A 133,184-nucleotide genomic window follows, 5' to 3' on the forward strand; every position below is an offset into this window, starting at 1 on the left:
GGTCTGCTACAGACCGCCAGGATACGGTATGGATAGAGACCTCTAATATTTTAATGAAATAAATGCTCCTGAACTTGCGTGATTATAGGAGACTAACTTCCCAGATATAGATTGCAGGTCAAATGCTACTAATAATGGTAGGGCCCAGGTGTTCCTGGATGTGAACAGATTTCCTTACCAAATAGTCACTGAACCAACAAGAGGTGATGCCATGTTAAATTTAGTATTGGTAAGTAGCAAGGACCTCACAGAAGAACTGGTTGTAGAAGACAACCTTAGTTAATTTCAAAAGGGCAAAAATTCCCTTAAACATATTAAGAGAATTGGGGGAGTAGACTGGACTGAAGAGCTCCAGGACCTGAATGTGGAGGAGGCTTGGAACTACTTTAAGTCAAAGTTGCAGAAACTATCCGAAGCCTGTATCCCAAACAAGGGGAAAAAATTGTAGAGAAGGTTGCAGACCAAATTGGATGAACAAGCATCTCAAACAGGTTATTAAGAGAATGCAAAAAGCCCACAAGGCATGAAAGAAGGGATGGCTCAACAAGCAAAGATACCACTTGTATGTCAGAAAGTGCAGGGGGAAAAGTGAGAACTGCCAAAAGCCAAGCACACTTTGAAAAGAAAATTAAAACCAATAGTAAAAGGCTCTGTTGCCTTATAAATAAAAAGAAAACAAGGAAAGAAGATTAAAGATAATCTAGTTATGGCCCAAGACCTGAAATGAATACTTTGCCTCTGTTTTTAATAAGGGTTATGAGGAATTTGAGGACAGTGGCAGTGTGGCTAATGGGAACAAGGATATGGTAGCAGAAATTACCACATATGAGATGAAAGCCAAACTCAAATAGCACAATGAGACCAAACTGGGGGCATGGATAATCTCCATCCAAGAATATTAAAGGAACTGGCACATAAAGCCCAATAGCAAGGATTTTTAATGTATCTGTACACTTGTGGGTTGTATCCTATGACTGAAGGAGGGCAATTATATTACCTATATTTAAGAAAGGAAAAAATGTGATCTAGGAAACTACAGGCCTGTTAATTTGACCTCAATTGTATGCAAGGTATTGAAACAAATTTCGAAAGAGAGTAATTAAAGGGAGAGGAAAATGGTAATTAAGATAAAATACAACATGGATTTACAAAAGGAGATCCTGCCAGACCAATCTGATCTCTTTCTCTGAGATAACTTGATTTTCTAGACAAAGGAAATGCAGTAGACTAATTTACCTGGATTTCAGTAAAGCACTTGTTACAGTTCCATATGGTAAATTATTAGTTAAATTGGAGAAAATGGGGATTAATACAAGAATCAAAAGGTGGTTAAGGAACTGGTTAAAGGGGAGACCTCATGCTGAAAGATGAGCTACCAGTGGAATTCCTCAAGGATCAGTCTTGGGACCAATCTTATTTAATGTTTTCATTAATGACCTTGGCACAAAAAGTGGGATTGTACTAATAAAATCTGCACATGACACGAAGTTGGGATAGATTGCCAATATGGAGGAGGATCAGAATATCATAGAAAAAGATTTGGATGACCTTGAAAACTGGAGAAATAGAAATGGGATGAAATGTAATAGTGCATGACCTTGCACTTTGCACTAACAAAAAGAATTTTTGCTATAAGCTGTGGACTTAGTTGGAAATGGCAGAGGAAGAGAAAGACCTGGGTATGTTGGGTGATCACATTATGACTACGAGCCACCAATGTGATGCAGCTGTGAAAAATGCTAACTCAATCTTCGGATGCATCAGGTGAGGTATTTCCTGTAGAGATAGATAAGTGTTATTACCATTGTACAAGTCACTGATGAGATCACATCTGGAATACTCTGTGCAATTCTTGTCTCCTATGTTTCAGATAGATTCAAACTGGAACAAATGCAGAGAAGGGCTTTTAGGATAGTCAGAAGAGTAAAGACCTTGCCTTATGAAAAGAGACTTAAGAAGCTTGGCTTGTTTAGCCTAACAAAAGAAAGGCTGAGGGGAGATATGACTGCTCACCATAAATACATCAGAAGGATAAACACCAGGGAGGGAGAGGAGTTGTTTAAATTAAGGACAGTATTGGCACAAGAACAAATGGATATAAAAAAAGTTTAGCCCTGAAATTAGATGGTTTCTAACCATCAAAGGAATGAAGTTGTGCAACAGCCTTCCAAGGAAGTAGTGGGGCAAAAAAATCTAAATTGTTTCAAGACTGAGCTTGATACATTTATGGAGGGGATGGTATAATGAAACTGCCTACAATGGCATATGGCTCATCCATGACTACTGGTAGCAAATATCTCCAATAGCTGGAGGTGGGACACTGGATGGAAAGGGCTTAGAGTTACTATAGAGTTTACCAAGTGTCTGGCTGGTGGATCTTGCCCATATGCTCAGGATCTAACTGATCACCATACTGGGGTTGGGAAGGAATTTTTCCCTAGGTCAGATTGGCAGAGACCCTGACAGGTTTTCTCCTTCCTCTGCAGGAGTCAGTTATTGGTACGAACCAGAGTAAATGATGAAGTCTCTGTAACTTGAAGTCTTTAAAATAAGATATGAGGACTTCAGTAACTCAACCAGAGGTTATGGCTTGTTACAAGAGTGGGTGAGGTTCTTCAGCCTGCAATGTGCAGGAAATCAGACTAGATGATTACGTTGGTCCCTTTCTGCCTTAAAGTGTATGAGAGTCATCAACAGTACTGTGCAATTCCCTTGCCCTCAATTTTCAGTAATGAATCATTTTGATTCAGTAACTTGAAGAAATTCACTCTTGTTTCCATTGATCTACTGGAAATTTTTCCATCTTACTAAGAGAGAACCTGCTGGTAGTCCATGATTATGAAAGCTGGTCTTGTGGTTAAGATCCCATCCAGTGCCATAGTAATTGAATCTAGATCTCCTGGTTCCGTCACAGAGTTCTTGTGTGACAGTGGGTAAAAGTACTTTTTTTAAAAGTAAAAGTAATTATCCTCCTTCCCATTGTCAAAAGAAAATCTGTAACTGCCTTAATTTATGATGCTTGGGAGCTTCATCAGTTGCTTTCTAGAAGGTAAATGTCCCAAAACACACCTAGCTTCTTTACAGGTTTTTGCATAGAGCTAATTTATGGCAGAAGCGTTTCACTGTTGTATTCCTCCTGGAAGGTTTTTGTGATGTCAGGCAACAGATTACTTAACATGGATAGTAAGAAATTATGCATCACTGTTGGTGAAACTGCACTTCTGATCCAGAGAGCAAAACGGGCACATGAAGTATATATCCCCATTATCCCTCATAACATTTATTCACCCCATGATAATGACTAAGAATGTACATGTGACATGGTAGTGCTTTTGGGAGCTGCTATTATTTCTTTATAAGTTATTGCAAGTGTTTCTAAACCAGCCACCACTGTAGTATCAGACCAATCTTAAACATAGATTTATACAGGGGAGTTCCCCCAGTGGGAGTATGGCTGTTCTCCCTCAGAGCCTCTTGTTAGAAGGGTCAGACTCCAAGCAGAGTCAGGGAGACCGAGAATCCACTTAAAAGATTCCTGTATCTTACAGTGTAGTCAGAAGGAGGTAAGGTTCAGGCTGATTCCGGTCTCTTGCAGAGGATGTTTCACCTCAACAAGCCCTATGTTGAGAAAGTTTTAGACCAACTCCATATAGTAACTCCAGCTTGCCTGAACTCAACTGTCATTCCAGGGTGTGGAGCCAGAAACCATCATCAAGATGGTTAGACCCAAGCAAATGTAGGCTTTTGTAGGTGAATACCAGGAGCTTGAATTGGACTTTGCACTGGATAGGCAGCCTGTGAAGACCGTGAAGCCCCAGAGGGGTATGTTGTCAGAGGTTTGTCTCGCTAGCAGGTGGGCCTCTGCATACTGTACACAATTTAACTTCTAGGGGGCCTTCATGGTTACACCTAGGTGTTGTGTATTATGACAACATAGATTGGAGTTGGCAAAGGTGTGAATCGCTGTGTCTAGTTCATCAACCAGCAGAAAAGGGCTCCTGGCCATCTGTAGATGGTAAAAGGCATTTTTGGCCATGGTTGCTCTATGGGAATCCAGAAGAAGAGAGGAGTGCCCCACCTTGACAACTGGGGGGCATATGACCTCAGCTGGAGAGGTGGTTCCAGACTTTCCCTCCTCAGAGTGTTGCTTTATACCAATCTGCATCACTTCTCTTTTGCTTGGATTGAATTGAGCCAACCCCCACTCTCTCCCTACTTCTTTCAGGCATGGGAACATAAGAATGTCTGCAGCTGACAAGAAAGAATGGGAGTGGTGGATGTCTTTGGCATGAAGATCACAGCATCTTACAATCTCCTTTGGTAGACAAATGTAAGTTCAATGAAAGAAGTGACAGGACTGAATCCTCTAGCAGTGCTCATTTAGGGCCCTTGGTGGGGATGGGCAGCTTCCCATTACCACTCTAGAATTCTGAAAGGGGAAAGAACGGAGATTGCTTAACAAAAGACCAGCTTCCTCTGCCAGGTTGCACAGATGAGCTAGCAGAGTCTTCTGAGTAGAGGTGTCAAAGGCCACAACAAATCTAAGAGCAATAGCATTAGAGACTGATCTCTGTTCATAGCCAAGAGGAGATCATCATGGGTGCCATCAGCGCTGACTCCATACTCTAACTTGGCCTAAACTTGGGTTTAAGATATTGAAGAATATTAGGCACTGATGGAATCAAGCATGCTATGCATGACTAGCTTTTGCAGAGCTCTGGATTGCTTTTGGTTTTGGGAACAACTTTAAGTCATTTGTAGCCCGTTAATTACTTGTAATACTAGGCAGAGCTCTCTCAGCTTTTCATGCTTTTATAGAATGCGACAAAATCTTGACACTTACTGGAAGAAAAAGAAAAAAACCCTGTGTGGGAAGAATAAAATATCAACCCTGAAGTCACAGAAACACTCCTTGACTTGTCATCACCAATTGCTGGAGTCACCTGTACTTGTCAGAAGGAAACTATGCATAAAAGGGAAGAGCCATCGGAGACACTGAAGTTGAAACAGTGTATTAGATAATTCTGCAAAAGCAAGAAATTAGGTGACCAAGTGTAGGTTGAGGTTTTCAAAACAATTTAAGGGGTTTTTCCATTCAAATTATTCCTCTAGACAGTTTTAAAAATCTCAACCATGCAACTAAGAAAGATGGGAAGAGAACAAACATCTATGAGGTCTTTCATCTTACTTGTCAGCAATAGATATTCTACCGTTGAAGAGGAGGCAGATATAGGCTGAGAATGGGAGTGTAGCTGGTTTCACTTAGGGCCAGGAAGTTGCAGCTCAGCAGTCTCCTAGAGACTTGGGATGGCCCTACTGGGCAATCTCAGGGCCTAGCAACTGAGTTACAGTCTGCTGTCCCCCAGCGCTCCCCGCGTTCCCCATGTCAGCTGGAGGAGAGGAAAGCAGGACCCGGGCCCTCACTCTCCACCAGGTCTCAGCCCAGTGGGGGAAAGGGTGAGAAGAGTCTCAGTCCCCTCTAGATGGTATCTCAGACCAGCCTCCCCTGTTCTCCCCTCAGTTTGGGGCATGGTCCCACACTCAGCTTCCTTCTCAGTGAAGGGTTGCTCCCACAGTCTCAGTGATTCAGACAGTCAGTTGGGGCTTCTCAGCAAACTTTTTAGTATCCAGTTATTCCTCCTTGTCAGGGAGAAGGTGGAGAAAAAAGGGGGTCAAGGCTTGGCCTCCCGGTCAGGTCTTACCCACAGTCCAGACCCTTGCCCTGTAGATCCCTCTGTCCCAGAAGCTGCTGCCTTCCTGCAGACAGTCTCTCCCTCGCTCTCTCCCTGCTTTCCTGTCAGAGTCCCCTTTTAAGCAGACCCTCCATTTGGAGTAAGCTCTGCAGCTTCTTGGCTCAGTACTGCTCCATCACTCCCTTAGCCTTAGGGCATGGCTACACTTGCAGATGTACAGTGCTTTGAGTTAAACCAGCCTTTGCAGAGTGCAGTAGGGAAAGCGCTGCAGTCTGTCCACACTGATAGCTACAAGAGCACTGGCGTGGCCATATTAGCAACTCTTGCAATGGCCACAGAGAGCAGTGCATTGTGGTAGCTATCCCAGAATGCAAGTGGCTGCAACGTGCTTTTCAAATGGGGGTGGGGTGGAGTGTGACAGGGAGTGTGTTGTGTGTATGTGTGGCGAGAGAGAGAGTGGGGTTTTGGGGGGGCTGAGAGCATGTCAGCATGCTGTCTTGTAATTTCAGACAGCAGCAGACCCCCCTCCCCACCTCTCTCTCTCTCTCACACACAGCATTCCACACTAATGGTTTCTTTGTCTCGGAGCAGATAAGCAGCCGGCTGTCAGAAACTGAGCTTTCAAAGGGTATATCCACATTCCTGCAGCAATTCCATAACAATGAGAAGAGCGGCCACTTGACTTAAGGGGATTATGGGACGTTTCTGGAGGTTGATCAGAGAGTAGTAATGCAACACCTCCTTCACACTGACGCTTGGGCATTTCAGCCAAGACGCAACAAGTGTTAATCTTCTCGCCGAGATGGTGTACCAGGAGCACTTTAGCCGTGGAGTCAGAACGCTCTACGTGCCTTGCCAGTGTGGACGGATAGTAAGCTAGGGTGCCTGTGGCTGCTTTAATGCACTCTAACTCGCAAGTGTAGCCAAGCCCTTAGTGTTGGATCTGTAAACCCCAACACAGGGAGGAAGACGGAAAGTAATCCAAACCAGTGACCAAGGTGACACAAAGGAAGGAGCCACTAGACAGAAAGAAGAGACACAGGGAGTCATCTATGGCCCAGATAAAGAAAACAGGATGGTGTTAGATGGGTTATATTGGGGTTTATCCATACTCATGGATGGGTTATATTGGTGTTTATCCCTCCAGCCAAACCTGTTAGAATCCTTCCCTTCTTAGGGGACCAGAAAAGTCTAGCAACAATATAGTCCTCCTCCTCCTCCTCATCTGTTGAAGCAGAGATGCCCAACCCCAGGCTGCAGCCACCAATACACCCTGTTGACACAAGGGTGTAAATCCATAGGCTTTTCTCCTCCCCAGGCTCACTCAATAGTCCTTTTGCTATCACCAGACAATCCAATGCCTTACCCTAATGATGCATGGCTGAAGTGGGAGGAAACTTCTTTCTTTCCCTTCTTCACTGGATGCCTCTGGCCTGGGAATTGGCCCCAGCACCAGGCCTCCAGCACTACATTGCTGCAAGTTTTTTCCTGGGCTCCATGTTTCTCTTCTCTAGGTCTCACCTCCAACCCTCCTCTCCTAATGATCCGAGAGAAGTTGTATTTATAATTTGACTATCACATGATACTCTGTCATGTGATCTGGAATGACACCTTCCCTTCATCTCTCCTGGAAAATTACACGTCCCAGAATTCCTCTCCCTTAAAGAACTGAGCCCCAGTAAAAGGCAGGACTGTACAATGGGGTCCTGGTTCATGACTGGGGCTTCTAGATACTACAAAAATAATCAACAAACAGACTATAGTTCCCTGGAAAAAAACAAGCCCTGAAGTACTCATATGTACACTAGAAATGCCAGAGTGGCACAGCCGCACCACTGTAGTGTAGTCACTTATGACAGTGATGGAAGGGGTTCTTCTGATGCTGTAGTAAATCCACTTCTCTGAGAGGAGGTAGCTTGGTTGACAACAGAAATCTTCTGTTGACCTAGTGCTGTCTGCGCTGGAGCTTAAATTGGCTTAATATGCCTCAGGGGTATTAAGTTTTAGGTGTGGACCAGGCCTAAGAGCAGTCAATATGGGCTCAAACTTCTGCAGTTTAAAAATAAAAGCTGCACTGGAAGTTAAAAGGGGGAGGCAACCAAAATGGAACGTTAAAAGCAGGGAAAAGGGCAGGGAGGTAAAGTAACAATGCTATAGCTAAAGTGGTTAATGGGAATGTGAAGAGTTTTTATGAATACGTCAGGGAAGATAGAAGTACAAGGGAGGAGTAGATACTTCAGTAAAATAATGACTCAGAAATTACTGAGACACTGAACGCTTTTAAAATCCAGCTACAGAACCAAAAAAAGATAGAAAAGAAGTTTGAGGTCTGAATGAATAAGGAAGGAGGATCTTGAAATTTTATCTCCTGAAAAAGATGAAATAAGGGAGCACTAGGAAAATTCAAATGTACACTGATCAGCTGGCCTTTATGATATGCATCCCGGAGAATAAAGGGAATTGGATAATGATAATGTCCTGATGATAACCATTTTTGAAAAATCAGAGAATGAGGAGGTGTCCAAAGTCGTATACATAGTTCCAATTTTCAGACAGAAAGAACAGATTATGGCAATTTAGTCCCCTAATTTTAGCTTCTATTTCTGCTAAAATAATAGAAGAGAGGGGAAAAAATCACTGGATTACATTTCAATGCAAGCTAGGAGACTAAATCTCTTTGTGGATCTGGGCCTAAATGCTGAGAGGATAATGGAAACATAAACAATCAACGGGCCACTCAGTAATTTATGGGAAGCTTCATGTTTAGGGGCCTGATTGTTAACCTATTGAAATCAATGAGACTCTTTCCACATCATAGATTCATAGTTATTAAGGTTAGAAGGGACCATTATGATCATCTAGTCTGACCTCCTGCACAACACAGGCCACAGAATCTCACCCACCCACTCCTGTGATAAATCTCTCACCTATGTCTGAGCTATTGAAGTCCTCAAATCATGGTTTAAAGACGTCAAGGTCCAGAGAATCCTTCAGCAAGTGACCCGTGCCCCATGCTAAAGAGGAAGGCGAAAGCCCCCCAGGGCCTCTTTCAATCTGCCCTGGACGAAAATTCCTTCCCGACCCCAAATATGGCGATCAGCTGAACCCTGAGCATATGGGCAAGATTCACCAGCCAGATACCCAGGAAAGAATTCTCTGTAGTAACTCAGATCCCACCCCATCTAATATCCCATCACAGGCCATTGAGCCTATTTACCATGAATATTCAAAGATCAATTAATTGCCAAAATCATGTTATCCCATCATACCATCTCCTCCATAAACTTATCGAGCTTAATCTTGAAGCCAGATAGATCTTTTGCCCTATCAACTTCAATGGGCTTTGGAACAGGACCTATAAGCCTGATTTTCAACCGCACCCTACTACTTTCCCTACTGGCAAACTGATCCTCCTGAGATCTCACATGCAGGTCTGTCCTTACCCATACCCAGAGCACGCAGCTGCATAGGGCATCAGGAAATTTGGGGCATCAAATTTCCTGGTGCCCTGCGCAGCTGCGTGCTGCTCCAGCCCCTGCTCCGGCTCTTGCCCAGAGCCCTTGCCCCTGCCCCGCCCCCACTCCCCTGAGGAATGCAGCAGGGCCGCGCTTCCACTCACCAGCGGCGGGAAGTGCAGCAACCCGGCCCCAGCAGTGCCACCGGTGAGTGCTGGGGGTTGGTTCCCCCCTGCCCCCTAAGCCAGCCCCCACCCCTGCAGAGGCCTGGGGCCAGCCCCTTGCTCCTCCCCCCGCAGAGGCCTGGGACCCACACGCCCCCGCTCCCCCATGGGGGGGCTGCGTAGGGCCCCGAACAGCTGGCCGGGGGAGCTGCTCACATGGGGAACCACATGTTGGTGGCCCTCATAAAATCTGTAAGAGCAGGACTTTCTTCCTGCAGACCTTATCCCCAGTTATAGACCCAATTATAGACCCCAGTTTAAACTTTTAGCATTCATTATAAACAAGGAAATTCGTACACAAAAAACAATGTTGAAAAGGCGATAAAGTTGAAGTAGTGTTTCAGTCCAGTCCAGCTAGCCCTTTTCCCAACCTAAATTAGTTTCTTTACCAAAACAAAAATAAAAATCTATAATTTTCAAAATATGTATAAGGTCTGGAAATGAATCTTTAAGTGATCTTTCCAGTTCCCCACTGCCACATAATTCAGCATTCATTATTACCCTGCATGACATTCATTGCTCACTCAGACTGATCCTCGAGCCCTAAAATTAGCAAAATATACAAATATCAAAGTAAAGTATTACTAGTAGATTATAAAATCATATTAAAATTTTCATGGCACCTATTTCCAATATACAATGCCGCTAATATGAACTAAAACATTACTCACTATAAAACAAAATTAAAATGTTAATTGCTGTACAACACAGCTAGGATACAGTTATAACTAAACACAAACTAGCAAGGTCAAAGAGGCAATGAGAATGTTTGATGGGTAGTGTAAATCAGATGGGGAAGATAGCAAGCGATGAAAGTTTATGTGGCAATAGGGAAATGGCTGGTTCCCTTAACAGTTTGTTGCCATATTTTTCAATGTATTTTTAATGACCTTTAAATGAAATGAGGACAAAATGGAAATAAGTATTGGGAGGTAATAAGGATTATAGTCAGAATGGCAAACGCACAAAATGAGGGTCTATTTGGTCGCCCAAGCTGTGAAAAATTTGATACCCTGAGCAAACCTCAGAGAACATGTAACATACCTTAGAGTACCAAAGAAATTAACAAAAGACGTGTCTGTACTATTGACATTTTTGAGAACACAATGAGGACAGATGAGGTACCAGGGGACTGGAAAGGCAGCCAAATATAATACCTATTAAATGGCAAAAATCTTTGTTAGTTCAGAGTTAAGGTTGCCTAGTAATGTCGAGTTCAGCAAAATACAAACTTCTGAAAACAAGGAAATTCAGAGTTAAGGTAAACCACCATACAACCATATAACCCCTGGGAATTATCTGCATGCACTCCAGCTGCGGTCACTGTGTTAGGTGTAGCTGTACTGAATGGTGTAGGAATAAGTTAGAGCAGCTTGGAGGAGCTCTGACTGTGATACAAGGAGATCTGGGTCTGAATCTCCCTCAGTGTGTGTTCTCAGAGGAAAGAGGTGTTTATATACCTTGAGGGTCAAGCCTGAATCATTTGTGTAGGTTGTGTCAGTAGCAGATGGGTATGGTTAATAGTAAGTTAGGATATGAGAGCAGTCTGTGGATTTAATGATGAGCAGGGGAAAGTACAGGTTTAGGTGACATCCTGTGTGCAAGTGAAGGGGTTGTAAAGGGGTCTGAAGTGGATGTTAAATTTTACAACCGTGATATTCTGTTAGGGGAACACTGTTAGGATCAGTGTTTGAGAGTAGGGCTAGCAGGCAGCACCTGCCCATTACAGTGAAAAGGCAGCATGCACCTATGTGTATTATTAGAGTTGTGGAGTATCACTCGAAGAGGGCAGAGTTATTTTCTGGTTTTTCAGAAGTTTGAGTTTTGCTGCACTCAACATTCCGGAAGGCTGTGAGCTATCACTGGGCAACCTGAACTCTGTGTTAACCAAGATTTTTGCCATTTAATCTCCTAGTTTTTTAAACAGTAAGAGAATTGTTTGTTGGTAGGAATCAGTGGTCATTTAGGCAGCTGTAGTTCTCACCTTGGTTTGCCGTTGATGTGTTTTTGTGGTAGGTAATAATCAAAAGACCTAGCTTTTATATAGTGCTTTTCAGCAGTAGAGCTCAAAGAATTTTACATCATTTTCATTTTACAGATGGGAAACTGAGGTACAAAGCAATGATGTGACTGCCCAAAGTCACCCAGCAAGCCAATGGCTGAGCTAGGAATAATCCCAGTCCAGTGGTCTTTCCACATGGTTGCTATGGGATTCCTGCGTGCTCCTCCCCCTTCCTGTACATTTTGTTACAGTGGAATGGGGATAATGGTCATGCTTTGAAATGTTTGCAATGTGTAGTTGCTACCAGGGCCAGTGAGAGAAATCTCATCCATGGCCTATGGCCCAAATCCTTGCCAGTTTTAGTACATGGTTGTTATAGTAACCCTAAGTGTGTAAGAAAATACTGATCTCTCTCTCTCTCCCCTTCTCCACCTCTACCCCACCATTTCCTGCAACATGTAGTTCCTTCACCAACATTTCCAGATCCCCTGCCCCTTCCCATGCCATTAAGACATTAGGTACACCACGGAAGCCATTAATATGTAAGAAGTTGCTCCTTGCTGCTCCTCCCTGTGCTGCTGGATACACATATCATAGCAGCAGATCACTGGAGGGCCATATGCCACCTTGGTCATTTCACCCAAGCTGCACACTGAGTTAGACCCCTCACTCCTACTACCTACTCCCAGCTGGGTCTCCTGCCCCTGCTTCATCCAGGCTCCCCGAGACATGCCCCAGGCCAACCCCATCCACCCCTCACCCCAAACTAGGCCTCTCCCCACACACATGCTGGCCAGCCCCCTCAACCTACACAAGGTTGACCTGTACTTTAACTATTCATTTCCTGGATTTCAGATGTTTACATTTATGTTAACTTCAGTCCTCCCATCCCAGATCTCAGCTCACAGGAATGGGCAAGGAGAGAGGCTTGAACTTCCAAAGAGAAGCACGACTCCCTCCTCCCCCAAATCCCAGAACACACAGCAATCAGGGAGAGCAGCTCAGACCCCTGCAGAGGGGTAGGGGCCCCCCAGATCCCAGAACACACACAGAAGGAGAGAATTCAGGGTTGACGGGATCTCCCTAAACCACCAACTTCTTGTGCTACCTCACTTATTCGCTAACCCCTCCTGTCTTCTCCCCTTCATCCCCTCTCCTTACACGAGTTCCCCAATACCTCTTGTCTCCCCTATCATCCATTCTCATGTATCCCCTTCCCCATAATACCCACATCCCTTGCTGCAGACCCAAACCCCAGTTCCACTATTGGTGCCTACACTTGCACTCCCATCACCCTCCCCTCCCACTGAGCATTCACGAGTAATGTATTTTCTTTTCAAAAACAGTGTCAGAGCCTTCTGAATAATCTGCTGTACTCAGATTACATCTCTTAAAAACAACAACAACAAAAACCACCCACCACCACCCACTTTGACACAGGCAGATCTTTCCCCAAACGTTTACTGTTCATTCTCAGATTCTGCCCAGCCTGGATTTCAAACTTCAAAGTTGTAGGCCCAGAGAGTTCTTAAGTGGTCCATTTATCTGAATGAGACGTTTTCAACTGAAAGAGAACACCCCCCCGCATGGAGATGAAACAGATCTCGCTGAGATGCATGCATTGCTCCATTCATGTCAGTGGGTGTTCCCTTCCCAGTGTTGGAGATTTTCTGATGTGTTTCAAGCATACCCGTTCTCAGCTCCTCACCCCAGTCTCAGCAGTATGTTCTTGGTGTATGCTCTGAACATACCAGTTCTAATTTCCCCCTCCCCACCCAGAGGCTTTTTTCAGATCCTGGTGGACTCAGATGCCCCGAGTAAGGTAAGACCCCCCCAATCTGTCTCACATGAAGGGGGTAGGGATGGGTGCCAGACTGACCACAGGAGCCCTCAGGTCCTGCCACACATATGTGGGGCAGGGAGTGGGGCTCAGACACCTCCAGGGGAACGACACCCCCCCCCCCAGATCCCATGAAGGGGTTAGGGCTCAGACATCCCCAGAAAGGCCAAACCCTTAAAGAACCTGGCTTACACAAGGAGGCAAGGAAGGGGAATCACACCCCTATAGATGGGCAGAGTCGCCCCCCCCCATCCTGACACATTCACAGGGGCAGGAAGCAGGGCTCAGACACCACCAGTGGGGACAGGGACCCGCAGATTACATGGGGGATAGGGAGAGGGGCTTAGATCCCCACAGATCCTGGCACACACAGAGAAGGAGAGAATGTGGGACTGACAGCTGCCCCTGCCCCTATTCTCCCCCAGTTCCCCTGCCATGCATCTCCCTGTCCCCTTCCCAGTGTTCCACCCCCTCACCTGACTCTCTCAGCCCCTCTTAACCCCCCACACCCATTCCCATTTACCCCTCCCCTTGATGCAGCCCCAAACTCCTCTCACCCCTATTCCCCCCCACTCTAAATGCCCCTTCCCCACCAGTAAGCATTTGTGTGTGTAACTTTTTTTTACAAAAATACTTTAATTATCTTCCCCCCAAATTAAAAACAAACAAACCCTCTTAACAGAGACAGATTTTAGCAATATACCTCCCAACCTTTTCCAGACTTCTTCTGCCCGAGGCCTTAAACCACCTGGTGTTGAATTTTTGCGGCTAACAATCCTGTTAACACCTCTATCTGTGCATGCTGATTGTAATCTATTAGGATTGAGAATAAACACATGAAGCTTGAAAGGAGCCTAACTGGAGAAGCAAAATCTTTTTCAAATACTGTTTTAATTTGATTTCTCCCAAAGGGCTGGTGGGTGCCCTTGCATGTTGAACACCTGGGTGTGATGCTTTGAGCCCTGGTTTGATCTCTATCTATTAAGGAAAAAAGTCACCAGGATCTGTCAACTTTAAGAAAAGCTGTTTTTTCTCTGGGCACTGTATCTCAGGAACCCCTTAGTCAAATGTGCCCAAAATTGACTCATTAACAAACTCCAATGACCACATGAGGAACACCAAATTTCAAGGCAATCTGATTAACCGTTTGGATTTTAGAGCACTAAGAAGAGTCAAGATTTAAACAGAAAGCTGATCTTAACCTTACCTATAGCTGAGCTGTAATTTTTAGGCAGAGGAAATCAAGGGTACCCTGACAATTACTGACCAGTAATATTAACTTCAGTATCTGGTAAATTATCAGAATCACTTATAAAACAAATTTCTGAATATTCCAGAGGAAAATAAATGGATAAATACTAGTCAGCACAGGTTTATCAAAATTAGATCATGTCAAATGCACTTAGAGGGCAAAATTTTCAGCTTGTATAAATCAGCGTAGCTCCATTGACTTTCTGATTTACAAAGACCTGTGTCTTTCTTTGATACGATCAGTAAAGCTGGTCAGGAATTTTTTGATTAAATTGAAAAATGCTGATTTGTAAAACTGAAACTTTTCATGGGAAAAGGTCAGTATTGACGAATTTTCTGTTTTGAAAAGTTTGGAATTTTGGGGGGGAAATTGTCAAAATTTTTGAAATGAAAAGATCTGTTTTTGGGTTTGAAATGACTTTTTGTTGAGAAATTGAAGTTCATTTATAGTAAAATAAATAAACAAATAATAAACAGTCAAAAACAAAAAAGAGAGAGAAGGTGGGTGAGGTAATATCTTTTATTGGACCAGCTTCTGTTGGGGAGAGAAACAAGCTTTCGAGCCACACAGTGCTCTTCAGAAAGAAAAGGAGTACTTGTGGCACCTTAGAGACTAACCAATTTATTTGAGCATGAGCTTTCGTGAGCTACAGCTCACTTCATCGGTGCTCTTCAGGTCTGGGAAACTTGAAGACGAGCTCTGTGTAAACTTGAAAACTTGTCTCTCTCCCCAACAGAAATTGGACCAATAAAAGATATTACCTTACCCCACCGATCTCTTATCCTGGGACCACCCTGGCTACAACAATGCAGCATACAATCAATAAGTATCACTTCAAAACAGAAACTGCAGAAGCTCCCTAAAAGTGGGGGGGGGGGCATGGGCCTGAATTGTGGCCCACCCCCCATGACATCCCTTCCCCCCAAGGTCCTGCCCTCATACCACCCCTTCTCCCCCGAGGTCCCACCCCCTACTCGCTCCTCTCTGTTCCCTTCCCACGTCGCTTGCCCTTATGGAGGGTCAAAAGTGATGGGGCCATGGTACCCCTGCTTCAAAATTATCAAAAGGAAATGTCTTGGTTGATCTGATCTGATTTTTTTTTTTCAGATTTTTGGTTCATGAAAATGTTGAGATTTTGATTTTTTTGGCCTGATTCAGGATAAGAAAAAAATGCCAAATATTGAAAATTCTCACAGAACGGGAAAACTGTTTCTAGCCCAACTCCAATAAAAAGCTAAATAGATAAAGAAAATATAATTGATTCTATTTCTCAGCTTTAATCCATTTGTTGTCTCTTGTTTTATATGTAGATTAGGGCAGAGATTGTCTTTTTGTTATGTGTTTGTACAGCACCTAGCACAGTGGAGCCCTAGCCTAAGACTGAGGTGGCAATACGTAGGGGGGGCATGTGGGGTCAAGTGCCCCCCCCCCCCCCCGGATTTCAGTGACTGCTGAGCTGCCCTTGCAGGGCTTGCTGTATTCTGCCTGCCACTGGGGAAAGGCAGCTCTGTCTGTCTCCTGCTGCACCTCCCCCCGGCACTTCCAGTTCACTCAGCCCCTGCCTCAGGCAGCTGGGCCCGGGCAGGGAGCTGAGGGGGCGGGACGGAGCTGCTTCTCACGCCAGCTGACACCGCTCAGGGTGGTTGTCTGCGAAAGAGCCCAGCTGGGGAAGTGGCGATGGCCCACTCCTTGCCCGGCTGCCGGGAACAGGGGCAGAGTGAGCCAGAAACGTGCCGGGGGGCGGGAGGAGGGGCTCCAGCTCACTTGGCTCATGTCCCTGGCAGATGGGCCCAGGTGGGGAGCAGAGGGGCTACCTTTGCAGCTGAGCTCTCTCATAGACAAGTGTCGTGCTGGTGTGAGAAGTGGCTCTGGCCCGCCTGGGCCCAGCTGCCGAGCAGAGGGGGCCAGGCGAGCTGGAAGTGCCAGGATGGGGGACAGGAGAACAGGAGAAGGACAGAGTCCCGCCGCCGCAGGTATCTCTGATGGGGTGGGGAGAGCGGCTGGATGCAGGGCAGGGGTTTGCTGGGGAAGGTGCCGAGAGCAGGGTCCCTCTGCTTAGCCGGAGGTAGGGCCATTGCCTGTACCCCTCCCTCTGCTGAGGTGTCTGCGTGGGAGCGCTGGGGAGACACTGGTAGAGAAGAAGCTGGGGCCACGTGCCCTCTCATAGCCCAGTTCTTCACCTCCACACACGAAGAGGAGAAGCGAAAGGGGAGTGCCAAGGCCCAATGCTTCCTTCTGCTGTCAGGGAAAAAGTAGGAGAAGGATTGGCCTTTCCCAGCCTGGTCCTTTTTTCTCCTGTTTCTCCCACAAATATGAGAAGTATTGAGGATGGGGAACTTTCCTGGTCAAATCCTTCTCATACTTGTTGAAAAAAAGGAATGGCGAGGAGGGAGACTACTCTTCTGTTGAACCCTTTCAAACCTCCAGCCTTCCCTTTACTTCCATTCTCCTGCTGCCACCCTATGCTTCCTTCTCCTGCCCCTTTTCTACAGCTCCCTACATTCTCCCTCTTTCCTTCCTGCCTTCTATTCCACTCTTCTCCTGCCCCACCTGTCTCCTGTTCTTCCTTCCAGTCTCCTTTCCTCGCTGTGTGAGACCCTCTCGTCCTTTCTGCAGCCTTCTGTTGTTGAACTTAATGTTAGTCCCTGGAGCACTGTCATGGTCCTATTGGAAGCGCTCCCACACTGGCTGTGGCTATGCCAGCTCCATTTGAACCCTCGCAGCAGCAGACCTGCTTTGAATTCTTCCAGATTAGTAATTTTACAGGAAAAGCTGCTATCAGTGGTTTGAAATAATTTGTGGTAGTGACAACACTCCATACCTACTTCTGTAACTCTGGATGTCAATTATCCTAGCTGTTTTTACACCAGTTGTAGATTAACACTGCAGCCAGGTATTCTAGCTGTGTCATTCATGGATACAGATGTGTGTGTATACTTGGGCTGAAAAGTGGCTGCCACTGAGGTACAGAGCCCACTGGGAGTCATATTTTCAGTTCAAAGGAGCATTACTTTCCCCCAGGAACTAAAACCACCAGTCAATCTGTCTTTTGTTTTTTAAAGTATTGTAATATATGGGCTACAGCTTCCTTGGCTTACCTCATGGGGTCATGTGAATAAACAATAATACATAATTCTTGTACAGTCTTTTTATCAGTAGGTCTCAAAGTACTTTACAAAGGAAGTCACTATCATTATCCACATTTTACTGATGGGGAAACTGAGGCACTGAGAGGTATGTGACTTACCACATGTCACTCAGCAGGCCAATGGCAAAGCCAAGAATAGAACCCAAGTTTCCTGAGTCCCAATTCAGTGCTCTACCCACACTGTGACACTCAACCAATACCAGAGCTCCAGCAATCACAGCACCTACCACCTTGGAGAAATGAAAGTAAAAAAATTCTTGTATCCGCCCCGCCCCCCTTTTTATGCTTTATGGACTTCACGTGCATTATTTATTTAAAATCAAAATGTTTTGGCCATCTCCTGGAAGTGTTATAAATAAATTAATGTACTTTTATTGTTTATGTCTTGCTTAATGTCTGAAACAAAGCACACGTACCAGGAATATGCCCCAAGTTCAGCACTTAAAGTCAATTTTTCTCTCTGATGTCAAGGGGAGTTGCATGTACAAATCTGAGGGCAGAATTTAATTCTAGGCATTAGGCAGTGTGTCTTTGCTACCAAAGTGCTGCAGCATCAAAATGTGAGACATTTCCCTGCCTCTTAGTTGGAGTTCAGAGCCCCGCCCCATATGAATAATTCACTCCTGCAAGGGATGACTTTTTCCCTTGACTAATACATGTACTTCTGAAGAACAAATCATTTGCCTTTGGTATAAAGTAGATGGCCCCAAGTAGCATGGGGTTTCAAAACATTTTCCTAGACCCCCTCTCTTTAAGGTCACATAGTACTATGAGGAGGGAATGGCGTGTTGGAAGCTCTTGTGAGGGGTCAGGCCTTCACAGGAGCTCAGCACTCAACAACTCTCATTTCAGTATCTTAAGTGACAAGATTTTCATTGGAGCTGCTGGGTGTTGAGCACTTTTGAAAATCTGTCTCTTCATTTAACTGCCTAAACGGGAGCTGAGCTCTTTTGAAATTCTTGGCATACCTATCCGAATGGAAGCTACTGGATACAGAGCACTTTTAAAAACCTGCCTCTTATTTATCTGCCTAAATACAGATAAATACATATGGTGGGTATGTCTACGCTGGCAGAGTTACAGCACCGGCAGTTGCAGCACCGCTCAGAGAGCGCTGAAGGGAAACTGCCGTTGTGTGTTCACACTGTCGGCTGCCTGTGCAATAGCGTGTTCACACTTCAGGCACTTGCAGCGGTATTCAGAGCGGTGCGCTCTGAGCAGCTATCCCACAGAGCATCTCTTCCTCTTCCGCCACTAAGAGTTGTGGGAAGGCGGATGGGGTCACGGGGCACCGTGGGTCCTGTCCCAATGCCCTGTGATGCATTGCTTCACATCCCAGCAATCCCTGTGCTTCCGTCCGCATTTGGCGCCATCTTTCAATGGCTTGTGCACTGCGTGCTCTGCCTCTTCGGTCTGCAGGAATGGATCCCGCACTGTTTACCAGTATGCTGCTCGCTCTGACTAACGCAACACGAAATTGCTTGTGGCATTCACGGAGGTGCTGACCACAGTAGAACGCTGCTTTCAGGCTCAGGAAAGAAGCACTGAGTGGTGGGATCACAACATGATGCACGTCTGGGATGATGAGCAGTGGCTGCAGAACTTTTGGATGAGGAAAGCCACATTCATGGGACTGTGTGACGAGCTTGCCCCAGCCCTGCGGCGCAAGGACACGAAAATGAGAGCTGTCCTGCCATTGAAGAAGCGCCTGGTGATTTAACTGTGGAAGCCGGCTACTCCAGACTGCTATGGATCGGTCAGCTCTTTGTAGAACTGGCAGCTTGTGGGCTCAGCACCGATGTGGCAGTTTGCCTCCCGAGCCTTGTGGTAGGTGTTCTGCAGCTCCTTCGCTTTGACCCTGCACTGCAGTGTGTCCTGGTCATGGCCTCTTTCTGTCATGCATTGTGAAATCTGTCCATAGGTATCATGATTCCTATGGCTGGAGCGCAGCTGGGACTGCACAGCCTCCTCTCCCCAAATGCTGATGAGGTCCAGCAGCTCGGCATTGCTCCAAGCCGGGATCGCCTGGTGCGTGGAGCAGGCATGGCCACCTGGAGAGATGTGCTGAGACTACTGTACGCGTCACCGAGCAAACAGGAAGGGGACTTTCAAAATTCCCAAGGAATGTACGGGGTGGGGCTGACGGTTGGTCACCTGAGGGCAGGGCAGTAGAGTTCAAACTGATGACCAGAGAGGTGAGAAGAGGCATTGTGGGACACCTCCCGGAGGCCAGTCACAGCGCTGTAATCGACCAGGGCGTCTACACTGGCACCGCAGCGCTGTACCCCCGGCACAGAAAGCTCTACGCCTCTCGTCGGGGCGGGTTTTTTACAGCGTGCAATTGCGCAGTTTCTGTGCACTAAATGGCTTGGCAGTGTGTGCACCGCGGGAGTTACAGTGCAGAAAGCTGCATTGCTGGGCAGAAACTTGCCAGGGTAGACAAGGCTGGTGTGGTCTGTCTAAAGGAGTTAGTAGCATAATTTTTGGCTGGGTATATTACTCATAAATAGGGAAACCACCATTGAGCTACGCAGATCATCCCAAACTCATGCTGATAAAAACTTCACACCACCTGGTATTCTGTATGTGACAGAGCATTTGGCAACTGTTTTAGATTTAAACTTTTATTGGGTTATTTTGATTACTCTGAGTTCAACTGTACAAAGCTCTGGGAAAGCCAGAAAAACCTTTAAAATGATCTAAAAACTTTTTAAAGCAAAAATTGTCTCCATTTTAAGAGCCGACATCAGAGGAGCTTCAAGTTCTCTATGTGTGTCCCACTGGAAAAAGAGAATGCCCCATTTCTAGCTCTGCCAGGCTGCTTCAACCCCTTATTGGTACCATACTGAATCTTGCAGTGTGATTTGGGGCAGGGTTTAAATTCCACATTTGGGAGGAGCAGGAAACATTTTTCTGAAAGGATCATTTAAAAAAAATGGCAGCTGCTTGAAACTACTAAGAGGTTTGGCATGTTAGGATAATATGGGGTGGGTTAGTGGGCAGCCAAAGGTATAAGACAAATGGATGATTTATCAAATGGCTCTGCAATTTTTCACAGGGGTATCACCTCCAGTTACCTGGTATGAGTCCAATACATTACTCTGTAATTTAACTCATAGCATCATGGCCACCTATGTGGTATATGTTTATGTGTCACATCTCCTTGCAATTGATCACATGGCTAGAATCTCCAGTTCCTTGGTACGCATGTATACATTTATCACGTCCCTGAAATTTATCACATGGCTTCCATCTCCGCTTAAGGGGGGAGTAGCTGCATCTCTGTGTGAGTGAGCATATAAAAAATGTCCCCACCTTTTCCCTCTACTTGTTTCCGTTGTCCTGCCGGTTTAGCCCCATTCCTGTGGGGAGAAGGCAGCGCAATCACTCTGGCTGTCGGCTCCATAAGTCACTAACACCTCCCCCAGGAATATCCCTGCCTCCTGTGCACGCATGGGCTCCTGTTGCTCGCATAGCATCTGATATGTTGCCAGCATTGCAGAGGTCAGCTAAGGATAAACTCTTCTTGCACTCTTTTGTTACAGGAGATTATAAAAGAGGCTGCGCAAAAAAAATCTGTCAAAATGAGAGAAGGATAAAGAGCAGGGGAGTGGGGGTGGGTGGGGGGGATATGCATGTGTGTACTAAAAAAGGCACCTAAAGAAATGTTTAAGCCTCTTTGGACGTATGTTGGCCTGACGGGTAGACATGAGTTAGGACAACGAATGGTAGTGAAGTTGGTCAGGCACTTAAATCCAACGTGAAATAAACCCCTCTAGCTTTATTTTCTCACCCCGCTCCCCCAACGAGATCAACCTGATCACAGCGGGTTGGAGATCAACACTGGACTAAAGTGAAGACCCAGGAATGCATTGTGTAACATACACCCCCTCCCGCCCCTAGAGCCACCAAAACGAGCCAGGCAAATCTAGCTCCGCTGTAAGACCACATGAATCTAAAAGGTGGTGGGAGAGGAAGAACCAGAGAAACGTGCGGGAAGGGGGGCACTTAGCGACAGTTCCCAGGGAGGAGGATGGACATAGGGAAGGGCTTGACAAACAAAAACGCTTGTTCTGGCTTTGCGGAGTAGCTGTGCTCAGACAAGGGCGATCTTTCTGCACCTGGAGTCTGTTTGGGAGGCAGGCTCAGGCTAGATGTAAGTCAGGAAACAGCAGCTGGGAGGAAGAGGCACACGCACAAAACCAGAGCGAAACAGGCTTCCTCCAAAGCCAAAGAGAAAAGAAGCCGGAGCAGAAGGAGTTAATGGGCTGACCCATAAAATCCTTCTCAAGGGCAGCGAGGCTTTGGAAAGAAAAGTAGGGCTGATCCGAAGGGGTGGGGGCGAAGGAAGGAAGAAAGTTGTGAGTGTGTGTGTGTGTGTGTGGGGGGGGGACTGATATAATTGTGCCTCCCAAGAAAGGTACAGGAGATCAACTCGCAGAGTAGGACAGGAGCCCAGCCCAAGAACAGGAAGGGGATGCTGCTTCCTTTTGAAGATAGCCACGGAAAGAAGCTAGCAAATGCTTTACCAGCGTGAGCAGTGTGGGCTCCTTCCTTAAAAGCAAGTTTTCTGGAGTGGAGACTTAGAGAGAGAGAGAGGAGCCCAAAGAAGAAAGGAAGGGGCTATGGTTTCCTGGCCCCGCTGCTTTGTCTCTGGCTCCCTTTGCCTCTGGAAGATTAGCCACAGGACACAAAGATGCCCCGCTGGTCACTGCACGCCCAAGTTCAGTTTAGTTGGTGCTTCTTGCCTTTTTAGCCCGATCGCTTTCTCCGAGGGAGCAGGACGCGCAGCCCGGCAGCCTTTAGTGTAAGCTGAAGAGGGGGTTGCCTCCTAACTCATCTCAAGAGCTTGGTGGAGGCGGAAAAGAGGGGGAAAGGGAAGAAGAGCTTGGAAGTGTCAAAGGAAAATTGGTGCCAGTGGAGGCAGCAGAAAGGACAAAGCAAATTAATTTGTTGCCTTTTTGTGCGTGTGCCAGGTTTTGGAGATCTTAAAAAAAAAAAAAAAAAAAAAAAAAAAAAGCACACAGCCCCAAGCCCCAACCCCTTGGCTGGCTCTTATGGGAATGAAACACTCCTCCCGCTGCCTGCTCCTAAGGAGGAAAATGGCGGAGAATGCTACTGAGAACACCGAGGTAAGGAAGCGAGGCACAGGGACCTGGCCCCCGGACCCCCATCCCCGGACACACCCCCCGCGAGCAGCAGCAGGTGCAAAACTTTCCCCGCGCCTTCTGCTTGCTCCTGCCACGGTGGCGGCTGCGTTTTTGCATGGCCCCTGCCCTGGCTGGGTTCCTCGCGAGCAGTGCGTCCAGCCCTACATGTCAAGAACTTTCCGCCTCAATTTGCCCTGCCCTCCGGCGGCAGGCTTTGATCCGAAGCAGCTCCAAGTGCTTTGCGGCTCGGGCAAAGGAAGCGCTGGGCTCTTGGGCCGTTCCTGGACGGAGCAAACGCTCCTCAGGCAAGCGCTGGGCAGCCGGGTGTGCAGGGGGCTGGGGAGGGGAGGAGGGGCGCCGTCTCCGGACAGCTCCGCGAGCTCCGAGTGGTTTTGTTTGCGGGGGGGGAGGAGGAGGAGGCAGAGCTCCGCAGCATCCCGGGCAGCTCTTCGCAGACCTGCCAGGGAGTTAGGGAGCCGGGTGTCTGCAGCACCTGGGAGAGCTCCGAGCGCGGCTGCCACGGGGAAGGAAGCAGAGCCCCCGGCTCCGCGTGCAAGCTGGCGGGTTGGCCGGGGCGGTGGAGAAGGCTCTCGCATGGCTTGGTGAGCCGCCCCTAGGAGCTCTCCAGGGTGCTGCAGAGAGAGAGAGAATATTTTGGCGTTAGCTCCGTGTCCTTTAGCAGCCTCCCCCAGCCTTGCCCTGCTTTCCTCTGGAGACGCGTCCGAGCGGTAATGGGGTCAGTAGCACCTGATACTCACTGAGCTCGCCGTGACCTGGCGGAGGCTTTCCAGGGGCTGTGGCTCGTCTCTTGCTCCCGGGGGAAAAGAGGCAGAATCAAATCCTCCGGCTGCCTGCCTGTGGGAGAGCGAGCGAGCGCCAAACGCTCGGCTTCTATTAATAGGCTATGCCCAGTGCTCTTGCTGAATATTTAACGTATGGTTACCCGATATGCAGCGCCGTGAAATGTGTATCCATCATGGTATTGCATGCTAACCAACTCACACTCCTATTCCGCTTCAGCCTCTCTCTCTCTCTCTCACACACACACACAGCTGACCTCCATTCTCTTAATATCCCTGCAGAGGTAAGGCACGAGCCCGAGCTTCTGTCTGTTTCCCCTCTTTTACCGCTATTTAAAAGGGATTAGCCCCAGACCCCCTCCGTCTCCTTTGCAGTGAATCCTAACAGCGTCTGCGTGGGTAGGGACACTAATCTCTGCAAACGGGTGTGTGTGGTAAAGGTCCAGGGACGTGCTTCACTCGCCCTGCTATGAGAAGAGCGGAGTTGTCTTAAACGAATATAATTCCAGCAATAAATCAAAGGAGCATGCCTGCTCCTGCGTTACAACCCCCTCGAGTACCGTGGTAGAAGAGGCTGCTATAAATAGCAAGGAGTCAGGCAGCACATCTGTAAACTGTCCTAGTACGGATAGCACGTACTGTACCAGAGGTCCCAGATTCCTGCCCAGTACTGGAGGCAGAGGAGATAAGCCCAGCTGCTTACTTTTAGAACCCTTCATTGTCCTTAAATGGGGGCGGGAGTGCGGGGAGGGACATAGGAGCTGAACGCATTAACTTTCTCTCTTCCATCTAAACTTGATATCGATGCATTTTGGGGGGGGGTGTCTATCCCCTCTCCTGCTGTCTTGTGCAACGCTGCACCCACTGCATTATGCATCTGCAGGGATGGCTTTCTTAAAAAAAATGCACTCGGAAAGGAAGTGTATCCTGGTTACGGGCTAGGTTTTTTGCTCGTTATAATCTATGCAAATGCAAGATTTGTGAAACGAGAGCAAAATTATAGACTGGACTAGTGCAGATAGACATTTTCTATTGTATATGTCTGTGCATGAAGCCAGCAAGGATGCATTGATAACATCTGGTAAAATATTGTCTCGTTTATTAGCTTAATTTTCAGCTGTTAACGTTTCTTAATTTTTAAAAAGGAGAGAGCGAGAACGAGAGCCCCACATAATTAGAAATGCAACAGATTAAATATTGGTGTATTTTTGAAACTAGTTAACTATCAAACATCCTTATTCAGTAAAACCATAAGATGCCGAGTTGGGGCTCAAACCTGCATTCCCTGAGCCTCCCTCCCCAAGCTCATCCAGAAGCCAGGGGCTGTTTTGGAAGCAGAAAGAATGTAAGATAGGGCCCTTGGTTTGTGTTCTTATCATAATGAAGTTATGTAGTATCCTCAATTGGTGTCAACTGACTCCACCTGAAGTCAATGGAGTGACACTGATTTACATCAGCTGGTGATCTGGCCCATACTCTTAATTTTCTAAAGCACTAAGGTACTAGGGTGACAGGCAGTATATAAAAAAAGTGAGACACTCAGAGGGATGAGCAGTTAAAACAGTTAACAAATAGCCAAAACATCACTGCCAAATTATTCTAAAATCACCTGGGTCTTACTCATATTGATCTGAAGCTCTTAATAAGACAATTACATACATTTAGCATTACCATTTTGTGATAAAGGATAGTGGATTACAGAAATTCACCACACATATAACAGCATTATTTAAGATCATCCTGGCTACAAATACTGTATGTCAAGCACTTTTCTTATACCGTACTGAGTTTAAAAAAAAAATAAGAGAAATATAGACCCAGTCCCAGAAACTCCTGCTCATGCGAGAAACCCCAGTGAAATAAATGGGACTACTTGTGAGTAAAGGAGGACTATTCATGCCAGTAGGGGATTTACAGGGTTAGGCCCATATTTTATCAATTTCTAGACATTTACAGTGTTAACACTGTTTTATATGCACTATAGGCTAGACCCGCAAAGGGATGTCGGTGCCAAAATGCCACTTTAGGCATCTAACACAAAAATTTAGATCAACTCCCCTGCTCAGCTGCTGACTAACCCTGTAGACACTTACATTCTTTAGATGCCAACGTTGCCCTGGCAAAGTCAACATGGTGCCTAAATTTCTGTGTGTGGGCATGCACAAATCTGTCTAAATCCTGTTGCTGCTTGGCTTCTCAGCACCTAAGCCCTAGTGGGATCCTCAAAATCCCCCACCTATCTTGCCTGTGGGGCCTGATCTAGAAGGGATTTTTAGAGGCCACTTAAGAGCACACCTACTGCATTGCCCCCTGCACAAAACAATACTGGAGGAGCAGGTGGTGCCCCTCACTAGTAGAATTTGTTCCACTTTGTATAAAGAATGCGATATTCATTGGGTGAGGATGACTCTATACCCCAGTGGTTAGGGCACCCACCGGGGAGACCCAGGTTCCAGCTCCAATAAATGTTTATTTTATATTCAGTGAAACAACTTCAACACGAGAAATTGAGAGAGCCCTACATCAGAATATGCCATAGCCCAGGTAGTAGGGAAATCACCTGGAGGTAGGAGGGCTGGGGCCAAGTACCAGCTCTGACCACTGGACTACAGGGTATAAGGTCATCACCTCCTCCTGAGTTTTTTCTTTTTTTTTGAGAAAGAACTGAGCTGGCTTGCGTACTTAACGGCTTCACAGCTGTGAAGCCCAGGTGGAGATCGGCATCTTCCTCCAGTCCAAATGTCGGCACCTAACTCTATTTGAGGGCCAAGGCTTGGCCACACCCTTCTCCTCAACATTTCACTTCTGGCTAGCTTAGGTGGCCCCCTGCTCAGCGTGCTGGCTTCTCTGAATCACACGCAATCATCGACATGAAGGTCACTATCTTACAACAAAAAAACTTCAAATCCAGACTCCAGCGAGAAACTGCTGAATTGGAATTCATTTGCAAATTGGATACTATTAATTTAGGCTTAAATAGAGACTGGGAGTGGCTAAGTCATTATGCAAGGTAGCCTATTTCCCCTTGCTTTTTCCTACCCCCCCGCCCCGACATTCTGGTTAAACTTGGATTTACACTTGGAGAGTGGTCAGTTTGGATGAGCTATTGCCAGCAGGAGAGTGAGTTTATGTGTGTGTGTGTGTTCCCCGGGGGGAGGGGGTGAGAAAGCCTGGATCTGTGCTGGAAATGACCCACCTTGATTACCATGCACGTTGTAGGGAGAGTGGTCACTTTGGATGAGCTATTACCAGCAGGAGAGTGAGTTGGTGTGTGTATGGGGGTGTGTGTGAGAAAACCTGGATTTATGCTGGAAATGGCCCACCTTGATTATCATGCACATTGTGAAGAGAGTGGTCACTTTGGATGGGCTATTACCAGCAGCAGAGTGAGTTTGTGTGTGGGGGGGCGGAGGGTGAGAAAACCTGGATTTGTGCTGGAAATGGCCCAACTTGATGATCACTTCAGATAAGCTATTACCAGCAGGAGAGTGGGATGGGAGGAGGTATTGTTTCATGGCCTCTGTGTGTATATAATGTCTACTGCAGTTTCCACGGTATGCATCCGATGAAGTGAGCTGTAGCTCACGAAAGCTCATGCTCAAATAAATTGGTTAGTCTCTAAGGTGCCACAAGTATTCCTTTTCTTTTTGCAAAGACAGACTAACACGGCTGTTACTCTGAAACCATTCTTAGGAGTCTAATTCTCCCCATGCAGTATGTGGGGAGCCAGAGTGCCTAACCTCGGGCTGAGGCTTCCGCTGGGTACCAGGGCAGCTGAAGTTACTCATTGCAATGCTGAGTGTAAGTCCCCTTTGTGGATATAGTCCTATGGGCCTGATTCAATGTCCAATGAAGTGAAGGAGAGCCCCACCATTGACTTCAATGGGCATTGTATCAAGCCCTGTATTTATGTATGAGAAGGCCATTAGAGCTCTATTTGCCAACATTTCTACAAAGAAATTCATTTGCAGGGCCTTTTATATTTCTTTATTTATACAGCACCCTGGGTGCGCATGGTGCTTTACAGAAAAATAAAAGACGGGGGGCTGAAACCAAAAGCCCTCTGTGCATAGTATTCACAGTGAAGTCAATGGAAGCTCATCTCATGGCTGGCTTGTAAGATTTGGCTCAGGTCTCTGCCTGACGAGTGTACAGTCCAAAAGCCAATACTGCAGAGCTTTATTCTCAGGAACCATCCCACTGACTTCAGTGTAGGGCTATTCATGTGAATAGGGCTTTGGGATCAGTGCCTCAATTATGGGACTGATCTTATAAATCCTTATTCACATGACCAGTCCCATTTACATCAGTGGGGCTGCTTATGTGAGTAATGGGTTCAGAAATGGGCCCTATAGCAATAATGGAAGACAGAAAGATAGAAAATAAAGGGAAAGGAGAAATTGCTTTTGGAAGAGCATTTATGCGAAGTGTCCCAAAAATCCCTATTGTTGCACTTGCATGGATTGCTTGGTCTATTCTTTTAATGTGAATGGGCATGGAGGAAGGAGATGTCTGTTCTAGAGCTGAGTTTAGCAATGGAAAACAAGTCTAAAGACATGAGATTTCAGGAGGAGACGGTGTGTGCTTGATGCATAGTCTTATAGAGTGTAAGGCCAGAAGGGACCACCACATTATCTAATCTGACCTGCTATACATCACAGGCTCCCAGTACCACCCAGCACCTGCACACTAAACTGAACAACTGAAACAAGACCAAAGTATTACAATTGTCAGGAAACTTGACAATTGTGTGCCACAGGCAGAGACTAGGAGAGACTGAGATGCACCAGTGCCTGAGGCTTCTGGAATGTCAGGGAAATAATTAAGTGAGATGTACAGAGATAATCCTGGCAAATGACCCACACCTACGTGCTGCAGAGGAAGACTAAAAAACCCCAGCGTCACTGCCTATTTGACTTGGGGGAACATTCCTTCCCAACCCACATATGGCAATCAGTTAGACCCTGAGTATATGAGCAAGAGCCAGCCAGCCAAGTACCCGAGAGAGAGAATACTCAAAGTCACCTCAGAGTCCCTGGCCCACTCTGTCTATCTCCATTTGTGACCAACTTTGATACTTCAGAGGAAAGAAATTTAAAAAAAAATAATCTCCCAGCATACATTGGCAGGAACAAAATTCCTTCCTGACCCTTGTCAGTGGCTGTTCAAGGTGCAGGGAGTAGTGTGAAAAAAAGGCATGAAGGCATGAGTGATACAAGGACTTTATAACCTGACTGCTATAGTGATAGGGGTTATATACATAGCTGAAGTCTAAGTCCCCTGTAATAAACCATCCAATGATTATACTCATCCACATGTACCATTTACATCTCTGACTGATGTCATAGTCCATAGGCTGTGGATTTGGGGGCAGGAGTACATGGGCCAGAGCCCAACCACTTCTTGGCTGGATCAGACGTGTGTGGTGTTGCAACCCTGTGTGCCAGATTGCAACACCACTCACTCAAATTTGGATGGGGTGGGTGTAGAGGTTTATGGGCTGAGGAGAGGAGGGTCAGGTTGCTGGTGGTGATGAGGTGTCTGAGAGGGGAAGAGGAGGGTCAGGCAGGGGGAGAAATCTATGCCCCCCACTTTACTGCATTTTGCAGTCCCTGTAATAGCCCTATTTTTATTACGATAGAACCTAGATGCTCCAGCTGAAACCGGGCTCCTATTGTGCTAATTGCTGTACAAGCACACAGCATGGCAGCCTGTGCCCTGAAGACCTCAACATCTAAAGAGATTAAATAAAGGATGGGAGAAAGGAAGTACTAATATCCCCATTTTACGGATGGGGAACAGATAGATTAAGTGATCTGCTAAAGGTCACACAGGATGTGTGTGGAAGAGCCAAGAAATGAATCTCTTGAGTCCCAGTCTAGTGCCTCAACTCATAGACTTTAACATCAGAAGGGACCATCGTGATTATCTAGTCTGAGCTCCTGCACATTGCAGGCCACAGAACCTCACCCACCCACTCCTGTAATAGACCCCTAACCTCTGGCTGAGTTACTGAAGGCATCAAATCCTAGTTTAAAGACTTCAAGTTACAGAGAATCCACCATTTACATCAACCTCCCTCTATACTTACAGAAAGTCCTGGTTCTCTTCCATGGGTACAGAGGGCCACAGACACAATGAAAATCATGTGATTCTGCTGTACCCCCTGGTATGCAGGATGCCAGTAGTCCTTAAATATGGATGTGAACTCTGAATACTGCAGAGCCCAGATCTGTGAAAGCTCCTTCTCTGCCACGGTGGATGAAGACATTAAGGTGGTCTGTGTTAATGAGAAGCTCAGTGGATCTGCAACCACACAAATCCACCAGCCACCCCACTATGGATGGATGAGTGGGAAAACTGTGATGGCTACTTGCAGCCCTGAGTCTCCACAATTACTTTGTGGCTCATGAGTATGATTTCATTTCCCAGGCACTCCTGTGGCATGGGATTTGCCTTTCAATGAGTAATTAAAGTAAAACTCAACACAAACTAAAAACCTATTAGGAAGATTTTTGCTATTGCAAGAGGCAGCATGGCCTAGTGGCTAGATCATTGGTTTGGGACTGAAAAGACGCAGATTCTATTCCTGGCTCTGCGGCTGGCCAGCTGGTTGACCTTGGACAAATCATTGTCTCAGTTTCCTCATCTGTAAAATGGGATAATGATATTGACATCCATTGTAAAGTGCTCTGAGACCTACTGATGAAAAACACTAGATAAGCATAATGTTATTTGTTTCAGTACATGACTTCAGAACTCCATGCATGAAAGAATACCACCGAATGAAAGTTGCTTACACCAAGAGAGATGGGACAGGAGGGTAGTGGAAGTGATGATGGACTCTGACTCATTCTGAGGCACAGTGCCAGCCGGGTTGTAGCATGTCACCACTGAGAAAACAGCTTGTGACATGTCTTTCAACTGTATTGAGCGGTCACGTGTCCCAGAATCTTGTAACACTGGAGAGCAGACAGTTGCAATGCCAGCTGTGATGATAAACAGCGTATCTGAGTTGTATGGACCAGATCCTTAGCCCATGCTCCAGTCAGAGCTGTCCGGGAAACAGTGTTCCCATCCTGTGGGAGTTTGAGATTTTGAATATTTTTCTCATCCCAAATCAGGACTAAAAGTCAAAATTGTGAAAATGTTTGTGAATTGATACACCAAAAACCATTTCAGCTTGGGTCAAGTGTTTCGATAATTTTGAAACTTAGGTTAAAACAGGTATTGACTTGGGAGAGTCGTGGAAATTGACCCTGCCCTGCAACTACTTTTGATTTCAACAAATCAGCATTTTCTGATAAAAAACCCATATTTTTTTCCAGAGACGTCCCAGCTAGCTCTACTCCAGCTGCTTTGTGCTGCTGAGACAGTGAAAAGCAGCCAGAAAGTTATCCTAAAGGGGCACCTGAGAATTCCCACTGACACAGGGGAATGTTCAAGTAGTGTAGAGCTTGATTAGGGAGCAAAGCAGAGAGCATCCCATTCCATCTTATCCTCAGCTGGTGCCTTGCCTCTGCAGCCAGTATAACTTAGACTACCCCTTCAGATGCTCTAATTTATAGTGGGGGCTGTTTTGGTTTTTAGCCAGTCCAGGATTGGGGGAATGGAACTCTGGCTGAGAACCACGTTCCCCTCCCCACTCCAGTTGTGCAGGACATACATTTGGCTAAAGTGAGGATTATGCCCAGTGTAATTAAATGCTCTCTATCCCTACTCAGAATTAATACAACGTTCAGGGTTGTGAAATCAAACACTAAAAAGTCAGGATGTTCCCAGAATTAGGGCATCTCCTACATTGTTATCCTGACTCATTATAATGAAGGTATTTTGGGGTGTGCATTAATAATATAAAATAAGATCCAGGAATGTTTATATTTAATAAGAATCATAGAACTTAGAGATAGACAAGACCTACTGGATCCTCTGGTCTGTTTCCTTGCCAGTATAGGGTCATTCACTATAGCACATTTGTTGATGTCCGGTCTAATTACTCATATTGTCAAGGCCCGGCTTGACAAAGCCCTGGCTGAGATGATTTAGTTGGGGATTGGTCCTGCTTTGAGCAGGGGGTTGGACTAGATGACTTCCTGAGGTCCCTTCCAACCCTGATATTCTATGATTCTATATGCTGTTTTGTAGTGTAGAATGTGCTGTTTGTCCTGGGGTCATTAAGGGACGGATTGTGCTTGCTTTGAGGCTGTTGTTGTTCTACACTAACCCAAGAGAGCTCCAGGAGTGTGCATGGAGGAGTGCATGGAGAGTGTGTACTCTTCACAGGAACATGGGAATTGCCATCCTGGATCTGAGCTTTGGTCCACCTAGTTCAGTGTCCTGTCTCTGACAGTGACTGGCACTAGATGGTTCAGTAGGCAGATGGGGGATAACTTGTCCCCTTTAGGATGGACCAATCTGCTGCCGCTTGGCTGGCTGGGTCAGCGTGGAGAATGGAATTAGTACTTTTGCCTCCCTTCCACCCAGCCCTCCTTGCCCTGCTTGTGGTGATTTGTGCTAGGAGGGTAGCAGACTTTTGTTCCCAAAGGTACCAGGAGGGGACAAGGGACAGGGCACATTCTAGTCATGACATTACACTAACCTCTTTTACTTGTAAACTATTTTTAGATCACCGATAAAAATAGTAGTGGCCGGTGAATGGCAAAGTCAGTTGCTTTGGGCTCCGATTTCAGAGCATTCTGCTGGTTAGTACGCTGCCCACCAGCTTCAGCAGCACGCTTGACTTTGGTCTAGTCTTGGTTCCCAGACTAGAACCAACAGGTTGCCAGCACTTGCTTCTGCCTGGCTGTTTATGCGTGGAGAAGCTGCGTAGCGTTCTTTGTGCGCTGCTCCTGAGCGTGGTGCCAGAAGTATTTAATCTAAAGCCTATGGGCAGAGAAGCTGGCTGTTATTCAGAAGACTCATAGGCTGTTTCTGGGAGTTGGAAGCCTAAGTGAATGAGCCAGATAGGAGCTAAATACCTGCAACTCCTATTGACTTCACTGGCCACGCTGGATGCTCAGCAACAGCACCTGGTTTACAGTCAAGCCTGTATTTTGGGGACTGAAGGGAAGGGCCAGATGGATTTTAAGTTCTGTGATAACTTGGGGTTTCCTAACCCATTTTTCTTTCCTCTGTGGGAATATTCCCTAAATACAATAACATAAACACACGTCCATATTAAGGAGCAAGGGAACTACTCCTAGAGCCAGATGTGTACTGGCATGCTACAGCGGTGCCCTCACAGAGGTACAATGCCACCTGCAGTTCAGCAGTTGCCCACTCTTAGAAAGCATGCAGTGGGCAATCCTCTACCCCTTCTCATGGCCAGCTAATGTCACTTGTGAGTACTGTCTTCATGGAGATTTTGTGTGTCCTGAGCACTGAGAATATGACTGTGTTCTGCTGCTACACAGAGGCACAAATGAGTGGAAAGTCCCTTGAGCCTTTTCCCCACCCTTGAGCATCTGCAAAAGCTGGACACAATTTAGCTCCTATAATGTAATAGGAAATTATATGGGCTTTATGATGGAGAGTGTATTGAACCTTGTGGTCCTGGAGATGTCTTTCGCCTCAATCTAATAAAATAAAGACATAATTTTAAAAGGCAGCGAAAATGTTGTCCCTTTTGTCTGCAAACACAAAAATTGAGTCTTGCTTTGAAAAATTGGAATGGAAGATGGATTATTTTGGTTTCATTGGATTAACAATTTGGAGAGCTAGACATCAGAATTGGAAAGGAGGAGGATTCAGACAATCACTGCCAAGACTGCTTTTTTGAAAACTCTGTTAAGTGCAGTGATGGAAAATAATTTCTCCTTGTATTCTGAGAGTGAAACGTTATGGCATCATAAATAAATCTGATTGTCTTGGCTTTCCAGTCAGAAGTGAAGATTCCAGTAACAAAACATATGCAAGGAAATTATGGAGAGAAAAAGTTCTTAGCTGAAATCTTAGACCTGGGCACAATAAATAGAGAAGTAAGCGTTAAGGTTAAGGTGTTGGCCTCGGAATTGGGAACCCACATTTAGCTTCCTGCTTTGCCACAGACTTCCTGTGTGACCATGGGCAAGTAAATGAGGGTACGTATACACTTCAAGCTGGGGATGTGATTCCCAACTCAAGGAGACACGCTAGGACAATGGGAGCTAGTGCGCTAAATATAAAGGATAGCCGTGGCAGCACAAGGGGCTAGCCGACCTGAGTATGTACCCATTTGAGATGCTAGGCATGTACTCAGGCTGGTTAGCCTCTCTATTTTTAGCGTAATAGCTTGATCAGAGCTAGCTAGTGTGGGTATGCCTCCCTGAGCTGGGGATCACACCCCCATCTCAAAGTGTAGATCTACCTTGAGTCTCTCTGTGCCTCAGTTCCCCATCGGTGCATGTAGATAATACCCCAGCTCTACCCTAACAGGAGCATTATAAAGATGGTGAGGCTCTCAGATACTATATACAGATTAAAGACACTATATACATTAAAGATGGTGAGGCTATCAGACCCTATTTACGGATGGGGGCTGTATATAGATCATGTAAGATCTGAGGTATGGGATACACCTACTGTACTTGACTCTGACCTAACTTACAGTGGTATATCAGGAGTAACTCCACTGAAGCCAATGATGTTACACTGGTGTAAATGGAGATCGGAATCAAGCCCATAGTGTAGTATCTTGCCTTTTTTCTCCCTCATTCAAGCTCTTTATTAAGTCTCTGGGGGAGTATGCGGAGACAGGACTAGAGTACATTTTCTCTATTGAAACAGAATTTCTGTCTAGCTGCATACAGCAGCTGATGTAAATCAGCATAGTCCATTGAAGTCCATGGAGCTCTGCCAGCTGACACAAGCTGAGTATCTGGCATGTTGTTTTTTCTCCTGCATGCTTTGATGATTTTTCTTATAGTGTTTATGGAAGATGAATATTTTAATAAATAGGGTTTATAAAAAAAATGAATAGTAAACACAGAAATCTATGTTAAACTGATGTTTTGGGTGAAACACTTCTTGTTCATTTATTTACACAGCAAAGATCAGGCCACATCCGAGAAGCCACTTCTTTTCCCTCCCCCTCCGACAATCAGATTTAGCTTCTTGCCTAATTGTACAGCTCAGCCAACTGATGCAAAAGGAGACATCACATTTGACCTTCAGTCACATCGGGGTCTAGTCTCTTCTCTAGGGTCCCAATGCTGTGAAATATTAAGTACCACCAACTTTGATTGACTTCACAGGCAGCATTTCTGAGGGTTGAGCCCCGTGGGTATGTCCACACTGCAAGTATAAGTGTGATTGTAGTACAAGTAGGCATACTTGTGCTAGATTTAATCCAGCTAGCACAGGTAACAATATAGTGAAGATGTGGTGTCATAGGCTAGCAACCTAAGTCCCTGGCAGCATTTTACATGAGCAATCAGTCTGTGCCACCATGCCATCAGTACTATGATTATCCATGCTAGCTAGATGAAAGCTTGCATCGGTATGCCTTCCCAAACATTGTAGGTATGCCTACTGTAATCACCCCTTCACTTGCAGTGTAGACACCCTGTGAACTTAACTTCCTGCCTGTGTTATTCAGAGTAACATGTATTTGGAGAGGATAGTTCCACGAGGGAGTGATTCATCTGGGATTTGAACTCATTGCCCGACAATATGTTAATTCCTTGCTATAGCCATTAGATAATTCTGCCTTCGTGGACTGAAAACTTGTTCCTACAGAGCGGGAGTGTAAGCCTACCGTGTCTCAGGCTCAGGGCACCCCCGCTGGTGGTGTTGGGGAAGTGGTATATCTGCTGGATGAAGTTGTTGGGCGGCCTGCCTGGTGGCTGCGCAAATGACAGTTCAAACCTCCTGGGTGAGGGTTCAACACATCAACAGGCAGCCTACAGCTCCGGTCTCTTGATCAACCTCCTGGGTGAGGATTCAACAATCAAGCCAGCTATGGCTCTGCCCTTGTAGGTGGGGGCGGAGCCATTCGATAGTCTCTCTCTTAGGCCTCCTAGCTGGAGTAAACAACTAGCATCTATGGCTCTGGACTCCGGGTTGAGAGCTGTGCAATTCAACAGGCTAAAGTTCAGACCTCCCAGGCAAGGGCAGATTAAGCAATGCCGTCTGGGACTCAGGACTCCTGAATGGACTGAGCGATGAAACAGTCTATAGCTCCAGCCTCCTGGCCAAGCAAACAACAATAGTCAGTGGCTCAGGCCTTCTAGGATGAGGGCTGAGCAGGCCACAATCAATGGTTGGAGCGCTTGGTTGTGGGCTGAGCAAATAAACAGTATCTCTGTCCTTCTGGCCTAAAGGACAGTGAGCATCCAGCCCTGCGGGGTAAGGAGAACTGGGCCCACGCTGCTCCACTGAGTCCCAGTCCAGGGAACTTGATATGATGGGTGGTCCCAACACAGGGTCAGCAGGGTAACATGGGGTCACTGCATCGCCTCCTGGCAGTACAACAGGACCAAAGTCTTGTTACCCTGGGCTACTTCCTACTGGCTCTTGGTGGGGATGCTCCATCGTCACTGGGGCCTGGTTCCCAGTCTCACAGCCCTTCTTTCACTCCCTCTGCAGTATTGTCCACCTCTCAGGGCAATGGTTTGCCTTTTCTGCCCGCTGCTGGTTGTGCGCTCTGCTGGTGGCTCAGCTCCCTCGGAGGGACATTTGCCTCCTTCCCTGGTCCAGCCCCAACTGAACTGCAGGATGTAGTTTTTATATTTCCTGTCCCACCCCTGTACTTCCTGTGAAGGGGGCAGTGTAGGGTGGAGTTAGCTGCGCCCAACAGGGTGACTTAATCTCCTCTGTACCAGAGTGAGGCCACTCTTCCTCACTACAGGCAAGGTTGTGTGAGAGTAGCACCGAGCCACTGGTGTGGCTGGCGAGCAGACGGGAAGAAGAAGCACATTTCACTGGGCACAGAATATCGTGCATGCTTCATCCTTTTCATTTCTACCATTTTCAGCACTTAGTAATTCTGGCAGGTTTCAGAGTAGCAGCCGTGTTAGTCTGTATTCGCAAAAAGAAAAGGAGGACTTGTGGCACCTTAGAGACTAACCAATTTATTTGAGCATAAGCTTTCGTGAGCTACAGCTCACTTCATCAGATGCCATGAAAGCTTATGCTCAAATAAATTTGTTAGTCTCTAAGGTGCCACAAGTACTCATTTTCTTTTTAGTAATTCTGGGTTTATCTTGATGTTGCTGAAGTTAAGCACGTTGAAGGTGAAGTTTCCCTTAAGTGAAAAACCATTGTATCTTGAAACAAAATTCATTTAGTCAAACAAAATTTGTTCTGTAAGTCTACAGTAGGGGAGGGGCCACCTTATAAAGTCTTTAGTGGGGTTGGGAATTGAAATGGAAGGAGTAAAGTAGAAGACAAGAGAATGGGGAGATGTGTTCATAGCAACTTGCTGCTAAGGCTATTCATTGTCATCAATTCGCACCTGCAGCAGCAACAGCAGCAAAGGAAATATTCTCCCCTTCAATTTCCTGACAGAAATGTCCGGAATCAGAGAGCCAAAGGCCTGGGTGATGGATTAGACTTCCAGGGGATTGGGTCAATACTCCCTTTATACTGCTTGTAAATAAACAACTAGATCTTTACAACAGCTCCTAGAGACTCATGGAAAACACAATCTCTCTGTTTGCAAACCAGAGTGAAAATGACTTCTGCTAGCCTTTAATCACACACTGCAGGATTGCATGGAACTAGAAAGCACACCATCCATATGACTAGTCATGTGATCCATCCCAACCAACCTGAGATGAGATAAGAACATCACATTCAGAAAAGCACAAAACATTTTGTTTCAGTTAGTTCAGGCGAATTTTGTTTAGCATTCCCTTGAAATCGCCGTTAAACTAACCTTTAGCCAGTTCCAGCACCATTTTGCCAATGTTTAACCAAATCTAAGCTTGATAAGTTTCATTTGAATCAATATTGTGTGTTGACCATGGAGCTTTGTTACTCATGATCCAGTAAGGCAAAGTAAGCTGTGGAGTGGAGGTGGTGCAGGCTGATAGGCTAGCAAGAACACAGTAGATGTCATGAGGCAGTCAACAACACCTTTGAATATTCTCTTCTGTCAGCGTCTGGCCCTCAGAGCGTCTCCTGTTCTCAATTTCTCCTAATTGCATTCAGGTAGCCACTTCTCCTCATTGGCAACAGTCATATGAGAAAATCCTTAAAATGGCTTCTAGGGACACTATTTGCATGTGCTGGATTAAGCACCTGTCTCCTAACCAGGGTTTATTTCTGCTCTCCTGTCTTTTCCAGCCGTGCTCATTTCAGTTTCAGTTCAGGATTGATCTTAGCTCTCCTTGCTGAGCACTGTATATATTTTTCTCTCGCCCCATGGAAGCTTTTCCATCCTGTCATTTAGCAAAATCTGAGTCCTGAGCTCTGGCTCTGCATTTCAGCAGCTGGCAGGATTAACTCGTTGTCCAAAGCAAGGATATGGAAAATTAAGGCTGTTATTCCATTCAATTTATTTCTTGATTAAATGTTGCAGCCTGTATGGAATATTAAACCACACAGTGTTCTCGTTAATACTCGACTTCAGAACAGCTGAGTGAGTTAAGGACAGATCTCAGCTGGAGAAGAGCAAAACAATCACAGGGAAAAATGGACTGTTTTTTAGCGGCACCTGTTGGGAAAACTACTGGTCCTCTGCACTCGTAGACATGGGTTCAAATATAGTGTAGTAAGACTCTCCAAAAGGCAAGATTATGGTGCATCATGGGAGATGTAGTCTGACCAAAGAGCCCTGTGTATAGAGGAAAATGGGAGCATGAGACACATGAACTACAACTCCCATGCAGCGCTGCAGCAGCATTTTCAAACAGATTTTTAAAAATTTTTTGCTGAATTTTTCCAATTTTAGGTCAACATTTTTCAGTATTTGAATTTCTGGTGAAGTATTGAAATGGTCTGCAGAAAAGTATCCCAATTTTTTGATCAGCTTTGTTCTCTGTAGCATAGAGAGTATGTATCACATGGCCTCCAACATTAGGGGTCTCTCAGTAGTCCAACTGAGCCCTGCATTTGCACTAAGATGGATTGCAATGTGAGCGCCTTATATATGGCCTGATCTGTCTTTCTTACATGTATCTATCTTCCTTATCTACCATCCTGCATGTTATTCTTCCTCAAGCATTGGGGGCAGAGCAAGTGTGACACTAGTGCAGTGTTTTTGTGAGCATTGGTTTAGAAAAGGTTAGCCTGTGTAATAAAAGTCGGATAACTCTCAAAATTATTTCTTGCATTTCTACTTTTTCATAGCTTACATTCCATTTTTTTCTGGTTTTTAAAGACCCCTTCCCCTGTTTTTTTTTTTTTTTTTTTGGAGTGCCTGAATGTAATAGGAGGTTAAAATAGTTAGAAATAGTTAAAGAATGGTTTTAGGCTATAAGAGTGCTGTCAATTGTTTCTGTGAGGGTGGAATTGTATTCTTTGGGGATTCTTTTCTTTTACAAGAGACATACATTTAGAGAGCCTCTAGGCAATTATTTCACTGGAAAAATATCTCTGTACATCCTTCATGTTATCTCTCTACCTGCCAGCTCTCTATTCCTTTCCTAAGCACTAGGCCAATAACGGTCCTAAGTGCTCATAAAATATTTCTTGAAGTTGCTGCCACTTATAAGTGGCAGAAAAATATAACCAGTTTAATATTTGTTGTTTGGAAGATCTGTTTCCAGATAATGTAACTGAGTAATAAATGGAGACAGTCTGATCACACACTGTTTGTACCCTGGTGTAAATCCATCAATTTCAATGGAATTATTTGTGATTTACAGTGGTCCAAGTGAGTTCAAAATCACCCTGTTAAATTAAACGTGCTATTCCTATGAGTCTACTTAAGGATGCAAATGTCATATTAAATTGGTTTTTGTCAAATTATGGGTTTTTCAGCAGGCTCTAAAGGTTATGGTACACGATTTCATGGGTGTATAAAAGTTTTAGTGATATGGTCTCTTGCATCCCTTTCGCATTTAACAATCAAACCTGTGGAAAGACATTTCAGAACTATCAAGAGCTGGCTTATGTATTAATGTGACGCTACAGATTGTGTTGTACTCTTGTTTATGTTAGCATTATTAGCAACAACTGATTAGGGTATACAATAAAGTTTGTATCATAGGTAACATTTTTCATGGGCCTAATCCAAACCCTACTGGAGTCAATGGAAAGACTTCCATTGACTTCAATGAGCTTTGGATCGTGCCACACAATATTTAGTATTGGAGATGTGTGAGGGCCCCATTCTTTAATCTCTGTTCTCACTGGGTAGTATTTAGGGGGACTATTCATGTGTCCCACTTAACTCAGTGGGACTATTCATGTGCGTAAGACCTAATCAGCATGATCAGTTAATTAGAATTAGGCCCCAGTTCAGCAAGATATTAAGCATGAGTCTAATTTTACGCACCAGTAGTTCCATTGGCATATATGGAACTTCACATGGGCTTCCATGTAGATTCATGGCTGAGCCCCTTGCTGAATCAGGGCCAAAAGCATTAAAAAGCTAGATTCACACAGGGATTTAGACATTGCGATGCTCAGAGTTGCAACGCCTAACTTTTAGACCTCTAGAAAACCACTGGGATTCACAGAACCTGAGTTAGGTGCTCAAGCTTCCTATACCCCTAAGACTGGGATTCACAAAAGTCAGCATGCCAAATGGCTCCTTAACTAAGCTAGCCAATGGGAGATGTGAAGGAGAGGGGTGTGTCCTAAATCCTGCCCTCTCAGGGAGTTCAGCACCTAAGTCCAGGCTAAAGGGAAGCATCTACCTCTGCTCAGGATTCTCAGCAGTGAACACTCTTCAGGCATTTCTTCATCTTGCAAGCAGTAGCTGTAGTCACCACCTCAAAACTACTCAGTGGGTAGGGTACTCACCTGGGGTATGGGAGACCACTGGTTCAAGTCTTCCCTGTCCCAGCCTAATGCAAAGAGGTTTGAACAGGGAATCTGCCACCACAGAGGTGATTGGCCTAGCCAATGGGCTATAGGGTGGTGTGATGTAGGTCTCCCTCAGTCTCTCCTGTTGAAGCTGTTCCACTTTGGAGAAATAAATATATAAATATTAACTGGGCCAGAAAGAGAGTGAGAATAACTCTATAGCCTTGTGGTTAGGGCACTCATGTGTGAGGTGGGAGACCCAGGAGCCAGTCCCCCTGCTCCCATGACTCTAATGATTTATACACAGTGGAACAGCTTCAACTGGAGAGACTGAGGGAACCCCTTGTCAGAGTATCCCATAGCCCAGAGGCTAGGGAATGCACCTGAAAGGTGGCAGATCCTTGTTCAAATCCTTTCTCCCCCTCAGGTGGAGGTGAGGGGGGACTTGAACTGGGGGTCTTCCACATCCCCAGCCTAACCACTGGTTTGAAAGTTATGAGGGAAGTCCTCCCCCATTCCCCAGATGTTCTGGGTGGAGGTAGGCATGCTCCACGCATGCCTAGAGGATCAGGCCCCTGCAAGTGAGAAAGGCAGAGGGATGCCTATCTTCCCCTGGTTCCTGCATTAGGTGTCTGGACAACAAAAGTGAGGTAGCAGCGTGTATGCCCAGAGGTGCCTAAGGAATGTCTAGTGCAAAAAGATAGGCGCTGCTGAGTGAATTTAGGTGCCTACAGGGTTAGACAGCAGCTGAGTGGGGGTTTTGTAAATACCAATGGCATCTAAATCTGGGATTTAGGAACCTAAAGTGGCAGTTAGGCACCTAAGTCCCTTGTGAATCTACCTGTCTGATCCTGATGAAATCAGCTGCAGTCTTTTCATTGAGTTCATTGGGCTTTGGAACAGGCATTAAAGTGAAATTAATAGGAGTTATGTATACAGGTTGAGAATGGAATATACTCCTTAGGCCTGAAGGTGTGGGTTCCTGAGCTCAGTCTCTTTCAATGAGATTTCTACTTAACATAAAAACAACAATGTATCTTTAACTCTTAATGTCTGGCATGTCACTTCTCTTTGCATATAAAGTTTTTTGGATGTGGTGAAACAAAATAAGATTGCTTATCGACCAGCTATAAGTCTACTTAATGAAGTTAAATCCACCTAGGGTTTCGTGAGCATAGGGTTGGAGAAGACATATCCCCTATTTATAATCAGATGAGGATTAGGCAGCTACAGAATTTAATGCATTATTACCCTAACAATCAGAAAACAGACTATTTATCTGGCAGTAAAAAGCTTTTCATAAACTGTATATTATCACTACAAAAAAACTTTGCTAACTTAAAATTGAGGTTACTAATGTGTATTTTTCTCATAAATGATCACTAGAGAGCAAGGAAATAATATATTAAGACAACTGTCACACCCAACACAGTTCTAGTCTTTAACCTATAGCGCACTGCCAGCATGATATTCAATCACACCAACACACTAACGTCTTCTTTAACACATGCAATTTCAGTTCAATAGTGCTATCACCTTCACCAAACTGAAATTTAAACTGCACATCCTTAACTCTGACCTTGGGGACAGTTAAGCACCTAATGGGATTTTCAGAGCCAGCTAGGCAGGTAGGTGCCTAATTGCCACTGATTTCAGTAGGAATTAGGTGCCTAACCTGTTAAATGCTTTTGAAAATCCCACTAGGTGCCTATCTGCACCGTTAGACACCTAAATACCTTTGAAGATCTGGCCTCAAGTGACTTAGAAGCCTAAGTCTCATTGAAGTGTTTTTGAAAATTTTACCCTTCATTATTTATTTTAAAAATTATGTGAAAAAGTCAGTTGTTCCTTGAAGAGTTATTGTGCCTAACGTGGACACTAAATTAAATAATTAAAATATAAAACAGAAGGATTTGAACTGGAAATCTCAATGCTTTACGTGGAAATCTCAATGCAACTTTAAACTATCAGTTCTTCCCTACTATATGGTCAACGCCTACTGGGTCCTTCATTCTTGAAGGCCAGAATTATATCCTTACATAAATCCATGGTCAGTTTGATTTTACAAGGACAGATAAATATGCAACAGCTATCTACTTATGGTGATCATTTTCAAATGGGTTTAGCATAGCGATATAATTTTTAATTGCTATTGGGCACACTCAGCAGCTTTTGTATAAAGATGAGACTAGCTCTCTCGGTGCTTTTGTTTATTGAGTCATTAGCAATATATTGTCTTGTAATGTGTTTCATGGTAACGCGCATGAATATTCATCACGTTCTGTAAAGCATGTAGTCCATGTTCTGTGCTGAACAGATGATATTTAGGGCCTCTCTGCTGGGACTGACACTGCCAATTACCAGAGGGGTTTTGGTGATGCAAAAAACTGAATGCTCGCAATAGGCCAGAGGCCACCAGGGGCCTGAGTTTCAGAAGCACGGAGCACCTGCCTCTCGAATTAAAGTCAATGGGTCAGAATCATAGCATTTTACACTCACTTTGCACAGGTGTAAACGACTACACAAAGTGCAGGGCAATGCGGAATCAGGCTCCACGTTTTTAAAGGTACACTAAGCAAAAAGCAGACTCAGAACATCTCCCTTAAATTTAAAGAGATACATACACAGTCAAAAGGAGCTATGCATATATAGGAGGAGCAGAATACCAATGCAGAGTATGACCATGTTGGTCTGAGAGAGGGATTATTGTATGTGAATCCCATATTTTTATCTATTTCTTTTTCCTTGCTATCACACATCTTGAGAAAGGCCAGAGTGTAGCCAAGACACTGATTTTACCTCCAAATGTATTTGGGTAAGTAAATCAAATATCAGTTTTTAAATGTCGCTCAGAATGTAAAATGTTGAACTATAAGTTCTCTGTCTGATATAGAAGAGATCCAATCACTTTAGGAATATCTGCCACACATGAACATAGCCCCCATGGCTCCCCAAGGTTTCAATCCTTTGGAGTTCTGCATGCCCTCAAGTCTCAATGGGCCAAATTTTGCTCTGAGTGACACCAATATACATCTGGGGCAACTCAGATGGCAAATGGAATTATTCTGGATTTACACCAGTGTAACAGAGCAGAATTTGGCCCACTGACTTGAGCAGGACTTGATTATGTTGAGCCCCTCAAAGGACTGAAAAAAATACAAAGGGCCAACTATTTCTGACAGTTTCACTGATGTAAATCTGGAATAATTGACTCAAAAGAGTTAATTTCTTGAGCTGTCTGCTAGTGGTCACATGCACAGATTTATGGCTCTTGGTATTTGACTCAGTTTGGCTTCTGGACCCTGCTGGATTTGCCTGCACTATTAATTCAGATGCCAAGTTAAGAATAAACTATGACATAACAGCATCTTTACTGAGAAAATCCTTGATGGAGTCAAATTGACATGGTTCTAACCTTTCTAATGTAGTAGGATTTTTCTTATTGTTAATTTCCTTTACTGAACACTTGCATATGAAAACTCTGGTAAGTTAGGCGAATCGTGCCAAGAAAACTTTTTTATGAACTGGCAATTTATGACACAGCTGCTTCTTTCATGGCATGAGCCTTCTTTGGATCATTTTGAATGCCATGCTGTGAAGAGAAAAATGTCCAAAGAAACCCTATGTATATATTCCTTGTGGGATTCGCATTCAGCTGGGTTGAAAGTCAGATTGTTGGCAGCAAAATGATCAGATACATTCCTTTTGTGCTTCATAATTGTTCTGCTGAAAACCAGTGTCACCCCTAAAATGACAAAGTCCAATCCAAGTCTGATTAGATGCTGACTGTCCTTTTCTCAAACACTTCAATGGCTAGAAAAAAATCAATTTTTAAAGTCTCTGGCAATGGCTGAGCTCTTTAAGCACTGAAATAAATGTTGAACATTTTGACTTGGGATCCTGTTCAAGCTGACAATAGTTTATCCAAGTCTAATTTGGAAAAAATGTAAGATCCATTTGATAGTTTTCTGATGCCTTCTATTGTCTGAAGAACATGGCAGTCCCTTTTTATGGCTGTACTAAATAACCTCATGTCTATGTTTGTAAACAAACCGTTCCAGGATCTTTGTGTTTTGGAACTGGTCCTCTGGGAGATCACATTGGTATGGTACCTGCTATCTCTTCAGTAATTTATAGAATCATAGAATATCAGAGTTGGAAGGGACCTCTGGAGGTCATCTAGTCCAACCCCCTGCCCAGAGCAGGACCAATCCCCAACTAAATCATCCCAGCCAGGGCTTTGTCAAGCCTGACCTTAAAAACTTCTAAGGAAGGGGATTCCACCACCTCCCTAGGTAACGCATTCCAGTGTTTCACCACCCTCCTAGTGAAAAAGTTTTTCCTAATATCCAACCTAAATCTCCCTCACTGCAACTTGAGACCATTACTCCTTGTCCTGTCATCTGCTATCACTGAGAATAGTCTAGATCCATCCTCTTTGGATCTATCTTTCAGGTAGTTGAAAGCAGCTATCAAATCCCCCCTCATTCTTCTCTTCCGCAGACTAAACAATTCCAGTTCCCTCAGCCTCTCCTCATAAGTCACATGTTCCAGTCCCCTAATCATTTTTGTTGCCCTCCGCTGGACGTTTTCCAATTTTTCCACATCCTTCTTGTAGTGTGGGGCCCAAAACTGGACACAGTACTCCAGATGAGGCCTCACCAACGTCAACTAGAGGGTCAGGCTTTTTAAGGTCAGGCTTGACAAAGCCCTGGCTGGGATGATTTAGTTGGGGATTGGTCTTGCTTTGAGCAGTGGGTTGGACTAGATGACCTCCTGAGATCCTTTCCAACCCTGATATTCTATGATTCTATGATTTGAGAGTAAGCTTTTGTGAGCTACAGCTCACTTCATAGGATGCATGCGTGTAGCTCACGAAAGCTTATGCTCAAATAAATTGGTTAGTCTCTAAGGTGCCACAAGTACTCCTGTTCTTTTTGCGGATACAGACTAACATGGCTGCTACTCTGAAATCCTTACAAGGAGGTATTCAGTCTCAGATCGCTTCTGTGGTTGCTGCATTAATGTTACCAGACTACAGCATTTGGCATCCATGGTAGTTTTGCAAAACTTATTCCCTGACTCAAACCCCTGTGGAAAATCTGTTTGATAGTAAAGGCAGGTTGGAGTGACATTAACCCATCGGCAGTTCCTTCCAGTCTGGAGAACCCTCTCGCCGCTATTTTTAAGGTTTCTACCGAATGCTCTGACAGTGTGGCTTGCGTTTCAATCTATTTGTGCTGTTGCCAGGCTTGAGTGACTAACTCTGCATTTTCATATTTTCCAGTGTGCCTTATGAGTGTCATTCTTTTAAGGCCTTTTCCGCAGTGTGACACCTCTCCACAGCCATAGTTTCAGCCTAATGAAGGTTTTTCTCTGGGACTCTAAAGGGGAAGCGGGCTGATTTATTCTTCTCTTAGGAGCCCAGATCTGGTTCCCCTTTCCTCCAGCATTTGTTATAGGCAACGCTGGTAGTGCTGCCTATAATTAAAGTTGTCTGATATTTCCCATTATAAGACCCTGTTTTCAGTTGCTTTTAATACTATAATAATAATGATGTGTTCAGTGCAGGTGTTGGATACAGGGCATTAAATAAGGTCTGGGACCACACAAAGAATGTGGAGGATAAAAAGAAATATTGAATAGCTACCCACTCACTGAATGAGGCAGAGGTGGTGTGGAAATAATTGTATGTTATCATGTAACTAAAGAATGTATCATAATGCATATGCACAAGGGAGCCAAATTAAGGTTGCATGAGCATTTCCTAACCTTTGAGCACTTGAGTTTGCCACCTTAATGTTCTTTTAACACAGTTTTGTTGGATGCAATAAGATTCCAGATTTAGGACTGTTTCTTCTACTCTTTGTTTCAGAATCTTGTTCCTGAGAGAGAGCTCTTCTTCTCACTTCTTCCCAGTTAATTCTAAATATACAATCAGTTCAGAAAGTGCTAACTAATGTTTCCCCTCCTCTGCTCCCCTCAGCTGCCAATCATTCTCAGAACAGGAGAAATGTTTGTAGAGACAAGATCCCAGGAGGACCCATCATTTTCCAAAAAAAACCCCAACCCTCAGTCACAATAACATCTTTATTCCCCCCCCCCCCAGTTTTCTGTGTTAATTTACTATAGCTTTGAACACTATGCAGAGATCTGGGAACAAGTTAGGTAGTATATTAGTGGGAATGAGACATGAATAGCATTGGGGTGACACAAACGATCCCCTTGGGAACCTGCTATTTATGATTCTGTGATATAAAATTTGGCAGATTAAAACTCAGTGATACAGCCAGCAGCAGGTTAAAGGGAGAACTTATTATTCATTCTATTTTTTTCTATATAGTTTCTATCAAACACAATTTCATAGATGAGCTAATGGCTCACGTGACTGGTTAGTACATTTTCCAGCCCAGCCCATGTCAGTAGAGATTGCTGTTTGGTAGCCCCCATGCAATGAGTTGATGATCTTAGTCGAGTTCTTGATGGACATATTGAAAACCATCACCACCACTGGACATTTCTTGGCACTTATGCTGGCAATATTTAGAAGCAGCCAAAGGCTGAATGGGCAAGAGAGATGGAAGTCCCCTCTCTCTTTGCACACTGGTGGGGCAGTGTGTTGAGAAAGTTGACACTGCTGCTAACCATGCTGCATTCATTCTATGATTAAAGAGGAGGACTGCCAACATCCATCATAAAAAACAAAACAAAATCTCATGAGATTTCAAAAATAATGTATGTTGGCTTCTTTCTGTTGGCCATCTAATACTGGAGACTTTTTATTAGTCATGTTTTCAAGCTTTTCTCCTTGACTATGAAGGCTTAAAAACTTACTTAAAAATAAAAAAGCTGAGATTTTCAGGTAAAGCCTCAGCACCTGGAATCAGGTAAGAGAAAAATCCCTAAATCATGAGATTCACAATAAAATCATGAGAGTTGGAAACACTGAAATAGAGAATTTCAGTCTTCAAGCCAGCCATCTACCTACACAGGCATCAACGCTAAATTTATTTGATTAAAAGCCCAGTTACACAGATTTTTCTGCCACAAATGCCTTTTGCTTACATTAACTTTTTTTCTTCTAGGTTTGTACTTCTTTTTTAGGCCGACATCTTTTCTAGGTTCTGTTTGGACTTTGTAGCAATTCTGGGGCACTATTTTGGTTGGCCTTTGTATGACCGCACAAGGGAGGGGAAGGGTACAAGGAGCTACACCGAGCTACCCACAGTACAGTCCTCCAAAGGGTACATCTAACAGGGTAACAGTCCCATGGCATGGCCACGGCTGTTCTGGATCAGCTGACTGGGGTGCAGGTTGCAGGGCTAAAAGATGCTGTGTAGATGTTTGGGCTCAGTCTGGGTCCCACAGCTGGGGCTCCAGCCTGAGCACAAATGCCTACACAGCAATTTCACCACCCTGGAGCCCAAGCCCTGCAAGCCTGAGTCAGCTGACTTAGGCTAGCCGCGGGTTTTTTATCCCTGTGTAGACATAGCCAAAGTTGCTGTCCATGCAGTCTTGAGAGCAATGTTCCCTCTAATTTTTGACAGGCTGTGTGTGCAAAAAATTTCTTCTGTGCAAATTGTTGAGCTTCTGTGCAAATTTTTGTGCGGGCGGTGTTTCACCGTGTGCGTGGGGTTTAGGATCCCTGTGAGCGTGCATACGCACACAGCTTAGAGGGATCAGTGCTTGAGAGTGGGCTATGCAGGACCCATGCCACTACAAACAAGTGGGAGGAATCAGGACTATGGAACCACATATCCCACAATGACAAACAGAGATGACTCGGGGTGTAATTGAAGGTATGCAGGACCCTGAAAGGCTGTAGCAGCAGACTTACTCCCCCTGCTTGGGAGCTGCAGGAGGCATTGTTCCTTCCCTGGGGCCACTGCCTCCCTTTGTTTCATCTGGGTTGCTTGCTGCAGCTCCTTCGCCACCTCCTACACAGTGGTGTGGCTGAAAGCTACAAGACAGCCTCCTGAGCCCATTCATCAGCGTAATCATTTTAACTATCTTTCTGCTGCAGCAACTGATTCAAATGATCATCCCCCTCTTGAAATATATGCTTGATGCTTTAGTTTCTTATTAGAAGCAGGACTCGGGTGAACCAGTTCTGATAAAACAAGAACCAGCCACCTTAAATCTTCAGCTGTCCCACAAACCATCTGTGGTCTCTCTCACACTGATGATCAAAGGTGCATCAAGAGGTAGCTTCTCAGCTGCAGTTAACTTCATGTGCCTAAGTGCATGATCTCAGAATAGCACATATTTCATGACTTACCTTGGTTTATGGCATAGTAATTGCTTCTTCAGCGGCTGTTTGGTTATTCCCCATTTAACTTCAGCGGAAAGATGCAATAAAACACACTGCTGTCCCATCAGGACAGTCACAGATTGCTGTTTTCACCGTGGACATAGAGTTCTACATTGCCTCCATAAATCAGGCCAGGAGTTCCCATTCAGCCCCAGCCAAGTGTACACTCTGTCAGCATGCAGTAACATATGTTGCCTAATGAGTCAGCATCAAGGAAAATGCTTTCTGAGGCAAAACAGCCAGTCCTGTCTAGAAGAAGAAGAACAGCAAGAAAGTGAAGGCAACGAAGCTCACGGTGGAGACAGTACAGTGGTAAATAGCAACAGATGACCCTCAACAGGACTAGAGGTTCATGCTGTAATATTTGCAATTATTTATCTGAGGATCTTAAAACATCTGGGACCAAACTGCTTTTTGGGCACTGGCCCAAGCAGGGAGTGGTGTGGAGCTGCATTGCCCCATGAGGAACTCAGGGAGGGATTGTCTCTCAAGGAGGGATAATTTCTTCTCACACCTCCCAGTATCCAGGGGACTACACAGGCTGCACTGTCCTCCTGGTATGGCCAGCCACTGTCCTGCCCCTTTTGAGCCACAGAAGTCCCTCTCCTTCCCTCAGCTTAAGGGACTGTAACTGTAACCGACCCTCAAATGGGCACAAGATGGGGGAGCTCCTTACACATGATCCCTCCTCCTCACTCTCCCCAGAGGGGTCTGTTTTGCAAACTTTAATGAATTAAATTTGGTAGCACCCCATGATGCAGGTATTGTTCTAGCCAGTACAGATGGACAAGTTGAAGCACAGAGAGTTTACAGGGCTTGTAGACCCACATTGATAGATGAACATAAGAACTGCCATATTGGGTCAGACCAATGGTCCATCTAGCTCAGTATCCTGTCTTCCAACAGTGCCCAATGCCAGACGCTTCAGAGCAGGAGTGGGCAAACTATGGCCCGCAGGCCACATCTGGCCTACCAGCCAATTTAATCCAGCCCTCGAGCTCCCGCTGGGGAGCGAGGTCTGGTGCTTGACCTGCTCCTGCGCTCCAGCCAGGGAGTGAGTTTGGGGGCAGCTCTGCGCGTGTGTACTGCAGCTCTGCACAGCTCCTGGAAGCAGCAGCATGTCCCTGCTCCGGCTCCTACATGTAGGGGCAGCCAGGGGGCTTTGCACACTGTCCCTTCCCCAAGTGCCACCCCCACAGCTCCCATTGGCCAGGAACTGTGGCCAATGGCAGCTGCAAGGGTAGCACCTGTGGACAGGGTAGCACGCAGAGCCATCTGGCCGTGCCTCTGTGTAGGAGCCAGAGAGGGGACATGCTGCTGCTTCCGGGAGCTGCTTGAGGTAAGCGCCTCCTGGAGCCTGCACCCCTGAACCCCTCCCATGCCCCAACCCCATGCCCCAGCCCTGATCCTCCTCTGCCCCTGAACCCCTCGGCCCCAGCCTGGAGCTCCCTCCTACACCCCAAACCTCTTATCCCCAGCCCAACTCCAGAGCCCACACCTCCAGTCAGAGACCTCACTCCCGCCCCCGCACCCCAAACTTCTGCCCCAGCCCGGAGCCCCCTCCTGCACCCTGAACTCATTTCTGGCCCCACACTGGAGCCCACACCTTCAGCTAGAGCTCTCACCCCCTCCTGTACCCCAACCCCAATTTTGTGAGCATTCATGGCCTGCCATACAATTTCCATACCTAGATGTGGCCCTTGGGCCAAAATGTTTGCCCTCCCCTGCTTCAGAGGGAATGAACAGAACAGGAAAATTATCGAATGATCCATCCCCTGTCATACAGTCCCCGCTTCTGGCAGTCAGAGGCTTAGGGACACCCAGTGCCTGGGTTTCTTCCTTGACCATCTTGGCCTATCCTCCATGAACTTCTCACTCTTTTTTGAACCCAGTTATAGTTTTGATCTTCATAACATCCCCTGGCAATGAGTTCCACAGGTACTTTGGGTGAAGAAGTACTTCCTTTTGTTTGTCTTAAATAGGCTGTCTATTAATTTCATCATGTGACCCCTCGTTCTTCTGTTATGTGAAGGGGTAAATAACACCTCCTTATTCACTTTCTCCACACTATTCATGATTTTATAGACCTCTATCATATCTCCTCTTAGTTGTCTCTTTACCAAACTGAAAAATCCCAGTCTTTTTAATCGCTCCTCATATGGAAGCTGTTCCAGCCCACTAATCATTTTAGTCACCCTTCTCTGTAGATGACCTCTTGAGGTCTCTTCCAACCCTAATCTTCTATGATTCTATACCTTTTCCAATTCTAATATATCTTTTCTGGGATGGCGTGACCAGAACTGCATGCAGTATTCAAGGTGTGGGTGTATCATGGATTTATATAATGGCATTATGATATTTTCTGTTTTATTATCTCTCTTTCCTAATGGTTCCTAACATTCTGTTATCTTTTTTGACTGATGCTGCACATTGAGTGGATGTTTTCAGAGAACTAGCCACAGTAACTCCAAGATCTCTTTCTGGAGTGGTAACAGCTAATTTAGATCCCTTCATTTTGTATGTATAGTTGGGATTATGTTTTCAAAGATGCATAACTTTACATTTGTCAATACTGAATGTCATCTGCCATTTTCTTGCCCATACACAGAGTTTTGTGAGATCCCTTTGTAATTTTTTGCAATCTGCTTTGGGCTTAACTATCTTGAGTAATTTTGTATCATCTGCAAACTTTGCCACCTCATTGTTTACCCCTTTTCCAGATCAGTTATGAATAAACTGAACAGCACCGTCTGGGTGACTTCCTCAAGGACACACAGTGAGCCAAAATTAAAACACAGGAGTCCTGACTCTTGCTCTAACCACTAGACTACATGCAGTCTCTGCATGAATAAGTAACATGTTTTGACTTGGAGAGCCACAGTCCTATAGGGACAGGGCAGGTGTCTTCAGTCTCAGTGCCTTTGCTCTGAATATGGGAGCTGATTATTTTTTCTTCAGACTAAATTGACAAGTGTGGGGCTAGTAGTCAGTGTCTGTGATCTGAAATTTCTGAAGCTTCAGTGAACTGTATAAATCAGTATGCTGAGTTCCTCCTAGGCCACAGCTCAAGAACTGTCAATCCTCCACTCTCCTCTCCTTCCCATTCTCATCTGGCCTGAATAGGTTGAAAAATCAGAGTGGGGAAATCCATGCTTTCCTATGTCTCTTCGAGTGTGGGTAATCTACATCAGAATCTAAATTTGAAATAAAATGAAAGCATTTCTGGGAAGTATGATAGGAAATTGAGATAGTGGAGAGTTTCCCGCCCAGTCGTAAAGCTAGATACAGGCCTACAGGGAATAAATACGTCCTAGCTCCTACAGCTATCATTCTGAGATGTCTGAATCTCAATGGCATGGGAAGAGTGTGGCTGGGGTATCAGATGCAAAATGACTTTCAGGGGTCAATGCATAAAAGCCTTGCTAAGTGCCTGGCAGATTGTATCCACAAATCACATTAAAAATGAAGCAGATTGTCGGGCTCCCCTTTCACAAATAGACCGATCACAGATGGGGGCAAATGTACAAGACATGGAGAGCTCAGTACTCTCAGAGGCATCACAACAGCTCAGCCGACGAAGCAACCTCCTCTGGAAAAACTTACATTCCATAGCTCAACCTAGCCAGAAATCCCTAGGGCACTCGTTGCCATTTCCTCCAGGGAGCAGTGTAGGAACAAACTGAAAATATTTTCTTTGTAGTTTTCAAATGCAAGGAAGAATTGTTTTATTTGTCTGAGTAGCTCTTGCTTGCAGGTAAAGTGTTTAACTGCTTGTGGGCAGACAGTTACAGCCTGGCTGGCCCGCCTTAGTATAACCTCATTGAGTTCTCCTTAGATGGAGACTTCTGTACATCTGGTTTGGGAACCTCGCTGTTCTATGGATCTGTACACAGTGATCATTAGTTAGGGTCGCCCCAATGTGATTTTCATAACAGAATTCCGTTGTTCTTAGTAGTGCTGGATTTACTCAGTATTAAGAGACAATGTGCTCTGCTGTAGGGCTCTTACTCTGGACCTTAAGGAGACAAAATGTGTCTGTGACAATCTGGGAATCTTTCTGTACATCTAGAAGATAACCAGCTTATCAATTCTGGCTGATATTATGGAGTTACTATGAAATGTTTGTTAGGGGCTTTCCCTTCACCCCTTCCGCTGGTTCTTGTCACGCAGACAGAAAACAGAAGACTGGAAGTCCAAAGTGCAGGCAATGTGATGTTTATTGGGGATAGTTTCAAGCAAGCATATCCAAAGCTCTGACACCACAGAGCCTTTTTCCAAGTGTTCCCATTCCCACCTCCTTTTTAGCAGGCCCAAATATACCTGTAGTGCACATCCCCGGTCCCACCCCTTACAATTTATGGTCATGTTCCGTTTTGGGGGGTTGTGAGTCTGGGGGCTTCATACCACCTCTTTTGTATCCCATGGGAGGGGTAAGGAGTGAGGTTGTGGTACGAACAGGGATAGGCATTTCGTTAGCCTTTTAGTGTTTCTTATACCTTCCCCCCATCCCATCTTGCCCCTCCCGACTGGTTGCTTGACCTTGCCTTGAGACAGGAGTCGAGGCAGTCTTCAAATGTGCGCTCGTGTATTATACTCCCACCATACCCAGTAACACTTTAGCTCTAACCCTTATCTTTTCTCATTGTATTAAAAGCCCCATCTGGGTGTGGGAAATGCAACACACAGTGTCTTTGTTCTTTGTTTACACATATTAGTAAGGATATAAGCGTCTCAAAAATCAAACCCAAAATTCTGGCTCAGGCTAACAAACAGCCCTATAGACTAACAATGTTGTTATGAAAATCTGCTGTATCATGAATACTTCTCGGTATGTCTGTCCTCCTTTGGCTAGTATGGTTGTGTCACCTCTTCCTAGAACTGATACCACGGGAAGTTGTTAACTTTAAACAACCATGCTTTGACCAACAAGAGTCACTCTAAAGAGTAGAAACAACGAGGAGTCCTTGTGACATGTTAGAGACTAACAAATTTATTTGGGCATAAGCTTTTGTAGCCCACGAAAGCTTATGCCCAAATAAATTTGTTAGTCTCTAAGATGCCACAAGGACTCCTCGTTGTTTTTGCTGATACAGACTAACGCAGCTACCACTCTGAAATCTAAATGTAAGGGGACTGTTGCCCCCTTACTAACATTCAGTGGGGGTGTTTTGGTTGGCTAGCTTTCCAGTACTCAAAGGGGTAGGGTCAAAGGGGAATCAGGACCCTGAGACTGACAGCCCTCAGGAACAATGGGGAGAGGCCAATGCTCCAGGTCAGCCTGAATGACAGGGCGGGCAGGCTAATCAGGGAGTCAGGAGGCCAGAGAGGTCCTGTCCTCCATGTAAACTGGAATTGCTTGGGTCAGACAGAGTGGGGCTGAGCTAAAGAGAAAGCAGGGGTGCAAGCTGAGTTGGGGAGCAGAGCTGTGCCAGATCCAGAGAGAGCAGACCCTGTCCTGGGAGCAGATCTGCAGCCCCAAAGCTAGAGGCACAGCCCAGAGAGAGCAGACTTGCCCTGGGAGCAGAGCTGTAGCAACCATAGAGCCAGAGGGGCCAGAAAAGCAGCCCAGGAAGCAGGTCAGTGCTGGGAGCAGAGTCACAGAAGCAGCCTGTAGAGCAGACCTGTCCTGGGAGCAGAGCTGTAGCAACCAGAGGCAGAGGGGCCAAAGAAGCAGCCCAGGGAGCTGGAGGCAGAGCAGCAGAGACAGAGTGGTGGAGCTGGGGCTGGAGCGGTCCGGAGCTGGGTGCAGTGAGCAGCTGGGGAGAGCGAGGGGGACCCTGGGCAGCGGGCCCAGCACAGGGAGACGCCTCAGCCAAGGGGGTCTGCAGGCCAGGCTTGGATCGTAACCCCAACAGGGAGGGGGCAACACTGGGAAGAAGGGTCCTACCACTTAGAGCCTGAGAGCGTGTGGCCACCACCAGAGCAAATGTCCAAATCACAGCATCCCTGCAGCACAGCCAGGGCCTGAGAAGAAGGCCTGGGACTTACAAGGAACAGCCTGTGAACTGCCCTGACATTCCAGAGACACTGTTTGTGATGTTCCCTGCCACAGAGCTGGGTGATGTGTTTCCTTTCACCTTTCCCATTTTCCCTTATTCTTTTTAAAATTAATTGTTGATTAAATAACTTGCATTTGCTTTAAATTGTATGTAATGGTCAGTGGGTCAGAGAAGTGCCCAGGAGTGAATGTGAGTCTGACTTCTCCTCTCTCTCCAAGGAGTTCTCCTTCAGGTCAGGATTGAGGTACTCTGGTGGGGTGGGATGGTACTGCTTGTGCTATACCAGTTCAATGGATAAACTGAGGACTTTATCCTTCGGGGCTGTCAGGCTGACATCTTTCATAAGCAGCAAAATTCATTTGAAAATGGAAAAAAATAGAAAGGTGATTGACAAGAATAAAAGTATTAAGAGAAATGGAATGACATTGTTGCCTGTATTGGATTAAGCAATGAATAATATGAAGGAAGAGCTCCTCAGCTCTGGAATTCATTTCCCACTACTTACCACCATTGCCTGGTCTGCCACAGCCTAGATGATACAGGCTCCCACTCTGCAAAGCACTTATGTTAAGCACATGCTTAAATCCCACTGAAGTCAAGGAATGTGTAAGCAGGTTTAACACGAAAACACATGCTCAAATGCTTTGCTGAATCAGGCCTTAGTGATTTTTCTTTTGTATTTTTAAATTTGTAAGAACAGCTAGTGTTTGCAATAGACCCGTAAGGTATAAATCGTAATGAAGTTGGATGAACTAGTTAAAAATAAATATGAGTATAGTATGTGTATTTACCCATCTTTCACTGTCTCAACTCTGCTATATTCTTTTATCTTCTGCATGTGATGCCTTCTCTTTAAGAGTTTGATCTATCTGCTATTAAAGTGAATGGAAAGACTTCCACTGACTTTGTTTCGCACTGGATCAGACCCTTACTGCTTATGTAAGAAAACGATGTGTACTGCCAGACTACTCTGCTTATCTTTTACTAATAATTAGTAAGTAGTTACTTTAAATATTAGAACCTGATTTTCATTTACACTAAGGCCACTTTACATCACTCTGGTAGTGCAAAGGGGCCTTAAAGTAAATGTAAATATGCTTTATTGCCAATTTAAGGCACCTTAATCCTGTCAGGTAAAGTGGCCTTAGCATAAATAAGAGGCAAGCCCTTAGTGTTTCCCTTCCCACCCTTTCTCTGTCTCATCTATTTCGAGGGTAAGCTTTTCAGAACAGGGTTTATCTCTTACTATATGTTTGTACAGTACCTAGCACAGTGGGGCCTTGATCTTAGCTGGCACCTCAGGACATCATCATCATCATCATCATCAACGATAACAGTAATGAATAAGAAAGTTATTAAACAGGATCTAAATTAATATTTCAATTCCTGTTATATTTCCCTAAGTTTGTTTTTCATGTATAGCCTCATAACCTTTTATGTAGCACAGTTCAGCATTGTTCCTCACAGTGTTCAACTGTGGTGTTAGTAGAGATGCTGATGACCTCTGCTGCCACTTCTGCAGCCATCTGTGCTGGGTGAGGTGAGGCGCTGGAAGGAAATTTCACAAGTGAAAGTCTCCCTTCACCTGAAGGGGAATAAAAAGTGTCAGTCCCATTAATATCTGTACTTGCTAGACTCCATAGAACAGCAACTTGTCATCTCTGGCTTGTTGTGTATTACAAGGTGAAAACAAATGCTAATACAACTAGAAAGCTTTTTATCTTTGTGTTATGATTCTGGGATGACCTCATCCTTAATTCTAATTTCCTTCAGAAAGAGCTGAATTCTCTACCAAAGTGGCTTCCCAAGCCCTACACACAATGGTGACCTGTTAGCTTAAATGAGAGTCATGTGCCTGAAGCCCTGAGCACTGAATTTTCTGGTTTCAGAATAGCAGCCGTGTTAGTCTGTATCCGCAAAAAGAACAGGAGTACTTGTGGCACCTTAGAGACTAACACATTTATTAGAGCATAAGCTTTCGTGGGTTATAGCCCACTTCATCGAATGCATAGAATGGAACATATAGTAAGAAGATATATATATATATATATACACACACAGAGAAGGTGGAAGTTGCCATATGTATATATATATCTCTCTTCTTACTATATGTTTCATTCTATGCATCCGATGAAGTGAGCTGTAGCCCATGAAAACTTATGCTCTAATAAATTTGTTAGTCTTTAAGGTGCCACAAGTACTCCTATTCTTTTTGAATTATCTGGGTTATTCATGCAGCTATAGCCCAAAATGACAAAAGACTTCAGCAGTCTCTAGTTCAGAGGGCTCCCAAACTTTGCAGGTAATTGTATAACTTACTGCGACAAGACCTTGTTGGTAAGAGTAATTTCCTGCTAACTACCTGTGTATATAAGCTTAACCCTTGGTGGAGTCTGGGCTGCTCTGTCAATTGTGAAGTGGGTTTGGGGCAGCCCAAGCTCCGTTTATACATTAGAGAACACTCCATTGAATGGCAAGGGGACAGCAGCAGGGCACCAAGAGTTGGCACACAGGTCCAATAGTAAGCCAGCCTACATGCCTGCCCAGAGGAGTGGAGGGTGTACTTTTTACTTTCCTCTGCAGGCTACCTGCATTGTGGTGGGCAGAGCAGCCAAAGAGAGGCTGTCCTGGGCACATGGATGGGAAGTGGTCAGGCAGAAGCAGAAGGGTCAGAGGATTGGCTCCTCCCTCCAACTTGCTGAACTGGCACAGAAGTGCAAGGCACCAGGAAGACAGCTGGAGATACTTACTTCCTCCTGGAGGAAGGGGAAGCAGGGACTGGATCATGATTCTGAATCACAATTTCGTCCCTGCTCTGCTCCTGCAGATGTACAGTTACACATCCCTTCCTACCCAAGGTGACTGCTAGGTGCCAATCCAGCCTCAAGGGAAAGGGGGCAACTGAGGGCATCAGTCACAAAGCACATGAAGTGTCAGGATTAATAGCCATACCAGTGGCTGTAATAAACTGATCTAAAGGCCTTAGGGCCAAATCCAGCTCCCTCTGTATTCGCCATTAAGGTGTCTGAGCGCTGTGAAAGCATTGCTGTGCTGCTGCCCTGAAGCAAAAAGGTCCATACCGCAGAATTGAGTTCTTCAGGGCTTCCCCCCAATCCCGCATGCTGCGGGGCTCAAAGGGGCAGGCAGAAGTGGGGCTGGGGGCTGGTGGATCAACTTCTAACAAGTGCCCCCAGCAAAGCAGGAGTAAAGCAATGGAAATGGATTCCTGCAGCAGCCACTGAAAACTAGCTTTGCTGATGTTACAGCTTTGCTGAGACCATCCTGGTATAACCAGCAGATCTCCAATGATCTAAAAATCAAAAAAGAGTCCTACAAAAAGTGGAAACTAGGTCAAATTAGAAAGGATGAATATAAACAAATAACAGAAGTATGTAGGGGCAAAATTAGAAAGGCCAAGGCACAAAATGAGATCAAACTAGCCAGAGACATAAAGGGTAACAAGAAAACATTCTACAGATACATTAGAAGCAAGAGGAAGACCAAGGACAGGGTAGGCCCATTGCTCAATGGGGGGGTGGGTGCGGGGGAAAGAATAATAACAGAAAATGTGGAATTGGCAGAGGTGCTTAATGACTTCTTTGTTTCTGTTTTCACCAAGAAGGTTGGTGGTGATTGGACGTCTAATTTATTGAATGCCAGTGAAAATGAGGTAGGATCAGAAGAGGCTAAAATAGGAAAAGAACAAGTTAAAAATTACTTAGATAAGTTATATGTCTTCAATTCACCAGGGCCTGATCAAATGCACCCTAGAATACTCAAGGAGCTGACTTAGGAGATATCTGAGCCATTAGTGATTATCTTTGAGAAGTCATGGAAGATGGGAGAGATTTCAGAAGACTGGAAAAGGGCAAATATAGTGCCCATCTATAAAAAGGGAAATAAGGACAACCCAGGAAATTACAGACCAGTCAGCTTAACTTCTGTACCCGGAAAGATAATGGAGCAAATAATTAAGCAATTAATTTGCAAACATCTAGAAGATAATAAGGTGATAAGTAACAGCATGGATTTGTAAAAAACAAATCATGTCAAATCAACCTGATAGCTTCCTTTGACAGGGTAACAAGCCTTGTGGATAGGGGGGAAGCAGAAGACATGGTATATCTTGACTTTAGTAAAGCTTTGATACTGACTTGATCCTTCTCATAAACAAACTAGGGAAATGCAACCTAGATGGAGCTACTATAAGGTAGGTGCAAAACTGGTCGGAAAACCATTCCCAGAGAGTAGTTATCAGTGGTTCACAGTCAAACTTGAAATGTATATCAAGTGGGGTCCTGCATGGATCACTTCTGGGTCCAGTTCTGTTCAATATCTTCATCAATGATTTAGATAATGGCATACAGAGTACACTTATAAAGTTTGTTGGTGATACCAAGCTGCGAGGGCTTGCAAGCGCTTTGGAGGATAGGATTAAAATTCAAAATGATCTGGACAAACTAGAGAAATGGTCTGACGTAAATAGGATGAAATTCAATAAGGACAAATGCAAAGAACTCCATTTAGGAAGGAACAATCAGTTGCACACATACAAAATGGGAAATGACTGCCTAGGAAGGAGTACTGCAGAAAGGGATCTGGTGGTCATAGTGGACCATAGGCTAAATATGAGTCAACAGTGTAATGCTGTTGCAAAAAAAGCGAACATCATTCTGGGATGTGTTAGCAGGAGTGTTGTAAGCAAGACATGAGAAGTAATTCTTCTGCTCTACTCCACTTTGATTAGGCCTCAACTGGAGTATTGTGTCCAGTTCTGGGAGCCACATTTCAGGAAAGATGTGGACAAATCAGAGAAAGTCCAGAGAAGAGCAACAAAATTGATTAAAGGTCTAGAAAACATGATTTATGAGGGAAGACTGAAAAAAATTGGGTTTGTTTAGTCTGGAAAAGAGAAGACTGAGAGGGGACATAGCTGTTTTCAAGTATGTAGAAGGTTGTTACAATTTTTCTCCCTCCTCCTTGTTTTTCTTAACTTCTGAGGATAGGAGGAGAAGCAACGAGCTTAAACTGCAGCAAGGGATGTTTACATTTGACATTAGGAAAAACTTCCTAACTGTCAGGGTGGCTAAGCACTGGAATAAATTGCCTAAGGAGGTTGTGGAATCTCCATCACTGGAGATTTTTAAGAGCAGGTTAGACAAACACCTGTCAGAAATGGTCTAGATAATTAGTCTTGCCCTGAGTGCCGGGGACTGGAGTAGATGACCTCTTGAGGTCCCTTCCAGTTCTATGATTCTATGCTCCATGGGCTGAGGGAGGGAAGATTAATTCCCACGGTTCAAAACACCACCCTTGTCTGAGAGTATTATACCTCCACAAGCCCTGTGCCATGCCTGGCTACATGAGCTTGGAGCAGTGGGGTGGGTTTGGTCCCTGTACAGTATGAGATAACATGGTGTAATTGCTGGGTGATATACGAGCACTTGCCCTTGAAAGATCAGCAGGAATCAGGCCAGATGGGACATTAAAAAGTCAATATCAGTGCAAGTAATATACATTTAACACTAAACAATGGTCTGTACCAGATTTAGAGGTGACTCTGCAGCGAATGCCTGGGAAAGCAAGTGATATGGTTTATTTTTAGACTCCCTGAGACCGTGACCAACATTTGAAAAATCAGCAGGAACACCTGATGCATTTTAATAAAGCAGAGACATTCCTCCCCTTATGCTGGTCTCTGAAACGCAAATGTGAACTAAAACGATGTTAAACTTGGAAATGCTCTTTATTTCCCAGAGGCTGTAGTCTAGATTCACGAGGAAAACTGGGCTATTGTCCTTCCTTCTTTCTCACGTTCTAAGGATAGGCAAAAATATATAAATAAAATACCCCAACCTAACTCTAACCTCTCCTCTCAAACCAAGATGAACTCTAATACCCTGTCAGAGGTCCAGGCCATTTGCCCCCTAACATTTTTGCCTTAATTACTTCTGTACTACCTGATCTGGATGAAATGCCACGACACTGGCCATTCTGGGATTTCTGGCCTTGTCAAAACCCCTTAGCACCAGATGTTTGGGGGGGGGGAAGTTTATTCATGTAAAATGCACACAGCATGGCTTGCCTGGTGGTTCACTGTAGCCCCCTCACATTTTGGGGAAGGGAACAAAGGAGAACGGAAGTTGTTCCCTGGATGATTGCTCAATTTATCTAGGTACTTATATGACCCTCATCACTGTAATCTCTCAGTTTCTCAAAAATTAATTAAAAAGAATGGGAATCGCACCAAATTCTTGCCTGCCTTTGTCTGAAGGAGAAACTCGAAAGATGGGAGGTTTCTGTTTTGTGTGTGTGGTTGTTTTTGCATCAGGGTTGCTGTTAGAGCAGCCTTAAGAAGGGGACAGCACCACTAGGATGGAAGAGGGGTCTAGGACATGTTGTACATCACCATAACCCTGTCTGAGACCAGGAGGGGTAACCTGTCGCAGCCTCTGCCACCTTGCAGAAAATGTGGGGGGTGGGGTGGCGGTAACTGTGCAATTAATGTTAATAGCTTCTTAGGATAAATATGGAGAGTGCTCCCTGGGCCTCTCTTTTTAACAAAAGCAGACGGTAGTTCACTGCAGTTGCCATACATAGGGTTGCCAGGTGTCCGTTTTTTTACCGGAACACCCGGTCGAAAAGAACCCTAGTGGCTCCGGTCAGCACTGCTGACCGGGCTGTTAAAAGTCTGGTTGACAGTGCTGCTGGTGCACCAGGGCTGGCAGGTTCCCAGAAGCGGCCGGCACCTCCTGCTCCTAGGTGGAGGGACGGCCACGGGGGCTCCGCGTGCTGCCTCTGCTCTGAGCCCCAGCTCCACAGCTCCCATTGGCCACGGTTCCCAGCCAATGGGAGCTGTGGGAGTGGTGCCTGTTCACGGGGGCAGCGCACAAAGCCACCTGGCCACCCCTGAGTCTAGGGGCCGCAGGGACATACTGGCTGCTTCTGGGAGTGCCTGAGGTAAGCACCGCTCAAAGCCTGCACCCCATACCTGCTCCCGTACCCCAACCCCCTGTCCTGAGCCCCCTTCTGCACCCAAACTCCCTCTTGGAGACTGCACGCCTCCTCCTGCATCCCAACCTCTTGCCCCATCCCAGAGCCCCCTCCCACATCCTGAACTCCTAATTTCAGACCCCACTCAGGATCCCGCACCCTCAGCCCAGAGCCCATACCCCCTTCCACACCCCAACCCTCTACCCCAGCCCGGAGCCCCCTCCCCCACTCCTAACCCCTCGGCCCCAGCCTGGAGTCACCTCCTGTACCCCAAACCCCTTATCCCCAGACCCACCGCAGAGCCTGCACCCCCAGCTGGAGCCCGCATCCCCTCCCACACCCCAACCCCCTGCCCCAGCCTGGTGAAAATCAGTGAGTGAACGAGGGTGGGGGGAATGGAGTGAGCGGAAGGTGGGGCCTCGGGGCAGGGCAAGGTTGTTTGGTTTTCTGCGATTAAAAAGTTGGCATTCCTAACCATTCACCTCTAGCCCCAATGCATTTCTCCAGGAAAAAAAAAACACAACATGGATTCATAGGTGCCAACTTCTACTGGCGCCGGTGGGTGCTCGACCCCCCTCTGCCCCGCCCCGACTCCACCCCTGCCTTGCCACCTCCCCATTTCAACCCCTTCCCCAAAGTCCCTGCCCCAACTCCACCCCCTCCCTGCCCCTATTCCAACTCTTTCCCCAAATCCCCGCCCTGGCCCCACCTCTTCCCCTGAGTGCGCCGTGTTCCTGCTCCTCCCCCCTCCCTCCTGGAGCTTGTTATGCTGCAAAACAGCTGTTTTGTGGCGGCAAGCGCTGGGAGGTAGGTGGAGAAGCGGGGACGCGGCGTGCTCAAGGGAGGAGGTGGAGGCAGGGTGAGGGGGAGCCTGTGGGTGCAGAGCACCCACTAATTTTTCCCTAGGGGTGCTCCAGCCCCGGAAAACCCACGGAGTCGGCATCTATTCATGGGTTCTCTTTTGTGCTTTTGTACAGCGAAAATGCCAGTCCTGCTTTACGGTGAGTTTTCCAGCACTGGAAACCATGTGCTCATTGCAAGGCTGTCAAGCAACCAGGCAGCTAGCTCCCATCTACAAAATATCCCCAGCTCTGGTGTCCACTTTTAAGCAAGCCAAGTTTATTTACAGCTCTCTGGTTTGTTACCATGACTGTGCCTGTACAGAACCTGTTTACCACCTCCCACCCTCCCACTGACTCTTTTATAGGCAGGAGGCTACATGCTACTCAGAGGGATGGGAGGTGTTCCCAAATCAGGAAAACCCAGGTACGCTGATTGACACATATCTACAGCATCCATTCCTGAGCAAACTGGACAATTGAAACAAAGCATCATAGTATCCAGCACTACACAAATGTAACTGGACTCCTTCACAACTTTTATAACATGCATTTATTTCATTCTTCTTCTCTCTGTATTCAGACTCCTGCATCATGTGATCATCAGAAAGTAACAAATCCATATGCTGCATAGTGTGTGTGTGTGTGTGTGTATGTACAGAGAGAGAGAGTGTGGTTGTCAAAGATTAATTTCAGGATTACTGACTCCTACAACTCAGGCCTCTGTACTTGAGTTTAAGAATAAATTGTTAGCTGCCAATCCACTAGAGGGCAACATAATCACAGAGCCTGCTTCTGCTGAACAGAACAATGGCAAAACACCATATGAACTCAATGGGAGCAGGACTGGGACCTTAACTAGCCCATTACATACTCCGCACAGTCAGGCAAAGCTCATCCCCAATGAGGTTCACAGGGCTTCAAATCCAACAGATTGGCATCAGTTTCTAATTAATGTACTTTCTGAGCACAATGTCTGTCTTGTGCTGCAGGGAGGATAGAAGTCAAAGCTAGAACTGGATGAATACAAGAATTTTTTTTTGACTATTGGGTTGAATTCAACCTACCTGTGATGGTTGGTGCTTGTTGGAAGCATCGCATAGTGGTTAGGGGGTGAGTCCCTTCTTAGTAAGGAGGAGGGCTGATCGGGGATCCCAGGCCCTTCCACTCCACCAGCCTATAGGCCAGAGTAAGTTACTGAAGGTCTGGCACTCAGGAGCACCTTAAGGCTGCCATCCCTGGGCCACTTCCTACCACCCACTCTATTGTCGAAGTTTTGCAGACTGTAGCATAAAGGTAATAGAAAAAGTCTGTTCAGTCTGTCTGGGCCCAGCAGGTAGGCCCCTCTTTTCCAAGATAAGCTTCTGGGCACCACATTTCATGAAAGATGTGGACAAGTTAGAGACAGTCCAGAGGAGAAAAACAAAAATGATTAGAAGTCTATTGGTGATGGACTTTGCTACTTCACCACTGGAAGAGCCTCCAGCAAAGAAGAGCGTTTGTGTTGGGTGTGCTCCTACAGTCTCAGGTATACTGCAAACCACATAATTAACAGAGGAATTTTACAAATGACTGCTTGTTGGATGCCACATTTAGAAACTTTTTCCCTTGGCGACACAGGGGTCCACCAATCACCTGGTATTTCTTGCATCCAACCTTAGATCCTGTCAGTTGTGGTCCTTCTGCAGTTTTCGTAGTTACTGTTGTCATATCTGTCAAAGACTTGGATTATAGAATTAGCTTTGTCAAATCCTTTTAGTACCTGCCTCAAGTGCTTAGCAGCCAAGTCACTGAATGTGTAGAATTTATCTCCAGTCATCATTTGTATAACAGTCATGGCATCTCTGACGCACACTGTGATTTCTTTGTTGCATGGCCTTAGCTCATGGATTCTTTCAGTTTGAGCTTCTTGCTGATGCCTTAATTCAGCTTTGTCCCTTCTTCTCATTGTTCCATCAGCATGGAAGAAAGGCATAGGCACTGTCCTATTGGGTGACTAAGAATAGTTGCCATTGAAACATAATCTCTGCATTTTGCTAAGGACCAGGCACTGCAGAAAACAATTTCTGGACTTAAAGCTTCTGATTGTCTCTCCCTTGTCAGACTTAAATTTGGTCTTCTTGGCCATGTCAGCAAATGTTCTGATGCCAGATTTCTTGATTGGACTGAAGAAGCTACATGTCCCATCAGTATCAAGTGCCTGTTTCACAAATCTCTCCATTCGTTCTTCACTATTTTCAGTAGTGACTCTTGTACATATGATGTTTCATGCAGTCCAATAGATATGCTGATAAGCATCTCACGATGTGATTCAGGATCAAATGGCTTTGTCGTATTGTTGATGACATGGCTGGTAAGAGCTGTAACATGCTCTTCAACTCTCTAGAATGCAGAGGCAAGGACTTGTTTGTGAACTGTCTTCACTACTTCTTGTTAGGCGACATCTTTCTCTCATAGCTTTTGCATAGTCATAATAGTGTTATCTCTAACACTAAATACGGACCCGTGCATAAGTGTGACTGAATTAAAAAGCTAGTTTCTAGAATATTTCAAAGGCTAGGACTGCATGGTTACACAATTACAAATTAAGACCTTCTACCAGGCAGACTAGATGCTACATTGCATGTACGAAAACTCACAGATGGAGAAGCGTCACATTAGGAGCATTTACCCACGATGCAGTGCAAACTATGGACACGCAATCTACTGCTACTAGTGCACAAACTTCAGTGTGAAACTGACGTGGTCAGCAAATTTCAATTAAAATGATAGAAAACTAGTATGATCCCTTGTGAGATATTTGACAATTAAGAATATGCAATATGAAACAGCTCATGTTAGTGTCTTACAAAATGTTAAAATTGGCCATTTTTGCCATGTGCTAAATAGCGCCATCATTTCTGGGAGAAAAAAATACTTGCCCACACAAAACCAATACACATTTTTTAATACATTGTTGTTTGGTAGCTTTGACCACATTAAGGTGGTGAAATTAACTTATACCTACAGTTCTTACTGTTTACTCATGTTGCAGTGTTTCTGGAACTGTGCAAAAACATGACACTCTCATTTTGGGTACCATTGTTTCACATTGCTGAGAAGCTTACAGCACCACTTGACAGCTCCACATCATACCTCTTTTAAACGTACATAAAATAAGCTTTCAAATGGTATTTGATGTGGGTATGTGTAGGGTGGATACCAACAATATGGTCCCTTTTGGGGAATTGCTGCATACCTATAATGTTACATCATCTCATTTGCTGTCACCTCCTACTGGTTATTTCATACATAGCCTTAGAATCACTCACTGTTCGCTTCTAAGATGTGCATCCGAATGCTTTCATAATAATAATGAAAGTTTAATTTCCAGAGAGAGGCTCTTTATATCCTCTCCATCCCTTGTGCAAATGTTTAGGGGCTGGACAGTGGACATAATCTGACCTGTGGTCTCCACAATGCTCAGGTTTCCTGATCACTCTTCTTCTGGAGGTATTGATCATAAGACTTGAGGAAGAATCAATCCTTGTTTGTTCCTGATGATCTGGACAGTTTTGCAAAGCAGTTTGTACGCTAATCATGTCTCTAGTTCCTGTGTAGTAAAGGTGGAATGTGCATGTCTTGACAGTGTAGGACCTACAAATCTTGCACAATAGTAGGCACTGCCCATACCTTCTCAAAGTCTAATTTTAATCCCCCCTTAAATCCCAGTATGTCAGCCATGAGCTTATCAAATTGAAATTTATATGCATCTTTTTCTTTGGCTTGTCTGGGATCTTGCCACATAGGGTGGAACTGGTGTGTCCAGCTGTCCTCCCAGATTCAGCTGTGCTGGGCCTGGGCCATACTTGGTGGCATTTATATTCTATAACTGAGGAAAGCTAAAAATTGATCCTCTTGTTTCAGACCCTGCTTCACAGTTTGCATAGCTCTCTCAGGCTTACCATTAGCTTGGAGATAATGTGAAATGGTTACAATGTAGTCAAAGTTACAGTTGTTCATAAAGGACATGACTGCTTTTTGACAAATTGCGGATCTTTGTCCATAACAAATTCATCTGATGTTGTGCAAACACACTCTCCAGGCAGTTTGGCATTCAAGCTAGAGAAGTCAGGTAAATGTGTGACTTAAGTGTCCGGCAAAGTAGTAAGCTACATCCAAGCACCTGTAATTCACAGCTGTGTACCCCAATTATTCTACTGGGTCGGTCTGACTCCTGAGAAATTGTTAGCATTGCCTTTGTCAAGGTTCCTTCCCAACTCTGAACTCTAGGGTACAGATGTGGGGACCTGCATGAAAAACCTCCTAAGCTTATTATTACCAGCTTAGGTTAAAACTTCCCCAAGGTACAAACTATTTTACCTTTTGCCCCTAGACTTTATTGCTGCCACCACCAAGCATCTAATAAATATATAACAGAGAAATAGCCCGCTTGGAAACATCTTTCCCCACAAAATCCTCCCAAGCCCTACACCCCCTTTCCTGGGGAAGGCTTGATAAAAATCCTCACCAATTTGCATAGGTGAACACAGACCCAAACCCTTGGATCTTAAGAACAATGAAAAAGCAATCAGGTTCTTAAAAAAAGAATTTTAATTGAAGAAAAAGTAAAAGAATCACCTCTGTAAAATCAGGATGGTAAATACCTTACAGGGTAATCAGATTCAAAACATAGAGAATCCCTCTAGGCAAAACCGTAAGTTACAAAAAGACACAAAAACAGGAATATACATTCCATTCAGCACAACTTATTTTATCAGCCATTAAAACAAAACAGAATCTAATGCATATCTAACTAGATTGCTTATTAGCCCTTTACAGGAGTTCTGACCTGCATTCCTGCTCTGGTCCCGGCAAAAGCAACACACAGACAGAGAGAACCCTTTGTTTCCTCCCCCACCCCAGCTTTGAAAGTATCTTGTCTCCCCATTGGTCATTTTGGTCAGGTGCCAGCGAGGTTATCTTTAGCTTCTTAACCCTTTACAGGTGAAAGGGTTTTTCCTCTGGCCAGGAGGGATTTAAAGGTGTTTATATTTATAACAGCCTTATATTGGGTAGATCTGCATTTTTCACAAAACTTACATAAACTTATGGGGCCAGAACTCCAACTAGTGTAAACTGGAAGAATTAATGGATTTATAGCTGAGGGTTAGGCCCTTAAGTCCTAGTTTTGAGAACACAAAAACCAAGGCTACAAATTAAACACAATAAGAAGAATCCAACAGAGAGAAGACAAGAAACACTTGGGTCAAGATTTTCAAGGCCCTGTTTTTTGAAAAAACAAACAAACTTTGCCTAATAGGTGGTACATTTAAATAATCATATCCAAGGAATGTTGTCTGTCTGTCTAGATTAGATTCCATATCTATAACCTATCTAGATTTTCATACCACACATTACTGTAGTACCTGAGCACTTCAAATACTGAAATAAATCCCTGACACAAAAATTCCGTGTGTATAGACAATGGCTGAGGTACTCTGCTCACGCCAAGGAGCACTCAACAAAACTCAGGAGGGGTTTGCACTCCCCGAAACCTGGGACCAGTCTGGTCCTCACGGTACATAAATCAGAGAAGCTAAAGGTTGCCATAACTTGTGCCATCTGCTAATGAGGTCCCAAGAGGCCATCATGGGAGCCCCCAGCTTTGCCATCTACCCCTAGTCACGACCCCTTTCCCCACTGCAGGGAGAGCTTCATTGCAGGATCTGCTATGGTGACTGTGTGCTAAGCCAAGTGATAATCCCCACCATGCTTGGGAGATCCTTCTGGGGCTGCTTTGTTCCAGTGGTCCTGACACAGGAGAGAATCTGGCTCATTGAAATTCAGAACCCACAGAAATATTTGACACAGAATTTTGAATGGTCTGAATTTTTACAAATCAAACTCTAACTCCATTCGCAGTTTGATTTTCTCTTAATGATGGTGTAGGATTTTTTGAATATAAAATATCTCTAGCCTGCTTATTACCCAGGGAAATATATTACTTGTATTCATAAATAACACAGAGCTTGACAGGGAAGAAAATTGCAGTTTGAGCATCGGTTTTATCAGTCTTCTGTTCAAGATTTGAATCTTAGTATCCAAGACCCTATCTCCATGGTAATGTCAAAGAAGAGCAGGACTTGCATAACCTTGAAAATTAATTTTCTTTTTCTTGACACACCTCAATTTTCTTCAGTCTCGTAAAAATGGAAAGTAATTAAAAGAGTTTTGCATGTTCCCCTTCCCCCAACTCCTTCTTGCCTCGCTGCAGAGTCAGATGGTGATGCATGAAAAAGCTGAGATTTTCAAAGCTGCCTCAGGTATTTGAATGCCCAAGTCTCATTCAAATTAATGAATGAAAATTAATGTGAATTGGACATCCACATGCTACAGGTGGCTTTGAAAATCTCAGCCAAAGTCCTTTGTATACTCAGTAAGGCCCCACTCATGCAACAAGATCTAACATGGAGCCATAGGCTCATGAGGAATCCTGATGGCTTCAAAGGGACTCTGTGCAGGCATAAGGCTCTATGCTACTGGAGACCACTGAAGGACAAGGACATGTTAGTTTCATAGAGTTTAAGGCCAGAGGGGACCATAGACAGAATTATAGAATCATAGGACTGGAAGGGACCTCAAGAGGTCATCTAGTCCAGTCCCCTGCACTCATGGCAGGATTAAGTATTATCTGGACCATCCCTGACAGGTGTTTGTCTAACCTGCTCTTAAAAATCTCCAATTATGAAGATTCCACCAATTCCCTCGGCAATTTATTCCAGTGCTTAACCACCCTGACAGGAAGTTTTTCCTAATGTTCAGGCTAAACCTCCCTTGCTGCAATTTAAGCCCATTGCTTCTTGTCCTCGGTTAATGAGAACAGTTTTTCTCCTCCTTCTTGTAACAACCTTTTATGTACTTGAAAACTCTTATCATGTCTTCTCTTCTCTAGACTAAACAAACCCTATTTTTTCAATCTTCCCTCATAGGTAACGTTTTCTAGATCTTTAATAATTTTTGTTGCTCTTCTCTGGACTTTCTCCAATTTGTCCACCTCTTTCCTGAAAAGTGGCACCCGGAACTGGACACAGTACTCCAGCTGAGGCCTAATCAGTGCAGTGTAGAGTGGAAGAATTACTTCTCATGTCTTGTTTACAACACCTTGCTAATACATCCCAGAATGATGGGTTTTTTTTGTAACAGCGTTACACTGTTGACTCATATTTATCTTGTGATCCACTATGACCTCCCAGATTCCTTTCTGCAGTACTCCTTCCTAGGCAGTAATTTCCCATTTTGTATGTGTGCAACTGATTGTTCCTTCCTAAGTGGAGTACTTTGCATTTGTCATTATTGAATTTCATCCTATTTACTTCAGATCATATCTCCAGTTTGTCCAGATCATTTTGAATTTTAATCCTATCCCAAAAAACACTTGCAACCCCTTCCAGCTTAGTATTGTCCGCAAACTTTATAAGTGTACTCTCTATGCCATTATCTAAATCACTGATGAAAATATTGAACAGAACTTGACCCGGAACTGATCCCTGCAGGACCCGACTTGATATACGTTTCAAGTTTGACTGTGAACCACTGATAACTACTCTCTGGGAATGTGTTTCCAACTGGTTATGCTACCTTATAGTAGCTCTATCTAGGTTGTATTTCCCTAGTTTGTTTATGAGAAGGTCATGTAGATCATCTAGTCTGACCTCCTGCATATTACAGGCCATTAAGTTTCACCCAGTTTCCCCTGTGAAAGGGTTGACTCACTGCTAGCACCTCCTTATGGGCAGGCATGGCATAGCAGCTCTCTTCTCATTGTGCACTACCTGTCAACCAATGCTCTGGGCCTGCAGATATCTGCCTCTTCCTGTGATTTGGCCCTCCAGCCAGGTCACTTTACAGTCTTGCCCCTTCTGGGGTAGTCAACTAACAAGAACAAGGAGACTTAACATAAATAAACTGAGTTCACAGGTAAAAGTGGGGAATGTTTCCCTTTCAAGGTGTGTCAGTATCCGGCCATCCCTTTCCTCAGGAAGGGCCCATGAAGGAAAGCATACTTTTGGGTGGGGAGCTCCTGCCTTTGGTCAGCCCTCTCTTCAGGAGCTGAGCACTGAGGGCCTGCTCTCCTTACTGGTCTGTCATCAACTAGCAGGGACTCTTCCTCTGAAGCTCCTCTCTCCAAGACTAACATTTCTCAGAGGTACAAAGGAGCAGAGCCACCTAAGTCCACATTACCTCATTAACCCCATATTGTCCCATGTAGGGTTTGTTTATCCCAGCACACCTCTATAGTGATCCCAAAGATTTTAGTTAGACTAAAGCATTTCAATCCTCAGGAAATTAAACTGTTGTGTGCCACAGACAGAGAGAACAGGGGAGACCAAGGTGACACCAATGCTCAAGGCCTTTGCAATTGTAAGGAATTGATTAGGTGAGATATACCCAGATGATCCTACCAGGACATCCACACCCAGTGCTGCAGAGGGAAGGAAAAATAAACCCCAAAGGTCACTGCCAATCTGACTGGGGGGAAATTCCTTGCCAACCCCAAATCTGGAGATTGGTATGACCTTGAGCATGTGTATTAGGTTCAATATATCTCACCTAGTGTTTTCTTTAGTAATGTGCCAAAGAAGTGACAGGACCAACTTGTGTCACCCTTTCCTTTAAACTTACACCCCAAACACTGGAAAGCCTGGTTGTAGGTCATCTTCAAGTGTCTCCAGACAGCAGTGTCCTCTGCAGGTGGGCAGAATTGCTGGGCACATTGATGGATGTCTCACAGGGTAGCTTTTTATCATATTGTTTTGGATGTCGATAGGTCTCTGAATTAATCAGTGTTCTGGAGCAGTATGCGACTGGTTTCAGTAGACTATTAAGATCTTGCAGTATTACCCCCTTAATTCATAATCAGTGGCATCCATATCTAGAATGTTTGGGCTTACTGGCAACATAGGAAGTTAGTATTGGGGCTTCAGATAGGAGCTGGTAGACTCTGTAGAATGCCTACTCTGGTGCTTGCTCTAATCCAGGTGCTTGCCCTTCTCAGGAGTTATTCAAAGGACGTATTGTTTCTGACAGGTTAGGTATACATCTGCCAAGCTAGTTAATCAAGCCTGGGCTTCTTTTCAGTTCTGGAATAGATTCAGGAAGCTGCCTTTTCTCAATGATTTTACTCTGGAGCTTGGCTTTCATCTGGAGCATTTATAACATGTCCAAAGAAGTCTAGCTGTTTCTGGTTCAGCAAGCACTTCTCTTCGCTGAGGTTCAGACTTGCAGACTTTATTGTTTCCCAGACAATAGACATTCTTTCAACATATTCCTCTTCCTTGTTTTCCGGTGTTCTGGCAGCATTCACTGGCTTTCGTATGGTGTTCATTGTCATTGTACCTGAGTGCCTCACATACATCAATGAATTTGTTTTCACAACATCCTCTGAGGTAGGGAATTATTACTATCTCCATTTGACAGATGGGTAATTGAGGCACAGAGAAATTAGCTGACTTGAGTAAGATCACACTTGATGTCTATGGCAGACCTGGGAACAGAACACATGTCTCCTGAGTTCTAGTAACAAGACTATTTTTCTTCTCCAACCCATAGCTATGTACTACAATATCAGCTACAGAACTGATTACAGTGCTTATTCCAGGTGCTTCATTATTTATATCATTTTCCTTTGGACGGTCTCAGGTGTACTAGTAATACAAAGTTGCAAATTTTCAGAAATAATGCAGTCTCTATAGCATGATAACAGTTATTAACCTGGCACTGTCTGGATGTACAGGCCTTTGCCAAAAACCAGCTGCAGCATCTAAAGGAAAAATGTAGTGACTGCTCTGTGAGAGATTGCAGAGAATGGCAGTGCTCTGTCATTTCCTTTGTAAAGAGAGGAACCAGTTGGTGTAACACCAGCTCCCTCCAACTGGGAACGTTGAGGTTCCCTCCTTTCTGTGTCTACATTATGGAAAACGTTTGTGGTTAGTAAACCTTGATCTCTTATCCTAATATAGACAAACCCTAAATGATCTGCCCCAGCTCACATGGAAAGTTGGAGATAAACTCAGGAATTGAATCTAGATCCCCTGAGAGCTATACCAAGTGCATTAACCAAAAGACCATATTGGCTCCTTATAGATAAGCATCTCTAGTTGACAGCAAATTAGACATGAATTTACACTACGACCATAAAAAAGGCCAGTGTCCCTTTAGATTTCACATACAAAAGGCATGGCATCATTGAACAAAAGGGGGATAGATTCTCTCTCCTGTACCATGTATGGCTCTTGTGCAACTGTCCATAGAATATTGCATTGAGCATCTCACTACCTCAAAGACAGTGACAAAGTGCAAAGAATAGCTACAAAATGACCTTGGTGCTAGAGAACTTGATTTAGGAAGCAAACAGGGTAGAGGGATTACAGTCTGCAAACATTTGATAGATGCAACACCAAGGAGGGAAAGGAATTGTTTAGGGTATTACATGGTGGTATAACTAGGAGTAATGGGATGAAATTACAAGGAGAAAAATGTGGATAACTATTATGAAAAAGTCTTAATCAAATGAGATGTGGAATAGAGAAGTGGCAGAAGCCCCATTGCTTGGGACTATTAAAACAAACCAGTAATAGGGAACAATCCTGCAGTGGCTGGGAGATGGACTGTGTGAACTAGGTCTTTTCCATCTCCAGTTTCTATGATGAAAGTATTTTTGGATCCTTCAGGATGAAAGGCATTGCAGGAATGTAAGTTATTACTATTCATTTTACACAGATGGACCAAAGAAACCATCAAAAGAAGACATGTTTAAAATTAACATGAGCAAGGAAAGAAAGGTTAAAGTCATTTTTTTTATCAAAGTAAGTTAAACTAGGCTAATTGGTGCTATTCGGAGACAGTACAAGTGATTGATTTCTTGCAACACTAAACTGCAAATGATAATTCAAACCTCAGAAAAAATCTCTAGTGGAGGTTGCACCAAATGAAGTCATGGCTGGGGAATTAGTGAATTTAAAACCTGAGAACAAGTAGGATAAGGATGGAATATTTTAGGTGGAGGAATTTTCCTGGCTTTCTGTATAAATAAATTAATGGTGATGATCCATAAATGGTAGGGCAACTTTCACATTCCTCTGAGATTTTGATGCCTCTTCTAATTTTTCTCACTGTTCAGAATTTTGCTTCATGCTAGAATTAAAGATGGAGATATATTTAAGAACCCACATCCTCCATGACTTTTTCCAGATATAATGTTAATGCAACATTCTGTGTTCTGGTATTGTATTAATACATCCTTTCTACTCATTGAAGCTATCAAATCTGATCCTGTGAGGTGATGTGCGCCCTCAGGTCTCTATTGAAATTTGTGCTGAAAGGGGTGCAATTACACAGAAAATTGTGGGGGAGTGGAGATACATGAATCCTATATCCATGCTGAGCACACTATCAGCATCAGAGTAAAAGTTAGGGGTAACATATCCTGCTCAGCCCCGTGGCAGCTGTTTCTTTGAACGTTGAGGGACTTTCACATGACATGAGAACTCTCCATTCCTTGCAGGAGGTGTTCAGTATCTTGTAGGATGGTCCTTTGACTGCAAGCTCTTCCACACAGGGACCCTTTTTGTTTACTATAATTCACATATTATGAGGTAGGATGGTAAAGATTATTGCCACAGTCTTACAGAGGAAGAAGCTAAAAGAGAAGACCCAAGTCTCCATTGACTTGCACTTTGTATAGTCATTGACATAAGTACAAAGCTGGTGAACATAAGAATGCACAGAAGTTCTCCACTCACAGCAGTGCTAGCATTTTATACCCACTTTTCACCCTCTTTGCATTGTTGTAAATGACTACACAAGGTTCAGGGCAATGGAGAATCAGGCAAGGAACTTTTCCAAGGTTCACACAGCAAGTAAATTAAAGAGGATTAAAAAGCAGCCATTCCTGGCTCCCATCCCTAAATTCCATTCATTAGACCTTGCCACCCCTGCGTTGTAGCTAACTAACTGTAATAATAATAATATCCCTGGTAAGACAGAGACAACAATGACCATGCAGAGGAATGTTCTGTGACTAATGACTGTTGCAATAATATTTCACGTCTTTCTAGGTCTGTAGTGGCCCTTCCCAGCCTCCTCAGCCTATCGTCATTCCGAAGCCTGTTCAATCGGTCATTCATGTACCTTTGCAACCAAGCTGCCCAGGCCGAGGCAAGATGGCAAAACTCCTGAATCCAGAAGAAATGACATCCAGGGATTACTATTTTGATTCCTATGCCCACTTTGGAATCCACGAGGTAAGGCTTTGTTTTCTTGGTAAAAATATGGAAGGTTTTCAGTGGTTTTCAGTGATTTCATGGTTGATTCCCCGCCCCCCCCCACTGGATGCACCAATTTGCCAAGGACCTTATTCTGCAATCTTTACTCATGGCAATGGTTCCTCTAATTAAATGCTAATGATGAACTCAAAGCCTGTGTATCATTTAGATCCTCAACAGAGGCCGTCAGTGGTGCATGGAACTTGTGTGGTCTCTCTGCACAGTGGGGAATTTCACCTTTAAGTAAGTGGTACTTAGCATGACTGTAAGGGTTGCAGAATGGGTCCACCCCCCATGGAAAGGACATACCAATTTAGTAAGATAGTTCTTTCTTTGCTATTTAAAAACAGATTCTGCATACAATACACAGTGGGCCATATTCTCCCTTCAGACATGCATGCAAAGCTCCTATTGATTTCAATGGGAGATGCAAGCATTTATCTCAGGGCAAATTTGGTAAGGACTCCAGAGCAATCTGTCATTCAGAAGACACATCATGGAATCTTTAATGCCCATGCAGTAATTACAGTGACATCCTCAAAGTCTGTGGCATCCTTTCAGCTGTGACTAACTAGGATTTGTTTCCTTTATTTTGGTTTGTGTTTTGTTGGGATTTTTCATAGTGGGGGAGTTTTTTCCACGACTTGTGTATTTTGATTGGCTATTGGGTCTTGATGCTATTTGGAATTTTCCTGTTCTTAGATACATCTTTTTCTGTGCCATTTTCAGAGGGTTTTAGGCATTTTGCAGGGGTTGCTGCAGCTTTTAATAGTGATTTGAATGAGGTCAGGATGGAAGCTTGACAAATAGATTTTGGAAGGGCACTCAACACACAAGGGGCAGTATGGAAGAGAGAGCTGTGGAAGAAGGAGACCAAAAGGGTATTGAAGAAGGCATAACATGCTGTGAGAACAATGGAATTGTACCTAAGGGTTATATTAGAAAAGCAGAAATTTTAATACTAGTGGTGATGCACAAGGCAGAAAGAGCCCAGCTTGTCGCTCAGATCCCAGGGTGAGTTTCAGAAGTAGTAGTAAGAAAAATATTGTTATGTTTGTAAATAAATTGAGCAAGTTTGGTATAGGGTCGCTGAGACAGCAGCCCCTCCCTGCCTAACAAGCCCCCTCCCCTTTGAAATCCATAGGAAGGGAGGGAGAAGGTTGCTACCACTTCAGTGCAACTGCCCCGCTCCTTCTGACAGTTATTGGGTAGTTTAATAGCATTCTTTGCATGCAAAAATGTGGAGGACATGATCTCGGCCTTGGCTTGCAAGGACCTTGGAGCAAAGGATGAAACATCCTCTGTGTCTATAAAGAGTTACAGGAACATTTTTCAAATCTGGGTACCTAAAGCTAAGCTGCTAAATCCATACTTAGGCTGAGATTTTCAAAGCCACCAAACGGATTTAGACATTGTATTCCCATTCCAATTAATGACAGTTGGGCTTGCAAATCCCCTAGGCAGCTTTGAAAATCTCATCCCTTTGGTCAAACTTTGCATTCATAAACTATATTTTGTCTTTGAAAATCAGGCCCTAAAAGCACATGCTCAGGAAACATTAAATGGTACCATAATGTGTCAGATCAGTAGTGAGAAACAAACAACATGGGGATTGGACCAGGCTTAATACCATCACAGCAGCTCCTACTTCATGATAAGTGGAATCAGACTCCCTCCCCTACCCTTTTCAGTATTTTATATCAAGCCATATTCCATGAGAAAACATCCTCTTACACGTCAACAGTTATGGATATAACCAGTCTGTTTGAAAGTAACCCACCCAGACGGACAAGCAACCAATGTATAGTAATCTTGTGCACTAGTGCTGCTTCCATCTGCTAGGCATTGGGGCTTTCATATACCTTGGCATTCAACATGCATTCATCCTACTGTCTAAAATTATTCAGTGAGGACCACAGGAGTAATCAAAGTTATTGCCTTTTAGACATAATAGATAACATTTTCATAAGCACCTGAGTGGCTTCTTAGTGTTTCAGCCACTTTTTAAAATGGAATTTAGGTGCCTAAATCACTTAAGTGTTTTTGAAAATATTTCCCCAATTTGTTTGATTTTTCTCACACTAGTGCAAATGAGGATTAACTCCACTGATGTGAATGGAGTTACATCTATGTAAAATTGGTGCAAGAAAGAAACTGGCCCCTATCAGTGGCAACTTCAGGAGAAGAAACTGAATGCCTGAAGGGATTGATCAAGAGTTAACCTCTAGATCCTGCACGGATACCCGCTAGAAACTGGACTAAGATCCTTCTAGTAGTGAGACTGTGAGATGCAGGGAATAGGAGAGTAAAATGTGAGTCAGGAGACTTGGTGCTATTCCTAGGTCTGAAACTATTAGCTGTGAAACTTTGGGCAAGTCTGTTGAGCTGACATGTTCACAAGTGTCTACTCAATTTGAGTGCCTCCGTTTTTGGGTACCAAAGTAAAGACACCTAGGAATCTAAAGATGGGCTCCCGTAATTACTGGACAACAGAAAATTTAGTCCTCAATCTCTCTGTGCTCCAGTCCTGATCCCCCAACTTGTAAAAGAGGAATAATAACTACCCCACCTATTGGGGAAACTCACTGTTTATGTATTATTAGTTCACCAATTCATATCCAGGCGAGTAGTGACAGTCGTTACCTTCTACAGTCTGTCTGGTGACCTATGTGAAACCTATTGGAGTTGGTCTAAGTCCAGTTCCTTGTGGAGGTGTCTGTATTATAAAGACTGCCACAACCACTGCAATGTTCATTCTTTGTGGCAGTCTCAACAGAAAGCCCAAGGGGGAGGAGAGTGAGGGGGTTTGCACCGGTTTTGCCTATGCCCGCAGCAGTACTGTGGATTGACTATAATTTCTGGTCGCCATTTTTAACAGTTAAATAATATTTGAGGGAAATAAGAGGAGATGAATAAGACGATGCTGAGTCTTACTATTTCACTTCTTCATGGTTTGCATTTTAAAGTTGTCTTGATTTGTAATGAATCCTAGTTGCGTCCCAAACAACCTTAAAAAACTCTTCAGCCGGTGAATATGTTAAATTTTAATGACACAATGACTCCTACACCATGAGTAAACATGTGATGCCTTCTTTCAACACAGGAAATGTTAAAGGATGAGGTGCGCACATTAACATATAGAAACTCCATGTATCACAATAAACATGTTTTTAAGGATAAGATTGTATTGGATGTTGGAAGTGGCACAGGAATCCTCTCAATGTTTGCTGCCAAGGCAGGAGCCAAGAAGGTGTACGGGGTAAGAAGAATTTTTCCTAACAACTTTATTTTGGAGAAGGACAGAGGGGGAGACGTAGGTTTTCTTTTATTTTTTTCATGTGTTTCCATGTCTTGTTTTGACCTACAGCCTTACACTGTGGGCCAGATCCTCAACTGGCATAAATGGGTGCCGCTCCATTGATTCAGTGGAGCTGTGTCCATTTGCACCAGCTAAGGATCTGGCCAAAGACATCCTTTCAAAAGAGCGAAGGGATCCCTCTTTTAGCTGTTTCGTCTTTCCTTGTGATTGTTGTGTGTGTGACCTGCACTGATCCTAGTAAAAAAAAAAAAAAAGTGCAGTCTCTTTTTCCTGCAAACATTAAAGGCATTTGCTCCTCTTGGAAAAGTTGATAGGGAGTGTGCTGCTTTTTCTGATTTTTCTTATGTTCTCGGGACCTTCAAAGCACCAGAAACAAATTCCTTCAATCTAGCCTCCCTGTGCATAACAACCAGAGGAGCTGAAACAGAAAGCATTGGTAGCCTTTTCGTATCCATTACTCCACTCCTCAGAAAAGGCAGGGAATGATTACTTTAAAAGTACTTTATGGATGGAACACTAAAGTGCAGTTCTACTCTGAGAAGTGATTATGTAAAAGTTGCATCTTCTTACTCAATAGGTCTGCTCCCTTTGTGTATTCAGAGTTATTACTGGTGACTTGAAAGTGGTTGATATAAGTTTTTATTGCTTTTCACTCCTGTTTGCCCTGCAGAGCCAAAACAGCTCGGAGAGAGCGAGCTGGATTTTATTCCTTCTTTTAGTCCTCCATCTAAGTTCCATTCAGTTACAGCTGTGCACTGAAGACAAAAGGGTTGCCCAGCTAGATGTAATTGATGGCCTAAGTGAAGGATCTGTACTATTACTGATGAATAAGGCTCCGTGTTTGTCATGAAGGTCACGGATGCCACGGCTGTCTATGACCTCTGTGACTTCTGCCGCGGCCTGTGCGCCTGGCCAGGGAGCCGCCTCAGCCACTCAGGCAGCCCCTGGGCCAATCACACTGGCTGCTGCTGGGGCAGTCTCGGGCCCCCCTAACCTCCAGCAGCAGGAGCCTGGGTGTGTGTGGGGGGGCTCAGGGCTGGGGGTCGGGGTGTGGGGTAGTGCTTACCTGGGGGGAGGGGGGGGCGCTCCCCAGAAGGGCGACAGGAACTCCCCCCCCTCAGCTCCGAGCTCCATGTGCTGCCTCCGCCCCCGCAGCTCCCATTGGCCGCGGTTCTCAGCCAATGGGAGCTGCAGAACTGGGGACTGGGGAGGAGCGGAGGCACCACATGGAGGTAGGAGCTGGAAGTCACTGCTTCCCAGGAGCTGGGTAGGGAACCTGCCCCAGCCCTGCCAACCTCCCCCCAATAGCACCCACAGCGCCCCCCCCACCAGCACCTACGGCACCCCCCCGACCATGCCCCCTCCCCCGGCTACCCCCCAAGTATCCACTGTGCCCCCAGGCCCACCCCCTCCCAGCACCCATGGAGCCCCCTGGGATCCCCCCCGAGCCACCCCATCCCAAGTATTAGTCAGGGGTATATAGTGAAAGTCATGGATAGATCACGGGCTGTGACCTGTCCATGACGTTTACTAAAAATACCTGTGACTAAAACGTAGCCTTACTGATGAAGCATGAAATGCAAAGAACTGGGCTTGACTCTTATGCCCAAATTTTCAAAAGTGTCCCTTGATTTTGGATGCCACAATTTCTGGGTGCCTAATCTGAGGCACCAGGTGTGTCAGGTTGGGCAGTGCAAAATGGATACAGCCAAATCCGAAGCCACTATTGGAAATGTTCGCTTTAGAGCCTAGGCAGAATATGCAGGGCGGGCAGTTAGAAAGCACATATTTTTTCCTGTAAACTGAGCACTTTTGACTTGAAGCTTCAGTGACAATAAAAATGGAGCGCCATGCAATGCTGTTTTTATGGCCACTTTTCAGAATAGAACTGAAATCTATGCTGCCTATGTGATGGTGAAGAGCCTCAAACACCCTGGGCCTCAGTGCATGTTAAAAAGCCAACATTTCCAAAGAGTTATCACACAGGGCTACCTGAGCTGTCCCAGTTTTTTTGTAGATGTAAAATAGGAAATAACTGTGGTGCCTCAGATAGCCCATGTGGGAATTATAGGTTAATGCTGACTTTTTAATGTCAACCACGGTACACACCTAACCTACCAGCCAGAGAGTCACTAACAACACTCTCTTATTTCTAATTGTTCTCTCATCCTCTTCCCCTCTCATCCAAGTCCCAGTTCACTTGTCTAGTTCTCCTCTTGTCTCCCAGTTCAAGGTCTTGAATGTATTCCTTTCTCACTGCCTTCTTCCTCAGTCACCTTCTAGTAGCATCCATGAGTTTCAAACAAGTGAAGGAGGCTCAGTGTGACCAGGGAAGCAGGTCTGAGTGACTTGGTATAAGAACATAGAGAAGGGAGCAGGAGTGTGGCCTGTCCCTAGTTGGGGTGGGATAGTGCTGAGCTACTGAAGTTCTTGCTTAGCCCTTGAAACCTGAGACCAGCTCCAGTATTGTAGGTGTGCAAAAAGTGAACCATCTTCTGCAACAAATCTGTCTGCATTCTATGGTGTTTTTAGCCAAACCAGGGAGCAAAGGCAATTATGAATTGACCCATTAGGACATGAAGACATATGCCTGACATTAGTTTAATTGGGTATTAAATTAGGAGATAAACACACGATACAGAAAACATTATAGAGCAACAGCAAGTTACCATAATGAATGCTTCTAGCTCTTTAGCACGAGGGTATATGCTACCTCTCTTCTTGGACAAATGAGCCAGATATCAGTTTCCTGGGAGCAGTTAGAATTGTTGGTTTTCTTGCCAGGGTATTTGAAAGCAAGTGTGTACAGTTCAGGAACCATTGATATCTATTCCTTGTCAAGTGGGGGCAGGAAGGATCACACAGACTCCATTGTAACATCAAGCAAAGCACATAGTCTCTTCTGTTTTAGGCTAGCAAGAGAGGAACTCTTTAAAAAGGAAGTGGTAAGGACACAGTGAGGGGCTAAAACCTGGCTATGCATATCGACTGTCAGTGTATCAGGGGAATCCATAGTAAAAAGAAGAAAGGCTTAGGGAATCAAATTCACATTTGAGAAGCAAATCAAAGGCAGAGCTGGGAAGAGACAGATGGAGTTAGAATTAAGGTTGGTTGGAGAAACTTAAATGGGACCATATTCCATTGGAAGTTGAAATTATGTCTAATCAAAATACTTAGAAAATTGGGTTGATTTGTCTGGAATTTTGTTTTGGAAGAAAACTGGTGAAAAAAGTTCCAACAATGTCAAAGTGCTCTGTTTAGACATTTCTGGAATGAAACGTTTCAATTTTTTGTTTTGAATTACTTTTTGTTTAGACTTTTTTATTTTGTCTTATATATTACAATATGATACCATTTTTTAAAAGTTGAAATTGAATCAAAATGTTTTAATTGACCCAAAACAATTTTTTTTCCAGAATTTTACTGTGTGAAGAATTTTGAATCTTTTGATTTTTATTCCTAGCTGAAATGAAGCTTAAATTTAAAAAATCTCAAAATTCTTCATGAAAAGGAACTTCTGTCCTCAGCACAGCTCTGGTTAGAAAGGCTGGGAGCAACCTCTAAACATATAGATGTCTCTGTAACCAATTCAAGAGGTATCATGAATAAACACAAGGAACTAGAAGTCTAACTAAAACATAAGACATAGAGAAATGTAAGTAAGGGTGGTGAAATTGAGGTCCTTTCCTTGCTAAGATTACTGTGGCAGGGCTGGACTGTGCAAACTACCCACAGGAAGGGAAGGCATGCCTCAATGAAGCTAGAAAAGACGTTACACCTCAAGCAGGCAGAATTCTTCCCTAGGCTCTCTGAGGTGTGCCTGTTACAGCCCTTCATTATTCCCTTCTGCATGCCTGTCCTGCTGCAGGACGAAGGGCAAAAGATGGAGGTAAGGCTATGACTCTACCAGCTCTTCCTTTTGGAGTGGTTTATGCGCACAGGGGTGCTGGCAGGGAGCAGTCTTCATTTTCTTGAGTGCACAAAGTGCAATTGTGATTGGCCCTTACATGGGCTACACAAAACGGGGAGGCTCCATGCAATCCCTCCATCCTACCCCATGCAATTTCATAAGGGCCAACCATAATTCAGCCTTTAGTGGTTAAAAGAAATTCACTGGACATAGTATCTCTAGTGGGGCACTTTAGACATATGAGGCCATATGACATTCCCATAGGGAAATTAGAGCAATGAGGATTACACAGAGCATTACTGATGCTTCAATGTCAAATTGGGAGGATATATTGCATGTGGCTTCCCAAGGGGTTCGTTCAAGGTACAGCACCACTCAATGTTTCGATTTACAGCTTGGAGGATAAAGAGAAGATTGCGCTAATCACACTAGCAGGTGGCACAAAGTTTGGACAGAATCCCGAATAGTTTGATGGGTATAGTGGTTGCACTTTAAAACTTTCCACTTGTGCCTCAGTATTTACTCCAAATATTGAGGTAACATTGCCAAGTTAGCTACGGGAATTGGAAAATGTTTAGGTGCCACCACTATATAATATAACAATAATCATCATAAGTGTGCTGGTGACATGGATTGAAAAATCCATCAAGGCAGTTCAATAAAGGCAAACGTAAAGTGGTTCATGGAGGAAGACATAATTAATTGCACACATTTTAAATGGAGGGACATTGGCTAGGCAGCAATCCTGCAGTTAAAGCAACTCCAGTGGGATATAAATTGAATTCTTGTCAACAATCTGATGCTACTACAAAAAAGGCATATGTTTATCTTGGGTTGTAGTAATAAGAATGTCATAAATCCAGCAAGGTTATTATTGTGTACTGCCCAGCAATGCTTAGGGATTAATCGGTATACTGCAGTTCTGAGTGCCATATTTTAAAAAAGAGACACAAATTAGGAGACTTCAGAGGGAAAAACATACAGTTTTCTACAGATATTAAAGCACTTTTACAAACATGGGGAACTGTCATGATCCCCATTTTCCAGGCGAAGGAACTGAGGCATGGAGAGGTTAAATGACACGTGTAGGGTCAGGCAGAGTTAATGGCCAAGCTGAGGACAGGAGCCATGACTCTTAACCCCTCATTTCATGCCCATTAAAAGACTTAAAGTAAGACTTATGAAGAAAACTGGAGAGAACTGAGCATGTGCAGTCTGTTGAAAATATGATAGAGGTGAAAGTTATTTATCTATAAATATGAGAAAGGAGAATTTAAAAGAAGACAAGGATCAATAATTCCCATTAGTTCAGTGAGGAAAAAATAAGGACATCTTCAACTTGAAATCTAGTCTGTTTAAAAAAAAAAATTAAAACTCATTTCAAGTACAATACCTACCCTTGAGTCCCTCTGTACATTTTTGTGCTTTTATAGATGGAAGTTCCTATTTCAGAAAATGTTTCTTTTTCCTTTTTATGGGTGAAACACCCACATAAATGAAGGCGAAACTGACTCAATGACTCATGATATAGAGGAAGCCGTGAAACCAACCATAATCAAAAAGTGCTCTCAAATAGACACACTAAACGAATTGGTCTCTTTCAGTTACAGTTGTCTTAGGTGCTAATTCTAACAGCAGGTATACTTTTTCTACCACAAATGTGAATTTTAAGTTGGCAGTATCTCTTGAAGTTGCAGCATGTGAAAATTAAGTAAAATATCTGGAAAATTATTATAACTCTCAGAATAGCTCAGTCAGTAGATGAAGCTGCCTAGAGAGATGGTAATGGATAATTAATTTAATACTGCCATAATAATGCCGGAGGATGGATTAGGTGACCTAGTTCAAGGTTCTTTCCAACCCAAAGGAATCTATTATTCCAAATATAGCATTTTGGTTAATTAGTTTACTCTCTCATTTTTATACTGTACTATTTCTTAGCTGATTATCTGCAAGTAATAAGGGCCATTAAAATTTATTTAAATAATCAATTCAATTAGATAATCAACAGTTTCAGATAAATGTGGGGGGCTGGAAGTGTCAGCAGAGTTTTGAACTCTGCAGGAGAAAGGCTTCAGCCTTTCTCTTGCAGAACTTATCCGCTCTACAGGAGCAAGCTGAAGACTGTATAAACTCTGCAGGAAAAAGTCTCTCTCTTGTAGCACTTACAAATTTTGCAAGCTAAAGTGTTTAGGACTTCAAAAAAAGTGATGATCTGTGTTACAACTTGGCCCAGTCCCCCTCTTGATGGTCACCAGTCTGTTGTAAGTGGATCCAGCCCCTTTGTCCCATGTGCTTCAAAGCCCCCTGAGCCTGGGTACTCTAGTGGCTACTTTTAGCTCTGGGTCTGTAGGGCACATTCTCATGCACAGACCTCTTGTCTTAGTCCTTCCTTGGAACATGGGACTCCTCAGTCCAGCCTCCCTGATCCCTGAAACCAGTGCCACAGATCTCCCACGCCCTCCAGTTGCTTACACATGGTCCCGCAGAGTTCCACCTACCTGTGGGCAATCTGGCTTTTAGTTTCACTCCTATGGGGACACTGGGACAGGAAAACAAGGAACACCCCATGCAGAGAGACCATTGTTCCATGGGATTGGTCGGCAGTTGAGAGACAATTAAATTTGATGGTCCTAAATCAATGGCGCTCAAACTATGGGACATGGGAATGTGCGAGCTATGTGCTTTTTTGTGTGTGTGGTTTTGTTTGGGTTTTTGAAGAGCTCTGGCTGTCAGCCCCAGATGCCTGGGGGCCGTGCAGAAGGGCCATGCACACCGGGGAGGTGGGGATAAATGGGACAGACAGAGCCCCGCCTCCCAGGCTCTCCTCCCCACCTGCTCACACTCAGTTGCTCACCAGGAGATGGTGGGGCTCCAGCTGTCAGCCCCAGGATAGCAGCAGCAGCACAAAAGTAAGGGTGGCAATGGGGCACTGAGTCTACTGTGAAAAGTGATCTTGACAAATAGCACTTTTCACATTGCCTGCCCCACTTCTCCGCAGCTGCTGGCACAGTGCTGCCTTCAGAGCTGGGTGGTGGTATATGTACTTGTGGGGGAGGGGGAGGCCGTAAACAACTACAGAGACAAAGAAGGGGGGCCCAATCAAAATTCTGTTTGAGAACCACTGTCCTAGATAGTGCCGTGATTGCTTCTCAGTTATAGCTATTCAACTAGCGAACAAGCAACTTTCCTGGGCAGGGTGGCTGTCTAGAATTCATCACAGGAATCTTGCCTTCGGCAAGGTTAGGCATGAATTCAGCCCCTAGTATAAAATGGATGTCCTAATCCAAAAATGAAGGTTACAGTACAAAGCAGAGTTCAGGATTTGTCCCAGACACATCACAGAGTTGACGGAGGATGTAGGTGGGTCATGATATTTTCATAAATACGGAAGAACATTTATTGCCAGAATATCAACATGTGAATATTTGTTGACAGAATTTGAGAATTGTAGCACATTTTCCAGGTTAGGATAGAGAGCAGCTACTAAATAAGGCACTCCACCTACTCACATCTGCCAGACTTTTTTTTTTTTTTTTTTTTAAATACCTGCTCTACTTGGCCTCCTAGATCTGATTCAGCATCATTCCAATATGGAAGGAAGACAGTGTGATTTGTAAAAACCAATTCCTACTTCCAACTTCTTTGTGCTGATCAGGTAACACAAGGGGACAGCTGGGCATTCCCTTTGCATAGGTGAATGCTGGGATAGTTTAAAGCCAGCCTCCTACAGCATAGGGGCATATTGGTGAGCTGCAGGGGATGTGACCAAAGTGTGCTGTGCTCCACTGATCCTAGATAAGTGGAACCACCTCTGTGGTTGTAGTAACTCGTGCCAAGGGCCTAACTGGCTCCTGGCTGCCAGGATTGGGAAATGGGATTGAGAGATGATGGAAAGCCACTATGGAGAATAGAAAAAAAGATGGAAAGCCACTTATGCCCCACATCTCTTCAAGTGTGTCCAGAATAGATCAGGTGCTATCGAAGATGTAGTCTGTACATTTTTAAGCCAGGAAGGAATAACTGAAGGACTAGTTTAGACCTCCTTTACATTACAGAAGTAACTCTGCTGAAGTCAATGACTCTGAGTCTCCAGTTTTATACTGAAATACACAGATGTTAATGAGAGGATAATCGGGCCCAGTAGAGTCACATGGATGTAAAACTCATGTGAGAGCAGAATCTGTCTGTGAGTCTCCAAAAGAGATATGGGAAGCAGCACAGAATTTGATATAGGACACAAAAGAGCACTAGAAGAAGGTCCTGGAGGCATACGAATTCTGAAGGTTGTTTTAAAAGTACATAAAATATATCAGTAATTTCATATATGTGAATTTTGGAATTCCCTTTCAAAGGAACATATTGTTGTCAAAGTAGGTAAGTCATGGAACTGATGAATAATTGCTTTTCCAAACAGACAAGTACTGAAATGGTTTGGATGTAGACACAACTTGAACAGTTTGGAAGCATATTTTTTCAACTGCGTTTGGAAATTTTGCAACACGCTATTCATCCTCTTGAGTTCTTTAATGATTGGCTTTTTTGGGGTGGTGGTGCTGGTGGAGGAAAGTAACAGATTTTCCAACAGATTCTGAAGTAATTGGGATAAATTCAGGTATTATTATGTGTGCTATGCAGTCTATTACATATGACCTCTTTCTTTCATATTTTCACATGGGTTTAGAGAAAGTTTCACATATAATACACACACTTCACAGTTTTCATGCTAAGATATCACCCTCTCCATGGTGGGACTGCCGATAAAGCTTTGATTTATCTGCTGTCTATGGTTGCATGTTTTGTACAGATTCTGCTGTGTTCAATAGATTTTATTTCTGTTCAGTATGTCTGAAGTCTTTAACACAAAGCTCTCCTTTGTCCTGTTCTTCTTTAGATTGAATGCTCCAGTATATCTGACTACTCAGAAAAAATTATCAAGGCGAACCACTTGGACAACAGTAAGACATCTAAGAATAGTTTCTGTGAAAAATGGTGGCAGACTGGGGCCTGCACACTCCTGATTGATTTCTGTTGTGTAGTTTACATGTAATTGATGGTTTGGTACATACAGCTGATGATTGATGTATTTCGATATAAATAGAAAACAAAAGATACCTATTTACAGCTCTAGGCACCTGGACAATTACTGAGAATCACTATCCACGCTGGTATAATCACCCAGGAGCACATGAGTGCTTATATGCAATGAAAGTAAATGAACCTAACTAGCTGGTAATTCAATGTAGCAAAATAGATCCAGATGCTACCTTCAGTGATTCACTCAATCCACAGCAAATAGGTGACCTTTACAGAGGCTTTTTCAAACTGGGGTTGGGGACAAGTTCAAGAATCAAGGGGCCTCTCATGGAAGGTATGTCTTCATTACAGAGTGAGCCATGACTAGGCTAGCCCTGGTAGAAGGTTCCCTAGTGCAGACCCCTACCATGTGCCAGACCCATGTAGCTGAATCCACATTGGTGCTGTACTAAGTGCTCCTGTGCTGGGGTAGACTTTTGGCAGGACATTCTGTGGCTCTCAGCCCCGTACTAAGCTGTGCTGTTGCCAACAGACAGCACTCTGGGGGGACGATTTCTCACATGGCATGTCTATTCAAATCTGGGGAAGCACAGCAGAACTGTAACAGGCAACTTGGGGTTTAAATGCCGAGCTAGTGTAGGTGACTTCTTCCAGTGCAGAAGAAGTGAGGAGGTCGAGAGCAAGAAAACATGGCCGAGGTGGAATTGTGGGAATGCAATGGAGGAGTTGATTAGCCTGTGTCCTCACCGCAAAGTAGATGGGTTGCCAGCCTGGGCTGAGGAGAAACACAAGCTCAAGCCCATGCTGGGCTCAAGCCCAGCAGCATATGCTAACCTCGGTTTAAAGCACTGTCAAGCATGAGTAAGAGGTTCTGTGTGGACGACAGGGGGTTAGGGTAAACACCCATGTTAGATCCCAGGCTAACTCTCCAGTGAAGACTTACCCTGTTGGCAGTACACTCTCTTTTCTGCCAACCGGTCTTCTCTCCAGTAAAACTTTCATTGACTTGAACTATAGTTTTGCCAGAGAAAGATTTGCAAGGCTATTTTTTAAATGTTAAAAGCAGCTGCAGTGGTCTCTGCCATGTAGTCGGCAATACCGTCCATACTGCTTAATCTATACTGACATTTAGGGAGCTGTGAGTGGTGAAACTAAACTGGTCAGTCTGGGAGCTATAGAACTAGAGAGAAGAACCACAAGGTCTGTCTGTGTCCAGTAGCTGAATCCAGTTTCTTCTCGAGCATGAAGACTCAAGGTGCAAAAATTTGGATACAGATTTCAATGTGTTCATGGGTGTTTGGATCTGGGGGGTGGGGGGAAGGTTGTTCAACTTATCAGAGGGGTCACCAAATGAAATTAATAGGCAGCAGGTTTAAAACAAACAAAAGGAAGTATTTTTTCACACAATGCGCAGTCAACCTGTGGACCTCCTTGCCAGAGGATGTTGTGAAGGCCAAGATTATAACAGGGTTCAAAAAAGAATTAGGTAAATTCATGGAGGATAGGTTCATGGAGGATGGGCAGGGATGGTGTCCCTAGCCTCTGTTTTCCAGAAGCTGGGAATGGGCAAGAGGGGATGGATCACTTGAGGATTACCTGTTCTGTTCATTCCCTCTGGGGCACCTAGCATTGGCTACTGTTGGAAGACAGGATATTGGACTAGATGGACCTTTGGTCTGACCCAGTATGGCTGTTCTTATGTTCTTATATAAAGATGGGGGCTATTTGAAAAATTCTAATCTAGAACTTGGTTCCAATTTCAAACACACTTGATGCTTGGGAGGTGTTCAGCTCTGAGGTCTGGGATATTGATTCAGAGCTACTTCTAGTGTTATGTACAGAAATCTGATAATGAAACAGGACTGCTACAAGCCTTCTCTATGGGGTTCAACGACTGAGCAAATTACCTTTTTTTCAGATAGATCCATCCCTAACCTCTCTGAATCTGTGATCCTCCATAATGATCAATTTTGGCCTAATCGTGCTGTCACTAACATAGGTGGAAATCATAGGAGTAACACCACTGACATCAATTAGTTCACACCAGTGTAAAAGCCAAAATAAAACCCTCTTTGTTTACCAAGACACACCATTCTCTAGAGAGTCCAAAGGCCATAGTCTGCTCTCGGTTACACCAGTGTAAATCTGGAGTCACTCCAATGAAATTAATGGAATACCTCCACATTACACTGGTATAAATGAGAGCAAGCCCTGACTCCAAGGATCCCTTTTCCTCTCCTAAAACTCATAGAAGCTTTAAATTTAAAAAAATCCTTTAAAGTTAATTTAGACTAGAACCAGTGAAAGAAGCTGAACGGACAGCTGTTTACCAAAAACTAGGTACAACACAGCTAGCAGCAGTGTAAACTTCCCCCACACTATGCCTTTTAAAGTGTTTTACATTAGCGAAGGTTTGCGGCCCAGGTTGTGTGTGTGTGTATTCATACATGTATATATAAAAATATTCAGTTTCTAGGTCTGTCATTCTGGCAGCTGTCAACAGTGCTAAAATTCACCCCAAAGGAATCATCAGGACTGTTCTGACATGTGATAGAAGTAGGGTACCTGAGTGTTGTAGCAATCATATTATGGAAGGATGAAATTCACCTCTGTGCTTCATTTAAATTTTAAAATAGAGTTTAAGTGGGACATTAAGCTTGTGTTGGCTCCATTGTTACCCAGAATGATGCATCCACATAAAAAAATTCAGGCAAACTCATATTTCAGAACCTAGTTTTCCAATGCCAAGTTTTCCAAATCATCTAACACAGCTTTAATATCACATAGTTCAACTTAATGCTGGTCAAACAGTAATCTCCCACCCACCATGATTTCTGATTATTTTTGTGAATAAAAACATTGAGTTCTGTTTGCTGAGATTAATGGGTTTCTATTATTTGGTATGCAGAAGTATTTGTACTAGTGCTAGGTGTTCAGGAAAGTTTCTGTGAATCCTAAAGGTTTTACACATTTTAGCACAGATAATGATTTGTCTAAAAATTAATATTGGAAAGTGCATTCATATCTAATCACTACATTTTTTTATTCTCCTTTGTGTCAAACATTTCAATTGTCCAGTCAGGGAACAGACCCAGTGCCATCTCACTTCAGTAACTATCCCAAAACACAAAGGGTGTATTGTAGCAAAGGGAACAGTTTGCAAACAACCCATAGTTTGAAAAATTATTTGTCCAAACTATTTGGAAGAAAACTTAGAAATAATGAATATTTCTGGAGAAAGTCAGGACTCATTTGTGAATAATTTGCTAATTACAAAGGGAGCTAATTATTTGTAAGAAATAATGCAACCAGATCTAGATCTCCTCTAGCATTACTGTAAATAAAATATATGCTCTCATTTACACCAATATTATCATGGTGCAATTCCATTGACTTTAATAAGTTACTCCTGGTTTTCATCTGTGAAAGTCAGAGGAGAATCAGAGCCTACTTGTGTCCTTCCACAGAAGTAAAATGAAGCACTTACATTACTTTATGCATACCTGCTATTATGATAACAAAATAAACAGATCAAGGCTGGATTTTGCTGTAAAGTTAGGTTTATTCAAACCAAATGGGTTACTTAATCCACGTGGTGCTGCGAATTCAATTAGCTTCGGTGATTCACCTCACCCCCTCTACTTCCATTCTTGGTTAAAAAAGAAAGCGAGAGAGTATTTAGAGAGGAGTACACCTTTGAATTAGAAGCGGCAGTGGGAAAGAATGCGTAGGTTGTTCCAATCTGGTTTGTATAACTCAGTGTACTTGGAGGCAGGTATATTAAATTGAAAGCTTAGGTGGGATGTAACTTAAATGAAGGCAAATAGAATATACACCTAATATGTATTTCTGCATAATCAAAACCCTTTTGAAACATTTTTAACATGGGTCAAGGGTTGTTTGATCCTTTTTCAAACAAGAGTTTCCTAATTATTTCATAAGATTTAGAGTGCTTATGGAAAAAATGACAGAGAACTTGCTACCAAAGTAAATGAGTATAAATTGCCAATGGTGGGCCATATTCAGAGCTGATGTGAGTGCTGTTCCCAAGGAAGTCTGTGGGCCAAATGCAGTGGCCCATACAGATGAAAGTGGAGGGACCATGCATACATGATGTCGGAATCATTCAGTGACTATATAACTGTGTCCTTAACTAGGTATGATCCACGTACATTCCTTATGTTAAAACTCAAATAACTGAACCTTAAATGCCTTGTAGCAGCAAAACATGATCCTTGCACTTTTGCTGCTGTGGGGTATGACTTACATGGTGCAAGTTGCATGTTGTAAAGGCAGGTAAGAAAATACTCTGCAAGTGGTAAAGCAGGTGTCGCTTGCATTCATTTTGCATTCATTTTGCTCTACAACTCTAAAGGGGTAGAGTAAGCGTGTGTGAGTCTGTGTGTGTTGAGGAGGGGTTGTAACGGGAAGAGAATGTAAGATAAAGGAGGAGCTCTGCTTTATTTTAAATGCTCCTGTTAATTGCTTTCCTTGCTACAGCCCACTCTTCTTCCCCGCTCAGTGTAAGCAGAAGAATCAAGCTCTGTTTATAAATGTTGGCCCTCATTTTGAACTCATTGGTTTTCCACTAATGTAAATTAATGGATCTCACTGATGCTACTCTTTATTCACATTGGTGTGGAGACAGAGTCTGGGTCTTTGTTCAGATGGACCTACCTCATCCCCGGACTGGAATTTCTTCCCCCCTTCACAGAATTTTACTGCAGGAGGGGATGATCTGCTATATTATTATTCTTTGTTGATCCAGGTGATGTGATTTCGCCCCCCCCTTCAGTGACTTGCTGGCAATTTAACAAGCTTCACTGTGTGTTCTCCCTGCAGTCTGCAAGTTAGGTCTTCAGCCACTCCAAACTTAATAACCTTCTCAGCTCCTTGAAACTAATGGGCTGCTGACAAAACACCTGACAGGAATATTTTTCAAAACAGCCACTGTAGATAGCTGAGGAAAGGCAGCCAAGTCCAAAACTGCTAGCAAATTCTGAGTGAGGTGCCAATGTGTTGTGAAAGAGTCTGTCAAGAAGCAGATGATTTTGGAAAGCAGGGCAGGTGTTTGTGCAGACTTTTATGTTTGTGTTCCGCGGAGATAAAATTACCTCTCTCTGCTGAGTGAGCTGTCCAGGATTTTTAAAGAAAATGGACCTGATTCTCCTCAGTGTGAAGATGGAATAATACTTTGAAAGTTACTGCAGTCCCAACAATGCACATGTGGAGTAGATCCACTGAAGCCAAAGGAATTGTACCACTGCAAAGCTGATGTGAGATCACAATCAGGCTGTATGTCTGTAAGAGATGGTGGTATGGATTCATCTGGTCATTTAAGCTTAAGGATGCATGTTCCTAGTTCCTCTCTTCTACTCCTTAACAATTACCTCTGGTCCTACTTCCAAGAGAGAGATTTTATTGGTTTAAAGGCTATGCACTATGGATTGTTGCCTTAACAATTAAATCATTTAACCAGAGTCATGCTAAGAACTACCCATTGAATACTGGGAACTTGTCTGAACTTTGTTTTGAAAACTGGGCTCTGATTTGTTTTGAGTTTGTTCAAGTTTCCTTGATGTTGAACTAAGAGCTTTTGGAAAATTCTGAAAGGAGGGCTGTGAACAGGCTGGTGATTTTCCAAGAATGGAGAATTATAATTCTCCAAGATGAACTCAGAAGGTGCTTTTCTTGTCTTTGCATTTGTTTTGTGTCTGTTCTTTTCTTTATTTTCCATTCCAGCCTTATGGGTGTCCAAACTACTGATCGTTAAGAGTGAAATCCTGACTCCACTGAAGTTAATGGCAAAACTCCAGTTCATTTCCATGGGGTCAGGATATCAACCCAGATTTTACCTACATACCTTAGCAGGTCCAAGATTTCATTTTGCCTGCTCATTTTTCTGGGATAGAAAACTTTGTCTAACAACGGAACTGCAACCCCAATCAAGCCTTTCTAACCTGACCACAAATGGGCCAGTCAAATGTTGACGTTGTTTTCTTTCTTCCGGGTTTGAAATGGAGCAATTTTTAAAAAATTGTCATGGATTTTGTTAATCCATCGTTTATAGAAAACAAAACGAATGAGACATTTTTTCATTGACTGAAAAATAGATTCTGAGTAAACAAAATACTCTAACGATCATGTCAACAATGTTTGATGATTTTTCAATTATTTCAATTAAAATGACATGAAAAATGTTGCAAAAAGCAAGAATCATAAAAAGTCAACAGGATGCGTGGGCTGGTTTTTTTTTAGAAAGCTCATCTGGAGATGAAAAAAACTTGTTCTTGCACATTTTTGACCAATTCTAACTAAGTCCCATTCAAGTGGCCCTGCTTTACCATTTACAGTATATTTTCTTACCTACCTGCTACCTCACTAAAAGAGGGAGTACCCTCTTTTCCTTTTTCATATCTTCTTTTTTCATCCACGTTGGTCTGTATTTCTCTTTGGTGGGGAAAAGAGAGTTAACAAAGCTCAGCGTTTTTAAGTAAGCTGAGAACTTTTCGCTGTAACATCCTTAACCTTTCCGTCACTGAAGACAAGGCTTAAGAAACAAAGAGGTTTTGTAACTTGCAGTGTTTCCCGTGGACATAAATAAACAAAGCAGGGAGGCTCCCACCTTGTGTAGTTAGAGAAGTTAAACCTGCAATTGTTAAAAAGAACATTATGGCACAACACTTGCTGGAGATGTAAATAGGACATTAAATAATCATACAATAAAGACCTGCTGATCCTTTGCTTTCCCACTGTCATGAGACCCAACCCCTTCCTAGCTGCCTGACCTCTTGCAACTCCCTGAAACTCACCTAAGCCCTCACTCACTGCCAGTTGCCTCCTCCTCTCTCTCTGGACATCTGCTCTCTAGCACCTTCCTCTGTTCTGTGGTCTGGCTTGCCCTTCCGTCTAGACTTTCCTGACCAGCTACCCTGCTTGATATGCCTCCCAGTTGCTGATTTCTAACCCATGCTTCGAACAACCTGTTTTAAAAACTGAAGCATTAATTGGAATAATAAAGTATCAAAATCTTAGGAAAAAGCCCTTTGTGCTGACACCTGGAGTTGGGAATTAAGAACACAAATAAGCCAAAAATTACATCGAAGTTCAAGAAAACAGAATTCTTTGTCCTGGGGCTTTCCATTTTTTCAATGGACTCAACAACTCACTCTTCAGCCTGTGGAGAGCCCAGCCATGATGAAGAAGATGGCATGTATTAATAAATCTTCTTCCTTGATACTTCACACCCCTTCTCAACTTACCAGGAAAGCAAGAGCTAATAATGTCTACCAGTCATGGATATAAGGATAGACAGAGAGGAACAATGCATGCTACAAAAAGAATTGAAGCTACAAAATGTACTTATCTCAGGGATGGCTGCACAGATTGAATATGTAATTGAAAGCATTATTATTCCAGAAACACGGCTTGAATGACAGAAAAATCAGATATGTTGTCTCAGTACGAGAGTCATTAGGATGTCAGGATTAATTCCCATCTCATTTGTGGAACCTTTTTTCCCCTGTAAATTGTTCAACTTAATCCCCTGCCTATACTATCTATGGTTGTCCACCATAGCGTAGACAAGGCCAGAATGAAAAGGAGTTGTTAGTCTGTGTTTAAAAATAAAATTACACTTCAATGACTGAAACCTAGATGGATTTTTATCATTTCTTTTGTTGGCATCAGAAATCACAAGTAGGTTCTTCCTGGAAGCTGCCAGATATAAGAAATAATTTGTGTAAAAAAAACCCCAGAAGATCCTTTTCTTCCCTGAACTAATTTCTACAGGCATAAAGAACAGAAATGAGAGATGCAACAGAAAAGACGTCGTTAAAGAAGTAGAATCAGCTCAATTAATTCCAGCTGAACTTTAAGTAATCTTCAATACAAGAGTCTTTTCCCCTATGTTTTCTTGAACTTTAAATCTGAAAAACATCTGTTAGGGAAGGTAAAAGAAGGAAATGGAGGTCAGGATAGAGAAAGTGGGTCCAAAATAGAGGGATAATAACCAATTCTGGAAAAGTATACACCATTCATAAAGAAATCAGGTTAGATGTGAACTGAAGAATTTCCAGTTCCTGAAATTGCTGTGAAAACTGCAGTCATTATTTTGTACGTAAGGCTGAATATTGTCCTTGCTCTCTATCCTTTGCCCTATGCACAATGGTGCATCAGCACATAGAAAGAAAGATGTTTGTGAAAATAGCTCAAAATTACATGAGCCCAGGATAAAATGGACTACATTTCATTTGAAATTACAAAAATTTCTCAATGAAAATACTTTAATTGAAATTTAAACATTCTCCTGCAACATTATAAACCCAAATGCAAGAGGTTGTTCTTGTTTATGAGGACCAGGAAGTGAAACTAACAAGTCAAAATTTCACTGTTCAAGGTAAGGTGACAAGCAAAGAAATTAAAAACAACATAAAAAGCAAAAAGTAAATTAGAATTGTCTCATAGAAATATTTTCCAGTTTAACCCTTAGGATCCTGGGGCTGAGAGGTGAGGAAACATCTTATTAAATGGCTTGAATTTCCTAACATTTTTATACTAGCTGAGTTGCCCCATAATCCCTAGCACAAGGTAGCTGCATGGAATCCAAGACAGTTCTCTAGTTATTGTAGTAAGATGTTTGAGGTGTCTGTCTATAATCCCAAGTTTAGTGGAACAATTGCTATACCAGGAGTCGGATTGTTTGCCCATTTCTGCTGCTTTGTGGAGATGAAGGTTTGAATCATTTCTTGCCTACTAGCTTGAAGACCTTGATGAATTTGGGAGTGGCAGTGAGGGACATATTAGCATTTTCAAAGATGGAAGATGGGGGTGGAAGACATCTTGTGCTTCCAGAAACCCTTATGACAGAGCTGGGTATGGTCTGTAAAAAGGCAGCTAGGGACAGACTGAGGTTGGGGCAAGGGAATGTGCTTGTGAGAGAGAGGGCAGAGTAGTGGGGATGGGTCTAGAACTGTGTAAACTGCAACATGCCCAATATAGATCTCATTGACATGCACCAATGTAAATCAGGAGTAACTCCATTGAAGTCAACGAAGATAAACACATGGCAAAACCATGTGAGATCAGACAGCTCCTAGCTCCATGAATGTTGATGGACTTGGGCTGATGAGTTGCCAAATAGTACTAGAAATCAAACACAGCCTGAGGTTGGGTGTATTCAGGGTTTTGGGTGAATTCTTTACATCCCACTACTGAAGACGTAGACATATGCCAACTTCCAAAGGGCTGGTAATCGAAGATATTGTAACAGGTAAGGAATGTTTTTTGAAATAAATGTTGTTTATCTTGACAGCGTCCCTTTACATTGCTACTAAGGGTATATCTACACCGCACCCCGTACATGTGGCTACACGCCATAGTGAAAATCAGGCTGTATCCACACTATGGTGTGTAGCTCCCTGTGCAGGGAAAGGCTTCAGCAGCTCCTTGTGGTGGGGGAAAGCAGGCTCCAGCAGCAGGGAGGCAGCTGGACACTACAAGGCTAAAAACAGGGAAAGGCACTGCTTGGGCATGTAGAAAGCCCCATGTAGGATGCATACATTAAGGGTCTGGCATGTCTTTACTCTACTTGCCTAAGCAGCACCTTACACCATCTGCACTGGTAATTATACCCATGCTAGCGGGGGAGTGGGGAAGGACACAGGACATAGTGTATGCACTCTACATGCTGACGAAAGGAGTGTGCACTGCAGACATACCCTAATGATTCTCTGTTTATTGTATACTGCATGGGCCTGACCCACTTCTCCCGTATACTGGTTTATTTCTTATTCGTGTAACTTCATGAACTTGAGTGGAGTCACTCCTGATCTACACTGCAGAGAGAGGCGAATCAGGTCCATATATTTAAATCAAAATGAAAAGCAAGGGTAGAATGACATTCACCAGTGAGGTACTTTTAATCAGGCTTTTATTATGTGAAACATATTTCTTTTGGATTCTTTTTTCAGTAATCACAATATTTAAAGGTAAAGTGGAAGAAGTTGAACTGCCTGAGGATAAAGTAGACATCATCATCAGTGAATGGATGGGTTACTGTCTTTTCTATGAGTCAATGCTAAACACAGTCATCTTTGCACGAGACAAGTGGCTGGTAGGTGCTCTGCATGTCATACTCCTTGCTGGAGGTCTGGTCATTTATTTTCCAGTTGCAAGCTCTCCTCTCCTACTACCACCAGCATCAAAAAGACACAGTTACGTTCAAGTGCCCTTTCTTAGGCTTTATTAGAAAGATTAGCATGGGGAGCTCAGTAAACGGGGAAACCTTTAATTTTAAAGGTAAGCTTTGCTTTTGAGTGACAGCTAGTACAATTCCAATCAACTCTATTTATCTAACAACATTGCTGCAGGGTGCAAGAATCTCTGAGATATTAAAAGCCGATGTGAAAATCTGAAGGAGAACAATAAAGGCATGCGGGGGGTGCTTGTCTGGTTTTTGTATGTGCAGTTCAAAATGTGATGTCTTTGTCAGGTGAATAGATTACGAGATCCATTTCCCCACAATTCATCAACAGAAACCTGGAGGGCTTATGTTTCCAGACCGGGCTGCTTTGTACGTGATAGCAATTGAAGATAGACAGTACAAGGACTTCAAAATTCACTGTAAGTACAAGTCTAATACATTCCTCCTGTGCGATCAACTCCATGAAAATATTTTTATTTCCCCATTCACATTGTTATAGAGTAGCCTTTTGGACTGTTTAAAATAGATACATTGGACATGATTCTCCTCTCACTTTATCTTAATTTTACACCAGTGTGACTTCACTGGAGTAACTCCTGATTTACACTAGTGTGAGGTTAGATAAGACAAAACCCTCAGGTGGCTTTCTTACACTTGGTGTGTTATTTGCAAACTGCATGAAATAATGAGAAAATGCACTGCCATTTTAAGAATGACTGTTCGTTTTAATAGGCTGGATCTTCAGGTGTGTAAATCAACATAGCTCTGTTGACTTCAGTGGAGTTAGGCTGATTTACACCAGTTGAGCATATGGCCAAAAGTTAAAGCTATTGCTTGCTAGGGGTTTTATCAGCCTCCGTGGCTGTGAAAATACATACTGCCCCTGCTGATATTAGCATTTTGCATAAGCACATCTTTATTGTAGCCTGATTCTGGTCTTCCTTAAACTGACATAGATCAAGAGAAACTGCACTGAAGTCAATGGAATGACACCAGTGTAAACCAGGTGTGAGATCAGAATCAGGCCAATTGAACTAAATTGAATTGCTCTTGAATTAGACTTGTGTCAGTGAGATGAGAAACAAACTCCTTCTGTTTATATAACAACACTCCCTGATTTCACTGTCACATTCTATCAAGCCATAGCTCTCACTCCTTGAATTTCAATCTATTTTTTGCAGTAGGAAGATGGTGGTGGTGGGGTGCCATTCTTTGTCCTGTATTTGTTTTACATCATCCAGTGTTTATTTGCACCCGAGGAGAGCAGCAATCCTGCCACACTGCTGCAAGCTCCCCTCTGGCAAAGTCTTGTTATAAGAGAAGCTGCTGAGAAAGTTAACGGAGTGTGGGCACTAGGTCACAAATACAATATCCAGATGAACACAAAGAAAAATTCATTAGTATCGAACACTGTATTAAGAGGCAGGGGAAAAACATGAATAGCAACGTTGTAGGTTGAATGTCTGATTGTTCCCCCACCTCCAAAAAAACCCCAATTACCTGTAATCTTCCCTAAATATGAATTTTCTGGATTTTAGAGTTTGGGATTTTTTTAAAAACTGCATCACTCCATTGTGCTATCTAGAGCAATTACCATAAAAATCTACACATTTGACTGCCTAGAAGTATGCAGTGTTGTGGTAGCCTAGAGGCAACACTCAGGTGAAATTTAAAATTTTTATTAAAGCTCATGTTAAAAAATTATATAATACACAGGTTAAGAAAAGAGTTTCTGTACATCTGGGTATAGTGCTTAGATTATCCATAAATACAAAGTTTGTTTTTAAAAGGCAAAAGATACATACAGTGCATAATCAGCAATAACCCAAATTAAGGTGGCCCTTAATTTCACTTGCCAGCAGATCGAGTGACATGATCGTTCCCCTCTATTTGACGTTGGTGAGGCCTCATCTGGAGTACTGTGTCCAGTTTTGGGCCCCACACTACAAGAAGGATGTGGAAAAATTGGAAAGAGTCCAGCGGAGGGCAGCAAAAATGATTAGGGGGCTGGAGCACGTCACTTATGAGGAGAGGCTGAGGGAACTGGGATTGTTTAGTCTGCGGAAGAGAAGAATGAGGGGGGATTTGATAGCTGCTTTCAACTACCTGAAGGGGGGTTCCTAAGAGGATGGATCTAGACTGTTCTCAGTGATACCAGATGACAGAACAAGAAGTAATGGTCTCAAGTTGCAGTTGGGGAGGTTTAGGTTGAATATTAGGAAAAACTTTTTCACTAGGAGGGTTGTGAAGCACTGGAATGCGTTACCTAGGGAGGTGGTTGAATCTCCTTCCTTAGAGGTTTTCAAGGTCAGGCTTGACAAAGCCCTGGCTGGGATGATTTAGTTGGGGATTGGTCCTGCTTTGAGCAGGGGGTTGGACTAGATGATCTCCTGAGGTTCCTTCCAACCCTGATATTCTATGATTCTAAGGTGAATAGATTTAACAGTACAGTTTAGATATTAGCATCCAACTATCTGGGTATATCACTCATGAAAAGTTATACAGAGTGTTTGTTATGGAAAGCAAATATATTTCCCTATTCTCAGCATAGTGAGTACAGCTATAACGTTAACAGTTTGCAAGGGAACTTGAAATCTTTACAAGTGGCCACCACTGTAACTGTGAAAGCTTATTGGTACAGCTGGTCAAAAATATATATTTCACATTTTTGAAAAATGAATTTTATTTGTCCAAAATGTATTTATGAAAAAAGTTTCTAAACATAATTGTTCATTTCATTTTGACGGGGAAAACCATAATTTTACTTGAAAAAAGAGGGTAGCAAATTAAAAAAGCAAGAGTGAGTTCCCCCCCCCCACCAAAACAAAAGTTTTCAATAAGGTTTTAAAAAACTACATGAACATTTACGAAAAAATTTTCATAGAAATTTTTATTTTGGCTGCAAAGACCTTTTCTGGCAAAAAGAAGTTTCACTGGAAAATTTCCAACCAGCTCTACTCATTAGGGCCATGTGGTATATAGGAGCTTGGAAGAGAACCAGTGGGCTCAATCACCAGTCAGATGCACACACACAATTCCTCCTTATCGGCTTCATCCCAGTCTAACAACTTGACAAATCCCCCCTCCCCCCCAAAAAAAGTGTCTTGATTTTTCTGACTTAAGTGCAGTCTTGGGGGGGCCTTGTTCTTCCATCAAAGGATACAAGTAACTCCCACTGAGCTCAATGGGAGTCATTAGCACCACAAATAGGATTCAGGATTGGGCCTATTACAAAGGTCATCTATAGCAGTGGCTCTCAATCTTTCCAGACTACTGTACCCCTTGCAGGAGTCTGATTTGTTTTGCATACCCCAAGTTTCACCTCACTTAAAAACTACTTGCTTACAAAATCAGACATAAAAATTCAAAAGTGTCACAGCACACTGTTACTGAAAAATTGCTTCCGTTCTCATTTTTACCACATAATTATAAAATAAATTAATTGGAATATAAACATTGTACTCACATTTCAGTGTATAGCATATAGAGCAGTATGAACAAGTCATTGTATGAAATTTTAGTTTGCACTGACTTTGCTAGTGCTCTTTATGTAGCCTGTTGTACAATTAGGCAAATAGCTAGATGAGTTGATGTACCCCCCAGAAGACCTCTGTGTACCCACAGGGGTATGCATACCTAGGGTTGCCAACTTTCTAATTCCAGAAAACCAAACCCCCTTGCCCCGCCCCCAGCCCTGCCCCTTCCCGAGGCCCTGTCCCCAGTTCACTCCATCCCCCCTCTTACTGTCACTTGGTCACCTTAACTGTAGAAGACTTCCCAGGCTTGCGGGCCCCTCGCCCAGGGGGCTGCAATGCTGCTGTGCCCGGCATGAAGGTTGAGCACCAGAGCAAAGGGGCCGGAGGCTGGTCGCCTGGCACTGAGAAGGCTCTGCTCTGCCTGGGCCCCGGGCTGCTGGCTAAGTTTTACTGTCTAGTTTTATTGCCTTTTTATTTTCTCTCTCTGATTATGATATTGCCCGGGAGGACTCCCCTCTTCCAGGGGCTGCCTAAATCACACAGCTGGGAAGGGAGGAGGGTGGGCTAGAGGGGAAAAGATGCTGGGGTGGTGGTGGAGGAGAGAGGATGGGAAGGGAAAGAGACCAAGGACAAGAGTAGGGTGGGGGTGAGAGTGAACAGTGAAGGAGAAAGGAAGGGGCATGGCAGGGCAAGGGGGGTGAACGGGGATGCAGGGGAGACATAAGGTTACAGGTACATGAGGCTGTGGGGGTCATAGGGGTGTATAGGGACATAATGGGAATGCAGCAGAGTATGGAGGTGAATGAGGTGCAGGGCTGTAGTGGGTGAGGGACATGGTGGGCAGCTCTGGGAGGTGGAGAGATGGGTGGGAGAGCACTGTAAGGGGTACAGGGATGGGATGGGTAGGGGTGGAGGGCAGGGCGGGATGGGATGGGGGAGAGATGCAGGGAGGGGGGTGCGGGGTGGGACAGAGAGAGATGCAGTGATGGGGGGATGGGGGTGTGGCGGGTTGGGACAGGGAGGGATGCAGTGAGGGGGATGGGGGTGCAGGGCTTGGTGGGGAGGAGTTGCCCAGAGTCTGGGGCTGCTGGGGCCAGTGGTGGACTCAGGAGGACTGTCCCAGGCTGGGGGGGTGGGGGGCGGTGCTGCCAGGGCGGAGGCAGTGCTGGGCCGGGCCTCTCCCCAATTCCCTGAGGTGGCTGGGCCAGGCACTGGGTTTGTCTCATTCTCCTCCCCTCCCCTCCAGCAGCCCCATTCCCAGCACTCGGAGACAGGGATACATACCTTGAACTCCTAAGTGCTGGCGATGGGGTGACCGATCATGGTTCTCTACAGGGCACGCGCCGCAGCTCGAGCCCAGCCACAGGAGAAGCGCGAGGAGAAGTGGGCCAGTAGCAGTGGGAGAGGCATGCGCCATGACCCCTCAAAGCCACCTGCTGAGCGTTCATGAGTCGCGCAAGTTTGGCCCCTGCCCTGACCCTGCTAATGGGAGCTGCGCCTGCGGGCAGGGCAGTAAGCAGACCCCCCCCCGGCCGCCCCTAAGCATAGGAGCCGGACATGCTGGCTGCTTCCCGGGAGCCACGTGACGCGGAGGCTAGCAGGGAGCCTGCCAGCCGCGTCACGCAATGCTGCCAACTGGACAGTCAAGAGCCCAGTCAGTGGTTCTGACTGGAACCACCAGGATCCCTTGTCGACTGGGTGTTCCGGTCAAAAACCGGACACCTGGTCACCGTACACATACCCCTGGTTGAGAACTACTGATCTATAACATCCAAAGTGAATTGTCATCTCCTCTTTGTCCAAAGTCAGGAATATTTTCAGATTTTTTTTTTTGGTTGCAGAAGCAGACAAAATCCCATAAAATCATAGTTACAAAATGCTGTATGAAGGACACTTCATGTAAAATAACAAAACCTGCTTCCTGTCACCCAAAAAAGCACTCTCCCACTTTTTTACCCTCTCTTTCTATCCTGTTTTCTACTTTCCCTTCTATATCTCGATGTCTTTTCTTCAGGCATATTCAGTGTCCTTGTTTCCCCCTGATTTATTGGTCTGTACATTTTTTCATCCCTTTTAAATGTGTCTGGTTCTCTTGCCCTCCCACACCCCTGCAAGCCCATTTTCCTTCAAAACACTTTTCTTTTCTGATATCACCTTTCTTCCTTATTTATACTACCAGCTTTTTGCTCTGTCTTCTTTACTCCTTTCTGTCCCAATCTCTTCTCCCACCTCACTATTCTCTCCCCTCTAACTCCTCCCTAGTATCTCACTTTACTTTTATTTCTCCCCATTACTTTGTTCTTCTTGGGATGGGAACCAGAGTTTCTCACATGTGAAATGCAATGATGGGTGTTTCAGAAGATGTTCAGAAATCACGCCCCCGCCCCAAATCATGAAATTGGTTTAAGAATAATTATTTTTGGGGGGAAAGGGAGTATTTGCTTTCTGATCTGTGATCCTTTAGGATTCATATTTTCCGGCTTTTTTTATGGAACCATGAGGGCTATAAACTTGGCACTTAAAATGAAAGCTGAGATTCTCCTATAGTAACGTGACTCAAGGAGCTGGGGCTTTCAGAAAACACACCAATACTGGGTGAGTAAGGATAGAAATAACAACAAGAGGGTGGAAAAAGAAAAAAGATTTGCAGGGTCACCCCCACCTCCCAAAATGTGGGCAAGTTGACAGCCCCATCAAAGGAAACCATTACCAAAGAATCTTTGCCAAATATGTTGCAATTTAGAATCATACTTACAGACCTTTTACTATTGCTGCCAATTCTGTCCCTGCTGGGAATTCCAAGAACTCAACTGCTGTGCTCTGAGAGGAGAAGCTTTTGCAAATCTGCTCCCTACCATGGTTTGCCAATTTATCTCGCTTGTTCTCATGCATAATAATATTTTTAAATGCTCAAAGTACTTTTCCAGCCATTCATCTACCCAGTACATACTGCAGCCCACATGACTTTTGTAACTTTTAGTTTAGACTTTTAATGGGGCATTGCGGTTTAATGGAATTTGACTCATCTGGTTCAGGAGGGTGTAATGTGAGTTTGGTTTAAAAAAACAAATCCAAAAATGTAACAGTTCTTTGTATTTTTTCACAAAGAAATGTCAACCATAAGAGCAGAGCCAGTGTACTTTCCCCCTAGGGGATCATTTGTTCAAAGAAGGAAACTCAGCAAGATAAAAGGCACTTACTGGTACAGTCATCAGAACAGTTCAAATACCCAGTGAGCTCAACTCAGCTTGCAAGCTTTTTAGAAGGCAATCTGTCATGATGTACTTGCATTAAGGTCTTGATCCTCCAAACACTTAAAGATATGCATAACTTTACTCTCATGACTAGTTCACTGACAGGATAGGATCATGTTTTTGCAGGATCAGGGCCTACGAGATTAAATGTTATCTAGAAGTCAGAGCAAGGGACAAGGATCCAGGAATGGATTACTGAGTTCTATTCACAACAATTTGGCTGACTTGCTGTGTGATTTTGGGCAACCCATTTAAATACCTCAGTCTTTAAAAGTGCCACTGATCTTGGTTTCAGAGGGGTAGCCATGTTAGTCTGTACCAGTAAAAATATATAGCACATGAAAAGATTTGGTAAGACAACTTGGTAAGGCAACTCCCATCTTTTCATGTGCTGTATATTTATACCAGCTTACTGTATTTTTCACTCCATGCATCTGATGAAGTGGGCTATATCCCACAAAAGCTTATGCCCAAATAAATTTGTTAGTCTCTAAGGTGCCACAAGGACTCTTGGGTGTCTTAATTATTGGGGAACCCAAAACAAGAGGCCACATTTGAAATTGTTTGCCTTGATCTTCCTGTGCCTTATCTGCAAAATGGAGATAATGCCACTTACCTATTTAACAGGGGTGCTGTGAAAGTTAACTAATCGGTTGTGAAATGCTTTGAGATTCTGGAACAGAAGCAGCTATGCAAAGTGAAAAAGATTTATTTATTTGTTTTGTATTACTTCTCACCTTTGACACATCCATTTGCATTGACAGGGTGGGAGAATGTGTATGGCTTCGACATGACCTGTATTAGAGATGTTGCCATGAAGGAGCCCTTGGTCGACATAGTAGATCCAAAGCAAGTGGTGACCAATGCGTGTTTAATAAAGGTTTGGTAATTCCAAATGTACTTAAATGTGAACGCTTAACACGTACTGTGGCATTCTTTGGAGATGCATTATTTTTTCTTTAACACTATCTTTTGGGGCTGCTAACAAGCTGCAGATACCATCAGTATGGAATGTGATAAAACTAAGAGGGAAAATAATCTTAGTTTTCATAATATTCAGTATAAGCATGTTGCTCATGTCGGGTGTCATCAGCTCAGCTAAACATGAATACTAATACCTTGATCACATATGGTACTACCCAAATTGGGAGATGTCACCTGAGAGTGGGATTTTGTGCTCATCTGGCTGCTGCTATAAATGGATCTCCAAACATACCTTCAAACTCGCACAAATTAAATATAAATCTTTTTTTGGGGGGGAGGGGGTAATTAGTGCAAGTACTGGATAAATGGAGACATTGTATATATTTAGATATGCATTTTAATTGTTCTTCCTCCCTGTGAACAGATATTGCAAATTTGAGATGAAAAGCCACTGGGGAGAGGTGTTAAATGGATTCAAGTTACAGTGAAAAGATTAAGGCACCAGATGATATTAACTCTGCTGGAATAACTCCAGTTTTACCCCAGTGTATGAGATCTGCATTTGGCCTTAAATTGTCAACATGATTTCTGTAGCCAAGTTCTCACTCTTTTTCATACTGGAACCTCCCAGCACTCTTCTCCCGTCTAGCTTGGATATAGCTGTGACCCAGCTCCTATTTAGCAATATGTGAAGGGCAGGGTGGTCACAACCCACTGACGACTGTTCACAACCCCAGGTTGAGAATCCATGATAGTTCATAGATTCTAAGGCCTTTTCTACGCTACCACTTTACAGCGCTGCAACTTTCTCGCTCAGGGGTGTGAAAAAAATAACCCCCTGAGCGCTGCAAGTTTCAGCACTGTGAAGTGGCAGTGTAGACCGTGCACCAGCGCTGCGTGCCCGGCGCAGGTAGCTATTCCCCTCATGGAGGTGGGTTTTTTTTATAATGCTGGGAGAGCTTTAACATTACTAGTGAAGAGATGTCCTTAGGCTAGAAGGGACCTCTGTGATCATATAGTTGGAACTTCTGTATAACACATGGCATAGAAGTTCTCGAATTCCCATTTTTTAGGGCTGATCCTTGTAGTCCTTATTCCCATGAATAGTCCCAGGGAGTTCAATAGGGCTACTTGCATGAATAAATTCTACTTGCATGAGCAATGGTTTGCATGAACCAATTCTACTTTCCCTATTGTTATCTGTATCTCTGGCTGGCTAGAGGCAACGTACTGGGTATTTCTATAAACAAAGAGCAAACAGATTACTTAAATCTGAATAATATTTCAGATTATGAAAACAGGAAGGAACAAAAGTAAAAGCTGTATGCAGGAGCACAGCGTGTGCATTGCTGTATCTGCACTCAGCTGAACATGAGATGGCTGGCCACCTTTGTAGAAAGCACAGGCCTTAGATATTTAAAATCACAGCACACAGGAAACAAAGTTAGCTAAATAGGCTACTGCACACACGATAGTTAAGATGGAATATAACTCTAAAATGAACTTTAAATGAACTAAACAAATGATGGATATATAGTGCAAGAACATATGGTTGAATAGCTTGATTTCCTTGGTACCATGTGACAGTTGGCCCAAATCTAAAACCTTTAGCAAAAACTCATTGAAGTCAACAGGGTATAGAAAGACAGACTGAGTTGCTGGTCTTAAATTTGCTCCTATTCAAGTTTGTGCTATGCAAGCTAGTACTGGAGAGGGGGAGTAAGAAGTAGCAACAAACCCACTGTCCTAAGGCTTTTCACTCCAATGTTAGCTAGAATTTTCTACACTCCAGTTAATGCCTCTCCATTTAGCTGCCCAGAGTGTTTGGATTAGCAGCACAGAGTAGGTGAGTCCCCAGCGTATTACTAACTCGGTTTCAGCAGCTCTCAGGCTTCAACCCACATCCCCAGACAGGCCCGCTAGCTTGAGTTTAAAGCACCACGTAGTTTGAGCTAGAGATCTGTGTGTGCGCACAGGAGTAGAGCTGTGGGCAACACTTAAGTTATACATTGAGTCAACACTGCAGTGAAGACAAGCCCTTAGAAAGAAAACGAACACCCCTTCTATGAAGTTTTCTGGAGTGGTCTTAAATTTAACTGCTTATTTTCAAAACATAAGGTGCAATAAATTCTACATTCACCTAACATTACAAATGTTTCTTCCTTATATAACACCTTCCTCTGAGAGAGTCCACCCACTTGCATCTGTCATGAGGACCATGCCTTCTGAGCAGCAGGCATCATGCATTCAGCAGGGTTTAGCAGATTTTAGAATCAATGAATAGTGCCCCCACCTGGGGAAACAGTGTCAATAACCTGAGGGCAAGCTTTAGTCCCCCAAGGAAATTTTACAGCATAACTAGGGCCCTGTCAAATTCAGGGCCATGAAAAACACATCACGGACCATGAAATCTGGTCTTCCCCCCTCCCCCCCTGAAATCTTGTCTTTTGTGTGCTTTTACCCTGTACTATACAGATTTCACAGGGGGAGACCAGCGTTTCTCAAATTGTGGGTCCTGACCCCAAAGAGAGTTGGGGGGGGGTCACAAGGTTATTTTAATTGGGTCACGGTATTGCCACCCTTATTTCTGCACTGCTGCCTTCAGAGCTGGGTGGCTGGAGAGTGGCAGCGGCTGACGAGGGCCCAACTCTGCAGGCAGCAGTAAGGGTGGCAATACCATACTGTGCCATCCTTACTTCTGCTGGTGGTGGCTCTGCCTCCAGAGCTGGGCTCCCAGCCAACAGTCACTGCTCTCCAGCTGCCGACCTCTGAAGACAGCGCCGTCGCCAGCCGCAGCGCAGAAATAAGGGTAGCAGTACCGCAACCTCCCCTACCATAACCTTGCTACTCTCCCCTCCCCCCATTCCTTTTTGGGTCAGGAAACCTACAATTACAACACTGTGAAGTGTCAGATTTAAATAGCTGAAATTATGACATTTATGATTTAAAAAATCCTATGACTGTGAAATTCACCAAAATGGACCGTGAATTTGGTAGGGCTCTAAGCATAACATGCTTAGTAGAAGCCACGCTAGACTATCTAAGGGCCTGATTTTTCCACCCTTACGTTGAAGATATTATTCATATAATATATTATTATATATATGTATATATGTGTAATTATTATGTAATTATACATATATATATGTATAATTATTATATATTATGTATATTATTCTATAATAGTGCCATTGGAATCAGTGGAACTAATAGCTAAGTCAGGTACTACTCAATGTGAGTAAAGGTCTCAGACTCTTGCCCTAAAGTAGTTGTTGAACTCACAATCTGCTCAGTGAGAACACAGCAGGTGTCAAGGTGGGCTTTATATATGGGTATATTTAGCGAACTGTTTCCTGTGTGATGTCTGATTAGTTGGGGATTGGTCCTGCTTTCAGCAGGGGGTTGGACTAGATGACATCCTGAGGACTCTTCCAACCCTAATATTCTATGAGATTTTAAATCTAAAAAAACCCTTAAGAAACTGTAGTAAAAGGCTGGCTGAACAAATATGGGTGCAAGCAGACTGAGAAGGTGGCTCTCCATATGCTGACTCCATAAAAAAGTTTTGGGAACCCACAGCAGTTTTGAGGCTTATCTCCCATCTACTCATAAAGATAAGGTAGGTTGTCATGACCCCCAGGACCTGTTCACAACCTCTTGAGGGTCATGACATCTGGTTGAGAACCCATAGTCTACATAAACAGCCTTTTCAGCAGGTCTTCCTCATGCAGGGGCTAATGCCTAAAACACACACTGGGGTACCGAACCATGAGAGTACGCAGTGGGAACAAAAAACCTGGCTTGTGTTTTCAAGTGTCTCATGATCTGTGGTGTGTCCATTTTTGGGTTGTCCAAAAGGGGGACCTGATTTTCAGAGGGCAGGAGCACAATACTTTCTGCATGGAGCCACATATCCCCAGAGAGGGCTCTGGGAAGCAATGAGCCTGAAGGAAGCACAATGCCTCTAAGAGCCTAGGGAGTTTGGCCACGTGCCAAATGCGCTTCTGCCCGTATCCCCACGCTGCAAGAGTGATTTTGCCCCAAGGAGTCTGTGGGAGGGACTGAACCATTCCCCTTCAACACCAGGACTGAACCATTCCCCTTCAACACCAGGAGACAACTCGAGAAGGGTCCCAACACAAGTTCCTTTCTCCCCACTCCTCTTAAAAATAAAAACAAGACCCACAGCACCTACTTTGGCTGTCTTCCACTTCTCTTGCTGTGGTACCACCTTTGCCTGGCTTCCATCCTGTAATCATCTTCAGACAGCATGCTGCGCCTCCACTCCCTACTTTCTTCTCCTTCCCCTCTAGACCCCTCTTTGTGAAATCTTTTCTGACTCCTCTCCTTCCTCCAAACTCCTCAAGTCTCCTTCCTCTTCCTCCACACCACCTCTCTCTTCCTCTCCCAGATTCCAGTTTCTCCTCTCCATGAATCCCCCATTCAATCTCACCTCACTCTCCACCCTCATCCCCAAACACTTCATTCTTTCTTCTCCAAACTGCCTCCTGCCCTGTTCTCTTTCCCTCTTCCAAAATCCTGCCATCTTCCTTTCCTCTAATTCCCCTCATAGCTGCACTCCTCCTGTCTGTACTACCAAAGGGGGTGTGTCTGGCAGGGGGAGGTAGAAGTGAAAGGAGAAACTGCTATCAGCCAGTGCTGCACCCTCTTGTCCTGGCCAGGCTTCTTCTCTCCTGCAGAGCTGGTAAGGGAGGACCCCAGGTAGGAAAGGAGCCACAGCTGCAAAGGGCCTGGCGCTCCTGCTGCTGCGGGGAGACTGGGCCCTTTAAAGCCCCGTCCGAGCCCCGCTGCCAGAGCCCCAGCGGCGGGGCTCCTGCGATGATTTAAAGGGCCCGGGGCTCCCCGCAGCAGCCGGAGCCCTGGGCCCTTTAAAGCACTGCTGGAGCCCGGCGGCAAGGCTCCATCAACAATTTAAAGGGCCTGGAGCTCCTCTGCGGTAGTGGCAGCTGGAGTCCCGGACCCTTTAAATCACCCCTGAGCCCCGGGGCTCCCAGCCGCCTCAGCAGCTGGTAGTTCCGCGGGTGATTTAAAGGCCCTGCCTCTTCTGGTGGAGGCCATGCCCCTGCTCAGGACTCCAGTACCGGTAAGTCCTTTAGGTTACTTTCTCCCCTGCAGAGCACTGAGGTAGCTGTACAAAGCACCCTCAGACTCTCCTTCTTTCCTGCTCTGCAGCCTCCTCTCCACAGCCAGCCAAAAGCTCAGGGGCTGAGGGGAGGGGGAGGCATTGCTGTCCCCTGCTCTCCAAGCTGAAAGTTTGGGAGGGTGATTCCTGCTCCTTCCCCTCTATTTACTCTCACACCCATCACGCACTCTTGAGGTGACTAGTGCCACTTGTGGCAGAAACCAAATCTTCCACACTCGTGCATACAAGAACTGAGTGGGACACATAGCAGAGGAGGTTCCTTATGCCCCTATTTCCCTCTGTGCTTCTCCACAGGCCCCCAGCCACAATCTGATCCGAGATAGATAGCTGCTGTGTTTATCACTCTTACTGTTTCTCAGTTTAACACTTTATTACAATTAAGGGCTCTTGGACCAGCCTTGTGCTCAATTATGCCCCATTTTTGAATAATTTGGAGAGAAATGTGGAGGAGCATGACTTTTCCATCTAATTTTATGCAACATTAGCATTCAGCCACCTGGGATTTTGACTGAGAAGCAGGACACACATCTAGTATAGGAATTTGTGGCAGCTGAAATGGAGGTTAAGAACAGGGATTGAGTCAGTACAAAATTGTACAAATTAATCAATACCAGTTTTTTTTTAATCTCCTACTCTGCATGGCAAATTAAAGTATGGTTCTGCTCTGAAAAAATGACTGTAAAATTGGCACCCCCTTACCAGTATTTTTGTTCCCTGTAGATTTCCAGAGACATTTTTACTAACTTTGCTGACAAAATAATTTCTTTTATTGATTTTGATTCTGCTTCACCCTGCAGAGCCAATGCAGCTCAGAGAGGGAGAGCTGGATTCTAGTCTTTCTTCAACAACAACAACAAAAAATTTATGCTAAGTTCCAGTCAGTTACATCTGCAAATCCACTGAAGACAATGGAACTGCAGCTGTCACTGAAGGCTCAGTTTGACTTGCAGAGTCTTTGGCTAAGATTTTGAAAAGTGATTAGTTGTTTTGGGTGCCTAAGTTTTTGGGTCCCCCCTGGAGACCCTTTTTAGGGTCTGATTTACACAGAGCAGATGCTCAGCATTCTCTGCAAATCAGACCCTTTAAAGTTGTCTCAAGTCAGACACTCAAAAATTGATGCATCCAAAATTGCTACTTCTTTTTGGGTGAAAGCCATCAGTACCCTGTGATAATAAGGGAGAAGGACATCGCTGGTGGGTTTGCAGGGATGGCAGTTAAAAAATATTTTTACTTGCAGATTAATCATATTTGGAAAGGCATTATTAAGAGACAATAAACGCAGAACCTCTGCAATGCCTTTTATGCAGAATAACTTTTTCAGAGAAGTACTGCACTTTAAAGCAGTCAGGCAGTTTTCATTTATACCACTTATAAACATGTGACAGATAATTCAGTGCCTCCACATGGCAGATACTCAGTGACCTTGGAAGCAGAATACATTCTTCATATGGTTGAACTGTTCCTGAACAATATCTCCAATATATTAAGCCAAAACTAGAGCTCTGTTGTTAAAGATGCAGGCCCTCTTACCCTATGTTTTCATCCTCTTGGAAAAACCTATGAATTGTGTGGTCAATGCAAAGAAATCCATTTCTGAATAATAGCTGAGTCTGTCTCTGTTTGTCTTACTATGCCTCTCCTATATTATTGAGCATTCTTGTCAAAATATAGAATTGTATTCTGTATAAATGTGCAAGATTCTGATCTCCATTATACTGATATAAATCCAGAGTGATTCCGCTTCAGTCAATCCAGTTACTCCAGGTTTACACTGATGTAATGGAGAAGAGAATCTAGCCCATATGTTTCCTTTTCAGACTTCAGTAGCGTAGAACAAACTTTGTCTCAGAATGCATGAATTGTTTCTGTCTTTTTCTTTATTTTAATGTTGAAATTGATTTTCCTCCTTTTGATATGAAGTGGTGTATTGGACTCATTACCAAATAGTTGCACCTGGTCACCAACAAAAGAGGAAGTGAAGGCAGATGTACTTACAGGGATATAATTAAATGCACCATTTGAAATGTAGGCTATCCCATACCATCAGATATAACCAATGGTATACCAAGCCTTGTATCCTGCCTCTCACAGTGTCCAGTATTTAATGCCTCTGAGGAAAACAATGAACATGCATAATACAGCATCCCAAACAACTGTGCAATGCTGTACATGCGTGGGGAGAATTCATCCCGATTCCTGAGGCAATCAGCTTATGCCCTGAAGCGTGAGATCTGATTTGAGCATCAACATAAGCACACTGTCTTGGAGACTGCATCTTTGTTGTTGAATGCCACATTCAAGCCATATTAATACTTAGATAATTTTCTTCTGTGGTCTAAAAAAATCCTGTGCCTAATATTTTGGAATCCATTCTTTGATACAAGGTCAGAAAGCATGATCGGGGGAAGTGGGACCATGTCACCTACTTTGGAGGTTCTGTTTATTTAGCTCTACACAGCTAATGCATATTCCCTTCTGTGAAGAGGATCCAAAAGTGAAAAAAGATGCCCTTACGAATCAAAATTCACAGAAGAGGCCTTAGACATCAACAAATTTAACCATGTTGCCAAGTAGAAATTAGAGGTAGCAAAGTCTATGAACTCATCTTACTCACAACCCTGCCAATGCTGGGTTGTTCATTACAATGTGTCCAGACATGGCCGAAGCAAATAAATTTTAAAATTCAAATGAATATTCATGGCATATTTTCTGCATTATTCACTCAGCTATATATCTGTGTGCAGTTCTTACAAGTGATGAAAACTCCTTCCATCTCCTCTCAGGCCTGACCCAGGTAAACAGATGTGTTATGGCTTAATTTTCTTGCTGTCTTCTGCTGCCAGCTTTCATGGCCCTGCCTCCTTTTTTTAAGTCAAGTCTGATTTCTGTCCAACCCCTAAGGCTTATGCCCACTCCTACAGTAATATTAACTGTCCTCTGCTGGTTATTAAGGATCCAATTCTGCCACCCTTCCTCATGCTGAGTAATAATTACACGAGAGAGTAAGGGTCTCGCAATTGGGCCCTGAAGGCTCCCTCTTCTACTTTTTCTCCATATTTCAAAGCATATTTTCTTACCTTGTTTCTCTCTAACTACTGCAACCCCTCAGGGCAAATTCCCTTTCACTGGTTGGCCTCTTCATTGTTCTCTGCTGAGCTAGTGAGTTATTTGGCTGGCTGCCTGGTTGTAAGATCCCCCTTCTGGGTCATTTGCTGATTTCGTGGATGCTATTCTTCTCAAACATGCCATTGATTTCTTACAGAGCAATGGGCCGCTTGTAGCCTACATTGCTGAGCAATAAATAAAATGTTTAAATACATCACTCAACATGTTAAACAGATCCTCTCACCTAGTCTAGTCAAGACAACTCAAGACATACAGACTTCTGTTATGTAAATGGCTTACTCTTTTTCCTCAATGCAGGAAGTGGATATTTATACAGTGAAGACTGAAGAACTGGCTTTTACATCTGCGTTCTGCCTCCAAATTCAGCGCAACGATTACATTCATGCCTTGGTCACCTATTTTAATATTGAGTTTACAAAGTGCCACAAGAAAATGGGATTTTCAACAGGTACACTATCTCCTTATTGCCACAGCTCCATTGTGTGATAATCCTGAAGGCGAGAATGTGAATCCTTTATTCACATTGATGAACAGCCCTATTCTTGTGAACAACTGCTCGCCAAAGTGAGTAAGGAGTTCATGGTCTTGCCCTAGCCAGTATAACTTGTTTTTTAAAAAGAAAATCAAATAATTGACTTCCTGTATTTAAAGGGACAGGATACCAAAATATCATTGGGCCAGATTGTCATTTGCACTGAGACACCATTATGCAGCTGTGGCAGGCCTTAAAGTGGATGTAACTTAGATCTTGTCAGAAAATGCCCACCCCACCAGAAAATTTTGACTTTTGGTGAAAAATCGAAAAGCAAAATATTATGTTGAAAAGCTGAATTCGATTCTGAAATGCCAATGTGGTGTCTCATGGGAGTTGTAGTTTGAGTGCCTCATGCACCCAGTCTCCTCTATAGTGTGAATTGTCAGGTCTCACTACATCTCCCATGGTGCACCAGGATTTCACCTCTTGGTGACAGATGGCGTGGCATCATTGCATAATGAAATCTGCTGCATAGCCTGAACCATAGTGGAGAATAGCCACATGAAGCTACTGAACTACGACTTCCATGAGGCACCTCAGTGGCATACCCAAATAAAAATATTTTAGTTTTCAACTGAACACTTTTTTTGCTTTTTCGTTATTAATTTTTTTGAATTACATTAAAAAAAATCAGACACTTGTGAAAAATTGTTTCATCAAAAACCCAATTTTCTGTCAAAAAATAGTTTTGACATAAATTTTTCAACATCCCTAATGTAAATGTAACTTATAACCAGAGCAGAGCAAAGGAGCCTTAGTGCAAATTTAAATGTGGCCCAATGAGAATGGAGTGTGTGTGTGTGTGTGTGTGTGTGAAAAATTTGCATTAACTAGAGACACTGGTCCAGCTCCTCAATTGGTGTACATTGGCAGAGAACCACAGACATCAGTAGAACTACACTGATTAGCCTCATTTAGGTATTTGGCACATTATTATTATACATTTTTTTTAAAATGGGTGAATAGGCTGATATTTGCCTGACAGATTTGAGCGTCAATGACTACATGCCTCCATCTATTCAGACACACCACTCTCTTCAGCTCAGGGAGCACAGACGGTCAAATTATGTCAATCTTCTCTAAGGAACATTACGGATGATTGGAAGTCCCTGCACTCTTTCCCCAGAGTGCATCTGTGCCGGGTCAGACTTTATTTGGCCCTAAGAAGTTTCCATTTAGAAATTTTACCAGAGACAAATCAAACAGAGAAGAGATTAATTAAGATCCTTTGGCATGGATCTGGATCCAAACTCATGCATGCAGCAGCATTCAACTAGTCTAATGAGTGTGGGAAGCTGTCAGAGGAAGAGTTACTACATAACTTAGGACTTGTCTACACACTAGAGCTGGTTGTGAATTTTCTGATGAAACATTTTTCATCACAAAAGGCCGATTTGTAGAAAGTTGTTTTTGACAAATGGTTTTGAGAAATCTCCCACTTCAAAAAACCTTTGAAAATAAATAAATAAACATTTCAAAATTGTTGAAATGTTACATTTTGTAAACAAAAAGGTTTGTTTTTTCTTCAAAATGACTTTTTGTTTCAAAGTTGTAGTTAATTCATACTAAAGAAAGGTAAAAAATAATAACAAAAAAGTTGAAATCAAAATGAAATGTTTTTAAATTATGGAAATGAATTGATTTTGATTGATCCAATCCAAAAAAAGTTTGGATTGTCTGTTTGTGAAAACTTTAGAGAGATTTACATTTCATCCCTATTTAGGACGCAAAATTATTCAAAATCATGATAGTTTTCCCTTTAAGTGAGAATTATTTCCCACCCAGCTCTGCTATACACATAACTTCTACCATTTTAATTATAACAATATAGTTAAGCGGGTCAACCTCCATTAGGGGTGGGCAAACTACAGCCACGGGCCGGATCTGGCCTGCCAGCCATTTTAGTCTGACCCTCGAGCTCCCACTGGGTAGCAGGGTCTGGGGCTTGTCCCGCTCCAGTGCTCCATCTGGGGAGCAGGGTCGGGGACCATTCCACGCGGCTCCCGGAAGCAGTGGCACGGTCCTGCTTGAGGTAAGAGCCACCCGGAGCCTGCACCCTGCCCCAACCTCTCCCCATGCCCCAACCTCCTGCCCCAGTCCTGATCCCCTTCCCTCCCTCCGAACCCCTTGATCTCAGCCTGGAGCACCCTCCTGCATCCCAAACCCCTCATCCCCAGCCCCACCCCAGAGCCCGCACCCCCAGCTAGAGCCCTCACACACACACCCCGCACCCCATTCCACCGCTCCAGCCCAGAGCTCCTTCCTGCACCCTGAACTCCTCATTTCTGGCCCCACCCCAGAGCCCACACCCCGAACCAGAGCCCTCAGCCCCTCCTGCACCCCAACCCCAATTTTGTGAGCACTCATGGCCCGCCATACAATCTCTATTCCCAGATGTGGCCCTCGGGCCAAAAAGTTTGCCCACCCCAGTATAGATACTAGTATAAAGGTGCATATAGTGACATATTCCCATAAGAGAAGGGGAATAAGCTCTCCTGATATAAGCCACATTTTTACTGGTATAATTAGAACCACACTCAGGGTTGTGTTGGTACAACCATTTTAGCTAAATAAAAAAAAAAATTGCACCCCTAAGCAAAATTGTTGTACTGGTACAAAATCTGTGAGCAGACCAGGTTTCGGCATCTTTCTCATCATCTCATGAGTTTGATTATGATAATGTGATCTCAGTGAATGCATGATAATAATACTGGAAGAAACTCAATTTGGCTTGTCACAGACTGTTGCATTTTTACTATGAAGAGCACACTGAACACATATCACTGTCTCCAGCAAACAGCAATTTAAATTGACTCTTCTTAGCAGAAAGAGAGAAGCTGGCTGCTATGAACCAACTGATAGACATGCAAAAAGACTCCTGAATTCTTAAGTGTCTCTCATCTCTGTCTGGTGTTATTGACCCAGGCTCACCAAGAAACGCGAAGACTCATTTACCAGAGAAAAAATTTCTCTCTCTCTCTTTTTGTTTTCTTTTTATAAATAGCCCCCGTGGCATTTTCTGGTATTTTCAGCTTTCAGTGGAATGGCTTGGGGGGTGAGGGTGTCTTAAATACAGTATCACATACAAGTCTGAAAAACATTTTTATTGTTTTAAAAATACATGTGAAAAATATTGCTGTGGTTTATATGACTCATTTACTTTGAAAGATCATCTTTCACACTTCCACAGACCCATTGGCCCTTCTCCTCTCATACCGAGGTAAATAAGGAGTGATTGGATTGAAATCAACAGAATTATACTAGGTAAAACCAGTGTGACAGCAGAATCAGACCTCTTGATTACAATGCATAAAACACATTTACAAGCACAGTATTTCAGAGAGGCAGCATCTGTAGATAATCTGTGTAAGAAAAGTAAGGAGCAGGAAAAGGGCATTTAGCTCCATATGCCAGCCTTTTGTTATTGTAGATTTTCACATTACATTCCTGTTCATCCATGCTCTTTGCTCCCATCCTTTGGTTGGTAATTTATTCTCTGGATCTGATTCTCCTCTCACACCAGTGTAGCTCCATTGACTTCAGTTACTCCTGATTTACATTGTAGTATGTGAGAAGAGAGAGAGATCTGTGGGTCCCATGAGAGCTAATAGGAAGAAGCAGGACATTGTATTTTAATTTCATGGAAGTGGGAGATTAAAATAGATGTAATGATGGAGAAAGTGAGAATGTTTTTCGCATTAGATTTCATTGTTTTATTAGCCATGAGGCTAATGAGCTGGGAGGAAAGGTGGGTCTTAAAATGGTACCAACAGACTCATGGGATCGGTTATTTTAGTGCCTAGGGGCCACAACTTGAGACCAGGGCCCCAGTGTGCTAGGTGTTATATAGACATCTCAAGGCATCTCAATGCCCTGGCCTGCAGTTGAGCCTATGAGGGTGTGAATAGGAATGCGCACCAAAGTGCATCGCTGTAACTCCCATGTGGACGCTACCTGTGTGAACTAAAAGGTTCCTAGTTCGCATTAACACAGTCCTCTTGAAAGAGGACTACAGTAATGCAAAATAGGAACTGTTTGGTTGGAACTGCAGTGTCCAGCAGGGGGAGTTATAGTGCAACACACCCCTGTAGTCTGAATGGTGGGGCAGTGTAGACATAGCCTCACTGGGGTCTGTAGGTACTATTGTGATTGGGAGTAAAAGTCAGTCTCTGCTGCAAAATTGGACAGTGTAAATAGACAAGAGAAACAGAGTGAGAGAAAGGAAATATTAATTAAGACGCTGTTAAGTGACTTGCCCAAGAACCCAGATAGCTGTCCTAGTAAGGAATGTGTTCATGGAAATCATCAAGTAGTGTTGTACAAGGATATCAGAGTTATGAATGCAAACTTGGGAAATCAAAAAATCTAGGGTAAAATGTTCAAAAGTGCCCAAGTGACTTAGGAGCCTGAGTCCCATTTTCAAAACTGACTTAGGAGTCTAAACGTTTTGAAATTCAGTGAGACTTAGGCTCTGAAGGTCCAGATTTGTGAAATCAATGGGAGTTAGGTGCCTAAGTACATTTGAGGGTCTGGGCTTAAGCAATTTTGAAAATTTTACCTTTACAGAGAGTAAAATGCAATAGCAGGAAATATTCAAATCCATCAGTATGGAAGAAGCCTAAGAGAAGGTCCGCTCCCAATCTCTAGGAAGTTAATAAGATCTGTTGAATTTAATGGACTTTGGATCAGGGCCTAGAGGTGCAGCAGACTCCCTGAACTAGAAGAATGCAAGAAATAAAAAGGAGCCAGTGCAGGTTCACAAGGGGCTTCTCAAAAGATCTGAAAATAACATTTCAAAAACATATAGGAAATGCAAAAGGGGAAAGGAAGACAAACACATTCTGTTGAAGTTTTCAGGGGGAAGATATGGACAGTGGAATGAGTAAGGGCCAGGTCCATCAATCCCTCAAAGCCAATGGAGTTCAAAGGGGGCAGGTTTGCAAGGTCCGGCCTCTAGTGCTAGCCAAAGGAGCAAAGGGGAATAAGAAGTATAGAAAGAAGATCCATCAATAAATTGATGGGTAGAAAGAAGATCCATCAATACATTAGAAGGATGTGTGTGTGAAATTAATAAATCAAAATGGTTGAGATATTGAATCATCTTAAAGGACACCCTGTAACAAATAAGCTTTGGATCACATATCGGCATATAGTCATTCAGTGTAAACTGCTTTGGGAACAGGAGAGAATTCTAAATCTCTGAGAATATTCAGAAAAAGAAAAGGAGTACTTGTGGCACCTTAGAGACGAACAAATTATTTGAGCATAAGCTTTTGTGAGCTACAGCTCACTTCATCGGATGCGTGCAGGGGAAAATACCGTGGGGAGATTTTATATACACAGAGAACATGAAACAATGGGTGTTACCATACAAGCTGTAACAAGAGTGATCAGGTAAGGTGAGCTATTACCAGTGGGGGTGGGGGGCAAGGAGAGGGGAACCACCCTTTTATAGTGATAATCAAGGTGGGCCATTTCCAGCAGTTGACAAAAATGTGTGAGGAACGGGGTGGGGAGGGGAATAAACATGGGGAAATAGTTTTACTTTGTGTAATGACCCATCCACTCCCAGTCTTTATTCAAGCCTAAGTTAATTGTGTCCAGTTTGCAAATTAATTCCAATTCAGCAGTCTCTCATTGGAGTCTGTTTTTGAAGTTTTTTTGTTGAAGAATTGCAACTTTTATGTCTGTAATGGACTACAAGCCGTCAGGAACAGTATCCCCGATAATGTCACAGCAAACCCACAGCACTGCAGCTGCACCGATGTAGCATGGTAGTGAAGACAAGCCCTTAGCCTTTGTGTGCCTTAGTTATCCCACCTTGAAAATTGCATAATGATACTTATCTTTCTTGTAAGTGCTCTGAGAGCTTTAAGTAAAAGGCACTATAAGTGAGGTCTGATTCACTTCCGACTAGCACCAATGTAAATCCAAAGTAAATTCGGAGTAAGTCCTCCCAAGTTAGTGAAATTACACTACTGTAAGTGGGAGCCATACAAGTGTCATAGTATCTGAGTTGAAATCTGCCATGAGAAGGGGATTTTTTCAAAGTCTAATGTTCTGTTCATAGAACAGACTCAAATGCCGAATTCATATAAATGCCAACATCTGTTTTGTAGCCCCTGATGCTCCATATACCCACTGGAAGCAAACGGTCTTCTACTTAGAGGACTACCTAACTGTGAGAAGAGGCGAAGAAATCTATGGAACTATATCCATGAAACCAAATGCAAAAAATGTGGTAGGTCGGCTTCCTTGGTTCTGATTTGTGGCTGTAATGCTAGATGGACCATACACAAGAGTAAACAGAGTGAGCCTGTTAAAGGGTCTGAACTCATGACCAGTCGCAGGTAGTCGGTTCATAACCTCACTGAATTCGGATGCAGATAACTATGTTTGTACAATGCTAATGTTGCACTGCTAAAATTGCAAAAAAAAATCAGCATGGAGGAAAAAAAGGAAGGTTCCAAATGCGGTGTCAAGTCAGCTGTACAGTGTATTCTGTATGGTTTATGGCTCTCACTTTGTGACATAAGCGGGAAGGCCATGTTTCTGCTGCCATTGAAATCAGTGATAAAGTTCCCATTGCTTTCAACGGTGGGTGATCAGGCATAATTATTTCAGTTATGCGTGTTGGGCCATATTTTTACAAGAACTGAACATCGGGCTGCTCCCAGTTGGGCTCCTAGGTAAGGGGTTGCACATTCTCATATGCACTCACCTTGCATATAGACGACTAAGTTAAATTATCCAATTCTCAAATAATCTCAGCAGCCAGCAGGTCCCATTTTTCTCAGTGGCAGCTGCTGACTGCTGAGTGCTTTCGTAATTTCCCACCTCAGCTGGGTGCTAAACTGGGAGCGGAGCGTGATTTGAAAATCTGGCCCCAATTGTAGATGCTGAACTCTTTTGAAAATGTGACCCTTATAGCATAATCCAAAACAGAGTGAAGGGACTGGAAAAACTCCCATTGACTGCAGTGGGTGTTGTGCTAGTCCATGATAGGGCGGGCCAAAAATATTCCATTAAAACTATTTTTTGATGGAAAATTGGAATTTCATTTGGAAGTGGATTAAGCTATATTGGAAAAAAAAACCCACTCCTTTTCCAGAATAAGTGTCCCCACATAGCGGTTTATAACTGTTCTAGAATAGTTATTCCAGAACAGCTATTTTGGTAAATTTCCAACAAGCCTGTAAAGAAACCTCTGAGAAGAATGTACAAAGCTTCCACTGCTGTAGGTTACCCAATGAATGCTATTGGGCCATTTATTCTCATACTTCATTGGTAAAAAGAACACTATGTGCATATCTTTCTGAGTCTGCATTCTTTCTTAGGTTGAGTAAAGATAATCAAATTTGCACACAAAACTACTTATAGTCTTACTTACATGTTACGTCTAAATCTTCATTACAGCGTGACCTGGATTTCACAGTAGACTTGGATTTTAAAGGACAGCTGTGCGAAACGTCTGTATCTAATGACTACAAAATGCGCTAGCAAAAGAATCTCTTGAGAGACAGAGAGAAGAATTGCACCAAATCTTGATCCACTGCACTTCAAGCTAGAAACAGTTGTTTGCAGGTCTATTACATTAGACCCTAGAAAGTGTACTCTGGTGGAAAGTTGGTAACCTGATCCTTCCTATTGGTGCCACATGGAGATGGGATCCTGCTATGAATGTACAGTATACAGAACCATAATTTTTGTCAATTATATAGGCAAAATAAGCAAACAGTCTTCAGTACTCTGGTTAATTTTAGGAAGGCAGAAGATGCATAATCAAATTGTACTACTTACTGTGAATTTCTGGTTCTTCCAAGCTTTGCATGCTACAGGCAATTAGGACAATTACTTTAAAATAGAAGACCACTGAGACACATTGTCATGATAGCATTACTGAGATCATAGTCAGTATAAATATATTATAAATATAAAACTATGTTGTACATCAGAAGGATTCTATTGCTTCATAATAGGAATTTGTTTTTGTGATTAGTTTTTTCTTCCCATTAAGCAACAATAGAAAGTTAGTTGTACTAGCTCTGATATTAATCTAGCTAGGCAGATGCTCCAGCTGTCATTCACTGCCCTCCACTGTAGCTTCAGGGAATATTACATATTGATTGTTAGTGTGAGCTAGAAGGTAACAGAAAATCAGTTGGAAAACATACATCTCTAACTTTCAGTGTTGATTTCTGTCCCGTTCACAGATGGACATCCTTCAGTTATTTAAAAAAAAACAAGTTTAACTTTTCATCATTTGGGAACATTTTGTGATGAATTCTTATAGCTGGATTTTGCATGAGACCCTCTTAAATTTGGCATACAGTATTTGAATGTGATGAGTGCGAAGCCTTTCAAAATGGTAGATTAGTCATGCTTTGTTGGCCATGTCACATCTCCGTTTACCTCTCAGTAACCATCTTAATACAAAATCATTTTAGTTCTGAATAAACAGGGGGTTGGTGTTGGTGTTGGACAGGTCACTTTAAAGTGCAAATATTAGTCTCAAAAGTGCAATGATCGCCTTTGCTGAAATGGGGTAATGTTTATTTAAAAAAATCTGTGGCTTCTGGTATTATGAAGATGTCTGTAGCTTATTTTTCCCCTTCCACTTATTATTTTACTTTAAATATATTCAGCTTATAGTTAATATTTTAACTGTTTATATTCCTTGAGATGTATGTATCCATTTTTTTTACTATGTATAAATATTGGGCATTTACTCACATGTAATTTATTAAATTGTTGCATCATCATCTTCATCTGTACGTCTTCCAGCCACCAAAGGTATTAGGCACAAAAAGATGTTCTTGTGATGTACTGGATAAAATTGACTAGCTTTCTGTCTGAGATAATTTCTTTATCAGCTGCAAATGAAACAGGCTAGAAGTTGTGAAAAGCTAACAGTGCTGAAGGTGTAAACTTGTCCGTAAGCTTTTCTTAGGTTCCTGTTCTGTCAATGTAACGACTGTCTGCTTTTAACCTTTTAGACATGTTTCTATTGTTTTTCACTTCATCTGAGAGATGTACAGTACTTCCATTTTCTTATGGTCTAAAGATTATGGTCTTGGGATCATGGTACATGGTATCTGTGTAGAATGAAATTAAACTGTAATTTGGCAGTAAAACAAATTGTTCACTCTGCAGTTACTTATGATTCCTTTAAAGCAATTTTTACTGTTTTCTTTGAGCCAGATGCTGATGTTTTTACTCACCCTGAATAGTACTGTAACAGGGTGGTCTGCCCCTTTTAGGACCAAGGGTTTTGGGAAGCAGCCTGCCTGATTCTGCAGAGGAGTCCATATCATCCGACTCAGCTGGGCAGCATCAGGTGATTAGGTCTGATGAATCCTAGCTAGGAGATATAGATGTGGGTCTTACTCCATGAGGGAGCTTGGGACCAGGAGAGAGCTGGGAGAACATCTCCTGTAACTGTAGCAGGACTGTGAGGGCCTGAGAGGCCCTGTGAACACCTGTAGCCTGGGTGGAGGCCTCGACTACTAAACTGCCAGAGATTAGGGGGTTGGCAACAGCACTGTCACTTTATGTTTTCACTCCATATGTCCTTTTTTTGTGTTGGAGAATAAACAGAGCCCTGAGATCAGGGCTATGAACTGATATAGGTATGGCCAATTATTTTCCCAAGGTTGGTTATTGAGTCCACCAGCATACAGAACCTTACTCCTCAAAGAGTCCTGTCTAAGTGGGTCTATTCTTGGAGTCAAGTACTTCTGAAGGTGAGGAAAGAGAAAAGGATTTCCCTACACCCCCCCGAATTTCCTCTCCCCACCCTCCTGCAGTTTTGTGAACTAGTTACATGCAGTGTTGCCAATTTAGTGATTGTGTGGAAATTTGAATTGAAATTGAAACATTTATCATACACTTTATGTGCTTTTAAAGTGTGTATTAAATACGTATATCTGAAAAAGTATAATAGATTTGAAAGGTATGAACATAGACTAGCTTCCTTATACAGCTGTTGTTTTTATGACCATGTCAGTGCATTCATTTTGGTGATGTTGGCCAACCTAATAATTTCAAGTTATGATTTGTAAGCAAAGTCTAAATGAGCTCTCCCTGACAGCTAGTGATGAGCTTGGGCCTGGGGGAAAAGGCTTCAGGACCAGATTGTATTTACATTCACACCTAATCTACCTAGGTATCCAGCAAACAGAGTGATAGATTTTGGCTGGGGTTGGGTTACAAATCATTTGAATGTGGGGAGTAAAGAAATGTTGTTATTCTTATTGTAGGGGTAAATGGCAGTAGAACTGTACTCAGCCTGTGCTGATTGATGGCATCAAGAGAGAGGGTGGGGACGGGTGTTTTGCTTGATGGTCTGCCTGAGTCACAAGTACTAACAGACCTGCCCCTCTCCACTGTTTAAAGACAGAGCTGATTAGGCTCCATAGATAGTCTTTTGTTGCGTTAAGTGATCACCTACAGCTAAAATCACTGATAAGCAGGTCTACGTGCTTAGACCTGCTGTGGGACAGTGTTTCTGTGGAAGAGACAGCCCAGTCTGCACTAGCATCGAGGTTCCCCCACAGAGAGCTCAGCTGAAATCACTGAGAGCTGGGTGGAACCTTAAGAGACCAACTCGCAGAGGTCACAGTGGCAGGTGGCAGCAGAAGGTGATGGCGCAGGGCCATTGGCAACAGAGCGATGGAGTGAACGGTGGCACAATGAACAAGAGTGGCCAGAGTGAACAGTGAGCAGCTGGAGGAACGAGCAAGGTGCCTTCTTGCCTCCCACCTGGGAGGTGAACTCATGTGAAAGCACCTCTGAACTCTGAGCCTCCACTGACCAAGGACAACACCGGTGAGTGTTAAAGAGGCTATTAAGAATGCTGGAGACACAACACAGTTCATGCGAACAAACATGGCTGTGGCATCATACTTTCAATTTAGGCAAGAGATACCACTCACTACAAACTGGAGGCCAATGTTAAGTGCATTTTCACTTGTTCATCCTGAAGTTGAATACTTGTTCCGAACAAGACCAGCAAATGTTCACTGTCTTTCTGCAAGAAACTCAACTGACTGGCTAGATGCATGTGCTGCAACAGTGAAAGACTCAACAGTTGAAAAAGTGAAGAACCCTCTCACCACATTAAAAGAATCTGCATACATGGCTGATGAATGCACCAATGCAAATGGTCATCAAGTATTAAGTCATTGTGTACATTATCTTGATGTCAGCGGTAGGCCAGTAGATGCATTTCTAGATGTTCAAGTTATAGAAGACAGATTGGCTGCATCTGTGACAACCCACATCTTAGAAGAGTTAAATGCTTGTCAATTGGACCCCAAACAGATGTCTTCTTGTACATTTGATGGATCTGCAAACTTCTCTGGAAGACATGGTGAAGCACAAGCTTTGGTCAGAGAAAAGTATAACCCTAGTCTCTCCTATACACACTGCAGAGGCCATCTACTCCAACTGGCACTAGTATGAGCTACAGACTCTTCAAAAGACATTTAAAAAAGCTAGAAATTTAATGTCTTCATTATATTTTTTCAGCAAGAGTCCAAAAAGACTGAATATCTTGGAAAATATAGAAAATACACTGGGATTGAAGTTCAAATTAGTCCAACCTGGGAAAACCCTCTGGCTTTCTCATGAGCGATCCTTGGCTGTTGTCTTAAAATTACTCCAGCCATTATTACTGGCTTTGGAAAGCATCTACCAAGATGGGATGGATCTAAGTAGTGAGGCTGGTGGATTATTTTTGCTACTACATTCAGAGAAGACTATTGCCATTCTCTCTCTTGTAAGTCTACTGTTGAAACCATTTGGGTCATTAAACAATGCCATCCAGGCATCTGCTACAACAGTAGTAGATCTTTGTCCAGCAAAGCTTGTCCAGAAGCTACATTTGGATCAATCAGAGAGCTATCCATTGAAAAAGTACTGGAAGAAGCAAAGACTTCAGTCCAGAAGTTGACTAATGAAGGCATTTATATTGAATCCTTAAGTGAAGGGGACAAGAAGTGTTTAAGACAACTGAAAAAGTACACAGACTTGATTCTTAAAAATCTATAACAGAGACTTCTAGATTCTGCTCAACCTCTACGTAGCTTTTACAGATCCCTGTCTTATAAAACACTGACAGTTGAGTGGAGTGAGGCACTGCCAGCAATGGGGCTGCCATGTTCTCAGGACAGAATAGAGAATTTGAACACAGAGTGGAATATCATATGACTAATGAATGAAGATTTGACTTCAACTTCTTTTCTATCATCACTAATGGCTCGACCCGATCTTTATGCTATGTTTCCTGGGCTGAAAGAAGTAGGAATTCATCTCTTGCTACTCCCAGTCACAACAGCTACAGCTGAGTGTTCTTTTTCATCTTTGAATAGAATTTCGTGTTTTGAAAGAAGTCGCCTTCTGCCTGATCATGTGAATGAACTAATGAGCATATCAATGGAAGGAATGGAAGTACTGGGCACACGAGAAGCCACCAAAGATGAATGCATTGCATTCAAGAAGTTCATTAACAGAGTTATGCAAAATTATAACAAGAAACCAAGAAGGATGTAGATGTAGTGCTTCATAGAAAGCTTGAGTAGCCAACTTTAATTTGTGTGATAATTTTAAAATTAATAAAATGGTCATGAAACATTTTTCAGTTTTTACTGTGGTGCCATACAGCCCACCTTCATCCTCACAGTCTCACCCCTCATCGGCCCTGACACCCCCTGGTCCCCTGTAAATTTGAAACCCTCCCCCTCCCAATTTCAATTCCTGGGGAAAACACTGGAAAGAGATCAGAATCTGTCCCTGTTTCCCCAATGTATATTAGGATGCACCTACTATTTCATGAGTAACCACTGTACTGACTACAATTGACCAGGAAAATATTTGCTCAGATTGTTTACTTTGTGCATTTTGGCCAGCACTTTGGCCCAGATCCTCAAAGGAGTTTAGAGGCCTAACTCCCTTTGATTTCAATGAGAGTTAAGCACCTACATACTTTTGAGGATTTTGGCTTGTGTATAGTCATTTGCGCCTGCTGTTTGTGGTGGGTCTTTCAGACAGCAACAGAAGAAAGCAAAACCTTTTTTTTAAATAGGAAAACCACAAAAATTGACAGGAGAATTCACAAGCAGACATTGCACCTGAAACTATTTTATTATTCATTTTTTAAAAAAAATGACTAGGATTCAAGTTGTTGGTGTTCCTAATAACATTTTAATCCACTGATAAAAAAAATTTCTGCATTCATTGAATATGTGACATTGTCATTTGACAGAACATATTGGAACAGAAATAGCTGGGAAGACTTAATCATAGCCACGCCATTAACCAGTGCTTGAAATGGAATTTAAAAAGTGATGTATGCTCCCCTTTCAGCCCACCTTCTTCAGCTAGCAGCAGTGAAATGCGTGTCGCTATTCAAATGCTGCTATGACATGAAGACTTGCTACTGCTCCCACTTAAGTCAAAAGGAAAACTCCCATTCACTCCAACATCTCAGGATTAGGCCTTTAATGATTTTCTTATCCAATAATGGCAAATGTCCAGGGAGATGATCAGGATCCCACTAAATTGATCTGGGATACCAGTGTGCTCTTTTCCCCAGAAAGGCATTTTAAGAGTACCATGCATTTATGGCCCTATTCTTCAGAATGTTGAGAACCTCCCATGAAGTGCTGAGCATTCTCAACTCACAAAGAATACAAAGAAAGTTGAGGGCACCTAGTACTTTTCAAGTAGTGCTCATCACCTTGCAAGACAGGGTCTTGCATATGGCATCTTCCTTAAAAGGTCTTATTGTGCTCTACAAAGAGCAATTAATTGGCCTGTCTTATGAGGTCAGTATTATTGTTATTCCAATTATATTCAAAATTTCTAATATAAACAGAAAAATATGACTAACAGAAGTTGGAAGGACGACTGCCAGAAGAGGAAGCAGATATGGAAGAATGTGACCACAAGGACAAAGCAGAGGAAGAGACCAGCAAGTAGTGGTAAAATTGAATTGAGTTATAGATTTATTGTATTGGGGAATGAGAAGGAGAAACAGGCAGAGGATGGGGTGGCAAGGAAGAAAAGAAGAGAAGCCAGTCCCTGCAGGAGAGAGGAAGAAATGATGGAGATAACCAGGGACCAGAGCCTAAGGAAAATAAGGATGGGACTGCAAAAAAGAACATAAAACAGATTTATATCAACATCAGGAAGAGACAGGTCTAGGTGATTGGGGGCTCCAGACTCAAAAGAATCAACAGGCCTGTCACCAGACCAGATCCAGAAAACAGCAGAGTCTGCTATCTTGTAGGAGCAAGGACACAAGATGTGGATGTGAGGCTGAAGAAGATCCTGATGGGAATGGGCAAAAATCCCCCGATTCTGCTGTATGTTGGGATGAATGACAGTCCTGCTGGATTCCCATTGGAATGGATCAAGGATGACTACACTCAGCTAGGTGAGATGCTTAAAGTGGAAGCTCACATGATTTTCAGCAGAATACTCCCAGTTCCTAGAGAAGCTGGGCAAAGGCATAACAAGATAATGAAAATTAATAGCTGGTTCAAGGATTGGTGCTATGAGGAAGGATTTGGGATGAATGACCAGTGGGAGACATTTAAGGAAAGAACACTCTTCTTGACTGATCTACTCTACTTGATTATCTGGGGTATTAACCTTCTGGGATAAAGGTTGGCACAACTGATAAGAAGGTCTTTAAACTAGCAGATGAGCGGAGAAGGTTGGGAGAGACATGTGAAATCTCCACACCTGGCTTCAATACACAGGTTCAGGAAATTCAGCTAAAGGAAGATATAGTAAGGGATAATGGAATACCCCAAGCTAGAAAACTGGTTGAGGTCTGAAGGAAACAACTGAAATGCTTGTACATGAATGCAAGGAATCTGGGTAATAAAATGGAAGAATTGGAACTACTGGTGTAAAACCAGATATTATAAGGATTATAGAAACGTGGTGGAATAGCACTCATGACTGGAATACAGGTATTGAGGAGCACGTGCTTTTTAAGCGAAATAGAAATAAAAGTAAAGGTGATGGTGTAGTGTTGTACATCAATGAAGCAATAAACTGTAAAGAAATAAGAAGTGATAGTATGCACAAAATAGAATCTGTTTGGGTCAAAATCACTTTGGGGAAGGATTGTAAAAGAGGTTCTGTTGGGATTGTATTAAGGGTCTGCTATAGAACTCCAGGTTGGACTTGGATGTGCTAGAGATCTCCTTAATATTAATAGAGAGATAAATACTTTTGGGAATTGGGTCATAATGGGAGACTAACTTCCTGGACATAAATTGGAGAATAAAAGCTTCCGATAATGATAGGGCCCACTTATTCCTCGATGTGATAGAGAAAATGAGGGAATTTGTTAAAGTTGTCAGTGGTACTGACAAGCTCAAGACAATGTGGAGGAGGCTTGGAGTTTCTTCAGATCAGCTATGCAAAATCTGTCTGACATTTGCATCCCAAGAAAGAGAAAAAAACTTGTAGGAAAAGACTCCAGACCCAGCTGGATGAATGATCACGTCAAAAAGGTAATTAAGAGTAAGCAGAGAGCCTATAGGAAACGGAAAAAGGGGTTGGTCCGCAAAGAAAGCTTCATCATGGCGGTTAGAAAATGTAGGGAATTCAAATAAATAATTAGAGGGTTTTTTAGTTATATAAATAAAAAGAGCATGAAGAAGGATGAGGTTGGACCACTATTCAGGGTGGATGGGAAGCATTGTAAGATGGATAAGGAACTGGCTAAAGGAGAGAAGGCAATGGGTTGTGCTGAAAGGTGGATTATCGGACTAAAGAGAAGTTACTAGCAGAGTCCCTCAAGGATCGGTTTTGGGATCAATCTTATTCAATGTTTTGATTAATTACCTTGCCACAAAAAGTAGGAGTGTGCTAATGAAATTTGCTGATACAAAGATGGGAGACATCATCAGTACAGAGGAGGATTCGGAACATTAAACAGGAACATGTGGATGCCCTTGATGACTACAGTAACAGAAATGGATGAAATTCAATAGTGCAAAGTGCAAGGTCATGCACTTAGGCCTAATAATGAGAATTTCTGCTACAAGCTGGGGGCTTATCAGCTGGAAGTGACAGAGGAGGAGAGAGACCTGGGTGAGTGGATCCATCACAGCATGACTATGAACCACCAGTGTGATGTGGCTGTGAAAAAGGCAAATGCAATCCTAGGATTTTTTTAAGCAAGGCATTTCCAGTAGAGCTAGAGAAGTATTAATGCCATTGTACAAGGCCCTGTAAAATCTCACCTGGAGTACTGTGTACAGTTCTAGTCACCCATGTTCAAGAAAGATGAATTAAAACTAGAACAGGTGCAGAGAAGAGCTGTGACGATGATTAGAGGAATGGAGGGGCTATCTTATGAGAGCAGACTGGAAGAGCTTGTCTTAGTATCCCGAAAAAAATGGTAGAGTAGGAATATGATTGCTCTCTATAAATACATTGGGGTAAATACCAGGGAGGGTGAAGAACTATTTAAACTAAAGGACAATCTTGGCACAAGAACAAATGGATATAAACAGGCCATGAACAAATTCAGGCTAGAAATTAGAAGAAGGTTTCTTCCCATCACTGGGATGAAGTTCTGGAACAACCTTCCAATAGGAGTTGTGGTGGCTGTGACGGGTTGGATCACAGAAACCTCCTTGGGAAATGCCACCTGGTGTGCCGAGACTCCTTCTGAGCCCGTTTTTCCTGGCAGCTTGGGACTTCAGAACCCTGCCTGGTTGTGCCAGACATGCTAGCCTGCTACAAACACAGACCCAGGTCTGAACAACGTCCCCCAATAGCTGCTGGCTTAACTGAAAACAGTTTAAGAAGTGTTCTTGTCTCCAGCACTCAGATGCCCAGCTCCCAATGGGGTCCAAATCCCAAATAAATCCATTTTACCCTGTATAAAGCTTATACATAAAGCTCATAAATTGTTCGCCCTCTATAACACTGAGAGAGATATGCACAGCTGTTTGACCCCTCCCAGGTATTAATACATACTCTGGGTTAATTAATAAGTAAAAAGTGATTTTATTAAATACAAAAAGCAGGATTTAAGTGGTTCCAAGTAATAACAGACAGAACAAAGTGAATTACCAAGCAAAATAAAACAAAACACGCAAGTCTAAATGTAATACAGTAAGAAAATGATTTCAGATGAAATCTCATCCTCAGAGATGTTCCAATAAGCTTCTTTTACAGACTAGGTTCCTTCTAATCTGGGTCCAGCAAGCACTCACACCCCTGTGGTAACTGTCCTTTGTTCCAGTTTCTTTCAGGTATCCTTTGGGGGTGGAGAGGCTATCTCTTGAGCCAGCTGAAGACAAAATGGAGGGGTCTCCCAGGGGCTTAAATAGACTTTCTCTTGTGGGTGGAGACCGTCTCCTCTCTCCTATCCAGAATCCAGCTCCAAGATGGAGTTTTGGAGTCACATGGGCAAGTCACATGTCCATGCATGACTCAGTTCCTTTCCTGCCAGGCCACATTCCCAGGAAAGCTCAGATGTGGACTGGCATCTCCAAGTTCATTGTTAGCTTAAGTGTTTCTTGAATGGGCACTTACTGAGAATAGTCTTTTCTCAGGAAGCTGACCAACTGCTTCATTGACGCTACTTAAAATTAAACAAGTACATAGCCAATATTCATAACTTCAAATACAAAAATGATACATGCAGACAAATATGATCTACTGGATATATTCATCCTAACCTTTGCAGAGATGTTACATGGCATATCTAGCTTAAAACATATTCCAGTTATGTCATATTTACTTTCATAAGCATATTGCCATAAAGCATTACGGGGGTGCAACATCACAGTGGCAAACAACTTAAGAGACAGCTGGACAAATTTATGAGTGCAATTGTATGATGGGATTGCTTGTGATGGTGTGGGGCAGGACTAAGCAGCCCTGGGGCTCAATTCTGGTTTATATCAGATCAAAAAAAATGGGATTTTTCTACCCAGTGCATTCTCGGAGGTTTTTTTCTTATTTCCTTCCTCTGAAGCATCAAGGATGGCCATGGCTGGTGATGGGACTCTGGTCAGGTTGAGTCAGGGGCTCTGAAGTGGCACCAAGCATTCTCTCTCTCAGGGACTAGGCTGGCTTGTTCTTGTTCACATGCTCAGGTTCTCACTAATCCCCCTCATGGGGTTGTGAAAGTATTTTCCCCCCGGTCAGACTGGCAGTGACCCTAGGGTTTTTTCGACTTCCTCTGCAGCTTGTGGGTGCAGGTTACTTGCCAGGATTATCTGGGTATATCTCACTTAATCATTTCCCTGCCATTGCAGGGGCCTCAGGAGTCCCTCCGACTCTCTTCCTGGGGCACATAATAATCTAGTCTCCTGTGGGTTTCATTTACTTGAGCCTCATTTTGGTTGTTGGGTTTAGTGTGTGAGTTCTGGGTGGTGGTGTTGGCCTGTGATATTGAAGAGGTCAAACTAGATGATCTGGAGGCCCCTTCTGGCAGCTCAACTCATTCTGAAATCGAGGCCAGGACTAATGCCTCCATGATCATTACAATTAGATATAATGATCATTAATAACATATTAATTACAACACAGTTTCTTCAAATGTAGCCTACACGCAAGAGTGAGATTCTTTGTCATGCCCCAAAGAGGCACAGGACAAAGCTTGCAGCCAGGGTGGGAGGAAGGTGTCATAGTGGCTTCAAACCATCATTGCACCATCCCAATCCTGGGCAGCTTGGGGGTTGGAGAGGCCCCTGTTATAATTTAGACAGCACTGGAGATCCTTCTACATTATGGCAGCTGCTGCGGGTTTCCTTTCTAGAGCCTTTTTAAGCCACTCTGGCCTTTTAAGATGGTGCAAAGGGGCTTTAGTGAGGATTGGGATCATACCCAAGATTTCAATGAGCTCTCACTAGAGGGCAAGTTTCAACAGCCTGCATTATGTAATTATTGTTTTGTTATATTGTAATTATGGTTGTGACTGAGTCCCTGTGATAGACCACACCGATAATACCAATCTTAGGGCAGACTGCAAGAAGTAGGGCAGGCAATCCCCAGAGCCGGTGGTTTACTCTATAATTAGATTAACCAAACCAGCAACAAAATAGCTTCTGCAGCACCACACTGGTTAACCAGAAGCCAAACACAGTCTCCATTAGACATTCCAGCCCTTGGCTCCCATCCAGGTTATTGAAAACCCATTTCACCGTATGTGGAGCTTCTTTCTAATCCCAAATGACCAGACATATATCCCCAGGTCAGTATGAATCTCAGATCTTACCAAAATATCATACTGTCAGCCAATCTTTAGTAACTAAGTAAAGATTTATTAAGAAAAGAAGAGAGTTATAAAT

The 133,184-nt window shown here is 43.6% G+C and overlaps 1 protein-coding gene across 1 annotated transcript; it reads left to right on the forward strand.

Moving 5' to 3' along the window:
* The first annotated feature begins 22,497 nt into the window (after nt 1-22,497).
* On the forward strand, nt 22,498-121,353 carry PRMT8 (protein arginine methyltransferase 8). The gene is made up of 10 exons (XM_077807407.1): nt 22,498-22,746; nt 74,698-74,883; nt 78,008-78,163; nt 87,028-87,091; nt 97,142-97,284; nt 97,706-97,793; nt 104,869-104,984; nt 113,616-113,766; nt 119,973-120,094; nt 121,270-121,353. Exons 1-10 carry the CDS (start codon nt 22,672-22,674, stop codon nt 121,351-121,353), a joined length of 1,185 nt encoding a protein of 394 aa, XP_077663533.1. The 5' UTR covers nt 22,498-22,671.
* The last annotated feature ends 11,831 nt before the right edge of the window (nt 121,354-133,184 follow it).

Source organism: Eretmochelys imbricata, chromosome 1, assembly GCF_965152235.1.
Source record: "Eretmochelys imbricata isolate rEreImb1 chromosome 1, rEreImb1.hap1, whole genome shotgun sequence".
Classification (NCBI taxonomy): Eukaryota; Metazoa; Chordata; order Testudines; family Cheloniidae; genus Eretmochelys; species Eretmochelys imbricata.

Bases quoted from the DNA above. Each gene is read 5' to 3' on its own strand.
- PRMT8 (XM_077807407.1), top strand. From the start codon at position 22,672: ATGGGAATGAAACACTCCTCCCGCTGCCTGCTCCTAAGGAGGAAAATG. The intron at 74,884-78,007 runs GTAAGGCTTTGT...CTTTCAACACAG, and splicing joins CCCACTTTGGAATCCACGAG to GAAATGTTAAAGGATGAGGT. The intron at 87,092-97,141 runs GTAAGACATCTA...TTCTTTTTTCAG, and splicing joins GGCGAACCACTTGGACAACA to TAATCACAATATTTAAAGGT.